Consider the following 144,179-nt stretch of genomic DNA (forward strand, 5'->3'; position numbering starts at 1 on the left):
CGGCAGGGCTGCCAGTGGGGCTGCCGGCGGGGCTGCTAGTGGAGATGCTAGTGGGGCTGCCAGAGTGGCTGCCAGAGGGGCTGCCAGTGGAGCTGCCGGCAGGTCTGCCAGAGGGGTTGCCTGTGGAGCTGCCAGTGGGGCTGCCGGCAGGATTGCCAGAGGGGCTGCTAGAGAGGCTGCCAGAGGGGCTGCCAGCGGGTCTTTCTAGTGTGTCATGTGAGAGTACCCTTTAAGAAATAGGTGTTTAAGAAATTTCCTTGAAGAAATGGAGCTGCTCATGTTACTGGAGTGATGTCAGAGTGTGGGTGGAGCTGAGCTCCACTTCTGTCTTTTCAGTTTCAGTTTGAGAAGAGCTGGGGGTGTCTGTGAGCTGCACTGCTGTTGATCGCTGCCATCCAAAAACTATCTATGGATCATTTAGTGAATTCAGAAGAAGTATAAATGTTTTCAGTCTTGACTGTAAACCCTGATGTGCTGTAGAGTAGGCCGTGTGCTCCCCATGCCACAATCTATTAAAAGTTGTGGGTAAGGTGAACTCCATGATATACTTTGGGATTCTCTAAACCCTGGCCCATAACAAATGCTCCTGGCTTGGAGCGCAGTTGTGGGCCACCTTCTCGCTCTTGATGTCTGTTCCGGGCGACCAAATATTTTTTTTTAATAAATAATTTTTATTAAAGGTTTTCATAAAATATCAATAACAAAATGAGAAAGAAAAAAGAACCCAACAGGGTTAAGTACAAAACACAATCTAAAAAAGCAACCCCCAAACCCCTCCCCCCTGTACCTAAATAATAAATTAATATTAACACCCCGACTTAAGACAACAGGTGTAGACACCCCTTCAGACCCTTCCAGTGTAAATAACATAAACAAAGATAAAGTAAACCCACCCCCTGAGCTGCTGCTGCCATTGACCAATGTCTATCGTTCTGCCAGGAAGTCTAAGAACATTTGCCACCGCCTAAAGAACCCTTGTACCGACCCTCTCAAGGCGAATTTCACCCTCTCCAATTTAATGAACCCTGCCATATCGCTGATCCAGGATTCCAAGCATGGGGGCCTCGTATCTTTCCACTGAAGGAGAATCCTTCGCCGGGCTACCAGGGACGCAAAGGCCAGAATTCCGGCCTCTTTCGCCTCCTGCACTCCCGGCTCCTCTGCCACCCCAAATATTGCGAGCCCCCAGCCCGGTTTGACCCTGGATCCTACCACCCTCGACACCGTCCTCGCTACGCCCTTCCAAAATTCCTCCAGCGCTGGGCATGCCCAGAACATATGGGTGTGATTTGCTGGGCTCCCTGAGCACCTACCACACCTGTCCTCACCCCCAAAGAAACTGCTCATCCTTGTCCCGGCCATGTGTGCCCTGTGCAGCACCTTAAACTGTATGAGGCTGAGCCTCGCGCACGAAGAGGAAGAGTTCACCCTCCCTAGGGCATCTGCCCACGTCCCCTCTTCGATCTCCTCTCCCAACTCCTCCTTCCACTTACCTTTCAACTCCACCACCGAGGCCTCCTCCTCCTCCTGCATCACCTGGTAAGTTTCCGAGATCTTCCCCACTCCCACCCACCCCCCCGAGAGCACCCTGTCCTGTACTGTGTGTGGCAGTAGCCGTGGGAATTCCACCACCTGCCGTCTGGCAAACGCCCTTACCTGTAAGTACCTGAAGGTGTTCCCCGGAGGGAGCCCATACTTCTCCTCCAGCTCACCCAAGCTCGCGAACTTCCCGTTCACAAACAGGTCCCCCAACTATCGTATCCCTGCCCTGTGCCACCCCGAAAACCCTCCATCTGTTCTTCCTGGGGCAAACCTGTGGTTCCCCCGTAATGGGGTCCACGTTGAGGCCCTAACTTCCCCCCTATGCCGCCTCCACTGCCCCCAAATTTTGAGGGCCGCCACCACCACTGGGCTCGTGGTATACCTCCTTGGAGGGAGCGGCAGCGGCACCGTTGCCAGCGCCCCCAGACTCGTACCCACACAGGACGCCGTCTCCAGCCTCTTCCATGCAGCCCCCTCCCCCTCCATCACCCACTTGCACACCATTGTCACATTGGCGGCCCAGTAGTACCCACAGAGGTTGGGCAGCGCCAGCCCCCCCCTATCTCTACTCCGCTCCAGGAACACCCTTCTCACCCTCGGAGTCCCTCGCGCCCACACAAACCCCATTATACTCCTGTTAACCCGCCTGAAAAAAGCCTTCGGGATAAACACGGGGAGGCACTGGAACAGGCACATTCGCGTTCAACTGTCTCCCCTTCACAAAACCCGTCTGGTCTTCGTGGATGATCTGCGGCACACAATCCTCAATCCTCGTGGCTAAGACCTTCGCCAGCACCTTGGCATCTACATTTAGCAAGGAAATCGGTCTGTAAGACCCACATTGCAGGGGATCGTTGTCCTGCTTCAGGATCAAGGAGATCACTGCCCGGGACATCGTCGGGGGTAAAGCCCCCCCCCTCCCTTGCCTCATTGAAGGTCCTAACTAACAGCGGGCCCAACAGGTCCATATATTTTTTAGAGAACTCGACCGGGAAACCGTCTGGCCCCGGTGCCTTCCCTGCCTGCATGCTTCCTATCTCTTTGATCAGCTCCTCCAGCCCAATTGGGCCCCCAGTCCCGCTACCAGTCCCTCTTCCACCTTTGGAAACCTCAATTGGTCCAGGAAACGGCCCATCCCTCCCTCCTCCCGTGGGGGCTCGGATCGGTACAATTCCTCGTAGAAGTCCCTGAAGACCCCATTGATGCCAACCCCACTCCGCACCACGCTCCCTCCCCTGTCCTTAACTCCCCCGATCTCCCTAGCTGCGTCCCGCTTCCGAAGCTGATGTGCCAGCATCCGGCTTGCCTTTTCCCCATACTCGTAGACCGCCCCCTGGGCCTTCCTCCACTGCACCTCCGCCGTCCTGGTGGTCACCAGGTCGAATTCGGCCTGGAGGCTGCGCCTCTTCCTCAACAATCCTTCCTCAGGTTCTTCCGCATACCTCCTGTCTACCCTCATCATATCACCCACCAGCCTCTCACTCTCTCCCCGCTCCCTCCGCTCCTTGTGGGCCCTGATGGAGATCAGCTCTCCCCTCACCACCGCCTTCAGTGCCTCCCATACCATCCCCACTCGGACCTCCCCGTTGTCGTTGGTCTCCAAGTACCTCTCTATACTTCCTCGGACCCGCTCGCTCACCTCCTCGTCCGCCAACAGCCCCACCTCCAAGCACCACAGCGGGCGCTGGTCCCTCTCCTCCCCCATCTCCAAGTCCACCCAATGCGGGGCGTGGTCCGAAATGGCTGTTGCCGAATACTCGGTATCCTTTACTCTCGCTATCAGCGCCCTACTCAAAATGAAAAAGTCGATTCGAGAATAAGCCTTATGGACATGTGAGAAGAATGAAAATTCCCTAGCCCCCGGCCTTGCAAATCTCCAAGGGTCCACCCCTCCCATTTGGTCCATAAATCCCCTCAACACTCTAGCCACCGCCGGCTTCCTACCCGTCCTAGACCTGGAGTAATCCAGTGCAGGATCCAACACCGTGTTAAAGTCTCCCCCCATCATCAGGCCCCCCACTTCCAAGTCTGGGATCCGACCCAACATACGCCGCATAAAACCCGCATCGTCCCAGTTCGGAGCATACACATTGCCCAGTACCACCCTCTCTCCCTGCAACTTACCACTTACCATTATGTACCTACCGCCATTATTTGCCACAATGCTCGACGCCTCGAATAACACCTTCTTTCCCACCAAGATCGCCACCCCTCGATTTTTGGCATCTAGCCCCGAGTGAAACACCTGACCTACCCACCCTTTCCTCAGTCTTACCTGGTCTGCCACCTTCAGGTGTGTCTCCTGGAGCATAACCACATCCGCCTTGAGCCCCTTCAGGTGCGCGAACACGCGGGCCCGCTTAACCGGCCCATTCAGTCCCCTTACATTCCAGGTTATCAGCCGGATCAGGGGGCTACCCGCCCCCCTACCCCACCGACTAGCCATGACCCCTCCTCGGCCAGCCACGCGCCCGCACCCCACACCCGGCCCGTTCCCCACAGCGGCATACCCCCGTCTCGACCCACCCCACTCGCTCCAGCTCCTCCCCCCCGGCTAGGACCCATCCTAGCTGGTTTACTCCCCCCATTGCACTTCCGCAAGTCAGCTGACTCCTGCTGACCCTGGCCACTCCCGTCTCCCCTTCGACTCCTCCCATTGTGTGGCACACCCTCCTCTCCCGCTCCCCATTCACAGGCTCTCCCCCTCCGTTCTAAGCGCGGGAAACAATCCTCGCTTCCCCGCCCCGGTCCCCCCCCTCCCCCCCAGTCTTCGGCGCGTGAAAAAATCCCGCGCTCTCCACCTACCAGGCCCCGCCACCAACCAAAACAGTGCCCAACCTGCCCCATCCACCCTCCCCAACCTGAAAGAGAAAAACACAGAGAAAAAGAAACTCCAAACAATGCAAAGGCCCCCCCCCCCCCCCCCCGAACCAAAAATAGGCATAACATATCCACCATAGTCCCCAATCGCCCATCCCGACCCTCAGTCTGTGTCCAGCTTCTCGGCCTGAACAAAGGCCCACGCCTCCTCCGGAGACTCAAAATAATGGTGCCGGTCCTTGTAGGTAACCCACAGTCGCGCCGGCTGCAACATGCCAAACTTCACCCCCTTCCTGTGCAGCACCGCCTTCGCTCGATTGTACCCGGCCCTCCTCTTCGCCATCTCCGCACTCCAGTCCTGATATATCCGAACCTCCGCGTTCTCTCACCTGCTGCTCCTCTCCTTCTTGGCCCACCTGAGCACACACTCACCATCGACGAACCGATGGAACCGCACCAGCGCCGCCCGCGGAGGCTCGTTAGCCTTGGGCCTCCTCGCCAACACTCTATGGGCCCCTTCCAGCACCAGGGGCCCCTGGAAGGACCCCGCTCCCATCAGCGAGTTTAACATGGTGACCACATAGGCCCCCACGTCCGGCCCCTCCAGCCCCTCCGGGAGGCCCAGAATACGCAGATTCTTCCGCCTCGACCGATTCTCCATCCCCTCGAACTGCTCCTGCCATTTCTTGTGGAGCACCTCGTGCGTCTCCACCTTTACCGCCAGGACTAAGATCTCGTCCTCGTTGTCAGAGATCTTTTGTTGAGCCTCTCGGATCGCCACCCCCTGGGCCGTCTGTGTCTCCAGCAGCTTATCAATAGAAGCCTTCATCGGCTCTAGCAGGTCCGTTTTAATCTCTCTGAGGCAGCGCTGGATACCCTCCAGTTGCTCCTCCGCCCACTGCCTCCACGCTGCCTGGTCTCCGCCCGCCGCCATTTTGTCCTTCTTCCCTCCCTTCTTCTGGTCCACCACCACCTTTTATGTCACCCCGCTCCTAGTTAAAGCCATATACTGTCGGGGAGCTATTATTAACTCCTTCCCACACCGGGAAACGTCACAAAAGTGCCCTTGCGGGCCAGAAAAGAGCCCCAAAGTCCGTTTTTGCGGGAGCCGCCGAATGTGCGACTTAGCTCCGCATAGCCGCAACCGGAAGTCTCGAGAGGGAATCCTTTTGGCAGTGTTCGCTTCACCAATCTGCCCCAAAATGTCTGTGGAAACTCCTGAAAAAGGTCTAAGAGTCCGTTCCAGACGGGAGCTGCCGAATGCGCGACCTACTCCTCCATGGCCGCCACCGGAAGCCTCGTCCCTGCTTCTTCAGTGGCCTTGGTGAGATCTTTTCACAGTTGTTCCCTCTGCTGTTAGAATTCAACTTTGATAAAGGCCCTCAGGTCAGTTTGCAGCTTTAAGCTTGCCCTTCCCCCGCCTGCATGCTGGAAGAGGCTCTGTTTATCCTGCAGTTACAGCCAAATCTTTTACTGTTTCTGCCGGGTCTGGTAGCCAAAATACATAACATTCCTGGGGGACACTGTCAGGGGAATGTTGCAGTCTTCCTGCCACACCGGGAAATGTCAAACAAATGCCGTGGGGGCCCTGTAAAAGAGCCCAAAAGTCCGTTCCAAGCGGGAGCTACCGAATATGCGACCTAGCTCTGCATAGCCGCACCCGGAAGTCCCGGGCGACCAAATATAACCGCGCGCCAGCATTTTCATTTTGGCTACCCCTGGATGCCGTTGTGCAGGTTCACCAATAAAGACGTGTGACCCTGCTCGGGTCGGACCACCCGTGTTCTCCACAAGAGGACACCGTCCTCGACGCTCATCTCTGACAGCTTCGAGTTCATCAGTTCATCCAGCAGCACATGTGCCAGACGGACAACTTTGGGTTCATTTTGGTCCACTCCTTAATGTGGGCCGCCGTCACCAGCCGGGTGTCTCCAATCCCGCGACCAGGTTCTGACGCCGGCGTGAAAAGCGGCGCGAACCACTCCGGCGTCAACGGTCCTCGATTGTCCGGTATTCACCCCTTCTAGGCTATGCCGGCACCGGAGTGGTCTCCTCTGCTCCAGCTGGCGCGGCACGGCCGACGCGAGTCCGCGCATGTACATTGTTCCCGTCTACGCACTGGCCCCCGGGTAATATGGCGGAGCCCTACAGGGGCCTGGCAGTGAGGAACATAGGCCCCCAGGAAATAGGAAATAGCCCGCCCGCCGATCGGTAGGCCCCGATCGCGGGCCAGGCCACCGTGGAGGCTCCTCCCCCGGGTTCGGATCCCGCTGCCCCTCCACCAGGACAGCCCCCACAGACAGAACTCCCAGGTCCCGCCGGGTGGGATCATACGTAACCCACGGTGGCGGGACTCGGCCGAAATCAACGGCCCCCGACCGACGCGGCGGCGATCCAGCGGGCGCCCGAAAATCGCGCCGGAGAATCGGCGTGCTGGCGTCCAGGCGGTGTGGCGTGATTCCCAGGCCCCCCTGGGGATTCTCCGACCCGGCGCGGGGTCAGAGAATCCTGGCCCATGGGTCCAATGGGCTGGATGCCTATCCTCTTTGTGTACATTACCTATGATTCTACGCTGCCACAGGGTACCGACATGGTCCTGGTGCCATAAATGATTTTTATTTCTTCAAGCACCTCCTTTTCTGAATTGTTCAAAGTAAATTGCCTTTGAAGCTCTTTTGAGTAGATCTGGGGCACAATTCAGCGACAAGTTAGAGTCCGCTGAACGACGTGTGTAGTGGATATTTCTGTATTCCCGTCACTCGACGCACGTTTTCCGGTGTGATCTGGATCAAACCCTCACTGGGTGTGACCCAGATAACCATACGGCCTATTTGAGACAGCGTTCGCCCGGGCACCAATTAGTCCTGGTCTCTACCAGCGAAGAGCAGGCATGATAGCCCGTCTGGGGGTCTCGGTGGGCAGTGGTGCCCCTCGGGTGGTCAGGACAGGGCACGACCCTGACACTTCCTCGGCACCCTGGGTTCCAGACTGGCAGTGCCAAGCTGCCCCCTAAGGGGAACTATGCCCATGAAAGGGGGCTCAAGGGGGTCATGAAGGATGGGGTGATATGAAGGGGCTTCATAAAGGTTGGGGGGTGAAGGAGGGACTTGAAATGTGGTGGTGGGGCTGAAAGAGGGGGGGGGAGGCTGGAAGGGTGCCCTCAGTGATCCGATTGTGGATTGTGATCACTTGGTAGGGGGTGGTAATGCCCATGTCAGCTGGGAATGGCTTTGTCCATGCTTGGGACATGTGGGGGACCCTAAAGCTCACTTAGAGATCGGGGTCCCCTTACCAAAGGGCAACCTGATCTTTGAAGAGCCGGTCTCGCCGGCAAGTTCAGGTCCCCACTGCTGAAGAGATTTTATAGTGTGGGCAGGACCGGGTGTTCTTTTTTGGGAGAACCGCGCTCATTATCTTGTACATTTACATTGAATTACATAAAATTGAACGATTATTTCCTGATTAATATATCAAGAAACCCAAAACACAAAAGGAGAAGAAATAAAAAGACAATAAATGAATGGTTTGGGGAAAACCGATCTGATGAGCAATGGGCAAATATGTTCAGTTGTGCGAACATTAGTGGCAACAGTATGAAGGAAATGACGAAAAAAGATAATATCTTGATGTAGATATCTGGAAATTGTTGATATTTAGTTGACAAATATCTTGATTGTAGATATTTGACGCAGCATCTCTTTCATCGACTTTTAAAATATTTGGGTATCTGTGGTCGAAGGATTCCTAGATTGTGTCATGCAGATCATCATTTGGTATTTCCCATAGTCTTCCATTAAGGTAATTAATTTCTAGGGTGCAGAACATCACATAAAAGGGGTAGCCAACATGCAAAATCGGCATAACTGTTGCAAGGAATAGAAACCAGAGCTTCTCCAGAACCTCGAAGCAAAATGTTCATCATTTACCTATTTCTGTTCGGCTGCTGTGTGACTGCACTTGACGCATGCCGTTTGAATGCACTTAAAGAAATTCAGGACAATAGTAAAAGGCTGAATTTAACTGTGAGTTCAATTTCTGTTTTCTGTAATTAATAAATTATACGTGTTTATACAAATTTTGTACAGGGACCTGAGAGCTTTAGTTCTTTGTAGATCTATATATAAACATGGATATATGCTTTATATAATGCCAACAAGATTTGTTAAAGTTGCAATCTGCCATCTATCTCGTTTACAAATTCTAACTGCAGTTATATTTTGTTTTTGTAGCATTTGGGAACCCTGACAACACCAGATCTTAACGGGGTATGTATTTTCATTTTTCACATCTTTATTCACTGGTTTGGATTTAACAATTATTTTTAGATATTTTCAAATCTTTCAAAGTGATCAGGAATATCAGTCTGCATTTACACTTTGCAAAGTTATTGTGAAATAATAATGAACCTTTTTAAGGATAACACTCACCTGATGAAGGAGCTACGCTTCGAAAGCTAGTGACTCCAAATAACCCTGTTGGACTTTAACCTGATAAACTTCTTACTGTGCCCACCCCAGCCCAACACCGGCATCTCCACATCACGGCTTTTAAGGATAAGATACCAACTTGTCAGGTGGCATTCAGTTTTAACAAATTATTTAATAGTTTTAGAAATGTTTTAGCTCCCAATTTCCAAGCCATATTGACTTGCAAGCCACATTACCTTGTCTATGTTGCTCCTTCTAACGCCTCGGAACTTTCGGGGGATACTGCCAGCTCACAACTGTAACCCCCAAATCTCCAAATTTGCATTTTCCTCTCTATACCAGAACTTTATCTGATGTCCAATCCTGAAAGATCAAACTGCCATAAATCAATCCAGTGGACAATGGACAAACTGTCTCTGGAGCCTTGACAAGACACCTGCAACTCCTCCAAGTTATTGAAGTGAGGCCCAAGAATCTATTTTCAGTTGAGTCTCCCACGTTGGGGGCATATGCTGTGTGCACAACCAATTTCTACCCCAAAGTAGAATATTTAATGGACTGGATTCTCCGCTGTCGGGATTCTCCGTTGCGCCTGCAGTGCATGCAAGCCCGAGAATTTCCCGACAGCGTGGGGCTGCCCACAATGGGAAACCCCATTGTCTGCCTGGTAAGATGAAGAATCCCGCCACCGGCAGGGGTGCGCCGCACCAGAATACTAGTGAGGCGGGATGGAGAATCCCGCTCAATATATTTTGCAGCAAAAACATCTCTCACCTTAAAAAGGGCAAGATGTAAAGAAAATAAGAGCACTCTAAAGAAATGTGGAAACAGGGGATCATTAAGTTTGAATTTTAAAAAATCATTAGCTCATCTCATCCATCAGGTAGTTAATTTCAATGGAATATTATGTCTCTATAATTAACAAGTAATATCTGGTATATCCATTTAGGATATAAACTGTATTCAACATGCAACAGAGATCTTCTCTCAAGGATTAAACTCAGTGGACAGTAAAGATAAACACGTGATAAGAATAACTTCAAACTTAAACAGCCTGAAGAGCAGCGACGAGGTAATTGTGTTTTGAGTTTATTTATTTCTCCATGCCTTATATTTATCTTATTGAGTATTTTGGGTGTGTCGCTGGAGCAGATGCAATGCATGGAGTAATTTTTAACCAACATTCCCTTTGGCTTTCCATTGGCTTTCCATTGATCTAATAGTGGAAAAGCATACCTTGACAGCCCTCCAAAAAATTCCCAGAGGCCGGATTTTCGAGTCATGCCCACCCCAAGACCAGAAATTATCATCCGATGTCAATGAATCTTTAAATGTTCCATTAAATTTTCCTTCCTGCAGCGACGATTCCTGCTGCAGGAGAGACTGGAATATTTACCCTCTCGTTCTATCCCAGTACTGCGCTGAGTTTGCTGATGCCAACTAGAGCATTAGCTGTGATGGGACAATCCCTGGAATAGAAAGGGTGGAAAATATGCCAGAGATCCCATTCCTGACCACTTTCCCATGCTGGTATCTACATGTATCAATATGTGACTGAGAATCGGAAGAAAAACATCAAAGAATAACTAAAAGATTAATAAGGACTGAAAAATTAGAGTACATGAGAAAGCTAGCTAGAAATATAAAAATAGATAAGACATTATGACAAGGCCCTTAGATAAACTCAAGGCAATACTGGAGAGCTGCTCGACATAATCTGACATAATTTTGCATGGATGGGAAAATGTTGCGGTGGGGAGGTGGGGTGGGGGGGGGGCCATGTTGCGATCCAATGAATGAGATGTTGATTCAAATACAATTCAAATTCAATTATTATTAAGGGGCTGGTTTAGCACAGGGCTAAATCGCTGGCTTTTAAAGCAGGCCAGCAGCACGGTTCAATTTCCGTACCAGCCTCCCCGAACAGGCGCCGGAATGTGGTGACTAGGGGCTTTTCACAGTAACTTAATTTGAAGCCTACTTGTGACAACAAGCGATTTTCATTTCATTTCATTTCAAATACGCTTTTCTAAACATGTTTTCAGGTTACTGAATCTAACTGTTCATCCACGGATCATGGACTAGATGAATTCCTGGATGCATTTAACCGTTTTGTAGCATGGCAGATCAGCACCAGCTGCCCAAAGAAAAGAAAAAGAGATCTGAGGAAACTGAGAAGGGACAACCTGCTTCGTGACCATGTCTAATATCCTCCTGAATTGGACAGCGGTAGTTTCATAATTCTAGTACAAAGGCTATTTAAGTATTTTACAATTTTGTATCATATTTCCAAAGTTATGGATGATGTCCAAAGGACACTTGTTTGTGTGGACATTTTGATATGCATAGTGTATGACTCGTGAATGTCATAGTATTGAATTGAATTTTACTTATATCTGTATTACTTGGTAAATGAAAGGATCAAGGATACAGTGTCATTGGCAATGTAACCTTTTAGAATTATTCACCATACTCGGGCTAAATTAAACACTTAAACCCCGTGGCTCCACATCTGTAGAGGCGGAAGAATCCAAAGATGTGCAGGTTATGTGGATTGGCATGCTGAATGTGTGGGGTTATGAGGACAGGACGGGGAGTGGGCCTAGGTAGAGTGCTCTTTTGGAGTGCTGGTGCAGACTGGCTGGGCTGAATGGCTTCCCTCTGCACTGTATGGCTTCTATGGAAGAGGGCAGAGAGCGGGTATATCACCTGGCAGATTGAGGTAGAATCTGGGTTTCTGTCTCAGTTTCCTTCCTCTGTAAATTCATTTTTGTGAGGGGCTGCAAGTGGCTACCCTGCAATGAGTTCCAATCAGGGCCTTGTATAGGCCCAAGAAATTTAGCAGGTAAAGAAAATGGCCACAAGAGGGATAGTTTAGCTTGCAAACTGTGGATAGTTGCACACTAGAACCATATAATTCTTACAGTGTAGAAAGGTCGTTTGGCCCATCGAGTCTGCACTGACCGTCTGAAAGAGCACCCTAATTAAGCCCATTCCCTATTCCCCTAACCCCATAACGCCATATAACCTACACATATTTGGCCACACTAAGGGTCAATTTAGCATGGCCAATCCACCTAACCTGCACATTTTTGGACTGTGGGAGGAAACCGGAGCACCTGAAAGAAATCCATGCCGACAGAGGGAGAAAGTGCAAACTCCACGTAGACAGTCACCTGAGGTCGGAAATGAACCCGGGACCCTGGCGCTGTAAAGCAGCAGTGATAACCACTGTGACACCATACTGCCCTAACTGCCCCATTGTGGAAGGTTTGGCAATTTATGCTGCTTCCCTTGGCTTTCCAGCCTTGCAAGTAATAATAATGGCTTATTGTCACACGTCGGCTTCAATGAAGTTACTGTGATAAGCCCCTAGTCGCCACATTCCGGCGCCTGTTCGGGAAGGCTGGTATGGGAATTGAACCCGCGTTGCTGCCTTGTTCTGCATTACAAGCCAGCTATTAGCCCACTATGCTAAACCAGCCCCTGCAAGATTAGTCCATCATGATTATATTTACAACCCTTTCCCTGGAATTTTGAAACAGTTCTGCATCAATCTTTGTGGTCAGATGGGAGTTCTGCTCTCCGGGACCTCCACAGGCAGGGCAAAAATCCCTCCATTTTAGGAGTGCAATGATCCTACTGTCTAAGTACTCAAAGCGTTATTTAAAAATATGAATTGCATAGAATTCATAGAATTTACAGTGCAGAAGGAGGCCATTCGGCCCATCGAGTCTGCACCGGCTCTTGGAAAGAGCACCCTACCCAAGGTCAACAGCGCCACCCTGTCCCCATAACCCAGTAACCCCACCCAACACTAAGGGAAATTTTGGACACTAAGGGCAATTTATCATGGCCAATCCACCTAACCTGCACATCTTTGGACTGTGGGAGGAAACCGGAGCACCCGGAGGAAACCCACGCACACACGGGGAGACTGTGCAGATTCCGCACAGACAGTGATCCAAGCCGGAATCGAACCTGGGACCCTGGAGCTGTGAAGCAATTGTGCTATCCACAAGGCTACCGTGCTGCCCCCTTTAGAGTCCCCAATTCTTTTTTTCTAATTCAAGGGCAATGTAGCATGGCCAATTCACCTACCCTGAACATCTTTTTTAGGGTTGTGGGGGGGAGAATGTGCAAACTCCACATGGTATGTGACCCAGGGCCGATTTCAAACCCGGGTCCTCGGGCAGCGGGGCAGCGGTGCTAACCACTGCGCCGTTGGGCTTCCCCGTACACAAAGTTTTAATGTAACACCAATGGCTTATGATTCAGGCTGAGGTGGAACCAACTTCATCCACACTTCAATATCCTTTTTGTAAGTACTGTGAGAATACTTTGATTTAAAGACAAATGGGAGTTGGATTCAGGGATGAACATTTATCAAGATCATCTGAGCTTTAGAATAGCAATATTCAAGTTAGAAATTAAGTAAGCCCTCATCCTGAAGGATTCCAAAATAGATCAACATGATTTAATCAATTTAAATGCAAAGGAAAGATGGATAATTCTGAAATATGTTACCAAATAAACCAAGATAAGACTATATTGGTAAATCTTAATGAAATACTTAAGTGTAAAAATGGAGAAGCATCTTTATCAGTGGAACAGACGGGAAATACACACTTCTCATAATTTATTTTGAACAATTAATATTTTTATATCAGATTTAATTATTTTTGTCTCTAATCAGTTGTGATACTAGCTTTGAAGTCAAGTTTACATTTTTATGATATTAATGCCAAAATGAAATGAGCAAAAATAAATTAAAAAACATTAGCTTAGGAATAACTCACACAACATTAATTCATCTTGACTGTGCGATTGGCTTGCAGAGAAAAATATCATTGACACCAGAAGTTGTGAACGTGCAGAGCGATTTGATATAAACAGTGTGAAAATTATGAATGAGTATTTATTAATTTATTGATGTGTAACATATTGCGTCATATCACAGGGAACGACTGACTGAGATGTCTGCAAGACAAAAGGAAACATTGATGTTATTACTATATAATATTATTTATTTATACTGTTTTGCAATTATTTCTGATATTTATCATGATAGAAAATAAATTATTTCTCACCAAATCAATTGTGTCTATGTTAGAAGTTTCTTATTGGTAAAGTTGTCTATTGATCATTTTGTTCTAATCTCAGTCGAGACCAGTAACTTATAAAAAAGCATTCAAATATCCATTTATTAAATTTAAAAAACACCTAACAGGAGTTCACGTTTGAAAGGCAAAGAATCTTTACTGAAAAAGAAAACAAACCAGCAAAGAACAAAGAACAAAGAACAATACAGCACAGGAACAGGCCCTTCGGCCCTCCTAGCCTGTACCGGTCAAGACACCAACCTTTGCCAAAACCCTCAGTGCCGTATCCCTCTTTACCCATCTTATCCATGTGTTTGTCAAGATGCCTTTTGAACGCCGTTGATGTATCTGCTTCCACAACCTCCCCTGGCAAAGCGTTCCTGGCCTCACCACCCTCTGCGTAAAAAAACTGCCTCGCACACCTCCTCTAAACTTTGTCCCACGGACCTTAAACCTGTGCCCCCTGGTGACTGACCCGTCCACCCTGGTGTAGAGTGCCTGCCATCCACTCTATCCATGCCCGTCAGAATCTTGTAGACCTCTATCAGGTCACACCTCAACCCCCGTCTTTCTAATGAAAACAGTCCGAGTCTTTAGCATAGCTAACACCCTCCAGTCCAGCAACATCCTGGTAAACCTCCTCTGCACCCTCTCCAAAGCCTCCACACCCTTCTGGCAGTGTGGCGACCAGAATTGTGCGTAATATTCCAAGTGCGGCCTTACCAAGGTCCTATACAACTGTAATAAGACTTGCCAGTTTTTATACTCGATGTCCCGTCCAATGAAGGCAAGCATTCCGTATGCTTTCTTGACCACCTTATCCACTTGTGTTGCGCTTACAAGCACTACGAACACTCCTCACAGTCACTTACACTTTAAACCAAAATTCCATTTTACTTTTGATTTCAACCAAGAACTTCTTTTTACTTTAGTTTCTTGAGTGCCCATTGAGGAAATTGGGCCTGAATTCTCTTGAATTTGGAGGAATGAAAGGTGACCATATTGAGACATACACCATTCTTACAGAGCTGAAGAAGATAGATGGAACTTCTGGCTGTAGTTCCGAGAACCAGGGGACACAATCACAAAATAAGAGGTAGACCATTTAAGACTGAGATGAGGAGGAAAGTCTTCACTCAGAGGGTGGTGAATCTTTTCAATTCTCCACCCCAGAAGACTGTGGAGGCTCTGGACGTGATTTAACAGGAACATTTCCAAGCTCTAAGTGTCATTTTGGACGCTTTTGATGGGGTGTTCCTTTACAGCCGAGTTGGCAAGATCGCGTCCCGCCCCGTGTTCAACGGCACTTAGTGCTAAATATGAGCCTCCACTGGTTCCTCGCTATTACTGGCTGTCTCGCTGTCTGACTTGCTGAACCTGTGCCTCAGATTCTCGCCACTAACAAGGAGGAGCTGTTTTTAAACTCTCCCTCACCACTGTCTCTCAGTCAACACACAAGCATGGCAGCACGCAGATCTGCTCCTTACTTTGGGGGTGCCGACCTGACCAGGCTTCTTGATACTGTGAATGAGAGGGAGGGCATCCTGTTCTCCCGAGGGGGTCAGAGGACCAGCAGCAGGGTCAGCAATACCGCCTGGGAGGCAGTGGCAGCAGCTTTCAGTGCAGCAGCATGACTAGGAGGTACACTGTCCAATGCCATAAGGTGACCAATGACGTTCAACGAGCTGCAAGGGTAAATGACCACTTCCCTCCTGACAACAGTTCTGCCTCAAATTCCCAAACCTCCCCCCACAAATCACTGGCTGACATCTCGCAACCTCCCCACCTACGATCTTCGTGTTTGTTCCTCAGAAGCCCCTGGTAACCACCAAGACAACCTCTTCATGTCCAGTTGTGGTGCCCACACATGCTACCTGTTTTAGAACCCCTCCCCCTGACCCACAAGACTCATAGTGCCCTCTCTTTGGCCCCACAGAAGAAGATAGCCCATGATATATGAGGAGACCACAATCGAGGTGTCACAGCCATCACCCGCACCCTCCACCAGCGCAGAGGCAGACGACATTAGTGGACAGGCTTCTGGGGCACAATCTGGTGAGCACCACACAGTTGCTGATGCGGATCAGGTGGAGGCAGGAACATCCACAGGAGACAGTTTTCGGAGGTCTGCTGGTTCCCAGCACTCAGCTGGGTCCCAGTCAGATGACGAGCCTCTGGACAAGGTTCTACCAGAGCTGATGCAAATTATAGGACACAGCTGTGACATTCTGGAGGGATGTCAGCAACATTCCAGTGAGTGCAGAGCTGACTGGAGGAGTCCCAAAGGCTTCGGGGAGAAGCGATGGCACCAATAATGTATGGCACTGAGGCCAATATTGCTAGGCTGGCGACTGCAGTGGAAAGCCTGGAGCACGACATCCATGTCTTGAGTGATGGTGCCCAAGGCATGGCTCAGTCTATGACGGCCGTAGCTGAGGGTTTCAACATCATGTCCCAGCCACTGAGGAACAGGTCCCATACGTAGGTGAACATTGCCGAGGCACTGAGGGCCATCGCTGAGGATGTCAACACCATGTTGCAGCCAATGGGGAGTCGCCAGGACTGGCCGGGTTAAATGACCCAGAGGCCGCGGGCAACGCTGCGACGCAGTGGCTAGCACAGCTTCCTCACGGCGGCGGCGGCCCAGCTTCGATCCTGGCTCTGGGTCACTGACTGTGTGGAGTTTGCACATTCTCCCCTTGTTTGCGTGGGTTTTGCCTCTACAATGCAAAGATGTGCCGGGTAGGTGGAAAAAGAAAATGTCTCAGAGGCCTCTGGAGCTCCTGCTGGCCCTCCATCCCATGGAGTCCCCCAGTGCCCTTTGGGCACTGACAGGCAGGAGGAAGCACTAGAGGCCAATAACTGCCACCTGCCATCAAGGAGAACACGGCGGTCTCCAGCTCTTCCGGAGTCCCCCCTCCTGACACCGGTGCATCTCAAGCGCAGCAGGCAGAATATGGTGGCACGGCAAATTGGCCGGAGTCCTCCGGCTCCAGGTCCTCCAGAGGACTTCCACCATGGCATCAAAAGCCACAGGATGCAGATAGCACCAGGTTATCGCCATCTCTGATGTGCATCCTGGGGACACACCTAGATGTAGCAGTAGTCCATGAAAAATCAAGAAAATTGAGGAGCACTGAGTAGGTGGGGGTGGGGTGGGGGCGTTCACTATCTGAAGCTAGGGGGAATGGAAACATAAAATACATAGGTACATACATAGAACATACAGTGCAGAAGGAGGTCATTCAGCCCATCGAGTCTGCACCAACCCACTTAAGCCCTCACTTCCACCCTATCCCCAGAACCCAATAACCCCTCCTAACCTTTTTGGACACTAAGGGCAATTTAGCATGGCCAATCCACCGTCATCCTGGGATCATTCTTGAAGACACCGGGGATCTCTAAAGATGTAGCTGTCATGAACGTTCCATTGGGAACTACACACAGGTGCATGATACGGAGGTGGCGGTCGCACACAATCTGAACATTCAGGGTTTGGAACTGTTCCTGTTAATAATTGGCACTCCTTGATGCTCTGGTGCACGCAGGAAGACATAGATCATAGAATTTACAGTGCAGAAGGAGGCCATTCGGCCCATTGAGTCTGCACCGGCCCATGGAAAGATCACCCTAACTAAGCCCCCACACCTCCACCCTATCCCCGTAACCCAGTACCCCCATCTAGCCTTTTTGGACATAAGGGCAATTTAGCATGGCCAATCCACCTAACCTGCATATCTTTGGACTGTGGGAGGAAACCAGAGCACCCGGAGGAAACCCACGCAGACACAGGGAGAACGTGCAGACTCAGCACAGACAGTGACCCAAGCCGGGAATCGAACCTGGGACCCTGGAGCTGTGAAGCAACTGTGCTAACCACAGTACTACCGTGCCGCCCACATGCATGCCATTGATTTCCCCATGGACCTGGGGCATCTCTGCAATGTTAGCAAATCCTGCAGCCTCTCATTTTGGTAGGCCTGATCCAGCTCAAAGATGATAAAGTCTGATGCCTGGGCATAGAGGGCATCCGTGACCTCCCAGATGTAGATGTGGCCTGTAGATTGTGACGTGCTGCACAAGTCCCTGCTCAACCTCCGCTCAAACTCTGGAATGAACCGGTGGCATAAAAGTTGAAGGCCATGGTGACCTTCACCGCCACCAGGAGCGAGTGTCCTCTTCCACGGGGTGCCAAGTCTGCGAGGATGTGGCACAGGTGCCTCACTGTTTCCCTGCTGAGATGGAGTCTAAGTTTTGCACACATGAAGTTCGAGACAGCTTGAGAGAGGCAGCCAGAGTGGGATGGGAAATTCGTAATTTGGAGCAGTGTGGTAATTCGGTGCAGAGTGGGAGGAGGTGCTTTTCCCCTTTTGTTTTGATTTCTTTCTTCTTGCTTGTAACTGGGAATCTGCAACAAGAAATCCAGAGAGCATCCTGGGAAGGTAAGTGATATAAAAACCTTTTAAAATTGTGGGGGCTGGAAAAACTGAAGTGACAGCATAGTAAAGCTGTGACCTGATTGGCTGATAGGGAATCTGTTAAATGTGAAAAAAAAATTGAAAAAACTAATTAATTAACTAGGTAGAGGAGTAACTAAACCTGAGGGCAGAAATTAGCATTTAGCATTTAATTTTACAGTAAAATCTAGCGCCAGGGCCATATAGTTAATTGTAACTTAATCTAATAACAATTTAAGTATTTATTTTGAATTAATTAACGAGTGCTCAAATGTCACCCAGTGGGATGCAGTGCTCCAACTGTGAGATGTGGCAGATGCATGACGCTTCCAGCGTTCTGGTCGACTAGGTCTGCACGAAGTGTAACCAAAGGCAGCTCCTCACAGACCTCGTGGTTCGGTTGGAGCAGCAGTTGGATGCACTTAGAAGCATGCAGGTGGCGGAAAGCGTCACTGATAGGAGTTATAGAGACGTGGCCACACCCAAGGTGCAGGCAGACAGATGGGTGACCACTAGAAAGGGCAGGCAGTCAGTGCAGGAATCCCCTGTGGCTGTCTCCCTCTCTAACAGGTATACCGTTTTGGATAGTGTTGGGGGGGATAGCCTATCAGAGGAAAACAACAGCAGCCAGATCAGTAGCACCACAACTGGTTCTGTTGCTCAGCAGGGGAGGGCAAAGTGCAGGAGAGCGATAATTATAGGGGAAACTACAGTAAGGGGCACAGATAGGTGCTTCTGTGGACATGAAAGAGACTCCAAAATGGTGTTTTGCCTCCCTGGTGCCAGGGTCAAGGATGTCTCTGAATGAACACAGGACATCCTGAAGGGGGAGGGTGAACAGCCAGAGGTTGAATTAACTAAATAGACAGGAAGAGTGATGAGGTCCTGCAGAAGGAATTCAGGGAATTAGGCAGTTAGCTAAAAAGCAGGACCTCTAGTGTTGTAATCTCAGGATTACTCCCTGTGCCATGTGCCAGTGAGGCTAGAAATAGGAAGATAGTGTAGGAGGGAGGCTTTTAGATTTTTGGACCATTGGGATCTCTTCTGTGGCAGCTAGAACCTGTACAAGAAAGACGGATTGCATATAAACTGGAGGGGCACCGATATCCTGGCTGGGAGGTTTGCTAGATTCACTTGGGAGGATTTAAACTAGTGTGGCAGGGGGATGGGAACTAAATATTAGCTTAGAAGATGTCAGGAGGAATAGCCAACAAAAATAAGAGAACGGCATCACCCTCAGGCAGAGCAAAAAAGGTGACAAGTGTGAGAAGGGAGGTGGTCAATGCAAGACTGAGGGTGCTGTACCTAAATACGCGCAGTTTACGGGGAACAAGGTAAATGAGCTTGTTGCGCACATTGAAATTGGCCGGTACGATGTTGTGGACATCACAGGGGCGTGGCTGCAAGGGGATCAGGGCTGAGATCTAAATATCCAAGGATATGTGCCCTATCGAAAGGACAGGCAGATGGGCAAAGGGAGCGGGGTTGCATTATTAGTAAGGAATGAAGTTAAATCGATAGCAAGGAGCGATATAGGATCAGAAGGCATAGAATCTCTGTGGGTAGAGTTGAGGAATCGCAAAGGTAAAAAGATCCTGATGGGAGTTATGTACAGGCCCCCTAGCAGTAGTCAGGATGTGGGGCAGAAAATAAATTAGGAGATAGAAAAGGCATGTAAAAATGGCAAAATTACAATAATCATGGGGGACTTCAATATGCAGGTGGATTGGGAAAATCAGAGTGGTAGTGGATCCCAAGAAAAGAAATTTGTGGAAAGTTTAAGAGATGTTTTTTTGGAGCAGCTTGTGACAGAGCTTACGAGGGAATAGGCAGTTCTGGGTTTGGTGATGTGTAATGAGGCAGACTTGATTAGGCAACTTAAGGTGAAGGAACCCTTAGGGAGCAGTGACCACAATATGGTAGAATTTACCCTGCAGTTTGAGAGGAAGAAGCTGGAATCAGATGTAACGGTATTACAATTAAATAAAGATTACTACAAAGGCATAAAGGAGGAGTTGGCCAGAGTTGATTGGAAAAAGAGCCTAGCAGGGAAGACAGTGGAACAGCAATAACAGGAGGTTTTGGGGGTTATTCGGGAGGCACAACAGAAATTCATCCCACGGAGGAAGTAACATGCTAAGGGGAGGACAAGGCATCCATGGCTGACAAGAGAAGACAAGGACATCATCAAAGCAAAAGAAAAGGCATACACAGTAGCAAGGATTAGTGAGAAGCCAGAGGATTGGGAAGCCTTTATAAGCGAGCAGAGGACAACTGAAAAAGCAATAAGGGGGAAGAAGATGAAACATGAGTGCAAGCTAGCTAGTAATGTAAAGGAAGATAGGAAGAGGTTTTTTTTCAATATATAAAAGGTAAGAGAGAGGCAAAAATAGACATTGGACCATTGGAAACTGTGGCTGGAGAAATAATAATAGGAAGCAAAGAAATGGCAGAGGAACTGAATAGTCACTTTGCATCAGTCTTCACGGTGGAATGCCAGAGCTCCAGGAGAATCAGGGGGCAGAGGTGAGCACAGTGGCCATCACTAAGGAGAAGGTTCTGGGAAAACTGAAAGGTCTGAAGGTGGATAAATCACCTGGACCAGAGGGACTACACCCCGAAGTTCTAAAAGAGATAGCTGAGGACATTGTGGAGGCATTGGTGGTGATCTTTCAGGCATCATTGGAGGCAGGAAGGGTCCCAGAGGACTGGAAAGTGACTAATGTAACACCACTGTTTAAGAAGGGAGGGAGGCAGAAGATGGGAAATTATAGGCCGGTTAGCCTGACTTCCCTCATTGGTAAGATTTAGCATCTATTATTAAAGATGAAATTGCAGAGTACTTGGAAGTGCATGATAAAATAGGACTGAGTCAGCACGGCTTCGTCAAGGCCAGGTCATGGTTGACAAATCTGTTAGAGTTCTTTGAGGAAGTAATGAGGATGTTAGACATAGGAGAACCAGTGGACGAGATTTAATTAGATTTCCAGAAGGCCTTTGACAAGGTGCCGCATAGGAAACTGTTAAGTCAGTTAGGAGCCCATGATATTAAGGGTAAGATCCTGGCATGGAAAGAGGATTGGCTGACTGGCAGAAGGCAGAGAGTGGGGATAAAAGGATCTTTTTCAGGATGGCAGCTGGTGACTAGTGGTGTGCCTCAGGGTTCTGTGCTGGGACCACAACTTTTCACAATATACATTAATGATCTGGAAGAAGGAACTGAAGGAACTGTTGTGAAGTTTGCAAATGACACAAAGATCTGTAGAGGGACAGGTAATATTGAGGAACCATTCGGGCTGCAGAAGGACTTCGACAGTCTAGGAAAGTGGGCAAAGAAGTGGCAGATCGAATACAATGTGAAAAAGTGGGAGGTTATGTACTTTGGAAAGGGGAATGGAAGCATAGACTATTTTCTAAATGGCGAAATGCTTCGGAAATCAGAAACACAAAGTGACTTGGGAGTCCTTGTGCAAGATTCTCTTAAGGTTAACGTGCAGGTTCAGTCAGCAGTTAAGAAGGCAAATGCAATTCATGTTGAGAGGGCTAGAGTACAAGAACAGGGATGTACCTCTGAGGCTATATAAGGTTCTGGTCAGACTCCAGTTGGAGTATTGTGAGCAGTTTTGGGCTCCGTATCTAAGAAAGGATGTGCTGGCCTTGGAAACGGTCCAGAGGAGGTTCACAAGAATAATCTGTGCAATGAAGAGCATGTCGTATGAGGAACGGTTGAGGACTCTGGGTCTGTACTCGTTGGAGTTTAGAAGCATAAGGCGGGATCTTATTGAAACTTACAGGATACTGCGAGGCCTGGATAGAGTGGACATGGAGGGGATGTTTCCACTTGTAGGAAAAACTAGAGCCAGAGGACACAACCTCAGTCTAAAGGGACGATCTTTTAAAACAGAAATGAGGAGGAATATCGTTAGCCAGAGGGTGGTGAATCTGTGGAACTCTTTGCCGCAGAAGACTATGGAGGCCAAATCACTGAGTGTCTTTAAGACAAAGAGAGAAAGGTCCCTGATTAATAAGGGGATCAGAGGTTATGGGGAGAAGGCAGGAGAATGGGGATGAGAAAAATATCAGCCATGATTGAATGGTGGAGCAGACTCGATGGGCCGAATGGCCTAAATCTGCTCCTATATTTTATGGTCTTATGGTCTTTTCACATTATTTTATTTTATTTTTTATAAATTTAGAGTACCCAATTTTGTTTTTCCAATTATGAGGCAATTTAACGTGGCCAATCCACCTACCCTACACATCTTTAGGTTGTGGGGGTGAGACCCATGCAGACACAGAAAGAATGTGCAAACTCCACATGGAAAGTGACCCAGGGCCCGGATCGAACCTGGGTCCTCGGCACCCTGAGACAGCAAAGCTAACCACAGCGCCATTGTGCCACCCTAGTCCATCATCTCATTAAAAGACCAACGACGGGACTTCCGGTGATGGGGTTGTGCTGTGCAGTCCCACATCAGGTAGCTCTCTTCCGAAAGACAGGAAAATAGGCACTTTTAGAAGAATTTAGCCCACAAAATCGGACAAAAATGTCCCCTTACCCACACCAATACGAAATTCAGCAAGGATGCCAGGAAGTGGGTGATGGATGGAAGACATTCCTCACCAGGGAACTGAGACGTCCAGGAGACCCCGACCTAGACTGGAAATCCAGGTACGACCTCTGCAAAGCCATCCAAGATGCTAAGAGAGAATATCAGACCAAGCTATAGTCACAGACTAGCGTTACAGACTCTCGGCGGTTGTGGCAAGGACTAAACAACATACCGGCCAGAAAGCGAAGCCGAGCAGTCTCTCCGGCAGCAGCGCACCCTCCCCGATGAACTCAATGCATTCTATGCTCGGTTCGAGCAGGAAACCAACAATCCGCTGTTGAGTGCCCCAGCAGCCCATAACTCACCCATACCCACCGTCACAGCCTCCAAAGTCAGATCGGTTTTCCTGAAAGTGAACCCGCGGAAGGTGACGGGTCAGGACGGGATCCCTGGTCGTGCACTAAGAGCCTGCGCGGACCAGCTGGCAGCTGTGTTCGCGGACATCATTAACCCGTCCCAAATCCGCTCCGAGGTCCCCACCTGCTTCAGGGAGACCACCATCATACCGGTGCCAAAGATAAACCAGGCAAAATGCCTCAATGACTACCGTCCGGTGGCCCTGACTTCAGTCATAATGAAGTGCTTCGAGAGGTTGGTGATGAAGCACATCACCTCCATACTCCCAGAACGCCTAGATCCACTGCAATGCGCATACCGTCGCAACCGGTCCACAGCAGACGCCATTTCCCTGGCCCTACACTCATCCCGAGAGCATCTCGACAACAAGAACTCCTACATCAGACTCCTATTTATTGACTACAGCTCCGCCTTCAACACCATAATCCCAGGCAAGCTCATATCAAAGCTTCAAAACCTAGGACCTGGCTCCTCACTCTGCCAGTGGATCCTCGACTTTCTAACCCACAGACCACAATCAGTAAGAATAAACACCTCCCCCACAATAGACCCGCAAGGCTGCATACTTAGCCCCCTATTATACTCCCTGTACACACTACTGTGTGGTAAAATTTGGTTCCAACTTCATCTACAAGTTTGCTGACAATACGACCGTAGTGGGCCAGATCTCGAATAACGATGAGTCTGTGGTGAATGTATAATGGCAACCATTCACCACTGTATTACATTGTACAATGTTGTTGCTCTTGTGGGCTCCACCTATGGACCATTGTATTGTATTACACCGCTTGTATCATGTTGGTGCCCTAGTGGGCTCCACCCCTGGCTCCGCCCCCTTGAGGTGAGGTATATAGAGCAGCTGCCCTGTAGGCGGCTCTCAGTGCAGATCAGTCGCAGGCAGGCACTGTTCTAGTTGATTAAAGCCACTGTTCACTTCAACTCTCTGTCTCGTGTGAATTGATGGTCGCATCAATTTAATCAACTGCAACATTGCGATGGAAGCAGCCCTCAAACCTGACCGATTGGAACCACAGGCCGCGGAAGCAAAAGGGATTTTTTCACACTGGCTCCGATGTTTTGAGGCCTACCTCGCCACCTCCTCCTCGCCCTCCATCACCGATGAACAGAAGCTGAGCCTCCTCCACGCCCGGGTGAGCCATCGAATCTCCGTGCAAATCGAGGAAGCGACCACATACGCAGACACGCTCACCATCCTGAAGCAGCAATATGTGAGGCCGGTGAACGAAGTGTTCACACGTGGCGTCTCCTCACCACTCGCTGCCAATGCCCCGGGGAATCGCTGGAGGAGTATCTACGCGACCTCAAAGTCCTCGTGCGAAGCTGCAACTACAAGGCCATCACGACCTCACAACACATGGAACTTGCCGTCCGGGATGCCTACGTGGCTGGAGTCCGGTCCAACTACGTCAGACAGCGCCTGCTCGAGAAGGGCGCCCTTGACCTAGAAGAGACGGTAAAACTAGCCACCTCCCTAGAAGTAATGTTTCAGAGCCTCAACGCTTTCCCCTCCGACCACGCGACACCCTCGTGGACACCCGACCAGAGATTACCCCAGGCCTGTGCCGCGCGGCTGCCCGCCCAACCCGGGGGGCTGTCCTGCTACTTTTGCGGCCAGAACCAGCACCCCAGGCAGCGTTGCCCGGCTCGGGACGCGAACTGTAGTGACTGCGGCAAGAAAGGACACTTTGCCAAAGCTTGCCTGGCCAGGTCCAAGTCCTCCAAATCACAGGCCCGATTCCCAGACTCACAGGCCCGCAGACCTCGCAGCGTGGCAGTGTGCCTGCCGGCCCCGCCCCCTTCGGACACGTCGCCCACCTCGTGTTGTCCGTGGGGGCAGCCATCTTCGACTCTACACAACACGTGCGACTCACGGGGGCCGCCATCTTGGCTGCCATCTTCATCGCCGCCTGACACGTGCGATCGACAGGGGCCGCCATCTTGGCCGGCACCTTCATCGCCGCCTGACACGTGCGATCGACGGGGGCCGCCATCTTGGCCGGCATCTTCATCGCCGCCTGACACGTGCGATCGACGGGGGCCGCCATCTTGGCCGGCATCTTCATCGCCGCCCGACACGTGTGACTGACAGGGGCAGCCATCTTGGGACCACCCCACCACCTCTGACCAGGCCAGCTACCCGCAATTCGGCGCCCTCACCCTCGACCAGCCACGCCCAAAGCACCTCAGGAACTCCATGATGACCCTCCGGGTCAATGGGCACGAAACGCCCTGCCTGTTTGACTCCGGGAGCATGGAGAGCTTTGTACATCCAGACACGGTAAGGCGCTGTTCTCTCCAAATCTCCCCTGCATTTCAAACAATCTCCCTCGCTTCCACGATGGGCAATCGACGAATCCCTCCCCTTCCAAGTCAAGAGTGACGCGTCTGACGTGGCTTGGCGGCCACCCTCAACCAAGTGGGCAGACCCGTGGCCTTCTTCTCATGCACCCTCCACGCTTCAGAAATCAGCCATTCCTCAGTTGAAAAGGAGGCCCAGGCCATAGTAGAAGCTGTGCGGCATTGGAGGCATTACCTGGCTGGCAGCAGATTCACTCTCCTCACTGACCAACGGTCGGTTGCTTTCATGTTCGATAATGCACAGCAGGGCAAGATAAAGAACGATAAGATCTTACGGTGGAGGATCGAGCTCTCCACCTACAACTATGAGATCTTGTATCATCCCGGGAAGCTAAACGAGCCTCCTGATGCCCTATCCCGCGGCACATGTGCCAATGCACAGGTATCCGGGCCCTCCACGAGAACCTCTGCCACCCGGGGGTCACTCGATTTTTCCATTTCATTAAGACCCGAAACCTGCCCTACTCCATCGAGGTGGTCAGGACCGCCACCAGGAATTGCCAAATCTGCACGGAGTACAAGCCGCACTTCTACAGGCCAGAGAAAGCGCACCTGATAAAGGCTCCCGTCCCTTTGAACGTCTCAGTATGGACTTCAAAGGGCCCCTCCCCTCCACCGACCGCAACACGTACTTCCTGAACGTGATTGACGAGTACTTCCGGTTCCCATTCGCCATCCCCTGCCCCGACATGACCGCAACCACCGTCATAAAAGCCCTCCACAGTATCTTCACGCTGTTTGGTTTCACCGCCTACATACATAGTGATAGGGGATCCTCCTTCATGAGCGATGAACTGCGTCAATTCCTGCTCAGCAAGGGCATTGCCTCGAGCAGGACGACCAGTTACAACCCTCGGGGAAACGGGCAGGTGGAGAGGGAGCACGGAATGGTCTGGAAGACCGTCCTACTGGCCTACGGTCCAGGAATCTCCCAGTCTCCCGCTGGCAGGAAGTCCTCCCGGATGCTCGCCACTCCATCCGATCACTACTGTGTACCACGACCAACCAAACCCCTCACGGATGTCTCCTTGTCTTCCCTAGGAAGTCCTCCTCCGGGACCTCGCTCCCAACCTGGCTGTCAGCTCCTGGACCCATCCTGCTCTGCAAACACGTGCGGGCGCACAAGTCGGACCCATTGGTCGAGAGGGTCCACCTCCTGCACGCTAACCCTCAATGCGCCTACGTGGCGTACCCCGACGGCCGACAGGATACGGTCTCCTTTGGGACCTGGTGCCCGCTGGATCCCCACCTACGCCTTCACTACCGACCCCATTCTCCCTCCCACCGGCGCACTCCACAGCCGCCCCCTTCCCGGGTGGATCGGTCCTTCCACTGGTCCCATCTAAGGGTGATGAAGCTGCTGAAGAAGCCGAAGCCACGCTTCCGGAGCCACGGATGCCCGAGCCGGCGCCTGCATCACCGCCGAAGCTACGACGATCGCAGAGTACGACCAGTGCCCCCAATCGACTAATTGCTTCACTTTGACTGTAAATAGTTATTGTAAATAGTTGCGACATGTAATGAGGCAAAACACTGTGCTAATGTATACCGGGTACCACCATAACCTACACCTCGACCACTGATTAACGCAAGACCACCACCCCCGCCGGACTCTTTTTTAAAAGGGGGTGAATGTGGGAGTCGGTATTAGGGGTATTACGGTACCCTGAAGAATGCTGTAAGAGCATTGGTGTGGGATGTATCTGAGACTTCTATTTTCATTGGTGAAGCCTGCCTGCTGGTTCCGCCCAGTAAGGCGGAGTATAAGAGCCTGAGTCTCCCCAACAGCTGCATTCTGTACCTGCGTTGCTGGGGGAAACATCTAGTGCAATAAAGCCTTCAATTGTCTCCAATCTCATCTTAGGAGTTATTGATTGAGCATCATGGAGCATATGGGGGCTGTGGACCGATGGAGGTTCATGTACCCAGGTGAGAAGGAGTTCTCATTTTTTCGCAAGTACACAATTCTTTGAAGTGGGGAAATCCAGATGTAGTAAGAGCGGAATATTCCGTGATCGCAATTTCCGACCACGCTCCACACTACATGTCTCCATGGAGGCTGGATACAGCCCTCCTGGCCGACAAGAACTTCTGCCAGAAACCATCACAGGTCATAGATGAATACATTAGGAACAACTGGAATGGAGAGGTCTCACTCTCCATGTTCTGGGAGACGCTGTGATAAGAGGAGAAATTATCACCTATCAGGCACGCAGGGACAGGGGGGAGAGGGCAACAACTAATCGACTCTATTCTGGAGGTTGACAGAAGATACTCCGAGGCCTCAACTGTAGAGCTTCTGGCGGAGAGGTAAAAGCTACAAATGGACTTTAACCTGCTATCCACCAGGAAAGCACCAACAACGACAGACAAGGGGGACCTTCTACAAACATGGAGAAAAGGCTAGCCGCCTGCTGTTCACCAGCTGAGAAAGCAGGCAGCCACGAGGGAGATAGAACAGGTGAAGGATAGCAGAGGCAGACTGGTAGTCGAACCAAAAAAGGCTACCCCCAGTCACCGGTAGTCCAGTAAAGTGTCCCGAAGCAACCTCCAGGTCGTGCAGTCAAGCTGGGCCATCGCCCCTCCTCTCCTGTAGTATCGGCATCTGATCTTCTATCACCGCATTGTTCGAGGACAGAGCCACAGGAACACAGAGGGCATTAACAGATGACCCCAAGTCCAGAACAGAATACACGGTCAATGCACAAAACTGACCTTTAAAACCATCGACAGTCTGGTCGAGCAAGTCCTCTTACATCCCCAGCCCAGTAGTAGGCCTGCCAAAATCCTCCCCTCACTGCACTCTAGGTAAAAGAGACCAAAAATACCTTATTTCTTCCTTCCTCTCAGCTACAGAAGCCTCCAGGCATTTGTGAGTCATCAACAGGAGCAAACAGTAAACACAACCTGCGGCTGGGAAGTGCCCTCACAACTAACTAGGCGAATTCCTCATTTGCAATTGCTTTCAGCTGTGAAGCTGGAGACTGCTCACAGTCAAAGGGAGTGAAATTGATTTTCAGCATTGAGGCCCCAGCAGGGCTCTCTCCTGGAAGGACAGACAAGCAGCATCTGTGGTTGCCCCTTTTATTGGTCTCCACAATATTTCAAGGTGGCTTGAAGGCTTCACAGATGCAAAACCCATCAACCCCACTGGCCCAGGGTCGGCCCCCGACCTAGAATGTTGTAGCCCCCAAACCAAGCCCAACCCCCCTGAGAAGTCAGCTCTAGTGTCCTTGAGCTGTATGCCAGCAAATGGAAATGGCTACTCACCTCCTCACTTCCCCTCAGCAGCCATTGCACCAGCTTCACGTTTTATAAAAGGAGTACTAAACCGGGCCCACGTGATTTTTAATTCAGAGTATCCAATTATTTCTTTTTCCAATTAAGGGGCAATTTTAGTGTGCCCAATCCACCTACCCTGCACATCTTTTAGATTGTGGGAGTGAGACCCATGCAGACATGGGGAGAATGTGCAAATTCCACACAGACAGTGACCCAGGGCTGGGATTGAACTTGGGACCTTGGTGCGACGAGGGAGCAGTGTTAACCACTGCGCCACCATGTCGCCCATTTCCCATGTGCTTTCTTACTGGGGCAACGGTTAATTCACAGGAGGCCGCTGCATTCGACATTAGTCTCGCTGATGAGATTAAAATGAATGCAAATGAGGGTTAATGAGGGCAGCACGGTAGCACCGTGGTTAGCACTGTTGCTTCACAGCTCCAGGGTCCCAGGTTCGATTCACGACTTGGGTCACTATCTGTGTGGAGTCTGCACCTTCTCCCCGTGGATTCGTGGATTTCCTCCGGGTGCTCCGGTTTCCTCCGACAAGTCCTGAAAGGCATGCGACTGGATTCTCTGGTCGCCAATGCTGAAATCTTATTTGGTGAATGGCCGGTGAATCCAGGTTTACGACCAAATCGGGGCCGGCGCCGCTTTCGCGATGATCCGCCCGCTCCAAAGTGATGTACTCTAGGAGTATGCCGCGCCACGTAGAGACGGCCTCAGGACATTGCTTGAAGCCCGCCCTCCAATGCTTCGCCCCCGACTGGCCAAGTTCCCGACAGTGTGGGTCTCTCATGGTCTCATCCATCGATTTCGGCGGGAGAACAGCTGGTGAGTCAGTTTCAGCGGGAGCATTGCGGAAGTGGTTGCTGGGAGGTAAGTCTGTCCTTTAAAAGCACTTGTCTTTGCAGGGGCAGGCCAGTCGATTTCGGCGGGAGAACAGCTGGTGAGTCAGTTTCAGCGGGAGCATTGCGGAAGTGGCTGCTGGGAGGTAAGTCTGTCCTTTAAAAGCACTTGTCTTTGCAGGGGCAGGCCAGTCAATTTCGGCGGGAGAACAGCTGGTGAGTCAGTTTCAGCGGGAGCATTGCGGAAGTGGCTGCTGGGAGGTAAGTCAACCTTTAAAAGCACTTGTCTTTGCAGGGGCAGGCCAGTCGATTTCGGCGTGAGAACAGCTGGTGAGTCAGTTTCAGCGGGAGCATTGCGGAAGTGGTTGCTGGGAGGTACGTCTGTCCTTTAAAAGCACTTGTCTTTGCAGGGGCAGGCCAGTCGATTTCGGCGGGAGAACAGCTGGTGAGTCAGTTTCAGAGGGAGCATTGCGGAAGTGGCTGCTGGGAGGTAAGTCCGTCCTTTACAAGCACTTGTCTTTGCAGGGGCAGGCCAGTCGATTTCGGCGGGAGAACAGCTGGTGAGTCAGTTTCAGCGGGAGCATTGCGGAAGTGGTTGCTGGGAGGTAAGTCTGTCCTTTAAAAGCACTTGTCTTTGCAGGGGCAGGCCAGTCGATTTCGGCGGGAGAACAGCTGGTGAGTCAGTTTCAGCGGGAGCATTGCGGAAGTGGCTGCTAGGAGGTAAGTCTGTCCTTTAAAAGCACTTGTCTTTGCAGGGGCAGGCCAGTCAATTTCGGCGGGAGAACAGCTGGTGAGTCAGTTTCAGCGGGAGCATTGCAGAAGTGGCTGCTGGGAGGTAAGTCAACCTTTAAAAGCATTTGTCTTTGCAGGGGCAGGCCAGTCGATTTCGGCGTGAGAACAGCTGGTGAGTCAGTTTCAGCGGGAGCATTGCGGAAGTGGTTGCTGGGAGGTACGTCTGTCCTTTAAAAGCACTTGTCTTTGCAGGGGCAGGCCAGTCGATTTCGGCGGGAGAACAGCTGGTGAGTCAGTTTCAGAGGGAGCATTGCGGAAGTGGCTGCTGGGAGGTAAGTCTGTCCTTTACAAGCACTTGTCTTTGCAGGGGCAGGCCAGTCGATTTCGGCGGGAGAACAGCTGGTGAGTCAGTTTCAGCGGCAGCATTGCGGAAGTGGTTGCTGGGAGGTAAGTCTGTCCTTTAAAAGCACTTGTCTTTGCAGGGGCAGGCCAGTCGATTTCGGCGGGAGAACAGCTGGTGAGTCAGTTTCAGCGGGAGCATTGCGGAAGTGGCTGCTGGGAGGTAAGTCTGTCCTTTAAAAGCACTTGTCTTTGCAGGGGCAGGCCAGTCGATTTCGGCGGGAGAACAGCTGGTGAGTCAGTTTCAGCGGGAGCATTGCGGAAGTGGCTGCTGGGAGGTAAGTCTGTCCTTTAAAAGCACTTGTCTTTGCAGGGGCAGGCCAGTCGATTTCGACGGGAGTGGAGCTGGCTGGTTAGTCAATTTCAGCAGGAGCTGAGAATTTTTCTTTTTTTTTAAATTAGTTTTTTAGGTGGGAACAGGAAGTCGACCCGCGGACGTCTGGGAAGACCCTCACCAATAAATTCTGGTGGAGAGGAAACCTGAGACACTACACGTGTAGTGTCTCCCACCCGCCCTCCTCCTCTAACCTAATAATAAAACCCATTGGTCTGAGGTAAGTACCATATTTTATTATATTATTATTATTTTTTATAAAAATTTAATTTAGTTGTTAGCCAGATCTTGGTAGAAAGTTAGAGGAATGGCAGGGAAGGGAGTGCAATGTTCCTCCTGCAGGATGTTTGAGGTGAGGGATGCAGTTAGTGTCCCTGCTGATTTTACCTGCAGGAAGTGCTGCCATCTCCAGCTCCTCCAAGACCGAGTTAGGGAACTGGAGCTGGAGTTGGAAGAACTTCGGATCATTCGGGAGGCAGAAGGGGTCATAGATAGCAGCTTCAGGGAATTAGTTACACCAAAGATTGGAGATAGGTGGGTAACTGTAAGAGGGACTGGGAAAAAGCAGTCAGTGCAGGGATCCCCTGCAGTCGTTCCCCTGAGAAACAAGTATACCGCTTTGGATACTTGTGGGGGGGACGACTTACCAGGGGTAAGCCATGGGGTACGGGCCTCTGGCACGGAGTCTGTCCCTGTTGCTCAGAAGGGAAGGGGGGAGAGGAGCAGAGCATTAGTAATTGGGGACACTATAGTCAGGGGCACAGATAGGAGATTTTGTGGGAGCGTGAGAGACTCACGTTTGGTATGTTGCCTCCCAGGTGCAAGGGTACGTGATGTCTCGGATCGTGTTTTCCGGGTCCTTAGGGGGGAGAGGGAGCAGCCCCAAGTCGTGGTCCACATTGGCACTAACGACATAGGTAGGAAAGGGGACAAGGATGTCAGGCAGGCTTTCAGGGAGCTAGGATGGAAGCTCAGAACTAGAACAAACAGAGTTGTTATCTCTGGGTTGTTGCCCGTGCCACGTGATAGTGAGATGAGGAATAGGGAGAGAGAGCATTTAAACACATGTCTACAGGGATGGTGCAGGTGGGAGGGATTCAGATTTCTGGATAACTGGGGCTCTTTCTGGGGAAGATGGGACCTCTACAGACAGGATTGTCTACATCTGAACCTGAGGGGCACAAATATCCTGGGGGTGGAGATTTGTTAGTGCTCTTTGTGGGGGTTTAAACTAATGCAGCAGGGGCATGGGAACCTGGATTGTAGTTTTAGGGTAACGGAGAATGAGAGTATAGAGGTCAGGAGCACAGATTTGACGTCGCAGGAGGGGGCCAGTGTTCAGGTAGGTGGTTTGAAGTGTGTCTACTTCAATGCCAGGAGTATACGAAACAAGGTAGGGGAACTGGCAGCATGGGTTGGTACCTGGGACTTCGATGTTGTGGCCATTTCGGAGACATGGATAGAGCAGGGACAGGAATGGATGTTGCAGGTTCCGGGGTTTAGGTGTTTTAGTAAGCTCAGAGAAGGAGGCAAAAGAAGGGGAGGTGTGGCGCTGCTAGTCAAGAGCAGTATTACGGTGGCGGAGAGGATGCTAGATGGGGACTCTTCTTCCGAGGTAGTATGGGCTGAAGTTAGAAACAGGAAAGGAGAGGTCACCCTGTTGGGAGTTTTTTATAGGCCTCCTAATAGTTCTAGGGATGTAGAGGAAAGGATGGCGAAGATGATTCTGGATATGAGCGAAAGTAACAGGGTAGTTATTATGGGAGACTTTAACTTTCCAAATATTGACTGGAAAAGATATAGTTCGAGTACAATAGATGGGTCGTTTTTTGTACAGTGTGTGCAGGAGGGTTTCCTGAAACAATATGTTGACAGGCCAACAAGAGGCGAGGCCACGTTGGATTTGGTTTTGGGTAATGAACCAGGCCAGGTGTTGGATTTGGAGGTAGGAGAGCACTTTGGGGACAGTGACCACAATTCGGTGACGTTTACGTTAATGATGGAAAGGGATAAGTATACACCGCAGGGCAAGAGTTATAGCTGGGGGAAGGGCAATTATGATGCCATTAGACGTGACTTGGGGGGGGGATAAGGTGGAGAAGTAGGCTGCAAGTGTTGGGCACACTGGATAAGTGGGGCTTGTTCAAGGATCAGCTACTGCGTGTTCTTGATAAGTATGTACCGGTCAGACAGGGAGGAAGGCGTCGAGCGAGGGAACCGTGGTTTACCAAGGAAGTGGAATCTCTTGTTAAGAGGAAGAAGGAGGCCTATGTGAAGATGAAGTGTGAAGTTTCGGTTGGGGCGATGGATAGTTACAAGGTAGCGAGGAAGGATCTAAAGAGAGAGCTAAGACGAGCAAGGAGGGGACATGAGAAGTATTTGGCAGGAAGGATCAAGGAAAACCCAAAAGCTTTCTATAGGTATGTCAGGAATAAGCGAATGACTAGGGAAAGAATAGGACCAGTCAAGGACAGGGATGGGAAATTGTGTGTGGAGTCTGAAGAGATAGGCGAGATACTAAATGAATATTTTTCGTCAGTATTCACTCAGGAAAAAGATAATGTTGTGGAGGAGAATGCTGAGCCCCAGGCTAATAGAATAGATGGCATTGAGGTACGTAGGGAAGAGGTGTTGGCAATTCTGGACAGGCTGAAAATAGATAAGCCCCCGGGACCTGATGGGATTTATCCTAGGATTCTCTGGGAGGCCAGGGAAGAGATTGCTGGACCTTTGGCTTTGATTTTTATGTCATCATTGGCTACAGGAATAGTGCCAGAGGACTGGAGGACAGCAAATGTGGTCCCCTTGTTCAAAAAGGGGAGCAGAGACAACCCCGGCAACTATAGACCGGTGAGCCTCACGTCTGTAGTGGGTAAAGTCTTGGAGGGGATTATAAGAGACAAGATTTATAATCATCTAGATAGGAATAATATGATCAGAGATAGTCAGCATGGCTTTGTGAAGGGTAGGTCATGCCTCACAAACCTTATTGAGTTCTTTGAGAAGGTGACTGAACAGGTAGATGAGGGTAGAGCAGTTGATGTGGTGTATATGGATTTCAGCAAAGCGTTTGATAAGGTTCCACACGGTAGGCTATTGCAAAAAATACGGAGGCTGGGGATTGAGGGTGATTTAGAGATGTGGATCAGAAATTGGCTAGCTGAAAGAAGACAGAGGGTGGTGGTTGATGGGAAATCTTCAGAATGGAGTACAGTCACAAGTGGAGTACCACAAGGATCTGTTCTGGGGCCGTTGCTGTTTGTCATTTTTATCAATGACCGAGAGGAAGGCGCAGAAGGGTGGGTGAGTAAATTTGCAGACGATACTAAAGTCGGTGGTGTTGTCGATAGTGTGGAAGGATGTAGCAGGTTACAGAGGGATATCGATAAGCTGCAGAGCTGGGCTGAGAGGTGGCAAATGGAGTTTAATGTAGAGAAGTGTGAGGTGATTCACTTTGGAAGGAATAACAGGAATGCGGAATATTTGGCTAATGGTAAAGTTCTTGAAAGTGTGGATGAGCAGAGGGATCTAGGTGTCCATGTACATAGATCCCTGAAAGTTGCCACCCAGGTTGATAGGGTTGTGAAGAAGGCCTATGGAGTGTTGGCCTTTATTGGTAGAGGGATTGAGTTCCGGAGTCGGGAGGTCATGTTGCAGCTGTACAGAACTCTGGTACGGCCGCATTTGGAGTGTTGCGTACAGTTCTGGTCACCGCATTATAGGAAGGAGGCTTTGGAGCGGGTGCAGAGGAGATTTACCAGGATGTTGCCTGGTATGGAGGGAAAATCTTATGAGGAAAGGCTGATGGACTTGAGGTTGTTTTCGTTGGAGAGAAGAAGGTTAAGAGGAGACTTAATAGAGGCATACAAAATGATCAGGGGGTTGGATAGGGTGGACAGTGAGAGCCTTCTCCCGCGGATGGATATGGCTGGCACGAGGGGACATAACTTTAAACTGAGGGGTAATAGATATAGGACAGAGGTCAGAGGTAGGTTCTTTACGCAAAGAGTAGTGAGGCCGTGGAATGCCCTACCTGCTACAGTAGTGAACTCGCCAACATTGAGGGCATTTAAAAGTTTATTGGATAAACATATGGATGATAATGGCATAGTGTAGGTTAGATGGCTTTTGTTTCGGTGCAACATCGTGGGCCGAAGGGCCTGTACTGCGCTGTATTGTTCTATGTTCTATGTTCTATGAACTCGGCATGGCGGCAGCGGACTGAGTCCACAGTCGGGGGAGGGCCGATCCGCGGGCACGGGGGGGATATTATGCGGGGCTGGGGGAATGGTGGGGGGGTGGGGGGTGGTCCAGGGGTCATGAGCCGGACAGAGGGGGGGCTATTTCGCGGGCTGTGTCCACGAGCGGCCCCCGCCATGAAGCACGATGCGGGGACATAGCCCCAGAATCGGAAAATCGAGCCCGTGCAGTTAGGGAATTTGGGCATTCTGAATTCTCCCTGTGTACCTGAACAGGTGCTGGAATGTGGCGACTAGGGGCTTTTCACAGTAACTTCATTGCCGTGTTAATGTAAGCCTACTTGTGACAATAAAGATTATTTTAAAATATTAAATATGCTAGCCATTTTTGGGTGAGATCCAGAACTCGCATCGGGAGTGGGCCAGTGCGAAACTTGATTGTGGTCTTTCCGCTATTTACCCAGCACACTGAGATCCGCGGCAGGCACAATGCGATGGATTAATCGTGCCCTCTTACATTGGGTAGTTTCAAAACAGAAATCAATTGATTTCTAGATATTAAAGGTCAAGGAATATGGGGATAGTGCCGGAAAATGGAGTTGAGGCAGAAGATCAGCTATAATCTTGTTAAATGGCAGAGCCAGCTTATGGCCTTATCCTGCTCCTATTTCCTTTGTTCTGATGTTCTATTCAAAGATCTTTGAATCAATCCAATGTGTGTCTCAGCTCTGAAGGATTTCTTGTGGGCTTTCTCCTTTTCCCAGTTATCTTCTGAGGTAAGGGGTTTCTTGCGGATTCTTTCATTAGCATAAAGCTTGGCAAATCGTCCAACCCTACTTCAACAACTCACAAATATGGATTTCCTCAGCCTCATTCATATCCTTGCATCGTGACTCTAAATCATAAACATCCTTGATTGGTGGTTGCACTCTGCTCCGTGTTCTGGTTGTTGGCAGATTCTCTCTCTGCTTCTCTAATCTGATCTGGACACAGACTGACCAATACAGCTCAGATATAACAAAATGAATCCTCCTTGTCTCCCATAATACATTCGCATGTCAACGTGACACACATGGCCTGTTCCCAGAGAGAAATGCAACTAATTATCTTTAACTTTAAAACTGGCATTTGATCTGAAAAGTATATAGATGCTTTAAAATCTTCCTTGATTTACTGTCAAACCATCCTTTGATCTGGAAAAAATACATGAACTATTTATACCAGTTTATACCTTAACTGCAAACCTTCTTCCTCGTAACCCCATCTAGCCATTTTGGATACTCAGAGGCAATTTGAATGAAAATGAAATGAAGTGAAATGAAAAGAAAATCACTTATTGTCACAAGTAGGCTTCAAATGAAGTTACTGTGAAAAGCCCCTAGTCAACACATTTCCAGCACCTGTTCGGGGAGGCTGTTACAGGAATTGAACCGTGCTGCTGGCTTGCCTTGGTCTGCTTTCAAAGCCAGCGATTTAGCCCTGTGCTAAACAGCCCCTGATTATGCTAAACAGCCCCTGATGTGCTAAACAGCCCCTGATTATGCTAAACAGCCCCTGATGTGCTAAACAGCCCCTGATTTAGCATGGCCAGTCCACCTAAACGGCACATCTTTGGACTGTGGGAGGAAACCAGAGCAGCCGGAGGAAACCCATGCAGACACAGGGAAAATGTACAGATTCCACACAGAAAGTTCAGCAAGCTGGGAATTGAACCCGGGTCCCTGATGCTGTGAGGCAGCAGTGCCAATCACTGTGCCACCGTGCCGTCACTTCTCACCAGCATCACAGCAGCACAACAGGATTGACACTTTTACCTGTAACTTCATATCTTTCTGATACGCTATCCACGCCAAGTTTACTTTTATCTGTCCCACAATTACCCAAATCAGAATAATATGGCAACAATTATGATTTTAAAACATATTAATGTTAAAATTATACATTTGTAGCAATTTATGTTCATAAATACAAGAAACTCTCATACAATGGAATGCGTAACTTTCCAGTTACTGTGGTGCATAATTTAGAATTATATCATTGTAATCATTGAGATAATTGAGACACTGCACAAGCATAACCCTGAAAAACAATAAGACCGCTCCTCATGTATACATAATCAGTGGTAAGGTTGAGATCCTGCTACTTCACAATTCTTAAAAAGCGGCTAGATAAGAACAGGCTTGTGGTTTACATTTGGCGTCGTATATTAATACAAAAAGCCTCACTGTCCAGTTCTGTAAAAATGATCTAATATAAACAGGAAGTAGTGAAAAAATGAATTGACATTGGAAAAGCAACAGTTATTCCACTTTACAGATACTTGATTTGAGGTGGCTCCGATGACTAATTAAAATCATTGGCAGGTGTACCTACAGCTGCCAAACTTGAAGATGACACTTAAATGAATGGAACAGTAAGCTGCAATGAGGAAGTAAGGACCTTTCAAATAGATATAGATTGGTTCAGTGAGTGGACCAAAATCTGGCAGATGGAGTTTAATGTGGATAAGTGTGAGGTCATCCATTTTGATCAGAAAATTGGAAAGGGAACTTATCTAAATGGGAGAGACTTTGGGGTGCTCTGGTGCAGAGGGATCAGGGTGTACTCATTCATGAGTCTCAGAAAACTAGCACGCAAGTGCAGCAGGTAATGAAGAAAGCAAGTGGCAATGACAGATAGCTGCCGGAAAAATAGGGTGGTAATAGTAGGGGACTTTAACTTTCCCAACATTAACTGGGACAACCATAGCACTAGGGGTTTGAATGGAGAGAAATTTGTTGATTGTATTCAAGGAAGAATTCCTCATTGAATATGTGGATGGTCCGACTGGGGAAGGGGCCAAACTTGATCTCCTCTTGGGGAATAAGGAAGGTCAGGTGATGGAAGTGTTAATGAGGGATCACTTTGGGACCAGTGACCATAATTTCATTAGTTTTAAGATAGCTGTGGAGAATGATAGTTCTGGCTCAAAAGTTACAATTCTAAATTGGGGCAAGGCCAATTTTGATATTAGGCGGGAACTTTCAAAAGTTGATTGGGGGAGCCAGTTTACAGGCAAGTGGACAGCTGGTAAGTGGGAGTCTTTCAAAAGTGTGTTAACTAGGGTTCAGGATGAGCACATTCCTCTTAGAGTGAAGGGTAAGGCTGGTAGAGGTAGGGAACCCTGGATGTCACGGGATATTGAGGCCATGGTCAAAAGGAAGAAGGAGGCATATGACATGAATAGGCAGCTGGGACCAAATGGATCCCTTGAAGAGTATAGGGCTTGTCGCAGTAGAGTTAAGAGAGAAATTAGGAAGGCAAAAAGGGGACATGAGATTGTTTTGACATTTAAAACAAAGGCAAATCCAAAGAGCGACAGGTACATAAAGGGCAGAAGAGTGACTAGGGAGAGGGTAGGGCCTCTTAAGGATAAATAGGATCATCTATGTACGGATGGGAGAGGTCCTAAATGGATATTTCTCGTCAGCATTTACCGTTGAGAAAGTCACGAATGTTAGGGAAATTGGGGAAATAAAAAGTGATGTCTTGAGGAGTGTACATATTACAGGAAAGGAAGTGCTGGTGGTATTAAAGCGCATCAAGATAGACAAATCTCCGGCACCTGATGAAATGTATCCCAGGACGTTGTGGGAGGCTAGAGAGGAAATTGCCGTACCCCTAACTGAGATATTTAAATCATCGACATCCACAGGAGAGGTGCCTGAAAATTGGAGGGTAGCAAATTTTGTGGCCTTGTTTGAGAAAGGCTGTAGAGAAAAGTCAGGAAGTACCAACCGGTAAGTCTTACTTCTGTAGTGCGATAGTTATTAGAAGGTATTCTGAGGGACAGGGGGCGCGATTCTCCGCTCCCGCGACTAAGTGCCCACGCCGTCGTGAATGGCGTCGAGTTTCACGACGGCGCGAAACGGCCCCGATCGCGATCGATTCAGGGCCCGAAAATGGGCGAGGAGCGGGGTCGCGAGGAACTCTGGGGGCGTGGCCCGAAAGCAGCTTTGTAAGCGCACAATGCCCGAATGACGCGGCACTGCGCCATAAATGGTGTGATCCGCGCACGGAAAGACCCAGGAGGAGTAGAAGGAGGAGAGATGGCTGAGCCCCGACGAGCCGCACCGAGGTTCTGGGACATGGACCTGGACACCCTCCTCGATGAGGTTGAAAGCCGAAGGGACACCCTCTGCCCAAGACGTGGGCATTGCCAGCCATCCAGCGCGGTGAGGCGTGGTTGGCGTGAAGTTGGCACCGCTGTGAGTGCTGTGGGGCACACCCCCTGGTCCGGGGAGCAGTGTCGGAAGAAGCTGCACGACCTCACTCGGGCTGCCAGGGTAAATGCCATGAGGGTGCCCCCGGGTCACAACCAACCCCCCCCCCATGCATGGGGGGGGGAAGTGGGGTGGGGGGTGGGAGGGGGGGGGTTCAGGGTGCACAACGTTGTACTCAACCCACATGAGCACGGGACCCCCCTGGATAGATGCCATGGCGTGGCTCCAACTGTCTCCTCACCCAGCATTAATATAGCTTACATCTGCACGCCCTGATGATACCCGCCTAATTGTGATGCTTTATCCAACCCCCCCCCCCCCCTGCCCCCCCCCAGGACAAGACAGCTCACAACCAACATGAGCGTATGAGAACAAAGAACAAAGAACAAAGAACAAAGAAATGTACAGCACAGGAACAGGCCCTTCGACCCTCCAAGCCCGTGCCGACCATGCTGCCCGACTAAACTACAATCTTCTACACTTCATGGGTCCGTATCCCTCTATTCCCATCCTATTCATGTATTTGTCAAGATGCCCCCACAGGAGGGGGTTCTCCTGTGCTGCACCCCCTAAATGTTCACGAACAGAGGGTCCTGGACTTCGCTGGGGGATCCGCCACCCGGGAGGTGGCGACATGCCAGGTCGAAGGTGCAGAAGCAAGTGAGACAACCCTGTATGTCCTCACCACCCACCCCCCCCCCCCCCACCAAACCCGTCATCGCCCCCCTCACACTCTGGCCACTGCACTCGATCCCCTCACACTGGCCACTGCACTCGATCCCCTCCCCCCTCACACTGGCCACTGCACCCTCGATCCCCTCCCTCCTCACACTCATGCCGCTGCACCCCCGATCCCCTCCCCCCTCACACACTGCCCCCACCACCACCATACATCCGGCCCAGCATGTCTAACGAACCCCATATCGTTGTGTTCCCCAGGGCCAGCCGTCGAACGTTCCAGGGTCGTCTCGGCCAAGACAAAGCCGACCATCTCTAACCTCAAGCGCACCCAGGGACGCATGCCAGAGGGTGGCAGTCGGTCGGACAGGAGGGCCATTCTCTCAGTCTGGGACGCTGGACGGGGACGCACATATGACGGACAGAGACAATACTGAGGGGCACAGGATGGACAGTGACGATGACGCACAGAGAACGGCCACACAGTCCACGGATTCACCTGGAGGGCAACATGACATGGGCCGCATGCACCTTGCGCCGGCCCATGAGGGGGACCAGTACACACCAGACCTCCTAACGGACGATGACCTCGAGCTAGCGGCACTGCTGTCTCCCACACCATCCACCATCGCAGAGACACTCACCTCGGTTGGGCAGATAAGTGAAGAGGCTCCCGGGTCATGGTCTGGTGCGCACCACACAGCCGAGCAGGTGGAGTTTGGAGAAGCCGAGGGATTGGACGGTCGGAGGGCAGCCGAGGCCCAGCAAACAGCTGCCGCCCAGACGGTTCCCGGGTTCCTGGATGTACTTGGCCCACCCGGACAACCGATGCATGTGGACACCGAGGGACTGAATAACTGGATGAGGGCCATCTTCCAGGACCTGCACACGCAGTTGGAGGCGGCATTTCGCGTCCAGGAGCAGGCAGTGGTGTCGCTCATCGCAGCCACCCAGGCCGACAGCGCACGGGTGGCGTCCGCGGTGGAGGCAATGGGTGAAACGGTTTTGGCCATTGGTCAGGTTCTGCAAGACGTTGGGCTTCACGTGCATGCGTCATCCATGGCCAGGAGAGGGCTGCCCTCTCACAGGCAGCCATCTCAGAGAGCCAACAGGACATTGCCGCCGCTCTCCGGGCCCTGGCCGACTCTCACCATGCCATGGCCCAGTCCCAGCAGGCGATGGCACAGCCCCAGCAGTCAGTCGCGGAGAGCATAGACAGCCTGGCGCACGTGATGGATGGCGATGCGCACTCACAGGTTGAGATAACACAGTCCATGGCAGGAATGTCGCACTCCCTGGGTTCTGTCTCTGCGTGCATTCGGACCGTGGTCAATACCGCTGCAGGCCTCCAGGACTGGCAGTGCCAGGTGTCGGTAGTGCGACGGGGCATGTCTCTGATTGCACCTCCGTCCCACAGTGAGGCCCATGGGCCACTGGGCTCCCCGAGGGAGGAGGAGGTTCTGGTGCCCGTCCCAGTACTTCCAGCAAGGGACGTCCCGGCACACTCGCCCCCCCCCCCCGTTTCATCCCTGGCGCATCTGGTGGGCAGCGGGCAGGACAGGGTGGCATCACACCATCCAGCACGCCCGCCGAGCAGCCTGGCCTGTCGAAGCCGGGCCGGCACAGGAAACGCGTGTCGATGGGGAGCCATGTCGCAGGGCGTGATGTTCAGCAGCCCGCCTGCACTCCTGCTGTACCATCTGCGGAGACGCCTAGACGTAGTGGTAGGGCCCGTAAGGCAAAGAAGTTAGGCACATAATAAGTTGGCACGGGTGCAGGGCACAGTTTAGTTGTAGGGGGTAGGGCATCTGTATGTGAATGTCACAAATAAACTCACTCTTGCACTTAACATGTAAGACTCTGTGCTATGTCCGGTGCCAAGGGGCTCGTGAGGGTGACCGAGTGGCGCTGTGGTTAATGAGCGGTTAAAAGTCGGTGCCGGATGTGCTGTCCCTTTCCCCCCTGCCTCCCAAAATCAGACACCATAGTCCTCGGCACTCCAACGCCAGTTACCCCACACGGGCACGTAATGAAATGCCCGTTACGAAGGCTGTGACCACTGAAGTGCATGGTTCAGCTATAGCCATGAGTCAGACCTTGGCTGGCAAATCTCAGCTCACAGCTCATCGCAGAGCGGGCTGTCATCATTCAACATGGCACTGATCACAACCGCTTACACAATCATCAAAGTTGTGCAATCCCGTAGTGCCGCAGTGGTAAGGTGATGTGGAATTGGTGTTGTGTACGTGGTGCGGGGGTGCGGGGGGGGGGGGGGGGGAGGGGTGGGGGGGGGGTGGTAGGTGCAGTGTGGTGCCCGTGTGCAGGACTGGCGGTGCAAGTGTGTAGAAGCCAAGTATTTCAAATACAACTAGTATAGGTAAAAGATAGCTGTTTAAGCATAAATGTTGAGCCCCAGTTTTAAATACCCATTTATACAGCATAATTCACTTATACTGAAGTCCGTTGTTCTGGCAAATGCATATTTTCAAAGACAGTGTGACATTAAAAAAAAAGCACAGTTGCAAGATAATTTGACACTGTCTTGTGCTAATTGTCAAGGCCAAGGGATTGAATACACAGCAACATGAAGGCACCATTGTTCAGAATGCAGATAACAGCTGGGTCAGAAAAGCTGATGTTGCACATTGAAGATGGACGGCCTGCCATCAAATCAAATGTGTTTGAGTCTAACCCAAACCAATTAGGATTATATTGGGGTGTAATTAGATGACTTAAGACAGATATGAAAGTGTATAACTGAAAAGTTTCTCCCGGCCATTTTAGGTTAGGTTGGGGTTTTGTTGTCTTTGTGAGTATTGTCTTTGTAGGTTAGGTTTAGTTTTTTGTGTGTTGTCTGTGGTTTTATTGTCTTTGAAAGTGTGTTGTCTGTAGTGTATTGTCTTTGGGGGTGTGTGTGTTGAGGAGATGTCTTTGTGTTGTCTTTCTGTTAGTTTCGTCAGTTTTGTCCTTTATAGTCTCCATTTTAGGTTAGGTTTGGTTTTAGTGTTTAGTTTAGTCAGTTTTGTTTTAGTGTTTAGATTTTAGGTTTATGTCTTTGGGGGTTCTGTCAGTCTAACAGTCTGTGTCAGTGATGTTAGTCCACTTTTGACTTTGAGTTTGAGTTTAGCTGAAGATTAGCTTTCTCTCTCTTTTCATGTTTCATTGCCAGACTTTGACCTTTTAAAAGTTACTTTCGAGCTGTCTGCCTAAGCAAAGAAAGATAATGTCTGTAATTCTCTGAAAGCTTCGAATTGTCTACGAATTGCCTTTTAAATGACTTTCAAATTGTAATCAAGCGACTACAAATAAAACAATTATTTTTGGCACCTGAGGAGTTTATACTGCAAATTTCTGCTGAGTTCCAGTATTCGCAAAGTGCTACTGATAACCGAATAGCAGAGATGATATAAATTCCTTCAACTATACACAGTCAAATAATACAAGGAATCGAACAACTTAACACAGTCTATAAATATTACAAATCTTACAACTTGTCGTATTGCGCCAGGACTTGATTCATCAACTAAGTTTCCCCCAAACTTGGCGTAGTTCGACAGGTTAAGATTCCCTTAAATTATAGTTTCCTTTTAATTGGCGTAGTCAGGCAGTCGGGGGGGGAGTACTGAGGACGACCTTCGGAGGCCCAGGTGACGACGGAAAGCTTCGAAGATAATCGGAGGAGGTCGGGAACCTTCGGGAAGCTTCGGAGATTATCGGAGGAGGCCCAGAAGACAGCCGGAACCCACGGCTAGACTGGGGTAAGAAATATCTTTTTCACCCATTAAAAGTCTTAAAGCTGCATCAATCAGTACTTCGACCCTTGAAAAGAACATTTTTTATAGACTGTTAAATAAATCAAGTGCCAGTCGGTCGGTCAGACTATCAGGCGTGACTGGAAGATGAGTCACTGCAGTAACTAAAATAAAACGTCAGTCAGCGGTCAAGAAAAGTTATGGCTGATCCTAATCAAAGTGTAGATTCAGAGCCTTTAGCAGACAGAAAATTACTCCCCACTACATCCAAGGGGGGTGCTGGAATACCAGATGTTTCTGTTGAAGATATGTTGGGGGACTGTAGATCTTTCACTCGTAGACATTTTAACCTATGTGAAACCTCAAAAAAAATTGAATCAAAGTATGATATCCCCAGAGGACAGTGGTCCTTCAATAATATCAAGAGAGCATGGGGAAAATGCACACGATTACACGGTGCAGAACGTGTAAAATGGTCCCTGGTAATTACGGGACAGATACACAGTCAGCAAGAGGTCATTGTTAAAAATAAAAGTGATCATCAGCTTCAGTCCACTAAAGACCAACTAAGTGCAGTTCTTGAAGATTTGCAAGATGCAAAATCCAAACTTGAGCATTATGATGAAATTAGAACAGATTTGCAAAATAAAACCTCTGAACTCCAGCAGTTAAATGTTCAAATCGCAGAATTTCAAAATCAAGTTTTTAAAGTGGAGTCAGAATTCCAAAATCAAGTTTTTAAAATGGAGTCAAAATACCAACAGCTGCAATTAAATACTGAACGAAGTGATGATGAGTATAGGTCTACTAAAAGGCAATTAATTACAGTTGTTGAAGAATTGCAAGATGCAAAATCCAAACTTGAAACAGAATTGCAAGTTGCAAAATCCAAACTTGAGCATTATGATGAAATTAAAACAGATTTGCAAGATGCAAAATCCAAACTTGAAACAGAATTGCAAGATACAAAATCCAAACTTGAATATTATGATGAAATTAAAACAGATTTGCAAGTTGCAAAATCCAAACTTGAGCATTATGATGAAATTAAAACAGAATTGCAAGATGCAAAATCCAAACTTGAGCATTATGATGAAATTAAAACAGAATTGCAAGATGCAAAATCCAAACTTGAAACAGATTTGCAAGATGCAAAATCCAAACTTGAGCATTCTGATGAAATTAAAACAGATTTGCAAGTTGCAAAATCCAAACTTGAGCATTATGATGAAATTAAAACAGAATTGCAAGATGCAAAATCCAAACTTGAGCATTATGATGAAATTAAAACAGAATTGCAAGATGCAAAATCCAAACTTGAAACAGAATTGCAAGATGCAAAATCCAAACTTGAGCATTATGATGAAATTAAAACAGAATTGCAAGATGCAAAATCCAAACTTGAAACAGATTTGCAAGATGCAAAATCCAAACTTGAGCATTATGATGAAATTAAAACAGAATTGCAAGATGCAAAATCCAAACTTGAAACAGATTTACAAGATGCAAAATCCAAACTTGAGCATTCTGATGAAATTAAAACAGATTTGCAAGTTGCAAAATCCAAACTTTGAGCATTATGATGAAATTAGAACAGATTTGCAAAACAAAACCTCTGAACTCCAGCAATTTCAAATCCAAGTTTTTAAAGTGGAGTCAAAATACCAACAGTTGCAATTAACTACTGAGCGAAGCGATGATGAGTATAGGTCCACTAAAAAACAATTAATTACAGTTGTTGAAGAATTGCAAGATGCAAAATCCAAACTTGAAACAGATTTGCAAGATGCAAAATCCAAACTTGAGCATTCTGATGAAATTAAAACAGAATTGCAAGATGCAAAATCCAAACTTGAAACAGATTTGCAAGATGCAAAATCCAAACTTGAGCATTCTGATGAAATTAAAACAGAATTGCAAGATGCAAAATCCAAACTTGAAACAGATTTGCAAGATGCAAAATCCAAACTTGAGCATTCTGATGAAATTAAAACAGAATTGCAAGATGCAAAATCCAAACTTGAAACAGATTTGCAAGATGCAAAATCCAAACTTGAGCATTCTGATGAAATTAAAACAGAATTGCAAGATGCAAAATCCAAACTTGAAACAGATTTGCAAGATGCAAAATCCAAACTTGAGCATTATGATGAAATTAAAACAGAATTGCAAGATGCAAAATCCAAACTTGAAACAGATTTACAAGATGCAAAATCCAAACTTGAGCATTCTGATGAAATTAAAACAGATTTGCAAGTTGCAAAATCCAAACTTGAGCATTATGATGAAATTAGAACAGATTTGCAAAACAAAACCTCTGAACTCCAGCAATTTCAAATCCAAGTTTTTAAAGTGGAGTCAAAATACCAACAGTTGCAATTAACTACTGAGCGAAGCGATGATGAGTATAGGTCCACTAAAAAACAATTAATTACAGTTGTTGAAGAATTGCAAGATGCAAAATCCAAACTTGAAACAGATTTGCAAGATGCAAAATCCAAACTTGAGCATTCTGATGAAATTAAAACAGAATTGCAAGATGCAAAATCCAAACTTGAAACAGATTTGCAAGATGCAAAATCCAAACTTGAGCATTCTGATGAAATTAAAACAGAATTGCAAGATGCAAAATCCAAACTTGAAACAGATTTGCAAGATGCAAAATCCAAACTTGAGCATTCTGATGAAATTAAAACAGAATTGCAAGATGCAAAATCCAAACTTGAAACAGATTTGCAAGATGCAAAATCCAAACTTGAGCATTCTGATGAAATTAAAACAGAATTGCAAGATGCAAAATCCAAACTTGAAACAGATTTGCAAGATGCAAAATCCAAACTTGAGCATTCTGATGAAATTAAAACAGAATTGCAAGATGCAAAATCCAAACTTGAGCATTATGATGAAATTAAAACAGATTTGCAAGTTGCAAAATCCAAACTTGAGCATTATGATGAAATTAAAACAGAATTGCAAGATGCAAAATCCAAACTTGAAACAGAATTGCAAGTTGCAAAATCCAAACTTGAGCATTATGATGAAATTAAAACAGATTTGCAAGATGCAAAATCCAAACTTGAAACAGAATTGCAAGATACAAAATCCAAACTTGAATATTATGATGAAATTAAAACAGATTTGCAAGTTGCAAAATCCAAACTTGAGCATTATGATGAAATTAAAACAGAATTGCAAGATGCAAAATCCAAACTTGAAACAGAACTGCAAGATGCAAAATCCAAACTTGAGCATTCTGATGAAATTAAAACAGGTTTGCAAGTTGCAAAATCCAAACTTGAGCATTATGATGAAATTAAAACAGATTTACGAGTTGCAAAATCCAAACTTGAGCATCATGATGAAATTAAAACAGATTTGCAAAACAAAACCTCTGAACTCCAGCAGTTATCTTTTCAAATAACAGAATTCCAAAATCAAGTCTTTGAAGTGGAGTCAAAATACCGACAATTGCAATTAAAAACTGAGCGAATTGAACTTGAAAATTGCAAGTTAGTGAAAGAAAGATGTGTTTTAGAAAGAAATATAACCAGCGTGACTGAACATTGCAATTCTTTGACAAACATGCTTTCCGTACAAAAGATTGAACAAACTCAGAAAGCAGTCCAAGCTACTCACCTAGTGGCACAATCGGCAATTGCACAGCCAAGATCAATTGTTAAACATAAATCATTTTCTCTGTCGGATGAATCAGACGAAGATAGTGTTCCTACAATACAAAATACTAAAGCAATTCGACTAGCCCCTTTAAAACACAAACGGGTTAGAGTTGGAAGCAAAAAAATAGAGGAAGATGGTGAAACTATCACTAGAAACATATTTGACCACCAATGGGTTCATGAACAAATTGATCCTTCTAAAATTGACGAATGGTCCAAGGGTCTTCCACACCCTAAAAAGGGTGGTAAGACCACATGGGATGGAATTCACAGATTACAAGCCATTTACAGTCTCCACCCATTTGATGGAGTACAAATTCTGACTATCATGCTAGGTACTCGTATAAGTTCAACCCTTAAAAATGAAGTAGAAGTTGCCCTTGGAGACGATTTGCAAAATTTAGAAGCTGGTTGGCTAACAATCAAGAATTGGCTATTACAATTTTGCCCCCCGAGGACCAATTGGTCTAAGATCACAGCTTGCTTTCAAAAAAAGAATGAAGATATTCAGGATTTTGAGGAAAGATTTTTACGTACTTGGATGGAATATTCAGGGATGACACTCGACAAGGAAAATGACACATGGGATGCAAGCACTTTAAGTCCATTAAAAACGGCTTTTATAGCCGGTGTTAAACCTGGAGTTTCTGCTGCCTTGAATTTGGTTTTACCAGCTTGGGCCACAGCTGGCACATACTGAGACATAGTTGACCGATGCATTCAGATAGATCGTGGTTTGCACAATCAGGCAACTTTTAACACTGCAGCTGCTCAAATGCAGCCTATTGCTCAAATCCAGCCCATGTTACCTGCTGCTCCAGCGGCGGCTGTTGCAGCACCTGCAGGAATATCAGCAGTAACTACAATTTCACCACCAGCGCCAGAGCAAACATGTACCCTTGCTCCATTAAAATCACGTAAGAAAATACCACAATGTCTTTCCTGTGGTAGAGTAGGACACTGGATGGCAAAATGCCATCAAAAACAACGGATGGATTCAAGAGATGATAATGAAGTAGACAATGTTCACTACAATACATCTCCACCTCGTGGTCAACCATGTAACACGTACCAACAAGACACACCCAGTATGGCTTCTGGTCAGCCCTACTGGTTAAGCAACTACAACCATGGTTTGCTTTTACAGTTAATCAACAACAGTATCATAATAGCCCAACTGTTTACCACATGGCTTTACAGAATCATCTCAGGCAACTGCCTGTTCGGCCTTCCACCATTATCCAATATGAAGATGATGTTCTGATAACCTCTATCAATAAAGATGATCATGACAAAGACTTACGGGTGGTCTTGAACCACCTCAGTACTAACAGTCACAAAGCTAGCTTTCACAAAGCACAAATTGCCCAGAAAGATGTTTACTTGGACAGAAAATTTCCAAACGAAAAAGGGAACTTACTCAGAAGAGAACGGCTGCCATCAAAGCAGCTAAAGAAACCTCAATGTATCGCTAACAAGTTGCCAAGAACTGTCAACTTAAGAAAACTGTCATTATTCTGAATGTTGCTTTATTAATTTAAAGAAATTAACATATCTTGTTAGCTGTGTTTCCTTTAACAGAATCGGCAAATTCATCTACAGAAAATCAAGATACAGCACAAGATTGGTTCAGTTATATATTTAATAAGTTATTGTATTTGATATTTTAAAATAAATGTTTGGAATTAGCCTGGAAATTAAAACTTCAAACAATGTGGAAGCTGGTTTAAAAAAAAAACCAACAATCTTTGATTAAAAGCCAAAAGAACAGGTTGTTCAAAGAAATTTGATAACGGGAATTTGGCAGCAATCCAACTTTTACTCCCAGTCCATTTGAGTGACAAAAAAAAAGTTTAAAGATGCGAATGGCATCATTCCAAGCTATACGCCTCTTTTGTCTCTGTAAGAAAATTAACCCTTTCAACAAGCTTTTGTGTATTATCCAGAAGATGTCAAAGACTTGACATCAATTTTGATAATCATTTTACCATTTATTACTAGATCATATGTTCAACTTTTATTGTATAATAATTTTAATAATTATTTTGAAATGCCTGTTGCAATGTTAATTCCATTTTATTGTTTAAAACTGCAATGATTCTTTGCGCTTTTACCTATCCTATCGCATTAATGATGTATTTTAATCTTTTCTGATATATCTCAATTTTTCGATTTATCAAAGGGCCGACTGTAGAAGCCAAGTATTTCAAATACAACTAGTATAGGTAAAAGATAGCTGGTTAAGCATAAATGTTGAGCCCCAGTTTTAAATACCCATTTATACAGCATAATTCACTTATACTGAAGTCCGTTGTTCTGGCAAATGCATGTTTTCAAAGACAGTGTGACATTAAAAAAAAAGCACAGTTGCAAGATAATTTGACACTGTCTTGTGCTAATTGTCAAGGCCAAGGGATTGAATACACAGCAACATGAAGGCACCATTGTTCAGAATGCAGATAACAGCTGGGTCAGAAAAGCTGATGTTGCACATTGAAGATGGACGGCCTGCCATCAAATCAAATGTGTTTGAGTCTAACCCAAACCAATTAGGATTATATTGGGGTGTAATTAGATGACTTAAGACAGATATGAAAGTGTATAACTGAAGTTTCTCCCGGCCATTTTAGGTTAGGTTGGGGTTTTGTTGTCTTTGTGAGTATTGTCTTTGTAGGTTAGGTTTAGTTTTTTGTGTGTTGTCTGTGGTTTTATTGTCTTTGAAAGTGTGTTGTCTGTAGTGTATTGTCTTTGGGGGTGTGTGTGTTGAGGAGATGTCTTTGTGTTGTCTTTTCTGTTAGTTTAGTCAGTTTTGTCCTTTATAGTCTCCATTTTAGGTTAGGTTTGGTTTTAGTGTTTAGTTTAGTCAGTTTTGTTTTAGTGTTTAGATTTTAGGTTTATGTCTTTGGGGGTTCTGTCAGTCTAACAGTCTGTGTCAGTGATGTTAGTCCACTTTTGACTTTGAGTTTGAGTTTAGCTGAAGATTAGCTTTCTCTCTCTTTTCATGTTTCATTGCCAGACTTTGACCTTTTAAAAGTTACTTTCGAGCTGTCTGCCTAAGCAAAGAAAGATAATGTCTGTAATTCTCTGAAAGCTTCGAATTGTCTACGAATTGCCTTTTAAATGACTTTCAAATTGTAATCAAGCGACTACAAATAAAACAATTCTTTTTGGCACCTGAGGAGTTTATACTGCAAATTTCTGCTGAGTTCCAGTATTCGCAAAGTGCTACTGATAACCGAATAGCAGAGATGATATAAATTCCTTCAATATACACAGTCGAATAATACAAGGAATCGAACAACTTAACACAGTCTATAAATAGTACAAATCTTATAACTTGTCGTATTGCGCCAGGACTTGATTCATCAACTAAGCTTCCCCCAAACTTGGCGTGGTTCGACAGGTTAAGATTCCTATAAATTTAAGATTCCTTCAAAGTGGCAGTGTTCAGCGAATCCCTCCCCCATGATGAGTGAACCGTGCGGCCACTAACGCGTTGCGTGCCCGCTGTCCTTGACGGTGCCGTCGTGCAGCCTCCTGGACGTAACCAGCACCCGGGCAGTCTCTGTGTCCTGCGCCCCTCCCCCCACCCTGATGCCGCCATCCTCCTCCTCCTCCTCTTCCTCGTCCCCTTCGTTTGCGTTAGCTCCGGTGCCGTCGGGTCCTCCCTCCGACTCCTCCACCAGGGCATCTCCCCTCTGCATGTCAATGTTGTGCAGCGCACAGCAGACCACAACTATGCGACCGACCCTGTCGGGCCGGTACTGCAGGGCCCCTCCGGAGCGGTCCAGGCACCTGAATCGCATCTTCAGCAGGCCAAAGCACCGCTCCACCACACCCCTGGTTGCTGCATGGGCCTCGTTGTATCGGCTCTCCGCGTTGGTCTGAGGCCTCCGTATTGGTGTCATCAGCCATGACCTCAACGGATAGCCCCTGTCGCCCAGCAACCAGCCCCTCAGCTGGGGGGGGGCATCCATCGAACATTGCGGGGATGAACGACTGTGCCAGAATGTAGGCGTCATGCACACTCCTGGGGTACCTTGCACACACGTTCATGATCTTCATGTGGGGGTCGCACACCACCTGGATGTTCATGGAGTATGCGCCCTTCCTGTTCATGAACACTTCCCTGTTGTCTGCAGGCGAGCGCATGGGGACGTGCACACCATCGATGACACCCTGGACCATCGGTATCCCGGCCACTTTGGCGAATTCACGTGCCCGTGCTTCCTGCTGTGCTCGGCCCTCGGGGAATTTAATGTACCTGTCCGCGATGGCGTACAAGGCGTCGGTCACAACCTTGATGCTCCTGTGGACCGATGCCTGTGAGATCCCGGATAGGTCCCCGCTCGGCGCCTGGAAGGAACCGGTAGCGTAAAAGCTTAGCGCCACCGTCACCTTGACGGAGACTGGTATAGCGTGTCCTCCACCCATTCCAAGTGGTGCGAGGTGCGCCACGAGGTGGCATATATGTGCGACCATCTCCCTGCTGAACCGTAGTCTCATCCTGCATGTGATGTCCGGTAGGGCCTCGAACGACATTCTGTCACGGTACACCCTAGGCCTTGCTGGATGCCTGTGGCGCCCTGGCACCACCATCAGTGGCTCCTCCTCCTCCTCCTCCTCCCCCCCCAAGCACTTCGATATCAGTGCATGCTTCCTGTGCATTCCTCGCCGTCAGGGGGGTCAATGTTCCCCTCGGCATCCCCCTGGACATTCCGGGCCTGAGCGCCTGCGGCCTGCGCAGCGACGACGGGGCACACTGCGGCCATCCCCTCTGCTGCAGCAACCGCTGCATCTGAAGCCACTGTGGGCCGTCTGAGTCTACGCTGCCGGATGGTCACAGTTAATATATATTTTCTGTTGGATGGCAGAAATATATCAACTTGGTTGACTTCAGCTCCCGCACCTTGCTTTTCTTCCTGCAGCTCTCAGCAAAACACACAGACACTCCCAGCTGCTCTCTCAAACTGAAACTAAAAACTCCCAAAAGCAGAAGTGAGCTCAGCCCCCCCCCCACGTGACATCACTTCAGTAATATGATCAGCTTCATTTCTTAAAGGTACATTTCTTAAACACCAATTCTTAAAGGCACTCTCACATGACATTTACTAATTACATTTTTCCATTTTAGACTGTAAATTAACAGGGCACAACACAATTTGAATGACAGTTTCTAACAATAAGTCCATAAGACCATAAGACATACAAGCAGAATTAGGCCACTGGGCCCATCGAATCTGCCCGATAAGATAATAATCTTTGTTATTATTGCAAGTAGATTTACATTAACACTGCAATGAAGTGCCTGTGAAAATCCCTTAGTTGCCACACTCCGGTGCCTGTTCGGGTACACTGAGCGAGAATTCAGAATGTCCAATTCACCTAACAAGCACATCTTTCTGGGTGAAAGGGAACAAATCCTGTTTATTGAATTGAGGTGCACAGAATTCATGTACCATGTATTGTTCTTCCTCAATATTGTTCAGATCAAAAATGCAATCTATATTTTTCCAAAGGTGATGGTAATTGACTGTGGATAGTTTAATTATTGGAAAAGCGGAAGATCCCATTTATGGTATTGTGAGTTTGCACTAGAGAAGTCAGAATGGTAAGGTTGTGTTAGGTATAGATTGAATTGTTTTGTAAATGTAGTGACTTCTTTGTAGCCACTTCCTGAACACAAGTTGATTGCTTTGTGATTAATTATCATTAAACAATCATCATTGGAGCTTTGCGCATGAGCAGTGGAGAGAGGCCACATCTGGAGTGAGACTACAGGCAGAGTGAAGCTTAAGATTTAAATTTGGGAATTTGAAGCAGAGTGGGGAATGAATTGGTAAGCCTAATCATTTTCTATAAGTTTCATTTTCTATAAATATCATTTGCTAAAAGTTTAGTTATCCAGTTAAAAGATTAATAACGATTAATAAGGAGGTGCTCCAATTGAAAAAATGAAAATGAAATGAAAATTGCTTATTGTCACAAGTAGGCTTCAAATGAAGTTACGTGAAAAGCCCCTAGTCGCCACATTCTGGCGCCTGTTCGGCGCCAATTACCTGAGTGGCAATTTTTTGTCAATATTCTAAAGCCCGATTAGTCGGTAACAGGTGTTGATTACATCATTTGAAACTTAACTGGTGTGAGAGTCATCTCACACAGCCTCAGCTCTATTTAAGTAAAGAACTTCAAAGCGCACTCAGAGTGAGCTTTGCGCGGTCTTCCGGTTGCGGCTATGCCCGGGTAGGTCGCACGTTCGGCAGCTCCCGGCAAAAACGGACTTTTGGGCCCTTTTGAGGAGCCCCAGCGGCACTTGGACGGCGATTCCCGGTGTGGGAAGGCAGCAGTAAGGTTCCCCCAGCATTTTATGGAGTGGACCAGGAGTGGAGCGAGTAAAAAAGTGGTTTTGGAGAAGAGAAGAGAGCGTGTGCGGAAAAGTAAGATGGCGGCAGGTGGAGACCAGGCAGCCTGGGCGCGATGGTCGCGGGAGCAGCAGGAGCTCCTGAAAAGCTGCTTTGCGGAGCTGAAAGCAGAAATGCTGGCCCCAATGAAGGCGTCGATAGAAAAGCTGGTGGAGATCCAAAAGGCCCATGGGGAGGCGATCCGAGAGGTACAGCAGAAAGCCTCTGAAAACGAGGACGAGATTCTGGGCCTGGCGGTGAAAGTGGAGGCGCACGAGGCGCTGCACAAATAGTGGCAGGAAAAGTTTGAGGACCTGGAGAATAGGTCAAGGAGGAAGAATCTCCGGATTCTGGGTCTCCCTGAAGGGGTAGAGGGGTCCGACGTTAGGGCATATGTAGCCACAATGCTGAACACGTTGATGGGCGCGGGAGCCTTCCCGCGGCCCTTGGAGCTGGATGGGGCTCACAGAGTTCTGGAAATAGGGGGCGGGGCTGGCCCAGGTGGAAAACGCGGGCTTTTTTCCGCGCTGAGGAAGGGGGGGGGGGGGGGTGGGGCCTGAAGGGAGGGGCAGTGCTGGAGAGGTGCTCACATCAGCGTGAAAGGGGGATGGGATGGGAATTCCATGCAGGGGTCGTTGGCAAATGCGGGAGCGGCCAGGGTCAGCAGGAGTCAGCTGACTTACGGGAGTGCAATGGGGGCAGCAAGGGGGCTAGACGGTAGTCTAGCTGGGGGGGGGGGGGTGGACTGGATTGCTGCTGTACTGACCAAAGGGGAGCTGGAGGTAAAAGGGAGAGTCGGGGCGGGGGTTCGCCGCCTGGCGGACTGCAGTGTGCGGGAGGCGCGGGCACGTGGCTGACCTAAGAAAGGGGATGGCTAGTCGGCAGGGGGGGAGGGGGCGAGTAGCCCCCTGATCCGGCTGATAACATGGAATGTGAGGGGCCTGAATGGGCCAGTCAAGAGAGCCCGGGTGTTCGCGCACTTAAAGGGACTGAAGGCAGACGTTGTGATGCTTCAGGAGACGCATCTGAAGGTGGCAGATCAGATCAGGCTGAGAAAGGGATGGGTAGGACAGGTCTTTCATTCAGGGCTGGATGCGAAGAACAGAGGGGTTGCAATACTGGTGGGGAAGCGGGTGTCGTTCGAGGCGCTGAGTATTGTGGTGGATAATGGGGGTCACTACGTGATGGTGAGTGGTAGGTTGCAGGGGACCCGGGTGGTACTGGTGAATGTGTATGCCTCGAATTGGGACGATGCAGGGTTTTTGAAGCGCATGTTGAGTTGGTTCCCGAATCTGGAAGCGGGGAGCTTGATAATGGGGGGGGTGACTTTAATACGGTACTGGACCCAGCATTGGACCGATCCAGGTCAAGGACGAATAAGAGGCCAACTGCGTGCAAGGTTTATGGACCAGATGGGGGGAGTGGATCCGTGGAGATGCCAGGCCAGTGGCCAGAGAGTTTTTTTTTTCTCCCATGTACATAAGGCCTTTTCATGGATAGACTTCTTTGTGATGAGTAGGGCACTGATCCAAAGAGTGGAGGGAAAGGAATATTCGGCTTTAGCGATTTCGGACCACGCCCCGCACTGGGTGGAGTTGGAGTTGGGGGAGGAGAGGGACCAGCGCCCGCTGTGGCGCCTAGATGTGGGACTGTTGGCGGATGAGGAGGTTTGTGGGCGGGTCCGGGAGTGCATTCAGAGATACATAGAAGCCAGTGATAATGGGGAGGGGCAGGTGGGTGTGTTTTGGGAGGCTCTGAAGGCAGTGGTTAGGGGAGACTAATTTCAATTAGGGCTCACAGGGAGACGAGAGAGAGGATGGAGAGGGAGAGGTTGGTGGGGGAGATAGTAAGGGTGGACAGGAGCTATGCAGAGGCCCCCGAAGAGGGGCTGCTGAGGGAGCGACGGAACCTCCAAATGAAATTTAATTTATTGACCACGGGGAAGGCACAGGCTCAGTGGAGGAAAATGCAGGGGGCCGCATATGAGTATGAGGAGAAGGCGAGTCGGATGCTGGCGCATCAGCTACATAAGAGGGAGGCGGCGAGGCAGATTGGAGGAGTCAGGGATAGGTGGGGGAATACGGTGCCGAGTGCAGTTAAAATAAATGAGGTATTTAGGGATTTCTATGGGGACCTGTACAAGTCAGAGCCCCCGGAGGGGGGAGAGTGGATGCGGCAGTTTTTAGATCAACTGAGGTTCCCGAGGGTGGAGGAAGATGAGGTGGCTGGCCTGGGGGCCCCGATGGGGCTGGAGGAGCTGGTTAAGGGATTGGGGAGCATGCAGGCGGGCAAGGCCCCGGGACCGGATGGGTTCCCAGTTGAATTTTATCGGAAGTATGTGGATCTGTTGGGCCCGTTGCTGGTGAGAACCTTCAATGAGGCGCGGGAGGAAGGGACTCGGCCCCCAACAATGTCTCGGGCGCTGATCTCGCTGATTCTCAAGCGGGACAAGGACCCACTGCAGTGCGGTTCGTATAGGCCGATCTCGCTCCTTAACGTAGATGCCAAGTTGCTGGCGAAGGTCCTCGCTACGAGGATTGAGGATTGTGTCCCGGGAGTGATACATGAGCACCAGACGGGGTTCGTGAAGGGCAGGCAGTTAAATGCGAATGTGCGGAGGCTCCTGAATGTGATTATGATACACTTGGTGGGGGGGGGGAAGCGGAGGTGGTGCCGGCTATGGACGCGGAGAAGGCCTTTGATCGGGTGGAGTGGGAGTACTTATGGGAAGTGCTTAGCAGGTTTGCGTTCGGGGAAGGGTTCATAGGGTGGGTCAGGTTGTTATACACGGCCCCGGTGGTGAGCGTGTCTACGAACCGGCGGAGATCGGAATAATTCAGGTTGTACCGGGGACGAGACAGGGGTGTCTCCTGTCCCCTTTGCATGTTCACGGTGGCAATTGAACCGCTGGCCATGGCATTAAGGGAGTCTAGGAACTGGAGGGGGTTGGTCCGTGGAGGGGAGGAACACCGGGTGTCGTTGTATGCTGATGACCTGTTGTTATATATTGCCGATCCAGTGGAGGGGATGGCGGAGGTTATGCGGATTCTTGGGGAGTTTGGGGAATTCTCGGGCTACAAGCTCAATGTGGGGAAGAGTGAGCTCTTTGTTGTGCATTCGGGGGGCAGGAAAGGGGGCTAGAGGAGTTGCCGTTGAAGAGGGCGGAGAGGAGCTTTCGATACCTGGGTATCCAGGTAGCTAGTAGCTGGGGGGCCCTGCATAAGCTTAATTTGGCACGGTTGGTGGACCAGATGGAGGAAGACTTTAGGAGATGGGATGTGTTGCCACTTTCCCTGGCGGGTAGGGTGCAGTCGGTCAAGATGACGGTCCTCCCGAAGTTCTTGTTCCAGTGCCTGCCCATCCTAATCCCCAAGGCTTTTTTCAAGCGGGTAAGCAGGAGTTTATGGGGTTTGTATGGGCAAGCAAGACCCCGAGGGTAAAGAGGGTGTTTCTGGAGTGCAGTCGGGACAGGGGCGGGCTGGCGCTGCCGAATCTGTTTGGTTATTATTGAGAAATGAATGTGGCGATGATCCGTAAATGGATAATGGAGGGAAAGGGCGGCATGGAAGAGGCTAGAGGCGGCGTCTTGTGTGGGTACTAGCCTCAGTTTGGTCCCCGATACAGGATAATCATAGGTTTGTGCCGGACAGGATGGATGGGGGTGATGCACGATCAATGACCACTAAAGGGAGTTGTAGTCCAACTGAAGGCTTCAATAAGCTAGATGTTTCCCCCAGCAGCTCAGGTACAGAATGAAGGCTGCTGGGGCGGCACGGGCTCTTATCCCCCACCTTGCAGGGTGGAGCTACCATACCGCTTGACCAATAGGAAACATACAATATCTACCAATGGTGTTCCAGCATTACCAGGTACTGTAATACCTCTACACAGACTACCACATTCACCCCCTGTTAAAAAAGAGTCCGGCGGGGGTGGTGGCCTGATATTACAACATGGTAACGTGGTAGAAATTATAGTTATGGAGGTACCGTAATACCTCCGTACAGCGTTTTGTAACTATTTACAATTCTATTAACTATTTATAATTTACGATTCATAATTAACTATACATTTTAAAATGAAGCAATCAGTCGATCGGGAGCCCTGGTCGTCCTTTGTGATCGTCGAAGCTTCGGTGGTGACTCCGGTGGAGGCTCGGGCGTCTGTGACTCCGGGAGTGTGGCCTCGATCTCTGTGGCAGCTTCGACACGCCTAGACGGCGCTGGTGGGGAAAACGGTTGACCTGGGAAGGGAGCGTCTGCGGGGTGCGTCGGTGGGTGGGGGGGCCAAGATGGGGCCGGCGGAAGGACCGATCCTCCTGTAAGGTGCATCGGTGGGAGGGAGGGTGGGACTGGTGGCTGGGGTGTGCGTGGGGCTCCGGTGGGCGGCAGGTCTCGTAGGGAGACCGTATCTTGTCGGCCGTCGGGGTACGCCACGTAGACGTATTGGGGGTTAAAGTGGAGAAGATGGACCCTCTCGACCAACGGGTCCGACTTGTGCGCCCGCACGTGTTTTCGGAGCAGAATGGGTCTGGGAGCTGCCAGCCAGGTGGGGAGCGAGGTCCCAGAGGAGGACTTCCTGGGGAAGACAAGGAGACGTTCGTGAGGTGTTTGGTTGGTTGTTGTACAAAGCAGTGACCGGATGGAGTGGAGGGCATCCGGGAGGACTTCCTGCCAGCGGAAGACTGGGAGATTCCTGGACTATAGGGCCAGTAGGACGGTCTTCCAGACCGTTCCGTTCTCCCTCTCTACCTGTCCGTTACCCTGGGTGTTGTAACTGGTCGTCCTGCTTGAGGCGATGCCTTTGCTGAGCAGGAATTGACACAGTTCGTCGCTCATAAAGGAGGACCCCCTATCACTATGTATGTAAGCGGGGAACCCGAACAGTGCAAAGATGCTATGGTGGGCCTTAATGACGGTGGTTGCGGTCATGTCGGGGCAGGGGATGGTGAATGGGAACCGGGAGTACTCATCAATCACGTTCAGGAAGTACGTGTTGCGGTCGATGGAGGGGAGGGGGCCTTTGAAGTCCATGCTGAGGCGTTCAAAGGGACGGGAAGCCTTGATCAGGTGCGCTTCCTCTGGCCGTTAGAAGTGCAGTTTGCACTCAGCGCAGATTTGGCAGTCCCTGATGGCTGTCCTGACCTCCTCGATGGAGTAGGGCAGGTTGCGGGTCTTGATAAAGTGGAAAAAGCGAGTGACCCCCGGCTGGCAGAGGTCCTCGTGGAGGGCTCGGAGGCGGTCCACTTGTGCTTTGGCACATGTGCCGTGGGACAGGGCATCAGGAGGCTCGTTTAGCTTCCCGGGATGATACAATATCTCGTAGTTGTAGGTGGAGAGTTTGATCCTCCACCGCAAGATCTTATCGTTTTTTATCTTGCCCCGCTGTACATTATCGAACATGAAAGCAACCGACCGTTGGTCAGTGAGGAGAGTGAATCTCCTGCCGGCCAGGTAATGCCTCCAATGTCGCACAGCTTCTACTATGGCCTGCGCCTCCTTTTCAACTGAGGAGTGGCGGATTTCGGAGGCAAGGAGGGTACGTGAGAAGAAGGCCACGGGTCTGCCCGCTTGGTTGAGGGTGGCCGCCAGAGCTACGTCAGACGCGTCGCTCACGACCTGGAAGGGGAGGGACTCATCGATGGCGTGCATCGTGGCCTTTACAATGTCTGCTTTGATGCAGCTGAAGGCCTGGCAGGCCTCTATCCTCAGGAGAAAAACTGTGGATTGGATCAGGGGACGGGCCTTGTCCGCATAGTTGGGGACCCACTGGGCACAGTAAGAGAAAAACCCTAGGCAGCGCTTCAGGGCCTTGGAGCAGTGAGGGAGGGGGAACTCCATAAGGGGGCACATGCGTTCAGGGTCGGGGCCTATAACTCTCATTTCGCACTACATAGCCGAGGATGGCTAGGCGGTCGGTGCTAAACACGCATTTATCCTTGTTATACGTAAGGTAAATTGCGGTCTGGAGGAATTTTCGGAGGTTGGTGTCGTGGTCCTGCTGGTCGTGGCCGCAGATGGTGACATTATCGACATATTGAAATGGTGCCCATAAACCGTACCGGTCAACCATTCGGTCCATCTCGCGCTGGAAGACCGAGACCCAGTTGGTGACACCGAAGGGAACCCTTAAGAAGTGATAGGGCCGTCCATCTGCCTCGAAGGCAGTGTATTTGCGGTCACTAGTGCGGATGGGGAGCTGGTGGTAGGCGGACTTAAGACCCACCGTGGAGAAGACCTTGTAATGCGCGATCCTGTTTACCAGGTCGGATATGCGGGGGAGAGGGTACGCGTCCAGCTGCGTAAACCTGTTGATGGTCTGACTGTAGTCGATGACCATCCTATGCTTCTCCCCGGTCTTTACCACCACTACTTGAGTTCTCCAGGTTAATGATTCAATAAAATAGTGTTGCACTATTTCAAGTGTTGGTGACCTGTATGTGACCCAGAACACCAAACACATCACCAGGGACTGTTGCTAGCTTCAATGACTCCTTCCCTCAGTAGCCTTTGGACCTCTGACCTAATAAAGATCCGATCCTGGGCACTGTACCGTTTCCTCCTGGTGGCGACGGGTTTGCAATCCGGGGTGAGGTTCGCAAACAGGGAGGGCGGATCGACCTTGAGTGTCATAGAATTTACAGTGCAGAAGGAGGCCATTCGGCCCATCAAGTCTGCACCGGCTCTTGGAAAGAGCACCCTACCCAAGGTCAACACCGCCACCCTATCCCCATAACCCAGTAACCCCACCCAACACTAAGGGCAATTTTGGACACTAAAGGCAATTTATCATGGCCAATCCACCTAACCTGCACATCTTTGGACTGTGGGAGGAAACCGGAGCACCCGGAGGAAACCCACGCACACACGGGGAGGATGTGCAGACTCCGCACAGACAGTGATCCAAGCCGGAATCGAACCTGGGACCCTGGAGCTGTGAAGCAATTGTGCTATCCACAATGCTACCGTGCTGCCCAGACAGTGAGGGGGGTATAGGGTCGCCAAATTTGAAAGTTAGACTTTGGAGATTACACTGGAAGTCTAAACCTAGGAGTGTGGCCGCGCAGAGGTGGGGAAGGACGTAGAGCTGGTAATTTTTAAACTCCCTTCCCTGGACTGTGAGGTTTGCTACACAAAACCCCTTTATCTCTACAGAGTGGGGACCGGAGGCCAGGGAGATTTTTTGATTAATGGGGTGGACGAGGAGAGAACAGCGCCTTACCGTGTCGGGGTGTATGAAGCTGTCCGTGCTCCCAGAGTGGATTAAGCAGGACGTCTCATGCCCGTTGATTAGTACTGTTGTTGTCGCAGTTGAGAGTGTTCGAGGCCGGGACTGATCCACAAGATGGTGGCGCCCGGGGGCCGCACGTGGCCCTGGAGTAGGAAGATGGCGGCACCTGCTGGCCGCACGGGGACCGTGGAGAGGTTTGTGGTGGCGGTCCGCATTCACCGCCGGAGACCGCGGCGACCGCACGGGCCTGGCATACCACCACAAAGTGGCCCTTTTTACCGCATCCCTTGCAGGTGGATGCACGGGCCAAGCAGCGCTGCCGGGGGTGCTTGGCCTACCCGCAAAAGTAGCAGTGGAGCCCCCCGTGTTTCCCAGTCCACTTTGCAGCATAAACTTGTGAGGGGATGGGGGATGTCTTGGGGCCGGCTGCGGAGGGGTTCCACGCTGCCCAGGGGGCTGCCGCGCGGTCGGGAACATAAACGCGGGCATTCCTGGAGGCCACATCCAGGGAGCCTGCAAGGGCGCGTGCCTCCTTGAGGCCTAGGGTGTTTTTTTTCCAGCAATCGCTGGTGGATTTGGGAGGACAGCATACCTGCCACAAAAGTGTCCCGGATCAAGAGTTCTGTGTGGTCGCTCGCCGAAACTTGCGGGCAGCTGCAGTTTCTCCCCAACACCAGGAGGGCACGGTTTAATTCTTCCAGCGATTCCCCAGGGATTTGTCGCCTCGTTGCTAGCAGATGTCGGACGTAGACCTGGTTTACCAGACGAATATAATGTCCTTTTAGCAGCTCTATTGCTGCATCGAAGTCTTCCGCGTCATCGATGAGGGTGTAAATTTCCAGGCTCACCCTTGAGTGCAGGACTTGCATTTTCTGTTCTCCCGTGGGTGTGTTTTCGGGCGTTCCGAGATATTCTTTAAAACATGCCAGCCAGTGCTTGAAGATTGCCGCTGAGTTCGCCATGTTGCAGGCTTGATTCGGAGCACCATCCTTTTAAATCTTGCTTATTAAATTGATGCATGATCAATGATCACTAAAGCGAGTTGTAGTCCAACTGAAGGCTTTAATAAGCTAGATGTTTTCCCCAGCAGCTCAGGTACAGAATGAAGGCTGCTGGGGCGGCACGGGCCCTTATACCCCGCCTTGCAGGGCGGATGTACCATACAGCTTGACCAATAGGAAACATACAATATCTACCAATGGTGTTCCAGCATTACCAGATACCGTAATACCGCTACACAGACTACCACAGGGGGTTCCTAAGTTGTCAGCAGGCAGGAATTAAAAGGATGGGGGACCTGTTCATAGATGGGACTTTTGCTAGCCTGGGGGCGCTGGAGGAGAAATTTGGGTTGCCTCCAGGAAACGCTTTTAGATATATACAAGTGAGGGCATTTGTGAGACGGCAGGTGAGGGAATTTCTGCTACTTCCAGCACGAAGGATTCAGGACAGGGTGATTTCGAGTGTATGGGTTGGAGAAGGCAAGGTCTAGGCGATTTATCAGGAGCTGCAGGAAGCGGAGGAGGCCTCGGTGGAGGAGTTGAAGGGCAAGTGGGAGGAGGAGCTTGGGGAGGAGCTGGATGGGGGTCTGTGGGCTGATGCCCTGGGCAGGGTCAATTCCTCTTCCTCTTGCGCCAGGCTCAGTCTAATACAGTTCAAAGTAGTACATAGGGCGCATATGACAGGGGCGAGAATGAGTAGGTTTTTTGGGGTGGAGGACAGATGTTTGAGATGTTCGGGGAGCCCAGCAAATCACGCCTATATGTTCTGGATGTGCCCGGCGCTGGAGGGGTTTTGGAGGGGCTTTGCAAGGGTTATGTCCAAAGTTGTGAACACCCGGGTCAAGCCGAGCTGGGGGATAGCACTATTTGGGGTATTGGACGAGCCGGGAGTGCAGGAGCCGAAAGAGGCCGGAGTTCTGGCCTTTGCGTCCCTGGTAGCCCGGCGGAGGATCCTACTAATGTGGAGAGATGCGAAGCCCCCGAGCATAGAAGCTTGGATCAATGACATGGCAGGGTTCATTACGTTGGAGAGGATAAAGTTTGCCTTGCGAGGGTCTGTGCAGGGGTTCTCCAGGCGGTGGCAACCGTTCCTAGACTATCTCGCGGAGCGTTAGGAGGAGGTCGAAACAGCAGCAACCTTGGGGGGGGGGGGGGGGGGGTGTTGGTTTATGTTCTTGTTAAAAGGGGGGTGTTTCCCCCATTTTTGTATTTATTTGTTAAATGGGGTTAATGTATCTCTGTTTGATTTCCAATGTACAATTTTGTTTTTCTTTTTCCTGTCTGGAGTGTTTGGTTGAAAATTGTTGAAAATTTTGAATAAACATATTTTAAAAAAAAGTGAGCTTTGCGCACGAGCAGTGGGAGAGGTCCACATCTGGAGTGAGACTACAGGCAGAGTGAGGTTTAAGATTTAAATTTGGGAATTTGAAGCAAAGTGGTGATTCGCTGCAGTGCGGGAAGAGATGTTCTTTGCTTTTTCTCCTTGCTTTGTAACTTTGAAGTCTTCAGAGTGTTCTTGCCCTGCTGCAGCTGAGGATACAAGTGAGAGAGCAGATTGTTAAGTAGTGGACAAGGTCGGTAAGTCTTGACAACTTTCATCAATTATAGTTTGAAAATAAGTTTTGTGATCCATAATCTGTAAGAGCTCGAATTGGTAGTAGCGAGCACAAGCAAAAAAAGGCCGTAGAAAATTGGAGTTAATCCAACCAGTCGTGAGGGAGCGGAGTTGGCGTGAACTTGGGGAGGAGGTATTTCGGAACAATAAGTATAAATCACTTACCTCAGGGATTTGCGGCCTAGTCAGCAGGGAGCGGAGTTGGCACGAACACGGGATGAGGAGCTTCGGAACAGTCAGTATAAATAACTTACCTGTTGGGGATCGGAAACTGGGAAAATAAACTTAAAAGTGATGTCACAGTAAAGCTGTGACCTGATTGGCTAGTTAGGAATCTGTTCTAAATGTGAAAAACTAAAGTAATTAACTAAGTAGAGGAGTTACTCGGAGATTTGTGTATTAAGCATTTAATATTTCACAGAGAAATCGACTGCAAGGGACCAAACAGTTAATTTCAACTTAAATTTAATAAGTATTTATTTGAACTGAATTGGTGAATTAGTGATAAATTTAAGAAGTATTTATTTTGGCACAATTAATTAATTAATACTAAATTTAGTAACGATTTATTTTGACCTAATTAATTAATTAGTGCTAGAAATGTCTGTCAGCGGGATGCAGTGCTCTAACTCTGAGATGTGGGAGGTCCGTGTCGCTTCCAGCATTCTGGATGACGACATCTGCAGGAAGTGTACCCAATGGTAGCTCCTCACAGACCACGCTTGGTTGGAGCAGCAGTTGGTTGCACTTAAGAGCATGTAGATGGCAGAAAGTGCCATAGACAGGAGTTATAGAGATGTGGTCACACGCAAGGCGTAGACAGACAGATGGGTGACCGCAAGAAAGGGCAGGCAGCTAGTGCAGGAATCTCCCGTAGCTGTCCCCCTCTTTAACAAATATACCGTTTTGGATACTATTGGAGGGGATGGCCCATCGGGGGTAAACCATAGCAGTGGCCAGAGAAGTGGCACAATGCTGGCTCTGTTGTTCAGCAGGGAGTGTCAGGGAGGGTAAAAGTGCAGAAGAGCAATAGTCATAGGGGACTCTATGGTCAGGGGAACAGATAGGTGCTTCTGTGGTTGTGAAAGACTCCACAATGCTGTGTTGCTTCCCTGTTGCCAGGATCTGGGAATGGCTGCAGGGCATCCTGAAGGGGAAGGGTGATAAGGCAGAGGTCATGGTACATGTTGGTACCAATGGCATAGATAGAAAGAGGGATGAGGTTTTGCATCAAGAATTCATTGCATTAAACAATGGACTAAAGAACAGGACCTCTCGGTTGTAATCTCTGGATTGCTCCCAGTGCCTCGTGTTAGTGAGTACAGGAATAGGAGAATAGCACCGATGAATACTTAAGAGTTGGTGCAATCCGGCTTGGGTAGGACCGTCCACGTCCCCCACAAAAAGACACCGTCCTCGACGCTCATCTCTGGCAGCTTCAATGTGTAGGCCTTCAGTTCATTCAGCAGCGCCCTGTGCTGGGCCCCACACTGGGTCATGTGCCAGACAGACGACAATTTTGGGTCCGTCTTGGTCCACTCCTTAATGTGGGCCGCCATCACCAGCAGGGCGTCTAAGAGGTGGAGGCCGGCTATCTCCTCTGAGGCCGCGTCATGTGCTGGCTTCGTGGAGAGGGGCATGTGGCTTAACGCATCTTCATGTGGAATCCTTGTGCCTGAACAATGTTCCAGGGTTAATTCTTAAGCGGCGAGCAGCAACGCCCGTCGTTGGACCAAGTCGGACACGATCGGTGGGATCACTAGGTATTCTTTAAACAACCCGAGAAGGACCTTGTGCGGACAGACCTTTGGCTGTTGTTGAGTAAAGAGTCAAGAGTTCTACTCCTTATCCCAAACACCTTTATTTTTCTTTGAACGCAGTCTGTTCCAAAACTCTAACACCACACACATGCCTCAATGGCCACCTGCAGCTTTTGTGCATCATTCATTTTTGTACTCAGCTCTAAGACATAAAAACTAACGTCTAGTCTAGTCTGTTTACCTAACCAATTCAGTTGCCCAATTAAACTTCGCAGTTGCTCTTTTTCCATCTTTGAAACCACTGCGTCTTTTTGTGAAACCCGACCACGACTAATTGCTATTGGGTTGATGCTCTACAAATAAGATTGCTGCCGTAAAGTTGCCCCTAACTTAGTCTGTCCGATTTCCAGTCCAATATATTTAAATGCACCGGAAGCCTGGCTCGAACCCTGAATTCTTTCCTCAACCCAGAGATTACAATAGCTTCAAAATCACTCGTCCCACCCTACAAAAAATCATCGACATGCATCATAAATGCCAGAAAGGTTTCGTTTATAGTGCCAGTAAAACATTGCCGGATCTGCTTCCAACTGGCAACAGCCTAACTTTAACAAAACTGACCTTACCGAAAAATATCAGACTCTAGACGCATCATTTAATCCATATACACATTTGTACAACTTCCAGTGTATCCTTTCTGTGTTATCTGCTCCTGTAGGAGGACGGAGAAAAATGTCTCACTGAAGCTGATGCCCCTGCAAAAAAATCAGCTTTCATATCTATAGATTTGCATTCCCATGCCTTTGTGGCTAATAGAGCCAAGAAGATCTTTAAAATAACCTTTCTGCCGTCGGTGAATCTACCCTTAAATCCTGATCTTCTAAGTTTTCTTCAAATTCCTTTTCCACAAGCCTGGCCTCTGCCTTATAAGTTCCATCCAAAGAACCTTTTCTGTGCAAATCCATCTGTGGATTAGAGCTCTTTGTCCCTTATCCAGTACTTCCGTGTATAACCCAAATTCACTCCAACTATGCAGTTCTTGCTGTTTTGCATCTTAGATAACTTTTTCAATTAATTTATTGGAGGCCACCAAAATCTCACGAGCATGTGGGCTTCTACTCCTAGTAGCATTTTTAGTCTTACCCATGTTCCGAGACCTTGATAAACAACATCCCCTATCCGGCCTGGTATCTCGTTCGGTACTGCTACTGCTTGATATTTCCCTTCAACTGTGGGATGTCCTTTCAATAGTTCTTGACCTTTTCCTGTGAACCTGTTCATTATCCGATGTACTATCTGAACTGGCAATGTGTTTCTGTCCCCTCCATTTTTGAACTTCGTGTTCCCAATCCATTGTCTTGACACCCTCCCCTGTATGCTGTACATTCAACCAGTGTTTATACTTTCCAGTGGCCTTCCCTGCTCTACTACTAACAGTTGCATCCTTCACTAGACCCTTCAGGCAAGTATGTCATTTTTGTACCAACTTTTGGAAGTTGTCCTTTCGGAAACATGGCCTGTTCTAATTCATCAGAAGTATTGTGTTCCTCTACAGAAACCCTGTCTATATCAGTTAACTGGTCCTCATAGTTCTGTAACATGTATGTACCAGATGACCCTGGTTCCTCATCATGCCTGTCTGCTCTGACTAAATTTGAAAATTTGTAATCTGTACCTATTATCCTTGATGACCCTAACAGTCTGATTGCCATGTTGCAAAATAATTGTTCTGCCATCTATGCCTATGATCTTCCCTCGGCCTTTCCATTCACTAAAAGTGTCTCTCTTATAGTATACTATGTCTCCTTGCTGAATAACGGTATTTGATGGCTGTAAATTATGCCTTAAAGCTCTGCGAATTCTTTCAGAGACTTCTGCTTCCAAAAAAGCTTTTCTACTGCTATGTAATGCATTTAAATGCTCAGCAAAGGCAGAGCTAATTGTAGTCCCTTCCCAAGCTGGAGGCTGGTCATCCAAAATTGATGGAATTTTAAGATTTCTACCAAACACTAATTGATAGGGACTATAGCCCCCAACTATCTGCAACAAATTCTTTGCATGTACCGCACATGTTAAGGTTGAATTTAACTTGCAAGTTGGTCTATCTGCCAAAATTTCCCAGAGCATGTAATCTATTACTGCATGGTTTCTTTCACACACACCATTACTAAATGGGCTTTCTGCAGCCATATTCATAGCTGTGATATTCACCTTTTCACACATATCCCTAAACTCATCATTCGCAAATTCTCCCCCGTTGTCTGTAAGGAATTTTGCCGGTGGGCCCATTCCTGTCCCTATCCATTTTTCCACGATCTGATCCAGGATTATTCTCTTTTCTTTACTTCGTACAATGGTTGATTGACTAAAACTGGTTGCTAAATCTACAAAATGCAAAATAAATATATTGTTAGCTTTCTCCCAGATTTAAGGTCCATGGCCACACTGTCGTTAAAATCCTTGGCCAAAGGTAGGGTTACTATCAGTCATGATGGTGTCCTTCTGTACTTCCTACAAACCTCACAGCGATCACTAACCTGTTCTATCAGCTTAGCATAGTCTTCATCCCTTACCCCTGCATCCTTTAATACATTTTTCAGCCTCCGAGGAGACGGTGCAAAATTGCCGATGCAGTTTTAATACAACAAGTCCCATTTCCAACTTCCAATAACACATCCTTAACACTTGCATCTGAAATATTATTTGTCAGTAATGGAATACAATAGTCTCCTGACTGTGTAAATTGTAAGTCCACCGTCTTTCAAAAAATTGTTGCCTTATTCTGTTCCGTATCCAGTTTCATGTATGCTTTCTTCAACGATGGTCTGCTCAGAAGCAAAGGTATCTCACTTGATACAACATCCGTGCTAATGAAATGATTCACTCCAGCAATATTGCAAGGGATCAACACTCTTTTCAGCGACTTCAGAGTATTATCATCCCCAAACCTGAAACTTGTGGAACTTTCAAATTCCTTAACCTTGTTACGATTTTCAGCATTCAAAGAGTCCAGGTAACATTTTAACCAGTCAATTCCACACACAGCAGATGTGCAGCCACCGTCCAATCCAGCACAATTGAAGGATTTTGCAACCAACACCCTCATTACCGGAGTAAAACTACTTGTTAATAGGACAATGCCTTCTTTCTGATCACTATCGTTTTCCTCTTCTGACTCTTCAGTGTCATATGTAGCTTCAAACACTCTATTACAACGTGTTGGACAGTTGAAAGCATAATGGTATTGAGAGTCACTGTGAAAACATTGATTTATCATACCCCGGGCATTACTGGAGTTCATTTTCCTATTTCCATTCTCCATGTCCCTCCTTCCAGTGTAGGTTTTAAATGGGTTTCTGTCCTCATAATTCCCGGGTCCCGATCTCTTTCCATACTCTCGTAACCTGTTTGTAGCTGTACGATCTCACCATCCTGTCAGTAGTGTATCTTCCATAGTCTGCTTTATTGCTGACTGACCCATCTGTGTCATAAGAGCCATAGGAATTGAATGTTTCCCCAGAAACCTCTTTAAGGCCTCTTATCACCTGATCGAATAAGGTATCATTATCCGCAAACTTAACTCCTGTCAAAACCAGGAGCCTCTCCATATTGGTCACTCTAGCACAGTCCAGTAACTTAAATGCCAGCACAGACTGTGGAAATTCCAGACGGTGTTTGTGCAGCCTTCTGTATAGTCTGCTAAATTCCATTATATAGTCCTCAATAGAGATATCCTCTGTATTCCAGGATATATCAAATTCTGACCAGGCTTCATACGCACTTAACAAGTCATTCTTTTGATAAATCTGATTCATAAAATGGAGTAGTCTCCAGACCTTCTTCTGAGTCTAATTGTTCCAATTCCAGTTCAGAAAACACTTTGCTTCAGATTTTACCCTCATAAGGTAAAGAAAGAGCCAATGCCATACCTTGTTTATCCTCTTTCCCAAGGCAGTTACCTTAGTCGACATAACAACTGCACTTCTCCATTGGTCATACGACCCCCTTTCAGAAAATAATGGTGGATAGTCATGTCCGGACATCTTTATCCTAGGTTCAGTCATATATTTTGATTTTTTTTTTTTTCCTTCTCACTCGCTCCTTCGTTGATGCAGAATTTTGTCTTTCTCCTGGAAAAGCTGTATCTTTCAACCTTTTACATTTGCACAGCAACCATCCTCTGCTACCATTGTTAGCCTTTGCCTGCTGTTGAGTAAAGAGTCAAGCGTTCTACTCCTTTCCCCAAACAACTTTATTTTTCCTTGAACACACTCTGTACCAATACTCTAACACCACATCATATGCCTCAAAGGCCACCTGCAGCCTCTTTACATATCGGTGTCAATAATTGGATATTTAACATCAATGAGACATCTAATTGGAATGTTTCTTAACCCATTCCTTAGCATTGTGGTCCGTGTATATCGTGACCGTGCGTCCATAAACATATTGGTGCAATTTTCACACCGCAAATACGATGACCAAACCTTCCTTTTCCACCTGTGCATAGTTTCGTTCAGCGCTATGTCAAATGTAAGGAGAAACGGTTTGAATGGGTCAAAATGGGTAAGTAACCCGTCCGATGAGAGGTGCGGTTTGACTTCTTGGAAAGCCCTCTGATGCCTAGTCCCAACGCTGTCCTATCTTCAGCAGTTGGTGGAGCGGGTTGAGCGGTATGGCCATCTGGGGAATGAATTTTCCATAATAGTTCACCAAAACCAAGGAAAGAGCGGAGCTTTGTTGGGGCACGAGGGATGGGGGCCTGGCGGATCACCCGCACCCTGTCCTCCACTGGATGGAGGTACCTGCAGTCTACCCGGTAACCCAAATATGTGACCTCGGGTGCATGAAAGACACACTTCTCTCTCCAGAGATGAACCCCAGCCTGAGCAAACCGCTCCAGGACCTCGGTGAGGTTCTCCATGTGCTCCCTGTATGAGGCCCTGGTGATGAGAATGTCGTCCAGGTAAATGGCCAATCTGTGTAATATGGCCTCCATGACACGCTGGAAGATGGCGCAGGCCGGGGAGACTCCAAACGGCAAACGGGTGTATTCGTACAGACCCCGATGGGTGTTGATTATTGAGTACTTCCGTGACCCTGTGTCAAGCAGCAGCCGCCTGTATGCGTGGCTCATGTCCAGTTTCGTGAATGTCTTGCTCCCCAATCCAAGGGACCGGATAATGGTCGCGACGGGACACTCAGTTAACAGTCATTTTATAGTCGCCACATAGTTACACAGGCCCGTCGGGCTTCATTATTGGGATCACTGGCACGGCTCAATCTGTGAAATGCATGGGCTGGAAAATGCCCAACTGCTCCAAACGGTCCAAATCCCGGTCGACCTTGGGTCGGAGTGGATACGGCATGTGGCGGGCGCGGGAATATCGGGGCTGGGCGTTCTCATTCACATTGATCGTGGCCACGCTCCCTTTATTGTCCCGAGGCTTTCGGAACAAATAAAAGCGATTTTGCCAGGATGCCTTCTAGCCCGCAGGAGTACATTTTGCATAAGTGCTGGCAATCCAGTTACAGACGTCGTGCCCCAATAGCCGTGCGTTACCACCAATGGTAGGCATGTTGTCTGATCCCCGTACACCACGGGCACATGGGCAGTACCCTCGACCGCCAACGAATCCCCAGTACAGGTGAATAGCTGGGCTCCAGTGTTCTTGAGTTCCAGCAACTGGAGGCTGGTCCAGATTGCCATCAACATGCGGTGGCTGATGATGGAGACCACCATCCCATGTCGAACTCCATCTCGGGCGGCTGTCTATAAAGCTGCAGAGTCACCCGGATGGGTGCTGTGGTGGGGCCTGTGACACAATATAGCAATAGGGGTAGTTCCTCAGCCTCCAGGCCTTCCAGGAAGTTCGTGCGGCCTCTCGGGAAGCGATGACAACAGGCCTATAGCCTGGGAATGGCTCCTGACCTCCTGGAGGCTCGTTCCTGGCCGTGGCGTCCCACGTGAAGTGAGCGGCTGCCATCTGAGAGCATTGGGCCGTGGGAGTCCCCATGGTCTCGGCGGCGATTTCGAGACCTGTGATGGCGCCCACCCTGCAATGAACCCAGTTGCTAGTTTCCGGTAGCTGCCTGCCGGCGGTCCCATCAGCATCCGATGTTGAGGACTGCCATGCCCTGGAGCTCCTGGAACCCGTGTTCGGCGCTCTCCCAGGGAAGTGCCTCATCTACGGCCCGCTGGAGCTGCCAGCAGCAATCCTCAAATGTTCCCGTAATCCTAAACGGAAATGATCTCTTAGGGATTCAGCGAGGAAGGCGTTGAATTCACAGGGGACGGCGAGACCCCATAGGCATGCCAAACACTTCCCATTCGATTCCATCGGGGCTGCAAAGCCGTCTGAAACTGGTAGTGACAGACCATGAAAGGGGGCTGCGGATTCAGGTGACGGCAACTAGGTCAATCAACGTATTGAATGTCAGTTTGTCAGAGTCGTCGACAGCGGCCAGCAAGGTCATGGTCTGCAACTCACTGTTCGCAATGGCATTGGTTGGAAAAAACAGTTGCACCCTTTCCACGTACTGGACCCAATTGTCAGTATCGGAGTCAAAGGTTTCAAACTTCCCGATGAGCGTCATTGATTTGTCTGCAGTGGAGGTCTCCAAACCCCGTGGAGTTCAGCCAGAGGCGCAGTTCCTGTGGTTACGGTAGCTCCACATGATCCTCGTCACCAATTTTGTGACCGAAGGTAAGGACTCCACACGTAGCCAGACAGACGGGATACAACTAGGTTTATTCTATTACTCAATACAATACTCTCTCACTAAGTCTCCTCGTCACCTGGGGACCTCATACTCCAAGGTGCAAGAGAGGAATCTAGTACAATGCAGGTGCGAGCCGCTTTAGGTTGTAGTAGCCTGATAGTTCTTTTTTTAATTCCATGGGTTCAATGGGCTGGATGCCTATCCTCTTTGCATACATTACCTATGATTCTACGCTGCCACAGGGTACCAACATGGCCCTGGTGCCGTAAATGATTTTTGTTTCTTTAAGTACACCCTTTTCTGAATTGTTCAAAATAAATTGCCTTTCAAGCTCTTTTGAGTAGATCTGGGGCACAATTCAGTGGCAAGTTAGAGTCCGCTGAACGACGTGTTTCGCGAATATTTTTCAGTGGCTGCAGTGCTGAGAAACACCCAGCAATCCAACGACACTTTGTTGTTTTGTTTGGCCTTGGGCAGATTCTCTCCGCTGATGCCACCCTTAGAGTGATTTCCTGCTGGAGAGCTGAAACTGGCCAGTAGGAAAGACCCCTTGCAGATTGGAGTCACATTTTGTACGTTTACTCCGATCTTCCCCCCCCCCCCCCTTCCAGGCTCCCCTGCTCGTTAGGCCGACCTCAAAACCACAACCTTGGCGAGGTCCCCGGGAACCTTCCCTCGGGCACTGCCTGCGTGTCACTGTCAGTGAGCCAGGCTGGCAGTACTAAGGTTCCCATATGCCAGGAGGAGTGTCGGCGCCACCCTGCCCTCTCCCTGACCACCCAGGGGTCTTCAAAGGACTGGGAGACCTCCCCAGGTGACTTTATGACTGGTCCACGTTTGTGTGGACCAGTACTAAATGGCACCCTGGTGAGATCTTCCAGGCATGGCTGGTGAGTCCGGGGCACCGGGAGTTTAACTGAACCATAAGCCTTATTTTCATATATTGATCTGGATCACACCTAGCGAAGGTGAGATCCAGGTATTGCCGGTGGGGCGAGTTGCGTGACTTACGCTCAGCCCAGTGCCTGGCACGGAGCCCGATTTGGGGCTAGCGCGTGAGTCGCCCGTTGCACCTGGAACTGCGTCGGGTGCAACAGGGTCACTGAATCGCGCCCCTGCCATTTTCCTCCACCTTGTGGAGACTCACAATGATGCATTCAATTGACATATGTGACATTTTTCTCATTTCCAGCAATTATCTATATTTGCATGCAGTATATTCCTATAGAAGGGCATCTTTTGAAATACAATGGCTCATTCACAAATTTAAATTATATTTTTGTGATGTGAAGTAAACAGTTATGCCAATTTAATGTGTTAAAGATGCAGGCAAATTACAACATTTACTCTCAATAATATTGTGCATCAGCCAAACATTATAGTCAAAATAGGCCCTTAGAACAAAACACATCCGAGAAATGAATATTTGGTGTGATTTTGCCACCCCATTGTGCCCGGCACCGATCTCGTTGCACAGGGTGCTTCGCGAGAGAAGCATAATCGGGCTTTGCGCCGGGCGCAAAACTGTATTAGTGTCACCCGACCCGCATTTTTGGTGCGATCTGGATCACACCTGATAACCATATGGCCTATTTGAGACTGCATTGTCCGGGTGCCCGGGAGTAACTGGTCGTATTGGTGATGTCTCACCCAGGCACCAATTAATACTGGTCTCCACAAGTGGCGAGCAGGCGTGATGGCTGTTCTTGGGGTCTCGGAGGACGTTGGAGCCCCTCGGATGGTCAGGGCAGGGCAGGGCACTCCACTGGCACTACCCAGGCACCTTGGATTCCAGGCTGGCAGTGCCAAGTTTGCACTGCCAAAGTTCAGGGCCTGAGGGGGGCCATGTCCATGAAAGGGGGCTGAAGGGGGTGGCTTTGTCCATGGGTGGGGCATGTGGGGGACTCTCAAGTTCACTTAGAGATCGGGGTCTCCTTACAAAAGGGCACCGGGATCTCTAAGAAGCCGGTCTCGCCGGCAAGTTCAGCTCCCACTGCTGAAAAAATTTGGAGTGTGGGCAGGACCGGGAGTTATTTTCTGGGTGAATCGCGTCATTCATCTTGTACATTTTCATTGAATTACATAAAACTGAATGATTATTTCCTTATGTTTGAAAAATCAAGAAACTAAGAACACAAAAGGAGATGAACTAAAAAGACAATAACTGAATGGTTTGGGGAAAACCGACCTGATGAGCAATGGGCAGATATGTTCAGTTGTGCGAACATTAGTGGCAACAGTATGAAGGAAATGACGAAAAAAGATAATATCTTGATGTAGATATCTGGAAATTGTTGGTATTTGTTTGACAAATATCTTGATTGTAAATATTTGACGCAGCATCTCTTTCATCGACTTTTAAAATACTTGGGGGTCTGTGGTCGAAGAATTCCTAGATTGTTTAATGCAGATCATCATTTGGTATTTCCCATAGTCTTCCATTAAGGTGATTCATTTCTGGGGTGCATCACATAAAAAGGATAGCCAACATGAGAAATCAGCACAACAACTGTAGCAAGGAACAGAAACCAGAGCTTCTCCAGCACCTCGAAGCAAAATGTTCATCATTTACCTATTTCTGTTCGGCTGCTGTGTGACTGCACTTGACGCATGCCGTTTGAACACACTTAAAGAAATTCAGGACAATAGTAAAAGGCTGAAGTTAACTGTGAGTTCAATTTCTGTTTTCTATAATTAATAATATATTATACGTAATTAAACAAATTTTGCACAGGGTCCCTTAGAGCTTTAGTGTCTTTGTAGAACCAAATGTAAGCATGGATACACGGTTTATATAATGCCAACAAGATTTGTTAAAGTTGCAATTTGCCATCTATCTCGTTTACAAATTCGAACTGTAGTTCTATTTTGTTTCTATAGCATTTGGGAACTCTGACAACACCAGATCTTAATGGGGTATGTATTTTCATTTTTCATATCTTTATCACTAGTTTGGATTTAACAATTATTTTTAGATATTTTCAAACCTTTCAAAGTGATCGGGAATATCAGTCTGCATTTACACTTTGCAAAGTTATTTTGAGATAATATTAATAATTGTTAAGGAGAAGGTATCAACTTCTCAGGTTACATTCAGTTTTAACAAATTAATTTATAGTTTTAGAAATGTTTTAGCTCCCAATTTCAAAGCCATATTGACTTGCAAGCCACATTACCTTGACTATGTCGCCTGCATGGAATTGCTCCTTCTAACTCCCAGGAACTTGTGGGGAATACCACCAGCTCACAACTGTAAGCCCTCACCCCCAATCTGATGTCCTATCCTGAAAGATCAAGCTGCTGAAATCAATCCAATGGGCAATGGACAAACTGTCTCTGGAGCCCCAACAACACACCTGTAGCCCCTCCAAGTTATTGAAGGATCTATTTTCAGTTGGGTCTCCCATGTTGGGGGCATGTGCTGCATGCACAACCAATTTCTACCGCTAAGTAGAATACTTAACGGACTGCTCTGGGTCATGGTCCGTGTGGAGTTTGCACGTTCTCCCTGTGTTTGCATGGGTTTTGCCCCCACAACCCAAAGATGTGCAGGGTAGGTGGATTGGCCATGCTAAATTGCCCCTTAATTGGAAAAAAATAATTGGGTACTCTAAATTGAAAAAAATAAAATTTAATGGACTGGATTCTCCGCTGTCAGGGTTCTCCATTGCGCCGGCAGTGCACGCATGCCCAAGGATTTCCCAACGGCGTGGGGCTGCCCATAATGGAAAACTCCATTGGTCACCTGGCATTATGAAGAATCCCACCACCGGAGGGGGTGCGCCACACCAGAATACTGGTGAGGCAGGACGGAGAATCCTGCTCAATATATTTTGCAGCAAAAACATCTCTTATCTTAAAAAGAGCAAGATGTAAAGAAAATAAGAGCACTCTAAAGAAATGTGGAAACAGGGTCCATTAAGTTTGAATTGAAAGAAAAATCATTCTTGGGATGTGGGCATCGCTGGCTGGGCCAGCATTTGTTGCCCATTCCTAACTGTCCTTGAATTGAGTGGCTCGCTAAGCCATTTCAGAGGGCGAAAGTTATGAGTCAACCGCATCGCTATGTGCGTCTGGAGTCACAAGTAGGCCATACATGGTAAGGACAGCAGATTTACTTCCCTGAAGAACATAAGTGAACCAGATGGTTTTTTATTACAATTGACAATGGTTTCATGGTCATCATCAGACCTTTAATTCCAGATTTTTATTGAATTCAAATTTCACTATCTGCCATGGTGTGATTCGAACCCAGGACCCCAGACGATTATTCTGGGTCGCTGGATTGCTAGTCCAGTGACAATTTCACTGTGCCACAGCTTCCCCAAATCAGAATCAGAAAAAAAAGCCAAAAGCAGTTTTAAACCAACATTAGCTCATCGCACCCATCGCGTAGTTAATTTTAATGGAATATTATGTCTCAATAATTAATGAGTAATATCTGGTATATTCATTTAGGATATAAACTGTATTCAACATGCAATAGAGATCTTCTCTCAAGGACTGAGCTCAGTGGACAGTAAAGATAAACACCTGATAAGAATAACTTCAAACTTAAACAGCCTGAAGAGCAGCGACGAGGTAATTGTGTTTTGAGTTTATTTATTTAATACATAATTGGTCAGAAATTTCTCCATGCCTTATATTTATCTTATTGAATGTTTTGGGTGTGTTGATGGAGCAGGTGCACTACATGGAGACATTTTTAACCAACATACTCTTTGGCATTCCATTGATCCAATAGTGGAAAAGCATTCCTTGATATCCCTCCAACAAAATCCCAGAGGCAGGATTTTCGAGTCACGCCCACCCCAAGAGCAGAAATTATCATCCAATGTCAATGAATCTTTAAATGTTCCATTAAATTTTCCTTCCTGCAGCGACGATTCCTGCTGCAGGAGAGACTGGAATATTTACCCTCTCGTTCTATCCCAGTACTGCACTGAGTTTGCTGATGCCAACTAGAGCAGTAGTTCTAATGGGACAATCCCTGGAATAGAAAGTGTGGAAAATATGCCAGAGATCCCATTCCTGACCACTTTCCCATGCTGGTATCTACATGTATCAATATGTGACTGAGAATCGGAAGGAAAACATCAAAGAATAACCAAAATATTAATATGGGCTGAAAAATTAGAGTACGTGAGAAAGCTAGCTAGAAATATAAAGATAGATAATTACAGTTTCTATAAATATTTTAAAAAGAAAAGAAGCAACAAAGTGATGTTGGTCCAATAGAAAGTGAGTCTGGGGAGTTAGTGATGGAACAAAAAGAGATAGCTGATGAATTGAACAGCTGTATTGTATTGGTCTTCGCTATTGAGTATATCAAGGCTATTGGCCAAGTTATGGCAAATGGGATTAGGTAGGTAGGTCAGATGTCTTTCATTTGTCATTGCAGACTCAATGGCCTCTTCTGCACTGTATTATTCTGTGATTGTGTGATCCAAATAACATCCAGCAATAGTTGGAAATCAGGAATTGGAGGAGAGAAACTCAAGAAAATGACAATCACCAGAAAAGTGCTCCTGAGCAAATCGATGGAACTGACAGATCCCTGGGTCCTGATGGATTTCATCCTAGGGTCTTAAAGAAAGTGGCTCGTGAAATACTGATGTGTTGTTTTGATTCACTATCTCGTGGACCCCGATAAAGGTCGGAGGACACTTAACAAAGTGCTATTCATTTGATAAATAAAAATGGCCAGTCAGGAACCGACTTGAGAAGACCCAGTAGAGTACTACTGGAGTTATGGATATAGTTAACTTTGTTAACTAAAATAAGTTTTGTTTCTTTGACTACTTGGTGTGGACTCCTTCTGTTGCACGTTACAAAAGTTTTAATTTTACAAAATTCACGAGGGAACATGTTGCTATCCAATGAATGAGATGTTGATTCAAATACCCTTTTCTAAACATGTTTTCAGGTTACTGAATCTAACTGTTCATCCACGGATCATGGACTAGATGAATTCCTGGATGCATTTAACCGTTTTGTAGCATGGCAGATCAGCACCAGCTGCCCAAAGAAAAGAAAAAGGCATCTGAGGAGCCTGCGAAGGGACAACCTGCTTCGTGACCATGCCTAATATCCTCCTGAATTGGACAGCAGTAGTTTCATAATTCTAGTACAAAGGTTATATTAGTATTTCACAATTTTTAAATCATATTTTGAAATTATGGATGATGTCCAAAGAACACTTTGGTTTGTGTGGACATTTTGATGTGCATAATATATGATTCGTGAATGTCTTGGTATTGTATTGAATTTAACTTATATCTGTATTACTTGGTCAATGAAAGGATCAAGGATACAGCATCATTGACAATGTACCTTTTTAGAATTATCCACCATACTCTGGCTAAATTAAACACTTAAACCCCATGGCTCCACAACTGTAGAGCCAGAAGAGTCCAAAGATGTGCAGGTTATGTGGATTGGCATGATGAATGTGTGGGGTTATGAGGACAGGACAGGGGAGTGGGCTTTTGGAGTGCTGGTGCAGACTGGCTGGGCTGAATGACTTCCTTCTGCACTGTGTGGCTTCTATGGAAGAGGGCAGAGAGTGGGTATGTCACCTGACAGATTGGGGTAGAATCTGGGTTTCTGTCTCAGTTTCCTTCCTCTGTAAATTCTTTTTTGTGAGGGGCAGCAGGTGGCTACCCTGGAATGAGTTCCAATCAGAGCCTTGTATAGGCGCAAGAAATTTAGCAGATTAAAAAAATGGCCACGAGGGATAATTTAGCTTGCAAACTGTGGATACTTGCACGCTAGAACCATAGAATTCTTACAGTGTAGAAAGAGGCCACTCGGCCCATCGAGTCTGCACTGACCGTCTGAAACAGCACCCTACCGAGGCACACTCCCTATCCCTGTAACCCCATAACCCCACATAACCTGTACATATTTGTCCACACTAAGGGGCAATTCAGCATGGCCAATCCACCTAACCTACACATCTTCGGACTGTGGGAGGAAACCGGGGCACTGGGAGGAAACCCACGCAGACAGTGGGAGAAAGTACAAACACCCGAGGTTGGAACTGAACCCGGACCCCTGGTGCTGTGAAGAAGCAGCGCTAACCACTGTGCCAATGTGCTGTCCTAACTACTCCATTGTGGAGGATTTGGCAATTTATGCTGCTTCTCTTGGCATTCCAGACTTGGAAGTACCCTGATTGGTCCATCTTGATTATATCTACAACCCTTTCGCTGAAATTTTGAGACAGGTTTGCATCAATCTTTGTGGTCAGATGGGAGTTCTGCTCTCTGTGACCTCCACAGGTAGGGCAAAGAATCCTTCCTATTTAGGAGTGCAATCATCCGACTGTCTAAGTACTCAAAGTGTTTTTTAAAATATAAATTTAGAGCACCCAATTTTTTCTAATTAAGGGGCAATTTATCATGGCCAATTCACCTACCCTGCACATCTTTTTTGGGTTGTGGGGTGAGACCCACGCAGACACAGGGAGAATGTGCAAACTCCACATGGAATGTGACCCAGGGCCGATTTCGAACCCGGGTCCTCGGGCAGCGGGGCAGCAGTGCTAACCACATGCTTCCCCGTACACAAAGTGTTAATGTAACACCAATGATTTACGATTCAGGCTGAGGTCGAACCAACTTCATCCACACTTCAATATCCTTTTTGTAAGTACTGTGAGAATGCTTTGATTTAAAGACAAATGGGAGTTGGATTCAGGGATGAACATTCATCAGGATCAAAGCTGAGCTTTAGAATGCCAATATTGATGTTAAAAATTAAGTAGGCCCTCACCCTGAAGGATTCCAAAATAGATCAACATGATTCAATCAATTTAAATGCAAAGGAAAGATGGATAATTCTGAAATATTTTACCAAATAAACCAAGATAAAACTATTGGTAAATCAATACTTAAGAGAAAAAATGGAGAAGCATCTTTATCAGTGGAACAGACGGGAAATACACACTCCTCATAATTTATTTCTAACAATTAATATTTTTATATCAGATTTAATTATTTTTGCCTGTAATCTGTTGTGACACTAACTTTAAAGCAACGTTTACATTTTTATGATATTAATGTCAAAATGAAATGAGCAAAAATAAACTTAAAAACATTAGCCTAAGAATAACTGACACAACATTAATTCATCTTGACTGTGCGATTGTCTTGCAGAGAAAAATATCATTGACACCAGAATTTGTGAAAGTGCAGAACGATTTGATATAAACACTGCGAAAATTATGAATGAGTATTATTAATTTATTGATGTACAGCATATCGCGTCATATCACAGGAAATGACAGACTGAGATGACTGTACAATAAAAGGAAGCATTGATGTTATTACTATAAAATATTATTTATTAATACTGTTTTGCAATTATTTCTGATATTTATCATGATAGAAAATAAATTATTTCTCACCAAAATCAATTGTGTCTTTGTCAGAAGCTTATTATCGGTAAAGTTATCTATTGTTCGTTTTGTTATAATCTCAGTCGAGACCAATAACTTACAAAAAAGCAGTCAGATATCCATTCATTAAATGAAAAGGCCACCTAACAGGAGTTCATGTTGGGCAATAAACAAAGACATAACTGATGCGTGTAAAAATAGTACAGCAGTTATCATGGAGGATTTTAATCTACATGTCGATTGGTTTAACCAGGTCGGTCAAGGCAACTTTGAGGAGGAGTTTTTACAATGTATCCACGATAGTTTCCTAGAACAGTATGTAATGGAACATATGAGGGAACAAGCGGTCCTAGATCTAGTGCTGTGTAATGAGACAGGATTAATGAATGATCTCATAGTTAGGGATCCTCTCCGAAGGAGCGATCACAATATGGTGGAATTTAAAATACAGATGGAGGGTGAGAAGGTAAAATCAAACACTAGTGTTTTGTGCAAAATAAAGGAGATTACAATGTGATGAGAGAAGAGCTGGCTAAGGTAGACTGGGAGCAAAGACTTTACGGTGAAACAGTTGAGGATCAGTGGAGAACCTTCCAAGTGATTTTTCACAGTACTCAGCAAATGTTTTTGTACCAACAAAAAGGAAGGACGGTAGAAAGAAGGAAATTCGACCATGGATATCTAAGGAAATAAGGGAGAGTGTCAAATTGAAGGATAAAGCATACAAAGTGGCAAAGAGACTAGAGAATTGGGAAATCTTCAGGGGGCAACAGAAAGCTACTAAAAAAGCTATAAAGAGTAAGATAGATTATGAGAGCAAAGTTGCTCAGAATATAAAAGCAGATAGTAAAAATTTCTACAAATATATAAAACAAAAAGGAGTGGCTAAGGTGAATATTGGTCCTTTAGAGGATGAGAAGGGAGATTTAATAATGGGAAATGAGGAAATGGCTGAGGAACTGAACAGGTTTTTTGGGTGGGTCTTCACGGTGGAAGACACAAATAACATGCCAGTGACTGATGGAAATGAGGCTATGATAGGTGAGGACCTTGAGACGATTGTTATCACTAAGGAGGTAGTGATGGGCAAGCTAATGGGTCTAAAGATAGACAAGTCTCCTGGCCCTGATGGAATGCAACCCAGATTGCTAAAAGAGATGGCGAGGGAAATTGCAAATGCATTAGTGATAATTTACCAAAATTCTCTAGACTCTGGGCTGGTGCTGGCAGATTGGAAATTCTCAAACGTGACGCCACTGTTTAAAAAAGGAAGTAGGCAGAAAGCGGGTAATTATAGGCCAGTTAGCTTAACTTCAGTAGTAGGTAAGATGCTGTAATCTATATCAAGGAAGAAATACCAAGGCAACTGGATGGAAATTGTCCCATTGGACAGACGCAGCACGGGTTCATAAAGGGCAGGTTGTGCATAACTAATTTAGTGGAATTTTCTGAGGACTTTACCATTGCGGTAGATAACGGGGAGCCAATGGATATGGTACATCTGGATTTCCAGAAAGCCTTTGACAAGGTGCCACACAAAAGGTGCTGCATAAGATAAAGATGCATGGCATTAAGGGTAAAGTAGTAGCATGGAAAGAGGATTGGTTACTTAATAGAAAGCAAAGAGTGGGGATTAATGGGTGTTTCTCTGGTTGGCAATCAGTAGCTAGTGGTGTCCCTCAGGGATCAGTGTTGGGCCCACAATTGTTCACAATTTACATAGATGATTTGGAGTTGGGGACCAAGTGCAATGTGTCCAAGTTTGCAGACGACACTAAGATGAGTGGTAAAGCAATAAGTGCAGAAGATGCTGGAAGTCTGCAAAGGGATTTGGATAGTTTAAGTGAATGGGATAGGAATTGGCAGATGGAATACAATGTTGACAAATGTGAGGTTATCCATTTTGGTAGGGATAACAGCAAAAGGGATTATTATTTAAATTATAAAATATTAAAACATGCTGCTGTGCAGAGGGACCTCGGAGTCCTAGTGCATGAGTAGAAAAAAGTTTTGCAGGTGCAACAGGTGAATAAGAAGGTGAATGGAGTTTTGTCTTTCATTGCTAGGGGGATAGAATTTAAGACTAGGGAGGTTATTCTGCAACTGTATAAGGTGTTAGTGAGGCCACACCTGGAGCATTGTGTCCAGTTTTGGTCTCCTTACCTGAGAAAGGACGTAGTGGCTCTGGAGGGTCTGCAGAGGACTTTCACTAGGTTAATCCCAGAGTTGAGGGGGTTGGATTACGAGGAGAGGTTGAGTAGACTGGGACTGTACTAGTTGGAATTTAGAAGGGGGTCTTATAGAAACATATAAAATTATGAAGGGAATAGATAGGATAGATGCAGGCAGGTTGTTTCCACTGGGGGGTGAAAGCAGGACTAGGGGGCACAGCATCAAAATAAGGGGAAGTAGGTTTCGGACTGAGTTTAGGCGGAACGTCTTCACCCAAAGGGTTGTGAATCTGTGGTATTTCCTGCCCAGTGAAGCAGTTGAGGCTCCTTCATTAAATGTTTTCAAGATGAAGATAGATAGTTTATTGAAGAATAAAGGAATAAAGGGTTATGGTGTTCGGGCTGGAAAGTGGAGCTGAGTCCACAAAAGATCAGCCATGATCTCATTGAATGGTGGAGCAGGCTCGAAGGGCTAGATGGCCTATTCCTGTTCCTAGTTCTTATGTTCTTATGTAAAGGCAAAGAATTTTTACTGTAAAAGAAAACAAACATTCTCTATGAACACTCCTCACAATCACTTACACTTTAAACTAAAATTCCATTTTACTTTTGATTTCATCCAAGAATTCTTTTTACTATAGTTTCTTTAGTGTCCATTGAGGAAATTGGGCCTGAATTCTCTTGAGTTTGGAGGAATGAAAGGTGACCGTATTGAGACATCCAAAATTCTTACAGGGCTTAAGAGGATAGATGCAACCCCTGGCTGGGGTTCCAAGAATCAGGGGAAATCCGGGAGCGTGCCGAAGTCCTCTTCGTCCTCTTATGGGGAAAGGGGGGTCTGGTGGGGTCAATGTTGGCGGGGCGTGGGAGGGGGGGGGGTGCATGGGGTGGGGGGTGGGGGGGGGGAGTGGGTTGGGGTGGAACCTGCCGGTGCCAGGTCCCTGAGTGAGACAGTATCTTGGCGGCCATCGGGGAACTCAACGTAGGCATATTGAGGGTTGGCGTGGAGCAGGTGAACCCTGTCCACCAAGGAGTCCGCCTTGTGGAGTCGGACGTGCCTACGGAGAAGGACCGGTCCTGGAGTTGCGAGCCAAGTCGGGAGCGACACCCCGGTTGTGGACTTCCTGGGGAAGGTAAAAACATGTTCATGGGGTGTGTTATTAGTGGCGGTGCACAATAATGACCAGATGGAGTGTAGAGCGTCAGGGAGGACCTCCTGCCAGCGAGAGGCTGGGAGGTTCCTGGACCGTAGGACCAGCTTGACGGCCCTCCAAACCGTCCCATTCTCCTGTTCTACTTGCCCGTTTCCCCGAGGGTTGTAGCTGGCCGTCCTGCTGGAGGCTGTACCCCTGCTGAGCAGGAACTGACACAGCTCATCGCTCATGAATGAGGATCCCCTGTCACTGTGGATGTAAGGGAGAAACTGAACAGAGCGAAGACGGTGTTGAGGGCTTTGATGACGGTGGCAGACGTCATATCGGGGCATGGGATGGCGAAGGGGAATCTGGAGTACTCATCACTGGGTACAACTGTGGCTTTATTACAGTCTGATGCGTGGCTTCCTGCTGCAGCTGGCGAAATTGCAGGGCAATGGAGGTCATGCATATTTATACAGTTCTTAGTTGGCGGAGCCAGCCGGCAGGGGCTACCGGTGAGCCTGTCGTGCAGGTCTTACCTTACATCCCCTAATACAGTGGTTCACCACAGAGACCACCATCAAGGTGTCACAGCCATCACCCGCACCCTCCACCAGCGCAGAGGCAGACGACATTAGTGGACAGGCTTCTGGGGCACAATCTGGTGAGCACCACACAGTTGCTGATGCGGATCAGGTGGAGGCAGGAACATCCACGGGAGACAGTTTTCGGAGGTCTGCTGGTTCCAAGCACTCAGCTGGGTCCAGTCAGACGACGAGCCTCTGGACAAGGTTCTACCAGAGCTGATGCAAATGATAGGCCACAGCTGTGACATTCAGGAGGGGTGTCAGCAACATTCCGGTGAGTGCAGGGCTGATTGGAGGAGTCCCAAAAGCTTCGGGGAGAAGAGATGGCATCGACAATGTATGGCACTGAGGCCAACACTGCTAGGGTGGCGACTGCAGTGGAAAGCCTGGAGCACGACGTCCGCATCTTGAGTGATTGCGCCCAAGGCATGGCTCAGTCTGTGCCGGCCAGAGCTGAGGGCTTCAACATCATGTCCCAGCCACTGAGGAACAAGTCCCATATGTAGGTGAACGTTGCCAAGGCACTGAGGGACATCACTGAAAGCATCAAACCATGTTGCAGGAATGGAGAACCGCCAGGACTGGCCGGGTTAAATGACTTAGAGGCCTCTGCCCCTCCATCCTATGGAGTCCCCCGGTGCCCTATTGGCACTGTCAGGGAGGCAGAAGAGCTGGAGGCCAATCCGATGCCTGCCAGAAGACGGCGGTCTTCAGTTCTTCCAAAATCACCTTTCCTGACACCGGCACATCTCAAGGGCAGCAGGCAGAATATGGTGGCATGGCAAGTTGGCCAGGGCCCTCCAGTTCCAGGTCCTGCAGAGGACTTCCAACAAGAGCATCAAAGGCAGAAAGCATCAGGCTGCCTCCATCTCTGATGTGCTTCCTGGGGACACAGCTAGATGTAGCAGTAGTCCATGAAAAATCAAGAAGATTGAGGACCACTGAGTGGGTACTGGGGTCGTATGGGGAGTGGGGGGCACTATCTGAAGCAAGGGGGAATGGAAACATAAAATGCTCACAATTAAATCATATTGCTCCTGACACATTTGAAACCTCTGTCATGTTAATCTTCACATCGGGTCTGCTAGCACCCCCACTCCCTGTTGGCCTCTGCTACCCTCCCCCCACCCCCTCCCCCACTCAACAGGCACAGTGGTCCAAGATCAAATACCATTATGAAGGCACTGTTTAGAGGATGGATGTGAGCGCACTGCCAGCAGAAAGACATGATGTGGAGATGCCGGCGTTGGACTGGGGTGAGCACAGTAAGAAGTCTTACAACACTAGGTTAAAGTCCAACAGGTTTATTTCGATGTCACTAGCTTTTGGAGCGCTGCTCCTTCCTCAGGTGAATGAAAGACAGGCGTCAGACATCGCAGAAACTGAGGAGCACCAGAGCTTTCCTCACAGCGAGTGATCATCACTCTCCTCCATTGACTGGCTGACAGCGCTGACACAGGTCCATCACCCTGGAATGATGTTACACAGATTCTTGGAGGGGGTAACAGGGTGGTCAGAGAGGGGGCAGTGTGATGGGGAGAGGAGGGGATGGGGAAGGAGGGAAATGGTGGGGAGGGAGGGTTGTGGGAAAGGAGAGAATTTGGGGAGGGAGGGACAATGACTTCAGTTGAACTGAACAGCCCCCTCCCATGATAATCTGGTGAGGATGAAAGCCTCCCTGGTCCTTCGGGTGGGTCGCCTCCACCTGTCCATCATCCGGATCCTCCTCCGGTTCCTCCCTCGACTCGTCCCTCAGCTCCTCCTGGTCCGCCTCCTCCTCAGGTGAGGCCACATGTCCCTCCTCCTCCTCCTCCTCCTCCAGCATATTGCCCCACTGCTGTGCCAGGTTGTGGAGGGCACAGCAGACCATCACAATGCGGAAGATCCTCTGGGAGGTGTCCTGCAGGGACATCATGGAGCTCCAGGCATCGGAACCACTGTTTTCAGCAGTCCAATGCACTGCTCAATGACAGCACGGGTGGCAACATGAGCCTCATTATAACTGTCATCCGCATTGGTCTCAGGCCTCCGCACCTGCATCATCAGCTATGACTTCAGCGGGTATCTCTTGTCCTCTAAGAGCTGACCCGTCATTCTGGGGTGGTCCTTGAAGACACCGGGGATCTCCAAGTGCCAAAGATGTAGCTGTCATGAATGCTCCATTGGGAACAGACACTCAGGGACATGATACGGAGGCGGTAGTCGCACACAATTTGAACATTCAGGGTTTGGAAGTCTTCCTCTTAACAAACAGCAGTTCCTGATGCCCTGGTGCCTGCAGGGAGACATGCATGCCATCGATTGCCCCCTGGATCCGGGGTATCTCTGCAATTATTGCAAATCCTGCAGTCTCGTATCTTGGTGGGCCTGGTCCAGCTCAAATATGATAAAATCTAATGCCCGGGCATAGAGGGCATCCATGACCTCCTGGATGCACCTGTGGCTGTAGAGTGTGAAATGCTGCACAAGTCCCTGCTCGAGCTCTGGACTGAACCACTGACATAAAAGTTGAAGGCTGTGGTGACCTCCAAGGCCACCGGGAGCGAGTGCCCTCCTCTTCTACGGGGTGCCAAGTCTGCGAGGATGCGGCACAGATGCCTCATTGTTTCCCTGCTGAGACGGAGTCTTCTGCGGCACATGCTGTCCATCATCTTATTATTATTTTTTATTTTTTTATAAATACCCAATTATTTCTTGTTCCAATTAAGGGGCAATTTAACATGGCCAATCCACCTACCCTGCACATCTTTAGACTGTGGGGGTGAGACCCATGCAGACACAGGGAGAATGTGCAAACTCTACTTGGACAGTGACCGGGGTCGGGATCAAACCCGGGTCCTTGGCACTCTGAGGCAGCAATGCTAACCACAGCGCCACCGTGCCACCCAAGTCCATCCTCTCATTAAGAGACCCACGATGGGACTTCTGGTGATGGGAATGTGCTGAGCAGTTGCACATCAGGTGGCTCTTCTCTGAAAGACAGGACAATAGGCGCTTTGAGAAGAATTTAGCCCACCAACTCGGACTAAAATTTCCCCTTACCCATAACAATACGAAATACAGCAAGGATGCCAGGGAGCAGGTGATGGATGGAAGACATTCCTCACCAGGGAACTGAAGGAGATGCGAGACCACATGAAGGCTGAAATAAAGGTGGCAGTCAAGGTGGCGGAGGCACTGGCCACCATGCAGTTGGCTCTCAACAATATGCGAAAGAGATTGGAGGCCCAGGGAAGCACGATAAAGGAGCTGGAGAAAGCCTCAACGGACCAGAGGCGACTGAATCATCGCTCTGGAGGCTGAAATAAGAGGTTGGTGGTGACCTATGAGACTGGGAAAGGGAAGGTGGAGAAACAAGAAATTCAGTCGAGATGGCAAAATATTAGAATAGTGGGCCTGCCAGAAGGAATCAAAGACAGGGACCCGACCGGCTACATGGCCCAAATGCTGGGGAACCTAGTGGAGAGAGACAGCTTCCCGAAGCCACCGGAGATCGGCAAGCCCCACAGATCGCACCGGCCAAAACACAAGGCGAGGGAGCAGCCGAGAGCGATGGTTGCTAAGCTGCACAGATACCAGGTCCGGGAAAGGATCCTTCGTTGGGCAAAACAAACAAAGGCCTGCAACTGGGAGGGGCACAGGGTCAGAGTCTGTCAGGACATTGGGGCAGGCCTGGCAAAACGCCGGGTGGAATTTAACAGGGTGGAGTCGGCCATGTACAGGAACAATATCAAATTCGGGATGCTGTACCCAGCCAGACGCTGGGTAACATTATTTCACTGCCCCTGCAGAGACGGACACATTTGTCCAAAAAACCCAACATAGCGGGCGTAGGAGGGGGTCAGACCGACCCCAGGAGGGGGGCCACCACACTAGCAGGAAAACCAGCGCCAGAGTGAGGGGCGGCCACGTCGCATCTCCCACCAGGGACAGAGTGCCTGGCAAAGGGGGGGGGGGGCACAACACCAAGGGGGGAAGACAGAGGGGTAAATAGGAGGGGGGTGGCTGCCCCGGGCAGGGGGGCAGCAAGAGGAGGGGGAAACACATCCCCAGGGGGAACAAAATGGCAGAGAGGAGAAGGCTCTAGATTAGCTTCAGTAGGTAATTCCTGGAAACGGGGATCAAACAGCCGTGTTGGGTGGTCCCGGGGCAAGGAGAAACCCCAGAGCACAGATACCCGGCCTCATGGTGGGAAAGGTGATCGTGGCCATTTTGCATGGCCCCCTAACAAAGGGAAACCCCGGAGAGCAGTGGTGCATCCACAAGGTATGTAGAGTGATCCGGCAGGAAGTGGGGGGACATAAATCCCCCATCAGGATAGTCACCTGGAACATCAGGGGACTTAATGGCCCAGTGAAAAGATCCAGAGCCTTCGCCCACCTGAAAAGTGTGAAAGCTGACGTACTCCTCCAAGTGGAATGGTACGTTATGGTCAACGGTGACCTTGGTGAACCTGCAATGCCCAACTGGGATGACACGGAATTTGTAAAGAAAATCATGGCGGAAATCACACACATAGAAACGCACTGGCTAATCACGGAGGGGCGGGCGGGAGGAGCGGTCTTCAACTGTGTACAGGACCCACTGACGGATAGGCCAAACCCTAAAACAGGGACGACAGGCATGGCTAGAGAACTAAGGACATTTATGGAGCAGATGGGGGCTGTGAACCCATGGAGGTTCATGCACCCAGATGAGAAGGAGTTCTCATTTTTTCGCAGGTACACAAGGTCTATACCTGTATTGACTTCTTTGTAGTGGGGAAATCGGTGCTTCCAGGGATAGTAAGAGCGGAATATTCCGTGTTCGTAAGCTTTGACCACGCTCCACACTACATGGATGTGGAGTTGGAAACAGGCTGTGCCCTGCGCCCCCCCATTAAGGCTAGACACGGCCCTCCTGGTCTTCTGCCAGAAAGCATCACAGGCCACAGACAAGTACATTACGAACAACTGGAACGGGGAGGTCTCACCCTTCACATTCTGGGAAGCGCTGAAGGAACATAGAACAGATAGTGCAGAAGGAGGCCATTCGGCCCATCAAGTCTGCACCGACCCACTTAAGCCCTCACTTCCACTCTATCCCCGTAACCCAATAACCCCCCCTAACCTTTTTGGTCACTAAGGGCAATTGATCATGGCCAATCCATCTAACCTGCACGTCTTTGGACTGTGGGAGGAAACCGGAGCATCAGGAGGAAACCCACGCAGACACAGGGAGAACGTGCAGACTCCACACAGACAGTGACCCAGTGGGGTATCGAACCTGGGACCCTGGCGCAGTGAAGCCACAGTGCTATCCACTTGTGCTGCCCACATAAACTTTTTTTAAAAAGTTCTTCCTCAGCTCCACGTATTGGAGGCAGTCTAGAGGATGTTCACCAGTTTCAGTTTGATCCCCTGTATGGAGGGATTTTCTGGAGAGGTTGAGTAGCTTGAGACTGAACCCATAAAACATAGAACATACAGTGCAGAAGTAGGCCATTCGGCCCATTGAGTCTGAACCGACCCACTTAAGCCCTCACTTCCACTCTATCCCTATAACCCCTCCTAACATATTTGGACACTAAGGGCAATTTAGCATGGCCAATGCACCTAACCTGCACGTCTTTAGACTGTGGGAGGAAACTAGAGCACCGGAGGAAACCCAGGCAGACACGGGGAGAATGTGCAGGCTCCGCGCAAACAGTGACCCAGCAGGGAAACGAACCTGGGACCCTGGCACTGTGGAGGCACAGTGCTAGCCACGTGTGCTACCGTGCTGCCCAGCCACGTGTGCTGCCCAGCCACGTGTGCTACCGTGCTGCCCTTGTGATAATAGGAGAAATTATCACCTATCAGGCATGCAGGGACAGGGAAGAGAGGGCGGCTAGGCAACAATTGATCTACTCTATTCTGGAGGTCGACAGAAGATACTCTGAAGCCCCAATTGTAGAGATTCTGGAGAAGAGGATAAAGCTACAAATGGACTTCCACCTACTATCCATCAGGAAAGCAGTGCACCAACTCCGCCAGCAAAGGGGGAACCTTCTACGAACATAGAGAAAAGGTTAGCCGCCTGCTGCTCACCAGCTGAGAAAGCAGGCCGCCACGAGGGAAATAGAATGACTGAAGGTATAGCAGAGGCAGACTGGTAACTGAACCAAAAAAGGTGAACAAAGCATTCGAGGTCTTCAACCAGGGGCTGTATACCTCCGACCCCCCGATGGGGACTTGGGGATTGAATGGTTCCCCGGTGGACAGAACATGCCAGTCGTAGGGGACGATAGGAGGCGGGGGATAGAAGCACCGCTAGAACTGGGAGAGGTCATGGAGAGCATGAGCTTCATCAGGCGGGGAAGGGGCTGGGACCTGACGGGTTCCTGGTGGACTCTGTAGCGGGTTCCATTCTTGCTTTACTCCACTACTGGGCCGATATCTGGGGTTTGTATATCTGTGTGTGTCTCTCTCCAGCTGGCACTGAAACTTCAGAGACCAGGGGATGCCGCACTGGGACACCTCCACGGGAGAGAGCACTGAATCAAGCCTGCCGTTTATCCCTAACCGGAAGCCTGAGGCTTATATCGCACAGATATCCAGACCCCCACCAATGCCCAGTTGATTCTCTCTCTTGCCGGTGGTAAAACACCTACCCGGTTCCTACTTCGCTGGAGTAGCTTTCCCAAGAGAGAGAATAGGACACTGCTATTTATCGCCTAACCAGCAGCCTGTCCTGAGTGAACGGGTTTGAATCGTTCCAAGATTACCCTAGGTTCTCGACCCCGGAATTAGGGTGAGGAGTATTTTAAATGTGACTTGGTCAGAGATCGCTGGTGAGAGATCGAAGAATTGAAACGGACTCCAATTACAAACAAATCGAGGTTTATTGAAAAACCCAGGTCAAAATCACCAAAACAGAAGAAAATACAATAAAACCCTTAAACTCTACCAAAACTATGTCTATCAAGAAATTGCTATGACGGACACAACGTAAAAGCTTACTGTTACAGTTTCTTAGCAATGTTTCAAAACAATTAATAAACAAGTCAAACCCCCTTTCCCCAGATTCTCAACACCTATGAATCTCTCAGGAAACTTCGCAAGCTGCTTGAGGTACTCACAGTTTAAAAGGTCCGATTTCTCAGCAGACTGTAGACACAAAAACGGCAGGAGCGTAGAATCAGGAGCATTTAGAACTGAACTGTTAGCTCAATTGAACTTGAGTTACTTAGCTGAACTGCTGAACTTGAGTCACTGGAACCACTTGATTGAACTGCCCCATCGCTGTCCTGCCCCTTACTTTATAATATGATTTCAAAGCTCCCGCAGTCTACGCCTACTCTCCAACAGGCAAAGTTCCTATGACAAAAGCCACTATCTCTTTATCTGCAAGATAAAAGGACTTCTTAACAGCCGTTCCTTGTTTCTCCGGAGATTCTGAACTTACTTCCCCATCATGGTAATGGGTATCTCCTTACCCTGAGATAAGGCCGTTAGCACCTGTATTGAAGTCCATTTTCTGTGCTCTGACCTCCTGCTGGTTGAGTCTGGTGACATCATTCACCCCATTGTTCTGTTGGTTGAACTAATCAGTGGCTGTCTGGCATCGTGCAGTTTGTCAATTCAAAGGCTGGGGTTTCTCACACACACACACCCACCCACCGGCATGCTGAGCCTACTGGGAGATTTGGTCAGGTTTTGCAGCCAAACGTGGCCAACTTTCACAGTTCCTTGATTTCAATCCTCTCCCAGCTCAGAGAAAAGCCTGAGTTGCCCGAAAAACTTACACGGTCAACAATAAGAAAGATTTGAAAATCAACAATGTAACATTCCATATATCACACTAACCATTAAACAACAAGGCAATGCCACAATTCCGTATTGGTACCTTTACAAAGCTATATGAGCTCATTTTCGCAAAAAAACAAACACACGAGGCCGGATTCTCCGTTTCAGAGACTAGCGGCGCAGAGAGACTAGTTCACGCTGGCGGGATACTCCGGTCCCACGCTGGCGCACGGGTTTCCCGGCGGCGAGGGGTGCAGTCACCGGGGAATCCCGTTGATATTGGCGGGGTCGGTAAATCCCGCTGGCAGACTGCCTCTGCCACCGAGAAGCTTGTGGCGGGTTGGTTGGTAAACCCCGCCCTAAGTGTTGATGCCGGGACTGAATCGGTGGACTTCTACGACCACAGAATCAGCACCGGTCCCGTGCAATTCAGGATCCATTAACGGACTAGCACCGACGCCTCATGGGACTTGACCGATTCCAGTGACTAACGGTGTCCGATTCGCTGGAGTCGGCATTGCCACTCAAGAGGCTGACAAGCTGTAGCCGCATATTAGTACTCCACTCCCCACATACACTTATTCCAACCAACAAGATAGCAGCATGAAGAGTGGCACCCTGGTTCATGGATGGGGGACTGGAGACTCAGTTTGACACTGCCACCTGCCGCCGTATACCGGGCCTGGGCGCAGGTGGCAGAGATAGTGAGCTCCTTGGGCCCACCACCAGGGCCGGCCAGCAGTGCCGAAAGAAGCTGCATGACCACCTCAGAGTGGCCAGGGTGAGTAACCAACACCGTTCCCCTGGCAACAACCCCATCCCTGCTGGCAGGGTTATCAGTAGTTGGCGCTACCCACGTCATTGGTACGCTCTGCGGCCTCTGTCCAAAGCCGTTCTGCAGGAGCTACCCTGTGTTTTCCCCTTGGGTGGGCTGCATGATGCCCTGCTGGTTGGGGGAGTATGGATGAGGGTGGCGGGGGGGTTTGTGGGATGGAGGTGGGTTGGAGGGAGGGTTTGGGGTGGGGGATGGATGGGTGCATCCACATGGCAATGGTGGGTAGTCAATGGGTGCGCAGCAAGATGGCTGCTTTGTGGACCGCCGCAATGTTGGACAATGCCTGGACACCACCCCGACCCCATGTGTCACTGCTATGCCATTGCCCATCCCCTGGCTACCCCCAGTCACCGGTAGTCCATGAAAGTGTCCCCAAGCAATCTCCAGGCTGTGCAACCAAGCTGGGCCATCGCCCTACCTCTCCTGCAGTATCGGCATCTGACGTTCCATCACTGCATTGGGGCCACCGGAACACAGTGGGCATTAACAGGTAACCCCAAGTCATGGTGCGCCGGCTTTCGAGCGCTGGAGCAGCGGACACCACTCCGGTCCCATACCAGCCCCCTAGGATGGGTTGAATACCCGGGCCTGGAGGCCCATTGATGCTGGAGTGGCTCGCGCCGCTTTTGACGCAGGCGTCAGAACTTGCCCGCGGGATCGGAGAATCCCGGCCATGAACTATTTAAACCCCTCTGTTTATACCTTAACTGCAAACCTTCTTCCAAGTTGCTTCTGGGCCTACCTCTGGGCAGCATAGCAGCACAGTGGGTAGCACTGTTGCTTCATAGCACCAGGGACCCGGGTTGATTCCCACTTGGGTCACTGTCTGTGCGGAGTCTGCACGTTCTCCCCGTGTCTGCATGGGTTTCCTCCGGATGCTCCGGTTTCTTCCCACAAGTCCCGAAAGATGTGCTTGTTAAATGAATTGGGCATTCTGAAGTCTCCCTCAGTGTACCCGAACAGGCGCCGGAGATGGACAACTAGGGGATTTTCATAGTAACTTCATTGCAGTGTAAATGTAAGCCTACTTGTGACAATAATGAAGATTATTATTATTATTTAAGAGATTTTCAGAAAGCCACTGTAATCCTGAATGGGAATACTTAGAATCATAGACTCACTGCAGTGCAGAAGGAGGCCATTCAGCCCATCGAGTCTGCACCTATCCTCTGAAAGAGAACCTTTACTAGGCCCACGCCGCATCCTTGTAACCCCACCTAACCATTTTGGACACCAAGAGGCAATTTAGCATGGCCAGTCCACTTAACCGGCACATCATTGGACTATGGGAGGAAACCAGAGCAGCCAGAGGAAACCCACACAGACACATGGAGAACGTGCAAACTCCGCACAGTCACCTAAGCTGTGAATTAAACCCGGGTCCCTGACGCTGTGAGGCAGCAGTGCCAATCACTGTCCCATCGTGCTGCCACTTCTCACCAACATCACAGCAGCACAACAGAACCGCCACTTTGACCTGTAACTCCATGTCTATCTGATTGGCTATCCAGGCCAAGTTTACTTTTATCTGTCCCACATTTACCCAGATAATAATAATATTGCAAAAAATATGATTTTAAAATGTATTAATGTTAATATTTGTAGCAATTTATGGTCATAAATACAAGAAATGGAATGCGTAACTTTCCAGTTACTGTGGTGCATAATTAAGAATTACATCATTGTACTCATTGAGATAATTGAGACACTACACAAGCATAACCCTGAAAAACAATAAGACCACTCCTCATTTATACATAATCAGTGGTAAGGTTGAGATCCTGCTACTTCACAATTCTTAAAAAACGGCTCGATAAGAACAGACTTGTAGTTTACATTTTGGCGCAGTATATTAATAAAAAAAGCCTCACTGTCTATTTCTATAAAAATGATCTGATATAAACAGGAAGGAGTGAAAAAATGAATTGAAACTGCAAAAGCAACAGTTATTCCTCTTTACAGATACTTGTACTAATCAAAACCATTGGCAGGATGCACCTTCAGCTGCCAAACTTGAAGATGACACTAAAATGAATGGAACAGTAAGCTGCAATGAGGAACTAAGGACCTTACAAATAGATATAGATAGGTCAGGTGAGTGGGCCAAACTGTGGCCGATGGAGTTTAATGTGGATAAGTGTGAGGTCATCCATTTTAATCGGAAAATTGGAAAGGGAACTTATTATCTAAATGAGGAGAGATTTTGGGGTGCTGCGGTGCAGAAGGATCTGGGTGCCCTCATGCATGAGCCACTAAAAACTAGCATGCACGTACAGCAGGTAATAAAGAAAGCAAATGGAATGTTGACAATTAGCAAAAGGAATTGAGTATAAAGGTGAGGAAGTGTTATAACGGTACAAGGCATTGGTGAGACCGCACCTACATATATTTGGTTCCCTTATTTCAGGAAAGATATAATGGCATTGGAGGCAGTTCAGAGGAGGTTCACTAGATTGATCCCAGAGATTACTGGTTTGTTTTATGAAGAGAGATTGAGCAGTTTAGGTGATCCACAGCAATGTAGTTCACTCTTAAATGGCCTAGAAAGCCATTCAGTTCAAGGCCAATTAATGCTGGCCCAGCCCTCATCAAAGAATTAGAAAAATAGATAATAATCTGGAGTGGCCAGATTGCCACTCTGCTCCTGTGTTTTTACACAGCTTTGGAGCTCCACTCTGATCTGGGCCTCTTTAGAAATGTGGAATGTACATGCTTGGGGAGTCCTTCTTCGTAGATCAAACACTGAGCTTGCCTTTGCCAAGTGATGGTTGATTTCATCACCCAGAATAATACTATTGGAGAGGTTGCTCCTAAGATAGCAAAACACCTGGACTTCACAGAGGTGTGTCTTCTTGATAGTTACTGGGAGGCCATGGAGTACACAGCCAGGGGCAGGTTGGTGCAAGATCGCTGCCTTCTTCAGGACAAACTGTTTTGAGTCTTGCACAAAGTGATGAACAAGCAGTTGAATGTCTCCGCGAGTAGGTGCTATTAGAGAGCAGTCACCCACAAACAGTTTTCAAAGGAAGAAGAATGAAGGTGCACAGTGGTTAGCGCTGCTGCCTCACGGCGCCAGAGACCCAGGTTGAATTCCGGCTTTGGGTAACTGCCTGTTTGGAGTCTGCACATTCACCCCGTGTCTAAGTTGGTTTCCCAGGGGAGTGGGACTGGGATCGGTGCAGACCCGATGAGCCAAATGGTCTCCTTCTGCACTGTAGCTATTCTAAGATTACTGTTCTAATCCATTTTCTTTGAATATTCTATTATTATTTCAGTTTTAAATGTTGAGATTGAAGAAAGCAAAATGCAGTGGCGATGATGTGTGAAGATGTGGAGCTTACATGAGTGAATGAGTGTGTGTGTCTCGTGAAGAATTTGTGTGGATTTTTTTGTGTTTCTAGCTTTAATGTTTTAGATTATTATTCCTAAATTATGATTTTGTAATAGCAGATTCGAGACTGAGTTGAAAAGCAAATGGAAGCTGTGAACTTGATTAAAAGCATGACAATTGGTGGATTTTAGAAATAGTGTCTTCTAAATATTGGGACAAGAAGAGTTAAAAGCCTGGGATATAGTATGTGGCTGTGCCGCTCATGGTTTTAAAAAGGATTTTGTTTTGCTTCCAGAGAATCACAGTTGAAATTGATGAAGGAATGTGCTTTTCAGTCTAAGTTAATGGACTGTGGTTTGACTGGGGAGGTCCTGGTGAGTTAATGTGCTTTTGTAGCCTGCACAGATGATATTTTTTTCGCATGGGGAGATGAGGTCACTGCTGGGTGCAGCCCAGGAAGGCAGAGTGGCAGTGGCTTTGGAGAAGCTTTGAAAGAGAGATCTGCCTGACACTGAGTGCATAATTCTTTCCTAATAGGATAGTTAAAAAAAGTAATGATATTTTAAAGCAGAGCATTCTTCATCTGAAGGCAAGGAAGAGGCTGAAACAACCTAGTTAAAGCAGCTATTTGAAGGGGTTTCAAGCGGAGTCAAATCTGTTTTATAAAGCAAGTATTACTTCATGCCCTGCTAATTTGAAGGCAGATTAAGAGCTTTATGTTTCTTTTCTTGTTGTTTAATGGGAAATTGTATAGTTGTATTGAGGGGTAATTGTTAGCTGTTCATCAGGGTGGGTCAAAGTGCAGAAGAGCGATAGTCATATGGGACTCCATAGTCAGGGGCACAGGTAGGTGCATCTGTGATCGTGAAAACGACTCCAGGACAGCGTGTTGCCTCCCTGGTGCCAGGGTCTGGGATGTCACTGAATGGCTGCAGGGCATCCTGAAGGGGGAGGGTGATAACATCATGGTACTTCTTGGCACCAATGACATAGGTAGAAAGAGGTTGAGATCTTGCATCAAGAATTCAGTGAATTAGGCAATAGACTAAAGAGCAAGACCTCGCTAGATTACTCCCAGTGCCACGTGCTAGTGAGTACAGGAATAGGAGAATAGCACAGATGAATGCATGGCTTAAACGTTGATGCAGGAGGGAGGGTTTTAGATTCCTGGACCATTGGAATCATTTTTGGGGAAGGTGGGTCCTGTACAAGTGGGACAGTTTACATCTAAACCGGAGTGGGACGAACATCCTTGCTGGCAGGTTTGTTAGTGCTATTGGGAAGAGGTAAAGCACTGCTGTGGTTTAGCACCATGGGCTAAACAGCTGGCTTGTAATGCAGAACAATGCCAGCAGCGTGGGTTCAATTCCCATACCGGCAACCCCAAACAGGCGCCGGAATGTGGTGACTAGGGGCTTTACACAGTAACTTAATTGAAGCCTACTTGTGACAATAAGCAAGTATTATTTTATTAAGAGGTTAAACTAGTTTGGCAGGGAGAGGGCACGCAGAATAGGATAGCAGAAAAGGGACACAGTATAATATAGAAAAGCAATCAGATCAGAGGGAACACAGCAGTAGTAATTTTCAAAGGGATAAGACAAGGCTGGATGGCCTCTACTTTAATGCCAGGAGTATTAAAGGTAAAACAGATGAGTTAAGGGCGATGATTGACACTTGCAATTATGATATAATAGCTATCACAGAGACATCGTTGAGTGAGGGGCAGGATTGGTAGTTCAACATTGCAGGGTATAGAGGAGCTGGTTAAAGGACTGGGGAGCATGCAGGCAGGGAAGGCCCCGGGGCCGGATGGGTTCCCGGTGGAGTTCGACAGGAAGTATGTAGGCCTGTTAGCCCTGTTGCTGATAAGGACCTTCAATGAATCAAGGGAGGAGGGGACCCTGCCTCCGACGATCTCTTTGATCTTGAAGCGGGATAAGGACCCACTGCAATGTGGGTCATATAGACTGATCTCGCTCCTTAATGTAGATGCTAAGTTGCTGGCAAAAATGTTGGCCATGAGGATTGAGGACTGTGTCTCAGGGGTGATTCACGAGGACCAGACGGGATTCGTAAAGGGTAGGCAGTTAAATACTAATGTGCGAAGGCTCTTAAATGTGATAATGATGCCATCGGTGGAGGGAGAAGCGGAGATAGTGACAGCCATGGACGCGGAGAAGGCCTTCGATCGGGTAGAGTGGGAGTATCTCTGGGAAGTGTTGAGGAGGTTTGGGTTTGGGGGAGGGTTTATCAGTTGGGTAAAGCTCCTGTATAAAGCCCTGGTGGCGAGTGTGGTCACGAACCGGCGGAGGTCGGAGTATTTCCGGCTGCACCGAGGGACGAGGCAGGGGTGCCCCCTGTCCCCTCTGCTGTTTGCATTAGCAATTGAACCTTTGGCCATGGCGTTAAGGGAGTCGGGGAGATGGAAGGGGGTGGTTTGAGGGGGAGAGGAACATCGAGTGTCGCTGTACGTAGACGACCTGTTACTGTATGTGACGGATCCAGTGGAGGGGATGGTTTAGGTAATGCAGATCCTACGGGAGTTTGGAGATTTTTCGGGCTATAAGCTCAATGTGGGAAAGAGTGAGCTCTTTGTGATCCATCCGGGGGACCAGGGAAGAGGGATAGACGACCTACCGTTGAGGAGGGCGGAAAGGAGCTTTCGATACTTGGGGATTCAGGTAGCTAGGAGCTGGGGGGCACTGCACAAACTTAATTTGACGCGGTTGGTGGAACAGATGGAGGAGGATTTTAAAAGATGGGACATGTTGCCACTCTCGCTGGCGGGTAGGGTACAGTCGGTTAAAATGGTGGTCCTCCCGAGATTTCTTTTTCTATTCCAATGCCTCCCAATTGTGATCACTAAGGCCTTTTTTAAGAGGGTAAGCAGGAGCATTACGGGATTTGTGTGGGCGAGCAAGACCCTGCGGGTAAAGAGGGGGTTCTTGGAGCGTAGCAGAGATAGAGGAGGGTTGGCATTGTCGAATCTGGGTGGTTATTATTGGTCAGCCAACGTGGCAATGATCCGTAAGTGGGTGATGGAGGGAGAGGGGGCGGCGTGGAAGAGGTTGGAGATGGCGTCCTGCAAAGGAACGAGCCTGGGGGCGCTGGTGACGGCACTGCTACCGCACTTGCCGACAAGGTATACCACAAGCCCGGTGGTGGCGGCAACGCTAAAGATCTGGGGTCAATGGATCACAGGGGTGCGACGGGAGCCTCGGTGTGGTCCCCGATCAGAGACAACCATCGGTTTGTCCCAGGAAGGATGGATGGGGGATTTCAGAGCTGGCATTGGGTAGGAATTAGAAGAATGGGGGACCTGTTCACTGACGGGACGTTTGCGAGCTTAGGGGCGCTGGAGGAGATGTTTGGGCTACCCCCGGGAAACGCTTTCAGGTACATGCAAGTGAGGGCGTTTGTGAGGCGGCAGGTGAGGCAATTTCCGCTACTCCCGGCACAGGGGATTCAAGATAGGGTGATCTCGGGCGTATGGGTCGGGGAGGGGTATGGATCCCTAGTAGCCCGGCGCAGGATCTTGCTAATGTGGAAGGAGGCGAAGCTCCCCAGCGTGGAGGCCTGGATAAATGATATGGCTGGGTTTATCAAGTTGGAAAGGATAAGTTTGCCTTGAGAGGGTCTGCGCAGGGGTTCTACAGGCGGTGGCAACCGTTCCTAGATCACCTCGCGGAGTGTTAGATGAAGGTCGGACAGCAGCAGCAGCAACCCAGGGGGGGTGGGGGGAAGGGGGGGGACATCGTTCGTGGTGGGGGGAGGGGAGGGAGGGGGGGGAGAAGGGGGCTAGCAGGACCCCGCCGTGCGTCCCGTAGCTCTGGCTGCCGGCAGGGCCCTGCTGTCCAGACCGCGGGACCGCGCATGCGCACGCTGGCTGCAAGCGGATCCGTGCATGCGCGCAGCGGCCCACCTCGGCGCGGGCAGCAGCGACATGGCGGAGCCATACTGCGGGCCCACGTGGAGGAAGGCAGGTCCCCCTCAGATCGTGATGGCCCACCGATCGGTGGCCCCCGATCGCGGGCCTGGCCACCGCTGAGGCCCACCCCCAGAGTCAGATTCTCCCCCCACCCCCCACCAGGACCGCCAACAGGGCCACGGGTCTGAGCTCCCGCCGGGTGGTACCAGATATAAACCAAGCCAGCGGGAGTTCAGCCGGTCGCCCGTGGAGAATTGTCATGGGGGCCTATTTCAGTGGCCCCCGACCGGCGCCCTGGCGACCGCGCGGGCGCGATTGCCTCCGATTCTTCGGTCGGCGGTGAATCAGCGGCCCGGCGTCGGAGCGGCGTGGCGGGAATTTCCCGCGTCCCCGTCGATTTTCCGACCTGGCACGGGCTCGGAGAATCCCGGCCAGAATCTTCAGGCAAGACAGAGAAGGGGGTAAAAGAGGAGGAGGCATTGCATTGTTACTTAAGGAGGCAGTTACTGCGGGAAGGAACGAGGATATTGTGGAGGGGGCATCAAATGAAGCATTGGGGATAGAGCTTCACAATAAAAAAAGGGATGGTTATGTTGCTTGGTGTTTCTTATAGACCCCCAGATTGTCAGCGGGAAAGTGAGGAGCAAATATGTGCGCAATTCATGGGGGGGGGGGGGGGGGTAAAAATAATAAGACGGTAATTATATTAGGTGATTTTAACTTTCCCAAAATTAATTGGGATAGCCATCCTGTTAAGGGCTTAGATGGAGTAGAATGTATACAGGAAAACATTTTAGTTCAATATGTAGAGGATCCAACAAGGGGTGGTGCAGTGCTGGACCTAATTCTGGGGAATGAAGCCGAACACGTGGTTGATGTGTTGGTGGGGGAGGATTTTAGTGACAGTGACCACAACACGGGTTCAATTTAAATTTGTTATGGCCAAAGAAATAGACAATTTGCAGAAAAAGGTTTTGGATTGGGTGAGAATAGATTTTAACAAAACAAGGCTGGATCTGGCCAAGGTAGACTGGGAAGAGTTACTTGTGGGGAAACCTACAGAAGAGCAGTTGGAGGCGTTCAAAGTTGAAATGGGAAGGGTACAGGCCCAATATGTTCCCTCTAGGGTAATTGGAAAGTGTAACAAACCCAGAGAACCAACGATGACCAGAGACATTCAGGATACGATGAGAAGGAAAAGGAGGCTTTTAACAAGTATTAGGGGGGCAAGTCTGCAGAGGCATTAGTGGAGTACAGAAAGTGCAAGATGTAGCTTAAGAAATCAAGCAGGAGAGGAAAGAGGGGACATGAGAAAGCTCTGGCTTGTAAAAGTAAGGAAAATCCCAAGATATTCTCTAAGCATATCAATGGGAAGAGGATAACCCATCAGGAGTGACAAGGTACTGGAGGGCTTAAAAGTGGACAAATCTCCAGGCCAGGATGAATTGTGTGGGAGGCAAGGGAGGAGATTGCCGGGACTCTGACCCAAATTTTTAATTCCTCTCTGGCCCAAGGGCGAGGCGTCAGAGGACTGGAGAACAGCTAATGTGGTCTCACTATTTAAGAAAGATTGTAGAGACAAGCCAGGTAACTACAGACCAGTGAGTCTCACATCAGTGGTTGGGAAACTACTGGAGAAGATTCTGAAGGAGAGAATCTATCTCCACTCAGAGAGGCAAGATTTGATCAGGGATAGTCGGCATGCTTTGTGAGAGGGGGGTCATGTATAACAAATTTGATTGAAATTTTTGAGCATGCACCCAAGTTTATAGATGAGGGCAGTGCAGTTGATGTAGTTTACATGGATTTTAGCAAAACCGGTCCCACAAGGTCCCACATGGGAGACTTATTAAGAAGGAAAATGCACATGGGATACAGGGTGATTTGATAAAGTGGATTCATAATTGGCTTAGCAGTATGAGACAGAGGGTGATGATAGACGGCTGCTTTAGTGTCTGGAAGCCAATTATCAGTTGTGTACCACAGGGATCCGTGCTGGGACCCCCATTGTTTGTCATTTATATAAATGACACACATGGCTATGTGGGGGGTAGGATCAGTAAGTTTGCGGAAGACACAAAGATTGGCCAGATGGTTAACAGTGAGGTTGAGTGTCTTAGGTTACAGGAAGATATAGATGGCATGATCAAATGGGTGAATAAGTGGCAGATGGAATTTAACCCTGAAAAGTATGAGGTGATGCACTTTGGAAGGAGTAATTTAAAAAGGAAGTATACTATGAAAGATCTGACACTGGGAAGTTCCGAAGAACAAAAGGACCTTGGTGTGTTTGTCCATAGATCGCTAAAGGCAGAAGGGCAGGTTAACAGGGTGATGAAAAAGGCATATGGGACGCTCGCTTTTAGAAATCGAGGCATAGGTTACAAAAGCAGGGTGGTCATGATGGAGCTGTATAGAACTTTGGTGAGGCCATAGCTGGAGTACTATGTGCAATTCTGGTCACCATTTTCTCGGAAGGATGTAATTGCACTGGAGGGGGTGCAGAGAAGATTTACCAGAATGTTGCCTGCGATGGAACATTTAAGTTATAAAGAGAGGTTGGATAGGCTTGAGTAGTTTTCTCTGGAGCAGAGAAGATTGAGGACCTGTTCGAGGTGTACAAGATTATGAGGGGCACGGACAGGGTGGATAGGGAGCAGCTGTTTCCCTTAGTTGAAGGGTTAATTACGAGGGGACACAAGTTCAAAATGAGGGGTGGGAGGTTTCGGGTGGATTTGAGGAAAAACGTTTTTACCCAGAGAGTGGTGACGGTTTGGAATTCACTGCCTGGGAGGGTGATAGAGGCAGGATGCCTCACATCCTTTAAAAAGTATCTGGATGAGTACTTGGCATGCCATAACATTCAAGGCTGGGCCTTTCATGTGTCCGTGCAGACTCGATGGGCTGAAGGGCCTCTTCTGCAGTGTAGTATTCTGCGATTCTGTAACTTCCAATATCACTATTGCTGCAGTCAGCCTGCCTACTGCATGTAGGTGTAATAAAAGAAAGACAAACCTACATTTATCCAGCACCTTTCACTGTATATCAATTTGCTTTACAGCCAATTAAATACTTTTTAGTTGTAGTCACTAATATAATGTTGACAATGCTATCAAATGTTGGAACAGGCTCATGAGACTGAATGGCTTACTGCTGCTCCTAATACGCATGTTTGTTTGTCATTCCAGATGAATGAGATGAGCTAGGCTGAATGAACTTTTTGTCCATAATTATCTTCTGAACAGAAGGTGGAATCATGGCTGGAGATCTGTTTATTTCATGCCAATGGATGCTTACTAGGAGCGGGCTTTGTGGGATGAAATTCCCGGGACAGAAGTGCATAATGGGTTCATAATGAACCATTAACCTGTTTCATCCTGCAAATCATTCTCAGGAATCTTTTCCATTGACTTCAGTCTTGTCTTTTTGTTCCATTATACCACTCTATCTTGCTGCTTTTATGAGTTTTTTGAGGAATTAAATATTGTGATAAAGTTCTGTTGCATAGTAGATATTGAACTTCTATTGGAGTGAGAAGCAACAATCAGCACAGTCTTCAGACTTGCTGGTCAAGAAAAGACAGATATAATTGTGAATCATTCAGTCTTTGCCTTCTGGTCTGTTAAAAGTTATGTTGTACATAAAGTTATGTCGTGCCTGAAGACTGCACTGCTTCTCACTGACAGTGAAAACCTATATTGTTCAACCATTCCACTTTGTTGCTCAGGAAAGTCTTTCAATCTTTCTACTCTGTGAAATTACTGATTAAATTAATCCAATCCAATTACAGTCCTTCCCTAAAATAATTATATTGAATAGCATCATGCACCCAGGCAAGAGAAAGTCTTTTAATTCTTCTCCAGAATGGAAAAGATATTATGCAGATTTCTGGGCTGCAAGTATTGAATCTTACCCTCAAATATGAATTTACTGTCACCGCGTTTATATGGTGCAATATGCAACATGTCAATGAGGGATGAGACAGTCACCAACACCAGTGTTACTGTCTGCACAGCATTATAAACGACTTGCTAGATATTTTCCTGTCAGGTTAACAGCATTGTACAAATCTGTAAAAGTAAAATTTGCACTCTCTGGTTTGTTGAACAGACATGATGGGATTACCCCTATAAGTCCCACACAAACTGATACTGCATTATAATGTCGCTGCTCTTAATATTAATGACCATGCTGCATTCATATGGAACAATATCTGTAGCCAAATATCAATGATGGATGTTGTGATTGGTAAATCTTGAAAGGGGGAAAAATATCATACATGGTTGAGGGGGAGGATTGAGTGGGGGTGGGGAATAAGTGGCCTGGAAAGAGGGCCTCTGATTTCTCTCCCTGGCCCTGCTCCTCTCTATGTAATTACAGTCTGTTCCCACTCAGACATTTAAGTGACCAAGAATAATAAGTTTTTCTTTGTGGGGTACTCCTCTGACTATCTTGCTGATTTCAACATAGAATGCTTCTTTTACCCATCAGTATGTGTCATTGCTGTAACATAACCGCTAATGAGTGTTGCATGTTGGCTACTGGTATGACTTAAATGAAGAACTGTCATTTGATTGCTAATCCCTGTAGGAAGTGGGTCAAACTTGGGTACTGGTTCAGATTGAAAGGTAAAACCCATGTCTGACTGTTGTGGTGGTCATCCGATCTGCTAATTCAGCGGAATGTGTAGCCTCCAGCAACCTCCACAAGTTGACACCCCTCAGCGAGCCTTGTTTCGACTCGGAGGTTCTGTGCTCTGGTCTAATTTTTTGTTCAGAAGCCCTCTGACATTCCCATGAACTGAGTTTCATTTGATAACGAGTAGTTGACCCCGATGAATGGATGACCAGGTGTTGTAACCTGGCAGGGAGAGCAGACTGTGTTTAAGGCACCTTTTTTACCTTTTCCTGTATTAGGGAGAGCAGCGCTAAACCTGAAAATGTCTGCGATGTAACCTCAGGAAGATACAAACTCCACATCTGCCCCTATCTGTGGAGAGCGGCTATCACCATGAAGCTGTCTGTGTGCCAGGTTATGACTGCAGGCTGCCAATAGCATCATCTACCCGCCCCTGTAGTCACTTCCCCATTGCCATAGGCTTTTGATGTGTCTGGTGTTTTGGTTGATAGCAACTTGCTGAACAATCTCCATGTTTAGTATATTTAAGTGGGTGCAGTTGGTGCAGAGACTCTCCCACTCTTCATCCAAGGCAGCTAATACTACACTGGTACAATGAGTGCCACAAGCACAGCTGCTAAAAGGATGCAGATATGATTTTGATGTTGTTCTCCCAGATGAGCTGCTGAGCAGGCTGAAGAGTCTCATCAACCCTTCACATCACCACCCAGCCTGTTGACACTATTTGTGACCTGCACTGTCAGGCGGCGTACATCTTACTAATTAGCCCACAGTTGAGGTTTTGAAATCAGAGTTACATTCTCCTAGGTAGACTGTTAATCGAGGCTGACAATCCTATCAACCTGTAGCTGCCTGGTTTACAGATGCCAAACACCCACTTCCACAGTTCTAAACAGCGACTGGCACATGAAGCCAAGCGGGAGTTTGATTCGGACAGGCTATTTGAGACCGTGGCTATATGGGGCGCTTTGTGGAAGAAGAGCATCTCAACTCTCTTCACCAACCCGCTCTGGAGGAATTTTTGTTTTATCTTCTTCTAGTGAGACTCGATTGTCCAGTTGATTGGAGTGGTCGAGAATACAACTTTATTGCTAATTATTCACTTTCATACACTTTCATACAAACTAAATCAAAACTTAGAAGCAAAATATCAAACAATACATGAGTTGGTCAAACACGTTTTAAAAAAAAAATCTTTTTTTGGCATTTTCAAAATTTATAAACAGTTATGTACATTGTTGACCATGTTTATTCACTGTACAATACTGAAAAGTTTGTCTTTTCATTCCCTTAATTTCCTCTATTTACATTCTGCCGCCCTTTGGCTCGGCGTGTGGTTCCTCCTTTCCCCCTGACCCTCCCTGCTCCCCACCACCCACACCCCCTTGTGTCCCCCCTGGTCGGTTTTGGGGGGATGTTTCTCCTCCTTCCTCTCCCCTCCTCCCTTTTCTTTTCGTTCCCCGTCAACTTTGGCTGTGTTACACTTGTGGGGTGGGGTTTGTCCCCTCCCTCCCACATTGTCCATTTTGTGTCCCACCTGCCTTTTCGCTTCTTCCCCCCTCCCCCTCGGGTTGCGCATTCCTGTGGTTCCCCCCGTCTTTATTTTACTTTTTCCTCTCCCTTTTCTTTTGAACTTTCCCGTTTGCCCACCTTATTCATTGTTGCTGGCCTGAAACAGGTTCTGCAACAGGCTGGCAAACTGCCCCCATGCGTTTAGGAAGCTTTCCTACGACCCTCGGATGGCATACTTAATCTTCTCCAGGTGGAGAAATTCTGAAAGGTCAGCAAGCCAGTCTGCAGCTGTGGGTGGTGCTGCTGATCGCCAGGGGAGCAGGATTCTCTGGCGTGCGATTAGGGAAGTGGAAGCAAGGATGTCAGCCCTCTTCCCCATGTGTAGCTCTTGCTGCTCTGATACCCTGAAGATTGCCACATTTGGCCATGGTTTCACCCTCACCCCCACAACCTTGGACTTGCTCGGGGAAGCCTGTCCAGAACCCAACAAGTTTGGGACATGCCAGAACATGTGGGTGTGCTTGGCCAGGCCCCTTTGGCACCGTTCACGTTTGTCCTCCACATCTAGGAAGAACCTGCTCGGGTTCTGGTCAGGTGTGCTTTGGGCACCACTTTGAACTGCATGAGGCTGAGCCTTGCACAGGAGGAGGTGAAGTTGGCCCTGCTCAGTGCCTCGCACCAGAGTCCCCACCCCATTTCTGTCCCTAGTTTGTCCTCCCATTTCCGTCAGGTCTCGCCCAGTGGTGTTCGGGCTCTCTCCAATAGCTGTCCATGCATTTTCCCACAGAGTCCCCCTTCTTTACTGTCTGGTTTATCAGGTCCTCTAATAATGTAGTCTCTGGGGTTCGGAGTACCCTACTGTCTCTTTGCGGAGGAAGTGCTTTATTTGCAGGTGTTTCATTTCTTGTCCTGTCAGCAGTTCCCACTCCTCTGTCAGTTCGTCCAGTGTCGCTAGTCTGTGCCCTACATAAAAGTCCCTCACAATCAGTGTGCCCCTATCCCATCTCCATTTCCTGAAGGTGGTGTCTAGCATGGCTGGGGGGAATTTGGTCAAATACATGGCAAAGGAAATCATTAAACAAAAAGCATAAAGAAATCACTTTTAAAATAAACAAATAGAGTGATTCAAGAATTCAGGAAGGCAGGAACTCAGGAGGCCGACCTCAGCCACGAGGTCTTACTTTAAGGGAAGCCCTGTCGATGGTCTAATCCCTCATATACTCTCATTGGTTTCTAATTCTCAGCTGATTCGTTCAAATAGATGTCTGTTACTTAGAGGATGATTTATGATTCAAATATTGGCTACTACTTAAGATGGACTGGTGTCCATCAGGAATAATTCAGTGTCTACGAGCGCAGCCTCATGAGAATATGTTTCTCATGCAACTGCTGGCCATAGACCTTGCTGCACCTAATTAGTTGATAGAGCCTTATTGCAAAATGTACTGACATGCAGTATTCTATTCATTTTCTGAAACATTCGTTGAAACAATGGGCGGTATTCTCCGTTCGGCGATCGGCCGGAGAATCCTCGTTCATGACCAAATCGGGTGCAGCGCAGCTTTTGCGATGCTCCACCCCCTCAGGACTTTGCCTGAGGCTCACCCCTCGATACTCCGCCCCCGACCGGCTGAGTTTCCGACGGCGTCGGTCGCGTGTGGTCTCAACCTTCGGGAACTCGGCGTGGCGGCTGCGGACTCAGTCCAGCGCCGCCACAGCCGGGGTAGGGCCTGTCGTGCTAAGCACACTGAGATAACACGGGCTGAAACTGGATGCAGCTTTAACTGAAAGATACTCCAGACCTTTAAGTTAGTTCAAACTGATTTATTGAACCTGTCACACAGTTAGCACAGTTCTCGGTGAGTTCGACTCTCTGCTAACCTATGTGTGATTACTCTGACTGAACCAGACTAGCTCTTAGCCACGTGCTGGAGGTGCTATGTGATATATACACCCTGACTCGTGCCTTTTATAGTGGGAAACCACCCCCAAGTGTTCTGCCTGCTGATTGGTTATGTCCTGTTCTCTGTGTTCATTAGCTGCCTGTCTGTATCTCATTATGTGCATGTCTGCATATCATGACAGGGTCGATTCGCGGGCAGGGGGGACTTTATCAGGGGCTGGAGGCACTGTTGGGGGTGGTCCGGGGCTCACGGGCTGGCCAAGTGGGTGGGCAGGATTTTGCAGGCCGGGTCCGCAAGTGGTCGCCGCCATGTTGCACAGCACAGACGCTGCAGGCCTCTGCCGTGCGCAGCTATGGACCCAGCAATTCTCCGGGCTGTATCAGCAGCTCGAGCTGGGTGTTCTACGCTGCTGGCATGCTAGCCCCCAGCTATACGGAGGATCAGTGGCCGTTTTGCGCCAAATTTTCAGGCATAAAATGCCACTGTTCCCACGCCGGCGTGAGGACATAGCCTCATAATCGGAGAATCCAGCCCAATATCTAGTTTCTACGGACAACATTCAATTCGCACCTAAAAACATCAATAAATCAATGAATCAATAAATCAATAATCTATCACGGCCCTTCTGAACACTTTGGCCTTGATCTTTTATTTTCTCCAAATAGACACAGCTGGCCTATCATTTATTTCCTTTATTATTTGCCCCAATTTTAGATGCCACATATTAAAATTCCAGAAAACAAAAGGATTTTGATGGCACTTCACTGACCCAGCCCTTTCTCATTCTGGTATTGTGATCTGTACCAGAATACTGTACAAACAGTACAATGGCTTGTCAGGTAACAGCAGTCTCCAGGTACACTGGACGGGATCCTGCATCCCACTGCACCTGTTTTCTGGTGTGGCGCGCCCCCGCCGGCAGCGGGATCCTCCGTCCCGCCAGTTGGCCGATGGGGTTTCCCATTGTGGGTACACTGCGGGTGTGAGTGCACTGCCGGTGAAATGGAGGATCAGGCCGACGGAGAATCCAGCCCCACTGGTTGTGGCAATGGAGCTGGTCTGCCCGTGATGATTAAAGAAACCTTCCCTTCAAATGAAGTAATTAACATTTTAAACACATAGCAGTGACGACAATCTGGAGTTCACATAGCGGACAGAGCTTCTTGCTAAACTAGATAACAGCCACATAGATGTGTGAATGTTGTTTAATTTGAAGAGATTGATAGGAATCTCAAAGCGGACTTATTTGCACAAAAGCTATTTTTATTACATATACTTATTGCATTTAAAGGAAATGTTGAAAAAGATGACTGATGTTTGTTAGATTAAAAGGGTATGCATACCCTGTGCTCAAGTACCTTCAACGAAGCATTCAGATAGACTGACATTTCCATTGGCCACTGTTATTAATGATTTACCCCGGTTGGTACTGAACTGGATCTAAATGCGAATCCAAGGGTGAAAATTGAGCAAAGGGCATCACAGAACTTTACACACAGAAGGATGCCATTTGACCAATGGCGTCTGCCCCCGAGCAACTGAAAGACATTTCACTGTTCTTTGCGAAGTAGTCTCTGCTCTAACAACTACCTCAACAATCACTCTCTTGACAATTTTAAATTGATGACCACCTTCATCACTGACTGCCTAACTATTGAGCATGCTGTTTCATTATTCATCTCAGTTGCAGCCTTGGTGATTCAGAACTTGAAATCCCAAAACAATAGATATGAAAAACTCAATTTTATCAAAAAGACGTGTGGATGAGCGATATCTGGACTCCATTCTCTGTCACTGGCCTAACAATCAGAAACGATTTATTGTAAGAGATGCTCTGGTCATATCACAGAGATAAGGGTTTTTGACATAACCTCCACGAGGACCACAGGGAAGCATTGCTGATCTCCCATGGGACTCGTGGAGTACGAGCTTCCCAGATAGGGGCGGAGGCCACCCAACTGGAGTTTGTTACAAACAAACATAAAAGCTGGCCCAGGGAAGAGCCTAATGTGGTTAGTTCTCTCAGCAAGGACTGTACTTGGAGCGAGTGGCTGCCTTGAGCAGAATCTTGTATATAGTTCAATAAACCTCTGTTCTCTTACTGCTGGCTTCCTCAAATTACTAAAGTTTTATTAAGGCATATACTGGTCAGACAGGCAGAAACATCTAACATATTGCATTACCGATATTTCTTGAAATTAAATTGAATCTTCGGCCTGTCTTCCGCACTGCTAACCTAAACTCATGAAATCTTTTAAAGTCACCTCTGCGGCCCAGCCCTCTAATATGTGATTTTGAGGTCCAAATTTTCCACAGACTGGTAATCACAGTTGGATTGCCATTTTGTTCCTTGTTACTTACCCTGAAATGCAGCCACTCCTTTCTCGCCCGACCTTCCGTCTCGGACTCGGAGAGAAAGGTGGAGTACAGCGGGTTCCTGAAGCCTTGAGTCGAGGACAGCTTAGTCGGAGATATGGAAGACATACCCCTTTTTTACAGCAGTAGTTACTGTAAAGCAGGTCGGTTTACAGGTCCAGCAGCTTTGAGAAATCAGGAAGGAGGTAACTGTTTCAGGTAAATGGGCAAGATTGGGGGGGGTCGCGGGGGAAGTTTGGGTGGGTTGGGAGGTCAGGGGGTGGAGTGAATAAAGGGAAGGGTCAGTTGCCCAGTGGTGGGGGATTAATAGGGGAGGTTAGGTGGCCATAGAGAGCAGTCCGGAGGGCGGGAGGGTAGTTGGGAGGTGTGGAGTGAGCAGTGGGGGTTTAGTTGGAGGGGGGATAGTCAGGGGATGGGACAGTCGGACGTGCAGTCTGGTGGAGTAGGCAGAGGGTAGACGAGGGGGTAGTTGGGAGTTAGTTGCAACTAGTTGGGGGGGGGGGCAATCGGAGATAATGTCCGGGGAGTAGTCAGAGTGTAGTCGAGGGGGGTTAGTTGTGACTTAATTGGGATTATTAGTGGGGTGGGGAGTGCAGTTGGGGGGAGGGGGCTAGTCTTGGGGGTTGGGAGCACAGTCAGGGGTTCCTGTGTGGGTGGGCAGTAGTCAGGGAGTGAAAGGTTAGTTGGAGGAGTGGTGAGGGGGTGGGTAAGTGGTCGCGCCAAGCGAGGGTTAGTCGGGGGGTAGTTGGGGTGTAGTTGGCAGATGTAGGAGTGAATGTATGTGGTGGTAGGTGTCAGGGGTCCATTTGGGGTAGTCAGTGCATTGGTGGTGATCAAATGGAAGGGAATAGTTAGGAGGGTAGTTGGGGGTAATTGGTCAGGGGAAGGGGTGGTCGGGGGTGTGGAGGGTAATCAGAGGTCCCCATGGAGGAGCTGTCATGGAGGGTAGTTGAATGGTGGGCGATTAATGAGAGTAGTTGGAGATTCCTTTGGGTTGGTCAATAGATGGGGGTATCGGTGACTCATTAATTTAGTTACCCAGATGTTAGAAATGGTTTAAATTCACCTAAATTCTTCTGGGTAACTATTTCTGTAATGCAGTTGGAACAATCTGATGTTTTGAGATTCAAATCATAGTTTCTGAAGGTTCAATTGTCGTATACTTTATGAGGCAAGTGTGGGGTCCCCGAATGCATCTTATGGGGTAACCACCAGGTGCAATGCCCAACGTTCGCAGGTTATGGGCCTCAATGTTTTCAACTGCATATGTGTGACGTAATTCCCGTTTATTTCTTATGAGTAATTTTTTTAAATCTTGCTGATGCCCTTCCCTTTTGCTGTGCAGTTTATTTAACAGGGGTTGATGAGTGCATATCTCAGGGACAATGAGGGATATTGCAATGCTGGTCAAAATGAACTGACATAATATATATCAAGGACTCAGCTTGACTCGGTGATGCGCCAAGGCCGTTAAATTCCGCTTGATTTGTGATGCTCGGAATGACTCGTTTAAGTATGTTGATGTCCAATTCTCTTGAGGCAAGGGAATCAATGCCCGCGCCTGGGAGACCTTGCCATGGCAATGTTTAGCACTGGTCACACAGACGTCTCCCGCAGGCGATCGGGGCGTGATTGGGCTCTGATAGCCTGGCACTACCAGGTGGCCGTGGCAGGAACATTGCTTGGCTGTCAGTGACAAAGTGACTGGGTGGCACTTTGCCAGGATCGGGCCCGGGGGTGCCCCGCCCTTATGAGGTGGAGTGTGGGGAACTGGATATCCCCTTATAGGTGAGAAGGGGCATGAGGGGGGGGTGTCTGGAGGCAGGTGAGCGGAGCTCGTTAGTGCAGGAGATTTGACTGAGTGCTGCCTTGGTGGGGTGTTCCTCGCTGAAGTCCCAGAATGAAGCAGAGTCCCACTTAAGAGCGGAGTCGGTCTTGGCACTGCAAGTGCCAGGAAACACCCAGCTAAACAAGATCAACATGGGATTCTATTTCATTTCCATTAAACCAACGCTTGTCAATGGGTTTTCCCATTATAACCACCCCACACGTACACCGAGGTCCACTGCCGGCGGGAAAAGTGAATCGCAACAACCGGAGAATTCTGGCCTAAGTGTGATTAAATAGCGGTGTGGATCTTACCTAAAAAGCCGCCGATAACCCCTCCCATCAAACTTGTCCAAAATGATATATGGAGGGTGGCACAGTGGTTAGCACTGCTGCCTCCGGTGTCGACGACCTGGGCTCGATCCCGGCCCCGGGTCACTGTCCGTGTGGAGTTTGCACATTCTCCCCGTGTCTCCGTGGGTCTCACCCCCACAACCCAAAGATGTGCAGGGTAGGTGGATTAGCGACATTAAATTGCTCCTTAATTGTAAAAAAAAGAATTGGTTACTCTAAAAAAATGTTTTAATGACATTTGGAAAATCTTTGGTTAAATCACGCTCTTAAACTTAGTATGTATAAAGATCATGCGACAGCACAGACTGCCATTACTGACTGCACCACTGGAGGGAGCAACTAGCTTGATGTTAAAAGTCATTAGAATGCTGTTTTGGGTGGATTGCTCTGGTCATTATTGGGGAAATCACACAGGAAAAAAAAATTTGTGTTGAGTACAGAAAAACGTTTAAAAGATACAACAGAGCCCACCATATTATAAAATATCGTAACGAATGAAAGAAGAGAAGACCATTGGGCTTGTCAAACAGTGCTCCTTCCACAGAAGTGGTGGAACTACCTCGTTAACTGTAGGGCACGATTTTAATGGAAAAAACAGACTCCCGTTTTGGGAGAGTCCACTTGACAACCAGTCAGAACTCTTTTCTCGTGCAGTTTAACTTGCTCGTCCCTTAAAATTTGTATTCTTGCGAATCTGTCCTGAAGAATGCAAGGTGAAAGGTTTTGACAACATGTCTCTTTTTCCAGCAATACTATCCACTCACTTATAACTGATTTTTCTGGTCAATTTGATCCATGATGCAGTGGAACTTCCTCAGCTCAGGAAACTACAGAGACAGCAGTGAAGAGAATCAACACTGAAGCCACACTAACTTTTTATGGCCAAGTTGTTGTATTCTGGTAAATCCATAAAGGACCCAAAGATTTTCAATGTGTAAGTGAATCAGTGATAGTGGCAGTGGGATTTGATCGCTTATCCCCAAAACATCAGCCTGGGCCTCTGGACTACGAGACCAGTGACATTGCCATTAAACTACCATCTCCCTGAAAATGTCCAGCAGAAAGCTGGACTCTGCTGTTGCAAGGTTGGGTGACAGGCAGATCACCCACAAAACTTATGCCATGCTCTCTGATGATATTTAACCCAATTATGAAATGATTAAGGAAGCTGTCTTCAGCATTTAGTTTCCTGAGGCTTACTGCCAGAAATTTTGGACCTTCTGAAAATGTTTTCACACAGCAAAGTTCTGGAATTCACAGCCTGACAGTGTGGTGGAGGAAGATTAAATTGAGACACTCAAGAGGGAATTAGATGATTATTTGAAAAGGACCAGGGTTATAGGGAATAGGCAGGAGACTGGTACCAGGTGAAATGCTCATTCAGGGAGCCAGTGCAGACACGATGGACCAATTCTATGAATAGTCTGATAAACTGACACCAAATTTGAAAGAATCGAACAACTTGCTTTCACCTGTTGGATAAGAACACTTGAAATAAAGGCCACCTATAAAATCTCGGCGAGATAATTGTGGTAGTCACCACTGCTGTATATATCACATACGAGATGTAATACGGTGAGGCTCCTGTACTACAGGTATGGGGGTAGATCCCTGCCTGCTGGCTCCGCCCAGTAGGCGGAGTATAAATGTGTGTGCTCACCGAGCTGCAGCCATTTCGGCTGCAGCTGTAGGAGGCTACACATCTCTGCTTAATAAAGCCTCGATTATTCTCTACTCTCGTCTCGTCGTAATTGACAGTGCATCAATTTATTAAGCAGAGATTTTACAACGATGGAGCCGCGCATCAAGCCAGATCGCCTGCAGCTGAACCCTCAAGCAGACAATGCCAAGTCGGCCTTCGCACATTGGCTAGCTTGATTTGAAGCCTACATCGGATCTGCGACAGAACCACCCTCAGAGGCACAGAAGCTCCAGATCCTGTATACGCGGCTGAGCTCCAATATCTTTCCCCTCATCCGTACTCGCCTACCTACGCTGAGGCCATGGCGCTACTGAAAGAGAACTACACTCAGCAGACCAACAAGCTCTATGCCAGGCACCTCCTGTCCACGCAGCATCAACTCCCTGGTGAGTCGGTGGAAGATTTCTGGCATGCCCTGCATGCCTTGGCGAGGGACTGCGATTGCCAGGCTTTTTCGGCAGTTGAACATTCAGAACTCCTAATTAGGGATGCTTTCGTTACGGGCATAGGGTATATACGCCAGCGCCTCTTAGAAGGGGTTACCCTCGACCTCGCGGTGACCAAGAATCTCGTGATCTCACTAACGGTCGCCTCCCGTAATGTACAAGCGTACGCCTCCAACCGCACGCGCCCCCCTCCTGGACATCGTGGACTCCACCAGCGAACACCCCATCGTGGACCCCACCAGCGACCGCCCCCAGCCAACCCCAAGCCTGTGCCGCGCGGCAGCCAGCAAACCCTGGGGGACCCAAGTGCTACTTCTGCGGACAGACAAAGCACATCCGGCAGCGCTGCCTGGTGCGGAGCGCACTCTGCAAGGCCTGCGGGAAGAAAGGACATTTCGCTGCTGTGTGCCAGGCCCGCTCGATTGCCGTTGTAACCAGGCCCATTGTTCCTGCACCCCCCACGTGCGACCCGTGGGCGCTGCCATTTTCTCCCTCGCAACCCACTTGCGGACCGTGTGCGCCGCCATCTTCCTTGCCTCAGACCACCTGCGGCCTGTGGGCACCACCATCTTCCCCCCATCAGGCCTCATGCGGCTCGTGGGCGCCGCCATCTTCCCCGCCTCTGGACCCCTGCTCGTCGGGCACCTCATTGGGCCGCTCATTGCCTGCCAACCAGCCAGGGGCCTTCTAACACCAGCTACAGCTCTCCTCCATCACGACCGACCAGTCCTGGCCACACAACCTCGCAACCACGTCGACGACGGTAAAGGTCGATGGGCACAAGACATCATGCCTTCTTGACTCCGGGAGCACAGAGAGCTTCATCCAATCCGATACAGTAAGGCGCTGCTCCCTCGCGGTACACCCCATTAACCAGAGAATCTCCCTGGACTCCGGATCCCACTCCATGGAGATCCTGGAGTACTGCACCGCCACCCTCACCATCCAGGGTGTAGACTTCCGGCTCTACATCCTCCCCAACCTCTGCGCTGCCTTGCTACTCGGCCTTGACTTCCTGTGCAACCTCCAAAGTCTAACCCTGAAATTCGGTGGGCCCCTACCACCCCTTACTGTCTGCGGTCTCACGACCCTTAAGGTCAACCCGCCTTCTCTGTTTGCAAGCCTCACCCTGGACTGCAAACCCATCGCCACCAGGAGCAGACGGTACAGCGCCCAGGACAGGACCTTCATCAGGTCCAAGGTCCAGCGGCTGCTGCGGGAAGGCATTATCAAGGCCAGCAACAGTCCCTGGAGAGCCCAAGTGGTAGTTGTGAAAACTGGGGAGAAAAACAGGATGGTCGTTGACTACAGTCAGACCATCAATCGGTACACGCAGCTCGACGTGTACCCCCTCCCACGCATATCTGATGTGGTCAATCAGATTGCACAGTACCGGGTCTTCTCGACAGTGGACCTGAAATCTGCCTACCACCAGCTCCCCATTCGCAAGGCGGACCACCAATACACCGCGTTTGAAGCGGACAGCCGCTTTTACCACTTCCTTAGGGTTCCCTTCAGCGTCACTAATGGGGTCTCGGTCTTCCAACGGGAGATGGACTGAATGGTTGACCGGTACGGACTGCGGGCCACCTTCCCGTACCTGGATATCGTCACCATCTGCGGCCACGACCAGCAGGACCACGACGCTAACCTTTCCAAATTCCTCCACACCGCCAAACTCCTCAACCTAACGTACAACAAGGAGAAGTGCGTGTTCAGCACCAACCGCTTAGCCATCCTCGGCTATGTGGTGCAAAATGGAGTTCTAGGGCCCGACCCCGATAGCATGCGCCCCCTCATGGAACTCCCCCTCCCCCACTGCACCAAGGCCCTCAAACGATGCCTGGGGTTCTTCTCATACTACGCCCAGTGGGTCCCTAACTATGCGGACAAGGCCCGCCCACTCATTCACTCCACCGTTTTACTCCTGACAGCCGAGACTCACCTGGCCTTCAACCGTATCAAGACCGATATCGCCAAGGCCGCGATGCACGCGGTCGACGAGACTCTCCCCTTCCAAGTCGAGAGCGATGCATCAGACGTCGCTCTGGCCGCCACCCTCAACCAGACAGGCAGGCCCGTGGCATTCTTTTCACGCACCCTCCATGCTTCCAAAATTTGGCACTCCTCCGTCGAGAAGGAGGCCCAAGCCATCGTAGAAGCTGTGCAGCATTGGAGGCATTACCTGCTGTGGTGAAAGTATAATTACTGATAATTCACCAGTGCACTGTATTATGTTATGTTATGTTATTAACCCTGTGGGCTCCACCAATGGGCCATTGTGTGGCTTCACCCACAGGGGAATATGTTGGGGCATATACAGGCTCCGCCCATGGCTCCACCCCTTTAGAAGAAGTATAAGAGCAGCTGCTCTGCGGGGCCGCCTTCAGTATTGTACCGGTCGCAGGCAGGCACAGTTCTAAGCTGATTAAAACCACGGTTTACTTCTCCACGTGTCTTCGAGTGAATTGATGGTCGCATCAATTTAATCAACTGAAAATACTACTATGGACTCAGCCCTCAAACCTGACAGACTGGAACTCGATCCACAGGCCGCGGAGGCGAAAGAAATGTTTTCACATTGGCTTCGACGCTTCAAGGCCTATCTCGCCGCGTCGTCTACGCCATCCGTCACTGATGAGCAGAGGCTGAGCCTCCTCCACGCACGGGTGAGCCATCGCATTTCTGTCCAGCTCGACGAAGCCGCTTCCTATACAGAGGCCCTCGCACTACTCGGACGCCTCTCCGTGCGGCCTGTGAACGAGGTCTACGCGCGACACCTCTTCACCACTCACCGCCAGCACCCCGGGGAGTCGCTAGATGATTACCTATGCGACCTCAAAGCCCTCGCGCGCAACTGTAACTACCAGGCCGTACGGCCACTCAGGACATGGAGCTTGCCGTCCGAGACATTTACGTGGCGGGGGTCCGATCGAACTATGTGAGACAGCGCCTGCTCGAGAAAGGAGCCCAGGACCTGGACAACACGGTAAAACTGACTACCTCTCTGGAGGTCACTTTTCAGAGTCTTACTGCGTTCCCGGCCGACCACACGACCCCCTCGTATGCCCCCGACCAGAGACTACCCCAGACCTGTGCCGCGCGGCCGCCCATCCATCATGGGGGGCTACACTGCTATTTTTGCGGCCAGTCCCAACACCCCCGACAGCACTGCCCGGCCCGCAACGTGAACTGCAGCAGCTGCGGGCGAAAAGAACACTTCGCCAAGGTCTGCTTGGCCAGGTCTAAGAACGCGAACTCACAGACCCGATCCACAGACTCACAGGCCCGCAAACCCCGCAAGGTGGCAGCGTGTCTGCCGACTCCACCTCCGCACAACACGTGCGACTCATGGGGGCCGCCACCTTGGCCATCCTCCCCCACGCGTCCGGCCACGTGCGATCCATGAGGGCCGCCATCTTGGACGCAATCTTCCTCACCGCCCGCCACGCTCGACCAACGGGGGCCGTCATCTAGGCCGCCATCTGCTACGTCGCTCGACGCGTACGACGTACACGGACAGCCATTGCAGGGCTGCCCCAGCACCTCCGATCATGCCGCCGGCAACCCACAACTCAGCGCGGTCACCCTGGACCAGTCGTGACCGAAGCACCTCCAGAGTTCCATGATGGCCGTCCGAGTTAACGGGTACGAGACACCTTGCCTTTTCGACTCCGGGAGCACAGAGAGCTTCATCACCCGGACATGGTAAGACGCTGCTCGCTCCCAATATTCCCGATGCAACAAACCATCTCCCTCGCCTCTGGGTCGCACTCGGTGCAAATCCAAGTGTGCACTACTGCAACCCTAGCGATACAGGGCGCTGAGTACGCTAATTTTCAACTATATGTGCTCCCAGACCTCTGCGCTCCTCTCCTTTTGGGACTCGACTTCCAGTGCAACCTCAGGAGCCTAACTCTTAAGTTCGGGGGGCCCCTGTCCTCGCTCACCATATGCAGCCTCGCGACCCTAAAAATCCTCCCCCCCCCGCTCTTTGCAAACCTCACCGCCGATTGCAAGCCAGTAGCCACCAGAAGCAGGCGGTATAGCATGCAGGACAGGACGTTCATTAGGTCCGAGGTCCAGCGCCTCTTGCGCAAGGGGGGTCATAGAGGCCAGCAATAGCCCCTGGAGAGCTCAGGTGGTGGTCGTCAAGACCGGGGAAAAGTTTTGGATGGTGGTTGATTACAGCCAGACCATTAACTGGTTTACGCAACTCGATGCGTACCCCCTTCACCGGATTGCAGACATGGTAAATCAGATCGCACACTACCGCGTGTTCTCCACGGTGGATCTGAAGTCTGCATACCACCAACTCCCAATCCGCCTGGAGGACCGCCACTACACGGCGTTTGAGGCAGACGGCCGCCTTTTCTATTTCCTCCGGGTCCCCTTTGGCGTCACGAATGGGGTTTCGGTGTTCCAACGAGCGATGGACCGAATGGTGGACCAGTACGGGCTGCGGGCCACATTTCCGTACTTGGACAATGTCACCATCTGCAGCCATGATCAGCAGGACGACGACACCAGCCTCCACCGATTTCTCCAAACCGCCCAAAAACCCAACCTCACCTACAACAAGGAGAAATGCGTTTTGCGCACAACCAGGCTAGCCATCCTCGGTTACGTCGTGGAAAATGGGGTCCTAGGGCCCGACCCTGACTGTATGCGCCTCCTCCTACATCTCCCTCTCCCTCACTGTCCCAAGGCCCTGAAGAAGTGCCTCGGATTTTTCTCCTATTACGCCCAGTGGGTCCCCCAGTATGCGGACAAAGCCCGCCCACTATTTCAAGCCACCCTCTTTCCACTGGCAGCCGAGGCCCGCCAGGCCTTCAACTGCATCAAGGCAGAAATCGCCAAAGCTGCGATGCGTGCGTTGGACAAGTCCGTCCCCTTCCAGGTGGAGAGCGATGCCTCAGAGGTCGCTCTCGCCGCCACCCTCAACCAAGCAGGCAGACCGGTAGCGTTCTTTTCACGCACCCTCACTACCTCTGAAATTCGACACTCCTCGGTCGAAAAAGGAGCCCAAGCCATCGTGGAAGCCGTGCGGCACTGGAGGCACTATCTCGCTGGTAGGAGGTTTACCCTCGTCACCGACCAACGATCGGTTGCCTTCATGTTTGACAATACGCAACGGGGCAAGATCAAGAATGATAAGATCTTGAGGTGGAGGATCGAACTCTCCACCTATAACTACGATATAGTATATTGTCCTGGGAAGCTCAACGAGCCCCCAGATGCCCTGTCCCGCGGCACATGCGCCAGCGCGCAAGATGGCCGACTACAGGCTATCCACGATGACCTCTGCCACCCAGCTCGCCCATTACATCAAGGCCCGCAACCTGCCCTACTCCACCGAGGATGTCAGAGCTATAACCAGAGACTGCCAAATCTGTGCGGAGTGTAAACCACACTTCTATCGACCGGATAAGGCCCACCTGGTAAAGGCATCCCGGCCCTTTGAACCCCACAGTATAGATTTCAAAGGGCCCCTCCCCTCCAATAACTGCAACACGTACTTCCTTAACATCATAGACGAGTTCTCCCGCTTCCCGTTTGCCATCCTCTGCCCTGATATGACCACCCCACTGTCATTAAAGCCCTGCATAGTGTCTTCACCCTGTTTTGTTTCCCCAGTTATGTCCACAGCGACAGGGGCTTGTCATTCATGAGTGACGAACTGCATCAGTATCTGCTCAGGAAGGGCATCGCCTCGAGCAGGACTACCAGTTATAACCCCAGGGGAAATGGGCAGGTGGAGAGGGAGAACGCGACGGTCTGGAAGACCGTCCTACTTACCCTGCGGTCCAGGAATCTCCCAGTTTCTCACTGGCAGGAGGTCCTCCCCGATGCGCTCCACTCTATTAGGTCCCTCCTTTGCACGGCCGCAAACCAGACTCCTCATGACTACTTGTTTGTTTTCCCTAGGGGAGCTACCTCAGGGGCCTCACTTCCGCCCTGACTGATGACACCGGGTCCAGTCCTCCTCCGAAAACACGTTCGGAGCCATAAGACCGACCCCCTGGTAGAGAGGGTCCAGCTCCTGCTCTCCAACCCACATTATGCGTACATCGAACACCCTGATGGCCGGCAAGATACCGTCTCCCTCCGGGACCTGCCGCCCGCAGGCTCCACCACCACTACCACTACTGCATCCCCCACACTATGTCCCGCCCATCCTCCCATGTTCATCCCTATATGGTTTCCACGCTCCCTCCCACCCACCGCACCGGTCCGCAGGAATGAAGCTCCGGAAGAGCCGCTCCTGGAGTCCACGCCTGTGCCTGCTCCGGACCCACTTCCACAGCCACCCGAAGCGGTTGCAACACCAGTGCTTCGGCGGTCGCAACATACAATCCGGGCACCGGACCGACTGAATCTATCACCCCCGCCGGACTTCATTTTTTAAACAGGGGGTGAATGTGGTGGATGTATAATTACTGATAATTCACCAGTGCACTGTATTATGTTATGTTATGTTATTAACCCTGTCGGCTCCACCTATGGGCCATTATGTGGTTTCACCCACAGGGGGATATTTTGGGGCATGTACGGGCGCCGCCCATGGCTTCACCCCTTTAGAGGAAGTATAAGAGCAGCTGACCTGCGGGGCCGCCTTCAGTATTGTACCGGTCGCAGGCAGGCACAGTTCTAAGCTGATTAAAACCACGGTTTACTTCTCCACGTGTCTTCGAGTGAATTGATGCTCACATAACCTGGCCGGCAGGAGATTCACTCTCCTCACTGACCAAAGGTCGGTTGCCTTCATGTTCCATAACACACAGTGGGGCAAGATCAAAAATGATAAAATCTTGAGGTGGAGGATCGAGCTCTCCACGTACAATTACGAGATTTTGTATCGCCCCGGTCAGCTCAACGAGGCCCCCGATGCCCTATTCCGAGGTACATGTGCCAGCGCACAAGTGGACCGACTCCGGACTCTACACGACGCTCTCTGTCACCCAGGGGTCACCCGGTTCCTTCACTTCATAAAGGCCCGCAATCTGCCCTACTCCATTGAGGAGGTCAGGGCTATCAACAGAGACTGCCAGGTCTGCGCGGTTCTACCTGCCAGACAGCGCGCATCTAGTAAAGGCCTCCCGCCCCTTTAAATGTCTCAGCATGGATTTCAAATGGCCCCTCCCCTCCACCGACCGAAACACGTACTTCCTTAATGTGGTCGACGAATATTCCAGATTCCCCTTCGGCCTCCCATGCCCCGATATGACGTCTGCCACCGTCATCAAAGCACTCAACTCCATCTTCGCCTTGTTCGGTTTCCCCGCCTACATCCACAGCAACCGGGGATCCTCCTTTATGAGTGATGAGCTGCGTCAATACCTGCTCAGCAAGGGCATCGCCTCGTGCAGGACGACCAGCTACAACCCCTGGGGAAACGGGCAGGTGCAGCGGGAGAACGGGATGGTCTAGTAGGCCGTCCAGCTGGTCCTACGGTCCAAAATTCTCCCGGTCTCCCGCTGGCCTTCCCGATGCCCTTCACTCCATCCGATCGCTACTTTGCATGGTGACTAATGCACTAATGCAACCCCCCATGAACGTCTCCTTGCCTTCCCCAGGAAGTTCACCTCCGGGGTTTCGCTCCCAACTTCGCTGGCAGCTCCAGGACCTGTTCTCCTCCGCAAGCACGTGCGGCTCCACAAAGCGGACTCGTTGGTCGAGAGGGTAGAGCTACTCCATGCAAACCCGCAGTACGTGGCGTACCCCGATGGCCGCCAAGACACAGTCTCCCTCAGCGACCTGGCACCAGCTGTGTCCCCACCCGCCCCCCTCTGCTCCGGCGCCACCCTTCCTTCCCCAGCGCACATCAGCGCAGCCCCCGCTCCAGGATGATCCGTCCTCCCCTTGGTCCCAGCCGAGGATGAAGATGAGGTCTACATGCTCCCGGAGTCACCGGCGACCGAGCCGACGCCTGCATCGCCACCAGGACTGCGGCGCTCACAACGGAGGATCAAGGCACCCGATCGGCTGAATTTGTGAACTTTCCCCAAAATGTTAACCATAAAATGCATGTAAATAGTTTTCCACCCCCCCCCCCCCCCCCCCACCCCTGCTGGACTCTTTTTTAACAGGGGGTGAATGTGGTAGTCACCACTGCTGTATATATCACACACAAGATGTAATACGGTAAGGCTCCTGTACTACGGGTACGGGGGTAGATCCCTGCCTGCTGGCTCCGCCCAGTAGGCAGGGTATAAATGTGTGTGCTCACCGAGCTGCAGCCATTTCGGCAGCAGCTGCAGGAGGCAACACATCTCTGCTTAATAAAGCCTCGATTACTCTTTACTCTTGTCTCGTCATAATTGATAGTGCATCAATAATTCTCCTCGAGGAATTCAAAAACTCACTCCCTGAATCTATAAAGATCTATGTGGAATAGCAAAGGCTGTCCAAACTTTGACAGGCAGCCCTCATTCCAGATGATTATTTTTTTTCCCCAATTAAGGGGCAATTTAGTGCGGCCAATTCACCTAACCTGCACATCTTTGGGTTGTGGGGGTGAAACCCACACAGACACAGGAAGAATGTGCAAACTCCACACAGACAGTGACCTGGGGCCGGGATCGGACCCAGGTCCTCAGCACCGTAGGCAGCAGTGCTAACCAGTACATCACCGTGCCACCCTATTCCAGATGATTATGAGTAAACCCATAGGGAATCAAAGTAAACTGGGATCTGGTTACTCTCACAGACAAGAGCGAGAGAGAGAAGAAAAATAGAATAAACTGTGGCAGGCTGGGAAGAAAAAGGAAATAATGAAGGAACAGCAGAACAGTCCCCAACATTTATAAGACGAAACCCAGAGGTAATGTGGAGAATTGAGGACTTTCCAACCAAAAGCATGGTATATTCCAATGTATTATAATCCAGGGACTCACATTAAAGAGTGTAGATGTGCCACTGGTAACAATTTATTTACAGAGTGATCTCATTTCAGGTCCAATAACACCAAGGTGAGATCCCAGGCTTACCCATTCAAGGGGTACCTTGTTGGAAAATGACCTGGCGGTCTGGAGGGTAATACCCCAGAAAAACCAAAGTCCAAAGAGGCTGAAAAGGCTAAAGGGAGCCAACAGAGGCTGCAGAAAGTTGAAAAATCATTCAGGCGCTCTGCAGGAGGTGCTAGAATCCGTTCGGGTAAAGATACCGAAGGAAAAGCCAATTGGGTCAACAGGTTGATGGGAAATGTTCAGACTGGAGTCCAGTTACTAGTGGTGTAACACAAGGATCTGTTTTGGGGCCATTGTTGCTTGTCATTTCTATAAATGACCTGGAGGAGGGCATAGAAGGATGGGTGAGTAAATTTGCAAATGACACTAAAGTCGGTGGAGTTGTGGACAGTGCGGAAGGATGTTACAAGTTACAGAGGGACATAGATAAGCTGCAGCACTAGGCTGAGAGGTGGCAAATGGAGTTTAATGCAGAAAAGTGTGAGGTGATTCATTTTGGAAGGAATAACAGGAAGACAGAGTACTGGGCTAATGGTAAGATTCTTGGCAGTGAGATCTCAGAGCAGAGAGATCTCGGTGTCCATGTACATAGGTCCCTGAAAGTTGCCACCCAGGTTGAGAGGGTTGTTAAGAAGGTGTTTGGTGTGTTAGCTTTTATTGGTAGAGGGATTGAGTTTCAGAGTCATGAGGTCATGTTACAGCTGTACAAAACTCTGGTGCGGCCGCATTTGGAGTATTGCGGGCAATTCTGGTCGCCGCATTATCGGAAGGATGTGGAAGCATTGGAAAGGGTGCAGAGGAGATTTACCAGAATGTTGCCTGGTATGGAGGGAAGATCTTATGAGGAAAGGCTGAGGGACCTGAGGCTGTTTTCGTTAGAGGGAAGAAGGTGACTTAATTGAGGCACACAAGATGATCAGAGGATTGGATAGGGTGGACAGTGAGAGCCTTCTTCCTCGGATGGTGATGTCTAGCATGAGGGGACATAGCTTTAAATTGAGGGGAGATAGATATAAGACAGATGTCAGAGGTAAGTTCTGTACTCAGAGAGTAGTAAGGGCGTGGAATGCCCTGCCTGCAACAGTCATGGACTCGCCAACACTAAGGGCATTCAAATGGTCATTGGATAGACATATGGACGATAAGGGAATAGTGTAGATGGGCTTTAGAGTGGTTTCACAGGTCGGCACAACATCGAGGGCCGAAGGGCCTGTACTGCGCTGTAATGTTCTGTGTTCTATGAGACCAGTACTAGGCCGGCAGTATCAGAAAGAAATAGGAATTAACGTGTTGAGCTGAAAGAGGCTGAAACCAGGTCAACAGTGTTAGGATGAATTCAGACAGAAACTGAGGAAGTTAAATAGACCAAAACCAGGCTCATAAAGTTAAAAGAGGTCAAGAAAGGACCCTTGGAGTTTAAAAAAAGGTGAAGGGAATGATCCAGAAATTGGGTTGGCAGGCCTTTTCTTTTCAGATTTAAACGGTGACCAGGGAATTTCCCAAAGAGACAGTGAGGGAGATGCACCATTTACTTGAAGAGCTGTAGGGGAGTACAACATGAGCTGAACAGCCACATGGGAGCAGTAGTGTTCCAGAGCAGATGGGACAAGAAGGGGGAAAGGCATTCCCAAGACAACAGGAAAAAGCTACGGAAACATACTCCAACACAGGCACTACTTGTGAAGACCACGAGAGGTGTCCCAGGAAAATCCATGTGGAGCTATCCACTGGTAAATCAAATGAGCAGGCTCAGGTTTTAAACCCCAACCAAGCCAGCAGTGTAGAGGCCAGGTGTACTACAGGTGAGGTGCAGGAAGCATATCCAGACACCATACATGGATTTAAAGTCACGTTCCACCCCCATTAACCACTTAGAAATCAGATTTGTAAATGTCCCTGAGTTTGAGTTATTAAATCCATGAGTTACAAAGGAGAGTGAAGGATTGAAACGGATCAGAGACCAGGCAGGAATAATTGCTTAGTAAGAGCAATCCAAGGGTGGCAGGGTGGCACAGTGGTTAGCACTGCTGCCTCACTGCACCGAGGATCCAGGTTCAATCCCAGCCCCGGGTCACTGTCCGTGTGCCGTTTGCACTTTCTCCCCGTGTCTATGTGGGCCTCACCCCCACAATCCAAAACGATGTGACGAGCAGGTGAATTGGCCACACTAAATTGCCTCTTAATTGGAAAAAAATAATTGGGTACTCTGAATCTTTTTGAAAAGTAAGAGCAACTCTGCTAAGCAGCCTTTGAGTGGCGCTAATGGGAACTATCGCCCGCACAAGCGACCAGGAAGCTGAGAATGAGCAGCAATGACTCCAGACACTAAACATTGTCAGAATTAAATGAAGGGAGCAGGCACAAGTGTCTGATACAGTACAACCTCTATGCCAGACTCCAAGAGAACAAAGAAAATTCAGGTGCCTGTTGGTTTTTTCCAAAGCAGAGATATTTTGGTTGCAACTAGCACCCCAATGGATACAGCAATGTGATATCATGTTATCCAAAATCTAACTCAGAACTGCCTGGGAACCAAAACAGAAACAGAGTGTGACCGTAGCAATAAAGGTGTGGATAGGTGTACACGTTTTTTGGTTTTGCACCTTATTATGAAACGTCCCTGCAGGTCATGTTTAATTCTGTGTGATGGAGACAGATTATGCAGGTGTTTGATGTCAAATATTAATTTCAATTTCATCTGCTGGACTCATTCGGTAGCACAGTGGTTAGCACTATGGCTTCACAGTGCCAGGGTCCCAGGTTTGATTCCCGGGTGGGAGCCTGTATGTAGTCTGCACGTCTACCCGTGTCTGCGTGGTTTCCTCCGGTGCTCCGGTTTCCTTCCACCCAAGTCCCAAAAGGCTTGTTGTTAGGTAATTTGGACATTCTGAATTCTCCCTCTGTGTACCTGAACAGGCGCTGGAATGTGGTGTGTTATGGGTCAGAGTTTAGAGAACCCCAAAGTGTAGCATGGGGTTTAACTGACCCACAACTTTTAATAGATTGTGGTGTGGGGAGCACACGGCGCACTCTACAGGTGTGATACAGCATAAATACAAAGAACAAAGAACAAAGAAAATTACAGCACAGGAACAGGCCCTTCGGCCCTCCCAGCCTGCACCGATCCAGATCCTTTACCTAAACCTGTCTTCTATTTTCCAAGGAACTACTTCCCTCTGTTCCCCGCCTGTTCATATATCTGTCTAGATGCATCTTAAATGATGCTATCGTGCCCGCCTCTACCACCTCCGCTGGCAAAATGTTCCAGGCACCCTCCACCCTCTGCGTAAAAAACTTTCCACGCACATCTCCCTTAAACTTTCCCCCTCTCACCTTGAAATCGTGACCCCTTGTAATTGACACCCCCACTCTTGGAAAAAGCTTGTTGCTATCCACCCTGTCCGTACCTCTCATAATTTTGTAGACCTCAATCAGGTCCCCCCTCAACCTCCATCTTTCCAACAAAAACAATCCTAATCTACCAAACCTTTCTTCACAGCTAGCACCCTCCATACCAGGCAACATCCTGGTGAACCTCCTCTGCACCCTCTCTAAAGCATCCACATCCTTCTGGTAATGTGGCGACCAGAACTGCACGCTGTATTCCAAATGTGGCCTAACCAAAGTCCTATACAACTGTAACATGACCTGCCGACTCTTGTACTCAATACCCCGTCCGATGAAGGCAAGCATGCTGTATGCCTTCTTGACCACTCTATCGACCTGCGTTGCCACCTTCAGGGTACAATGGACCTGAACTCCCAGATCTCTCTGTACATCAATTTTCCCCGGGACTCTTCCATTGTCCGTATAGTCCGCTCTTGAATTAGATCTTCCAAAATGCATCACCTTGTATTTGCCTGGATTGAACTCCATCTGCCATTTCCCTGCCCAACTCTCCAATCTATCTATATTTTGCTGTATTCTCTGACAGTCCTCCTCGCTATCTGCAACTCCAACAATCTTAGTATCATCTGCAAACTTGCTAATCAGACCACCTATACCTTCGTCCAGATCATTTATGTATATCACAAACAAGAGTGGTCCGAGCACAGATCCCTGTGGAACACCATTAGTCACCTTTCTCCATTTTGAGACACTCCCTTCCACCACTACTCTCTGTCTCCTGTTGCCCAGCCAGTTCTTTATCCATCTAGCTAGTACACCCTGAACCCCATACGACTTCACTTTTTCCATCAACCTGCCATGGGAAACTTTATCAAACGCCTTACTGAAGTCCATGTATATGACATCTATAGCCCTTCCCTCATCAATTAACTTTGTCACTTCCTCAAATAATTCTATTAGGTTTGTAAGACATGACCTTCCCTGCACAAAACCATGCTGCCTATCACTGATAAGTCTATTTTCTTCCAAATGTGACTAGATCCTATCCCTCAGTATCTTCTCCAACAGTTTGCCGACCACTGACGTCAAGCTCACAGGTCTATAATTCCCTGGATTATCCCTGCTACCCTTCTAAAAACCAAAGGGACAACATTAGCAATTCTCCAGTCCTCCAGGACCTCACCCGTGCTCAAGGATGCTGCAAAGATATCTGTTAAGGTCCCAGCTATTTCGTCCCTCGCTTCCCTCAGTAACCTGGGATAGATCCCATCTGGACCTGAGGACTTGTCCACCTTCATGCCTTTTAGAATACCCCAAACCTCCCCCTTCCTTATGCCGATTTGACCTAGAGTATTTAAACATCCATCCCTAGCCTCAACATCCGTCATGTCACTCTCCTTGGTGAATACCGATGCAAAGTACTCATTAATAAGCTCACCCATTTCCTCTGACTCCACGCATAAATTTCCTCTTTTTTGTCTTTGAGTGGGCCAATTCTTTTTCTCTAGTTACCCTCTTGCTCCTTATATTCGAATAAAAGGCTTTGGTATTTTCCTTAACCCTGTTAGCCAAAGATATTTCATGACCCCTTTTAGCCCTCTTTATTGCGCATTCGAGATTTGTCCTACTTTCCCGATATTCCTCCAAAGCTTCATCAATTTTAAGTCGCCAAGATCTTATGTATGCTTCCTTTTTCATCTTAGCTAGTCTCACAATTCCACCCGTCATCCATGGTTCCCTAATCTTGCCATTTCTATCCCTCATTTTCACAGGGACATGTCTGTCCTGCACTCTAATCAACCTTTCCTTAAAAGACTCCCACATTTCAAATGTGGATTTACCCTTAAACAGCTGCTCCCAATCCACATTCCCTAGCTCCTGCCGAATTTTGTTATACTTGGCCTTTCCCCAATTCAGCACTCTTCCCTTAGGACCACTCTCGTCTTTGTCCATGAGTATTCTAAAACTTACGGAATTGTGATCGCTATTCCCAAAGTAATCACCGACTGAAACTTCAACCAACTGGCCGGGATCATTCCCCAATACTGGGTCCAGTATGGCCCTTCCTGAGTTGGACTATTTACATACTGCTCTAAAAAACTCTCCTGGATGCTCCTTACAAATTCTGCTCCATCTACGCCTCCAACACTACATGAGTCCCATTCAATGTTGGGGAAGTTAAAATCTCCCATCACGACCACCCTATTGCTCGTACATTTTTCTATAATCTGTCTACATATTTGGACCTCTACTTCACGCTCGCTTTTGGGAGGCCTGTAGTAAAGTCCCAACAGTGTTACTGCACCCTTCCTATTTCTTAGCTCTACCCATATTGCCTCAGTGCTCGAATCCTCCATCGTGCCCTCCTTAATCACAGCTGTGATATCATCTCTGACCAGTAATCCAACTCCTCCACCCCTTTTACCTCCCTCTCTATCCCTCCTGAAGCATCTATACCTTGGGATATTTAGTTGCCAGTCTTGCCCTTCCCTCAACCAAGTCTCAGTAATACCAATAACATCATATTCCCAGGTACTAATCCAAGCCCTAAATTCATCTGCCTTACCTGCTACACTTCTCGCATTGAAACAAATGCACCTCAGACCACCTGCCCCTTTGCGTTCATCATCTCTTCCCTGTCTACTCTTCCCCTTAGTCACATTGAATTTATTATCTAGTACCTTACTGGCTTTAGTTGCTGCCTCTTTACTGACCTCTAACTTCCTAATCTGGTTCCCATCCCCCTGCCACATTAGTTTAAAACCTCCCCAACAGTGTTAGCAAAAGCATCCCCTAGGACATTGGTTCCAGTCCTGCCCAGGTGTAGACCATCCGATTTGTAATGGTCCCACCGCCCCCAGAACCGGTTCCAATGTCCCAAAAATCTGAACCCCTCCCTCCTGCACCATCTCTCAAGCCACGTATTCATTCTGACTATTCTTGAATTTCTACTCTGACTGTCTCATGGCACTGTTAGCAATCCTGAGATTACTACCTTTGAGGTCCTACTTTTTAACTTACCTCCTAACTCCCTAAATTCTGATTGTAGGACCTCATCCCATTTTTTACCTATATCGTTGGTGCCTATATGCACCACGACAACTGGCTGTTCACCCTCCCCCTTCAGTATGTCCTGCAGCCGATCTGAGACATCCCTGACCCGTGCACCCGGGAGGCAACATACCATTCGGGAGTCTCGTTTTCAACCTCAGAAATGCCTGTCTACTCCCCTTACGATTGAATCCCCTATGACTATAGCCCTGCCAGTCTTTTTCCCGCCCTTCTGTGCAGCAGAGCCAGCCACGGTGCCATGAGCCTGGCTACTACTGCCTTCCCCTGGTGAGTCATCTCCCCCAACAGTATCCAAAACAGTATACCTGTTTTGGAGGGAAATGACCGCAGGGGATACCTGCACTGCCTTCCTGCTCTTTCTCTGCCTTTTGGTCACCCATTCCCTGTCTCCCTCACCAATCCTAATCTGCGGTGTGACCAACTCACTGAACGTGCTATCCACGACCTCCTCGGCATCGAGGATGCTCCAAAGTGAGTCCATCCGCAGCTCCAGAGCCGTCATGCGGTCTAACAGTGGCTGCAGCTGGACACACTTCCCACACATGAAGGAGTCAGGGGCATCGGCCGTGTCCCTGAACTCCCACATTGAGCACGAGGAGCAGAACACGGGTAAATGGACAAGTGTTTTTTAAAACAAAACAATGTTTATTCTGTCAACTCAAGTTAACCTTTTTAAAACAACCATTGAATATCTTAACACCTATTAATTCAAAGATAACCCCCAAAGACTAAGTAATCGTTTCAGCTGTCCTTTTAACATCCAAAGACTTCACCAACCTTCCAACAGGAGCACATTAGGTTACATTCAATATATATAGTGAGAAAGGGTTCAACCGTGCTGCTGCTTTTGGTTACTTCAGTCCCTTTGTTTTCTTCATGCAGCTCACTGGAAACACACAGACACATCCAAGCTGATCTCTCAAACTGAAACTCAAAAAGCAAAAGTGAGCTCAGCTCCCCTCACACTCTGATATCACTTCAGTCATATGATCAGTTCCATTTCTTAAAGGTACATTGCTTAAACATCTATTTCTTAAAGGTACTCTCACATGACAGGTGACAAGGGGCTTTTCACAGTAACTTCATTGCAGTGTTAATGTAAGCCTACTTGTGACGTTGATCATTATTAGAATGGAACTTTTAAAAAGACAATTTAAACTGTTGAAACTGAGACACATGACATGTCTGCAGCTGGAACTTGGTCAAGATTCCAGATGACTCCAAAATGAATTACAACCTTAACATTTCTAGGGAATCCTCCTGTGGAATTTCACACCTGCTGAAGTCAAAGATTAGTTCAAAGGTAGCCCAAAACTTGAAATAGTTGCCGTCATTTGCATCAATACAATGCTTATGTCTATTTCTGTCAGGGTGGAGATGGAAAGTCTATCGAAACAATGGCCACACTAAGGAGGTGTTGATATGTTCTTCCTAGCTCATTACATGGGAGGATAAGCCATTCAGAAATGATGGGTTGAACATGAAAAATTAATCACTAGGTCTAAACACAATAGTCAAGGTCTTTCCAGATATGAGCCAATTACCTCCTGTGGAATACTCCACATGGAGAGAGAGGTCAGGATCACCAGGATCGTGGGGGCGGATGCAGCATGTAACCAGTTCTGAAATTGGGGAGATTGCTTATGGGATTTTTTAAACTCTTCTTATTTATCGTGTTTTGAGCTTTGTGGCATGAATTGTGTTGCTGTCCAACTGGAACAAAGGGCTAGTCTTCCCATGGGGTGTAGGTATGACTGGCAAAGCCAGTATTTGTTGCTCATTCCAAATTGCCCTTGAACTGAACATTGAGAGTCAACCACATTGCAATGGGTCTGGAGACACAGGTAGGCCAGACCTGGATAAGGATACATTTCCTCCCGAAAAGGCATCAGTGAAACAGATGGATCACAATTACTGAGCACATTAAGAAGTCTTACAACACCAGGTTTGTTTCAAACACTAGCTTTCGGAGCACTGCTCCTTCCTCTGGTGTTGTAAGGCTTCTTACTGTGCTCACCCCAGTCCAATGCTGGCATCTCCACATCACAATTACTGAGACTAGCTTTTATTTCCAGATTTATGGATTCAATTTAAATTCCATTGACTGCTTTGGTAGGATTTTCACCCAGGTCCCAAGACCATTAACCTGGGCTTACTAGTCCTGTGATACTACCACAATGCCAGCATCTCCCCCAGCACCAAGCTTCTATATTCTGTTGTTTTGGGCAGTTTGCAGTGTGTGAGTAAAGGGTTCCACTTTGGCACAGTGCATTTGACCAAGGGATGGGTGTAGCCAGTTTAGATCAAGAACACAGGCAGATAATCTGTATGGGGTGAGGGATCTGAGAAAGAACATTGTTACAATTGTACGGTTCATAAAATGTTTTGTGTCTGTATCTTTTGGTTTTTAAGATTATTATATTTTGACATTAACTTTAAATTTAGGGTAAATGAAGGGGATCATTTGACCTGTTGTGTTCTCTACCTGATAGTAAGCCTGGTTTGATTGTTGGAGATCCAAGGAAGGCTTGAACTGTTTCATTGAGAAGAAGATCCAAGATATTTATACTTAAAGACAATGGCAGAATGCTCTGAGTGCAACATGAGTAGACCCTGAGTTTCCCAAAGCCCCAGAAATGTGTTGTTGGTATTGGGTTATAAACAGTTGTGCTAATCATTATCCATTTACTTCGATTGTGAAAGGGAGCTCAGATGAAAATTAGCTGATTAACAATTCAATTTTGATACAAAAGTAGTGTTTCACATTGCCATACGGAAGACACCAGAGGAAGCTATTTTTGACATCCATTTACAGGCTACCCTACAAATCCCCGAATATCATGCATTAACAGCAGGTTTTTTTTGAGTGGTCCGCAGCCATCTGAGAGAGATCGAGCCAATCCTGCACCTGAAGCAGTGAAAATGCTGACTCTATTGTTTACTATACAAAAATTGATGGGAGTTCCCATTCAGATTGGTGTGACTGAGTTTATGAGGATTTACAGGAGGCTAATGGGAAGGGCTGTGCAGCCCTCACAGTGAAAATCAGTTTTTGAATTTAAAGTTATCGAGCTTGCAAAGTAAAAAGGAAGCAACCCATTAGAGGATGTAAGTAACCATGGGGTGTTTGCTGTAAGGACTGTATTTCCATGGCGAATGATATGTGTGATAAGTATAATGACGGGTTACCTTTACATCATGTAAAATAAAATCGCCATAGTCCCAGACAGCCATAGGCTGCTTTCCCCTTTGAAGGGGAGAGCTGTTTGGTGGTGATTAAACCTGAGGATCATCACACTTCAGGCAAGGAGAAAGATTGAGAAGGCGGGTCTTCATGAATAACCTCAGCCGATACGGGAATTGAACCTGTGCTGTTGGCCTCACTCTGCATCACAAGCCAGTTGTCCAGCCGACTGACCTAAACCAGCCCCCGACTTAGATAAATTGCCTACAGAAAGAAAATTTTAGTCAATAGTGCTTTTTTAGTCAAAAGGGTTTTAAAAAATCATTTGTTACAATAAATTTTTTAAAAATGAAATCGTGCGATATCATACTATCAGATAATGAATGGAAGTTCAAATCTCTTTTTAAAGGTTATTGGTCTCTATGGAGATCGTAATGACATCCTTTTTTTAGCATAATACCTGTCCTACTTCAAGTCAGCTTAAATGTATACACTCAATATTTTCAATATTTTCACTTCTGACATGGTGTAATCACTTAACTTTATGTCAAGAACCATGTGCTCATGTCTACTGAAGTCAACTTGCATGGCTTTATGTTTCATAGCATCTAACTGGATACTCTTTGACGTAGGAGCGGTTTCAAGACCTGTGTATTGAGTAAGCTTCCACGTGGGGTTATTACCTGTGGCTCAACTCAGTACAGAGAGGAACAAACAACCCGGACAAGATGGCTATTTAATCAAGCTTGTTACGTGTGCACGGAGAACAGACTGGATATCTGCCAAGACCTGTTCTGCCGAACAAAGACCGGGGCGAAATTCTCCGGAAACAGCGCGATGTCCGCCGACTGGCGCCCAAAACGGCGCAAATCAGACAGGCATCGCGCCGCCCCAAAGGTGCGGAATCCTCCGCATCTTTGGGGGCCGAGCCCCAACCTTGAGGGGCTAGGTCAGCGCCGGACGAATTTCCGCCCCGCCAGCTGGCGGGAAAGGCCTTTGGTGCCCCGCCAGCTGGCGCGGAAATGACATCTCCGGGCGGCGCATGCGCGGGAGCGTCAGTGGCCGCTGACGGCATTCCCGCGCATGCGCATTGGAGGGAGTCTCTTCTGCCTCCGCCATGGTGGAGACCGTGGCGGAGGCGGAAGGGAAAGAGTGCCCCCATGGCACAGGCCCGCCCGCAGATCGGTGGGCCCCGATCGCGGGCCAGGCCACCGTGGGGGCACCCCCGGGGCAAGATCGCCCCGCGCCACCCCCAGGACCCGGAGCCCGCCCGCGCCCCCTTGTCCCGCCGGTAAGGTAGGTGGTTTAATTTACGTCGGCGGGACAGGCATTTTAGCGGCGGGACTTCGCCCCATCCGGGCCGGAGAATCGAGCGGGGGGGCCCGCCAACCGGCGCGCCGCGATTCCCGCCCCCGCCGAATATCCGGTGCCGGAGACTTCGGCAACTGGCGGGGGTGGGATTCACGCCAGCCCCCGTCGATTCTCCGACCCGGCAGGGGTCGGAGAATCTCGCCCCAGAACACAGTATTTATACAACGTTCAAAAATCAATACCCCACCCCAGTTGGAAGTGACCCAATCCCTGAAGCTGCTACGTTTAAAATTATCCAATAGAATTGAAAGCAGTGTTTAAACTTCACCCAATAGAATTGCAAGCAGCGCATGATTAATCCTCATCCTGACAGCTATGTACAATCTCAGCAGCCTGTGCTGACTGTTTGTGAGAAACAGAACCAGCATCCTGGATTGTTTCACAAAACAGGGGGCGGGATTCTCTCAGCCCGGGGCCATGCCGGAGAATCGTCGCGACCGTTGCGAATCGCGCCACGCCGCTCCGACGCTGGGACACGATTTCCCGCAGAGCAGAGAATCGGCGCCATTGGCACTGGTGTGGTTGGTGCGGCACCGGTTGGAGGCCGCTCTACGTGGACCCCCCGCCGATTCTCGGCCTGGGATTGGTCTAGCAGCCGTTACAAAAATCCCAAGTCCTGCCGGCGCCGTTCGAACCTGCTCCTAGTCGACAGGACCTCGGCGTGGAAGGGTCCAGGGGCGGCCAGTGGGGGGCAGGGGGGTCCGACCCTCGGGAAGGACCTCCGTTCTGGCCTGGCCCGTGATCGGGGTCCACCGATTGGCAGGCCGGCCTCTTGGGCTGGGGACTCCTTTCTTCCGCATGAGCATGTTGGCTCCGGTGCCACTGCGCATGTGCGGACCCCGCGGCGCCCAGTTGACGCTGGGATCAGCAGCTGGAGCGGCGAGGGTCACTCCAGTGCCGTGCTAGCCCCCTGTAGGTGTTTCCGACGGCGTCAACACTTAGCCTCAGGATCAGAGAATCCCGCCCAGCATGTCAGAAGTAATGTCCTTTTGGTCAAGTTAGCTATCCTAAATCCAATTTGATTACTTATTACTGCTATGGCCTAAAAATACATGTTTAATGGTTAATAATGATTACTCAGTGCTCTAATTCATCTCAATCCTTAATAAAGTAACTTATGTGAAACTACTTTAGTGGCATTTCCTTATTCAGTTTTAAGAGGTATCATCGCTGAACCCCCCTTTCACTCTTATTCCAGGCCATTCATTGAGAGTGTAAAATGTTTCCTGAACCTCTCTTCCTGCAGCTGCCACCAAGACTCCATGACTGTCATATTTTCCACGTCTTTCCAGTGTTTGTGACCAGAAGAAGAGAGAGCATCATTAATAAAGATTAGGAAAAGCCAAAGGCCCTGATGTACACCTACTGTTAATTCAACATTTTTAGATAGCCAGACACTGAGTGTGGTCAGTGGGGAAATTACCAGTCTATTGGATGAGAATCGCATATCAACTTTATCAACTTCTTCACCGCAATTGTATGATCAACCCTGTCAAATGCTATTGAAAAATCTGTGTAATAATGGTTGTTCCAAGATTATCAACAGTTTTACAAAGGAAGGTTATGACATCAACCAAAGAATGGGTTGTCGATCTTCCAGTCCATTTACCAAACTGATAACAGTCAAGTAAGCGATTGATGTTTAATAGTAACCATTTAGTCAGGAAGTTCCCCGCAATTTTATAAAACTGGTTTGTCAAGGTGCTGGAGTATAGTTTGGTCGGTGTTGCTTCAGGGAGGCAGTGGTGTGGTGGTATTGTCAGAGACCCAGGATAATACTCTGGGGATATGGGTTCAAATCCCACCAGGGCAGATGGTGGAATTTGAATTCAATAAAAATCTGGAATTAAAAAGTCTAATGACGATTGTTGTAAAAACCCATCTGGTTCACTAATATCCTTTAGGGACAGGAAATCTGTCATCCTTACCTGGTCTGGTCTACATGTGACTCACAACAATGTGACTCTTATATGCCCTCAGGCAACACATTCTGGCCTGGCCAGCAACGAATAAAGAAAAAAAAAAAAGCATTGGGCCAATTGCTTGCTTCCATTGTCATGGAACCACCCCCCTCCCGCCCCCCACCCCGCCCCCTCCCCCTTCCTCCCTCACAAGATCACAAGAGATACAATCAAGTTTGCTCCATCATTCAATATGATCATGGTGGATCTTGGGTTTCAACTTCACTTTCCTCTCCACTCCCCCATATCTCTCGATTCCCTGAGAGACTATCTCAACTATCTTCATCTTTATTCAAAGATGAAGTATCCACAACCGCCTGGGAGAAAGAATTTCAAAGATTCACAACCATTTGAGTGAATCATAGAATTTACACAATTTACAGTGCAGAAGGAGACCATTCGGCCCATCAAGTCTGCACCAGCCCTTGGAAACAGCCCCCTACTTAAGCCCACACCTCCACCCTATACCTGTAACCCAGTAACCCCTCCTAACCTTTTTGGACACCAAGGGCAATTGAGCATGGCCAATCCACCTAACCTGCACATCTTTGGACTGTGGGAGGAAACCGGAGCACCTGGAGGAAACCCACCCAGACACGGGGAGAACGTGCAGACTGCAAAGACAGTGACCCAGAGCTGGGAATCGATCCTGGGACAGAGACAGCCAGCTCAGTGATCCATCCTGCGACCCTCAATCCTAACTATCAACTAAGGCCCTATCTATGCTACTGTATTAAATCCAACTCCATTCGCACTTAATTTGCCTATTAACATTTTGTGTGACACCTTGTTGAAAACCCTTGGGCAAAGGAAGCATTCAAGGTTTCACAAAACAGAACATGAGCCTTGTAGCGGAAGAGTCGAATAAACTTGGCTGGAGCTCCACATGGACTTATCCCTGGTAGAAATATCGGTAATTGGGAAAACCCTTGAGATGTCATAGTGCCAGAAAAGTTTGTAAAATATCCATTGGTGATGGAGAGTGGCTCAGGCTGATTGCTGATTAGGAATCACAATGATCTGAGGGGCCTGTAAAGAAGACATCATCAGTTTAATATACCATCCTTTCCTCATGCTTCCTCATAGCCTTCCTTATTTCAACTTCAGTCTCCCTTCTATATTTGAGATAATCTTCCTGATTTCTATTGCTATTATTAATCCTGCATGTATCGTTCTTTCTTATTTTCTCCTCAGTAACCTGAGTTACCCAGGGTACTCTAGCTTTGGATACTTTGTCTTTATTTCTGATCGATATGTACCGAGCTTACACTCTATTCATCTCTCCTCTGAAAGTCTCCCATTTTTCATCTATTGTTTTATCTACCAAAATGCTGTTCCAATCAGCCTGCTCCAATTCAACTTTTAGACCTCTGAAATTTGCTCTTTTCCAGTCTGGAATCTTAATCCGTGACTGATCTTTATATTTTTCCGTCTTAATTTTGAACCTTATTATATTATGATCACTATTTCCCAATTGCTCCTCCACTCTGACGTTCTCCACCTCGGCTGCCTCATTTCCTAGGACCAGATCCAGCACAGTTTCCTTTGGTAGAACTGGAAATGTACTGTTCCAGAAAGTTCTCCTGCACACACTGCAGGAATTTATTCACTTCCATGCCCCACACTCTACCATTCTCCCAGTCAATCTTAGGGTAATTGAAATCCTTAACTATCACCACCCCACTTGCCCTACAGATTTCCATAAACTGCGTACAAATGCTCTCTTCTACTTCCTCCCCACTATTTGGAGGTCTATAAAAAATACCCAACAAGGGAACCGCTCCCTTCCTGTTTCTCACCTCCAAACATATAGATTCTAATTCAGGAACTGCATCTCATTCAAGGGCTCATATTATCTATGACCAACACCGCAGAGCGGAGAATCGGCACCATTGGCGCCGGCGTGGTTGGCGCGGCGCCCGTCGTGGGCCGCTCTATGCGGCCGGCCCGCCAATTTTCAGCCTGGGATGGACTGAGCAGCTGTCCTGAAAACGGCGAGTCCCGCTGGCGCCGTCCACACTTACTCTCAGCCAGCGGGACCTCGGCATGGAAGGGTCAGGGGGGTGGCCTGATGGGGGAGAGGGGGAGGGGGGTCCGACCTCGGGGGGGAGCCTCCGATGTGGCCTGGCCCGCGATCGGGGCCCTCCGATCGGCGGGCCGGCCTCTCTGGCTGAGGGCCTCCTTTCCTACACGGCGGCAGCTGTAGTCCTGCACCGTGTTGCGTCGGGGCCGGTGCATTGAAGGAAGCCACTGCGCATGTGCGCGTTGGCACCGGCGCAACTGCGCATGCGCGGATCCCGCGGCGCCCAGTTTGCGCCGATATCAGCAGTTGGAGCGGCGTTAACTGCTCCAATGCCATGCTGGCCCCCTGTAGGGGCCAGAATTATTCGTGGGGTCGGCCCATTCACGTCGTCATAAAACGCGACGGCGTTTACGACGGCATGGACACTCTGCTGCGGGATTAGAGAATCCCACCCCCTGTTTCTACAACAAACCTTATAACCAGGGATGTTAACTATCCATTATGTTCTAACTTAAGCCATGTTTCTGCCAATGATACTATATCCTATCCTCCTAGAGCAATTTCTATTTCCAGTTTCCAATTTTGTTCACTATACTCTATGCATTTACATGCATACAATTTAACCTTGCCCTTATCTCTTTATTGCCCTTTGGGAGGCGACCATTTATTTTTTCACTGTCAACACTCAAGCCTCCCCACTTCCTTTTCTTCATTCCCCATCTTCTCTCTTTTACCCTCAATGGTACTTCTAGAACTGAGTTATTAGTCAACCCAGCCCCTGCCTTTCAAGTTTAAATCCACCCCCTCTACACTATTATACTATTTGAGGTATGTTCAAGAGGGAATTGCATTGTATTGTTATGGGCCAAGTTTTAGAAAACTCCAAAGCATATCATGGAGTTCACCTGACCTACAACCGTTTATTGAATTTGGCTAGGGTGAGCACAAAAGCGTGCCTTTCAGGTGTTATTCAACAGAATTTTAATCAGAAAAACAAGCTTTATTCTACGAATTTAGTTAACATTTGTATAAACACACACACAGTAAGAAGTTTTATCAACTCAAACATAAAGACCGCACACAACTACAGTAATCTATGTGATTCCCCCTCAACTGTTCCAATTCAAGAACAAAATCCAAGTAAAACCAGAAACCTTTTTTCAAAGGTTTGGCCCAGCACATGGCATTCCTACTGGTATAAGACTTATTATTGATACTCTGTTCCCCTTTCCAAACAGCAGATTTGAATTCCTTCCAGGAAGCAATTATCTCTTTTAAGTTATCAAGCAGTCTGTAAACAGCTTTTAAAATGAAGATAGAGAAACACTTATTTCAACCTGTGCAGTTCAAAACCACTCCCAACTCAAAACGAAAATAAAACCCACAGGATCACAGCCCAGCTCCACCCACACAATGACATCACTGAAGCCATGTGATAAGACAAAATCATTTCTTGAAGGGACACTCCTGTGACAGTATCTAAAAAGGAAGAATATACAAGGTTCATGGAGAAGGTGGGGGTGTAGCACTCGGTGAATTGCAACTACGGAGAGCCAAATTACCTCCTCCAGTGTTGGAACAATTATGTTCTTCAAACACACTTACAGTAAAAGATTAGTGAAAGGTAGAGTGGGGCCCATGAGGGACCTGCAGGATAAGTTGCTCACTGAGGCAGAGGATATGGCAGAGACAGTAAATTAGTACTTTGCTTCTGTCTATACCAAAATAGAGAATTGTGATTATGGCCAAGTTAAAAATGTGGGTGTTGAGCAACTGAGCAATATAGTGAAAGATAAAGAAGAGGTGCTAAAAAGGCTGACAGCACTCCAGGTAGAAAAGTTACGAGGCCTGGAAGGGATCCATCCTAGATTGCTGAAATAGGTAAGGGAGCAAATTGCCGAACCATTGACAGAAATATTCCAGGCTTCTCTGAACACAGGATTAGTCCAGGGAGGCTGGAGGATTGCAAATGTGATGCCGTTGGGGCAAAGAATAACGCAGGAAACTGCAGACCCGTTAGCTTGACATCAATAGTGGAAAAACTGATGGCAGTCATAATACGGGATGAGATAAATATACACTTTAAGAAAAATAAGTTAATATTAGACAGTCAACATAGCTTTTTCAAGGGCAGGTCATGTCTGAACAAATTTAATTGTTTTCTTTGACAGGCAGTAGATGAGGGTAGTGCAGTGGATGTTGTATATTTGAACTTTCAGAAAGCATTTGATACAGTACCACATGGCAGGTTGGTTAGCAAGTTAAAAATGTTTGGAATTGATGGGTCGTTGGCAGCAACCAGGGGCTGGTTTAGTACAGTGGGCTAAACAGCTGGCTTGTAATGCAGAACAAGGCAACAGCGCGGGTTCAATTCCCGTACCGACCTCCCCGAACAGGTGCCGGAATGTGGCGACTCGGGGCTTTTCACAGTCACTTCATTGAAGCCTACTCGTGACAATAAGCGATTATTATTAGAAGTTGGCTAAGGGTAGGTAAAGATGGGCATTTGTCAGACTGGAGACAAGTATAGTGTTCCCCAGGGCTCAGTGTTGAAATCCTTGCTTTTTCTGATTTAGATAAATGATTTAGAGATGGCTGTTGAGGGTAAGACCTCTAAATTTGCAGATGATACAAAGCTCAGGAGAATAGTGAATTGTGAGGAAAATGCTGAGCGACTTCAGAAAGACATTGACAAGTTGGCCAAATGGGAGATGAATTTCAATGCAGAGAAATGTGAGGTAATGCATTTTGTGGGATGAAACATGGGGAGACAATACAGGCTCAATAGTGCAATTTTGAGGGGAATACAGGAGCAGAGGGACCTTGGGATTCAAGTGCATAATTCTCTCAAGGTGGCCAGGCAAATTGTAACAGTTGTTAAGAAGGTTGATAGGATCTTTGGGTTTATAAATAGAGGCAGAGAGTACACGTCCACAAATCATTGGTCACACCACACTTGGAGAATTGTGTTCAGTTCTGGGCACCTTATTAAAGGAAGGATTTTAAAGCGCAAGAGAAAGTGTAGAGGAGATTTACTAGAAGAATACCAGGAATGAGGAATTTTAGATACAAGGAAAGATTGGAAAAATTGGGCTTGTTCTCTTTGAAGCAGAGAAGATTAAGAGGTGATCTTATTGAAGTGTTCAAATTTGACAGGGTGAATAAGGATATTCTGTTTCCACTCTTTGGTAAGTCAGTGACTAGGGGGTCACAATTTCATGATTGTCAACAAGAGAGCTCGGAGTGAGATGAGGTGAAACATCTTTACTCAGAGAGTTGTTGGGATTTGGAATGCGCTGCCTGGGAGAGTGGTGGAGGTGGGTTCCATAGGAGGTTTCAAAAGAGAGCTGGATATGTATTTGAAAGTGATGAATTTAGAGGGCCAGGGAGCTAGGGCTGGGACTGTAACTAGCTAGGTTGCAGGAGTAGTTGCAGACACAATGGGCCAAATGGCCTCCTTCTGTGCTGTAAAATTCTATGATTGAACATTCCTCCACCAAATTCTCAGGCAGTGTATTCTAGATCTTAACCACTCGCTGCGTGAAAAAGATTTTCCTCATGTTGCCACTGCTTCTTTTGCCAATCATAAATCTGTGCCCCCTTGTTCTCAATCCCACCATCACTGGGAAGTGTTTCTCCCTATCTACCCTGTTCAGACTCCTCATGATTTTGAACACCTCTATCAAATACCCTCTCAACCTTCTCTTCTCCAAGCAAACAGTCCCAAGTTCTCCAATCTAGCTATGTAATTGAAGTTCCTCATCAGTGGAAGCATTTTTCTGAATCTTCCCTGCAAATGCCTTCACAGCTTTCCTAAAATGTGGTGCCCAGAACTGGACACAATGCTCCAGTTGCAGCTGAACCAGTGTTCTATACAAGTATAATGTAACTTCCTTGCCCCACTTTATACCTCAATACTAAAAGCTAGGATGCTGTATGCTTTATTTTTAAAAAATACATTTAGAGTGCCCAATTCTTTTTTTCCCAATTAAGGGGAAATTTAGCATGGTCAATCCACCTACCAGGCACATCTTTTTGGGTTGTGGGGGGTGAGATACACGCAGACATGGGGAGAATGTGCAAACTCCACATGGACAGTGACCCGGGGCTGGAATCAAACTCGGGAACCCGGGTCCTCAGCTTTATGCTTTACTAACTGTGATTTCAACCTTTCTGATTTATGGAAATAGAATTGAATTGAATTTGCTTTATTGTCACATGTATCTAGGTACAGTGAAAAGTATTGTTCTGCATACAGTCCAGACAGATCGTTCCATACATGAAAAAACAGGGCATGTAACAATAGACAATATAAACACATAGCTACAGGCATCGGGTGAGCATAACGAGTGTAGTACTACTCAGTAGAGAAGATGTGTGGAGAGATCAATTCAGTCCATAAGAGGGTCATTCAGGAGTCTGGTAACAGTGTGGAAGAAGCTGTTTTTAATAATAATCTTTATTGTCACAAGTTGGCTTACATTAACGCTGTAATGAAGTTACTGTGAAAAGCCCCTAGTCGCCACATTCTGGCGCCTGTTCGGGTACACAGAGGGAGAATTCAGAAAGTCCAAATTACCTAATAGCACATCTTCCGAGACTTATGGGAGGAAACCGGAGAGCCCTGAGGAACCTGTTAATGCGTGTTCTCAGACTTTTGTATCTACTACCCAATGGAAGAAGTTGGAAGAGAGAATAACCTGGGTGGGAGGGATCTTTGATTATGCTGCCTGGGAGATGTTGG

At 48.4% G+C, this 144,179-nt stretch overlaps 1 long non-coding RNA gene across 1 annotated transcript; it reads right to left on the reverse strand.

The window, feature by feature from the left end:
• Positions 1-13,703: 13,703 nt before the first annotated feature.
• On the reverse strand, positions 13,704-92,356 carry LOC140427488 (uncharacterized). The gene is made up of 3 exons (XR_011948518.1): positions 91,985-92,356; positions 74,779-75,047; positions 13,704-13,769 (listed from the first exon to the last, which is right to left on the reverse strand). It is a non-coding gene; the product is annotated as an uncharacterized lncRNA (long non-coding RNA).
• Positions 92,357-144,179: the final 51,823 nt, after the last annotated feature.

Source organism: Scyliorhinus torazame, chromosome 7, assembly GCF_047496885.1.
Source record: "Scyliorhinus torazame isolate Kashiwa2021f chromosome 7, sScyTor2.1, whole genome shotgun sequence".
NCBI classification, from domain to species: Eukaryota; Metazoa; Chordata; class Chondrichthyes; order Carcharhiniformes; family Scyliorhinidae; genus Scyliorhinus; species Scyliorhinus torazame.